Raw genomic sequence first — 144179 nt, 5'->3', positions numbered from 1 at the left:
TCTTTGCAAATTTATCACCCATTGATTGATTAATTGATTCCAAAAGTTTATCCAGAGCATCTTGTAAGTCCTTCGATGTCACTACATCAGGAGGATGTAATGCCTGCAATGATGATTGTTGCACCGGGGAAGTTCCAGCACTCCGAAGAGTTTTAGGGGGAGGTTTAGCCGCCATCTTTTACTTTCAATTGTGACGCACTTTCACTTAGAGTTTAAAAAGTCCATCAAGCTCGAGAGTAGAATAAAATAATCCTCTTCACCTTTTCCTCTTGTACCGCTCTGCCTGCTCTTTTTATTCCATAGTCCTTCCTTCAGGCAGGGGTGGTCGCAGACGCCTGGCTCTGCTCCATAAAGTCAGGAGCAGAGGCGCTGGCCAGCTGGGAGCGACCCAGGCTACGGGGGAGTTCGATCCTTCGGCCGCCCAAGCTGCAAGTTCAGGCGGCCCCGGAGAACTCGACCCCTACCTGGGGCCTCACCCCCTCCTCTTCTCCCGAGGAGGGGGCTTCAAATTCACCCGAACAGCTGATCGGCGCTGTTTCGGGCGAAAAAAACTCAGCTGAGCCGCGGGCAGCCCGGGAAGGCTGTCTCCGTCGCCGCGGAGCCACCGGAAGTCTAAAATGAAATATTATTGATTCCATGTGTAAGTATATTAAAACTGTAAAGCTACTGAAAATGTACACAGTGGACATGTTTTACTGTGTTCAGTGAATTATCCCCTAGTAAGTGGCCAGAGGTGCATCTTTAAATTTCTCTGTTTTGGCACTGCAGCATTTCAAGAACAAAAATTATGCACTATAGGCAACATTCTTCCAAGAAAAATATTTTGCTTTCACTCAGAGCTGAAGAAACTTCTTGGTTGAAATGTCTTCAAAGAAAAACAAGAAAGTCCAGTTATCTCTTGAAAAAGCACCTTTGGAACAACCATGATCTGGATGACTGAGAATGTATCTGATTGCAAGTAGATACTGTATTTATCTACTTGCAATATTGCATGCTTCTGAACTGCTGGGTGGGCAGGACCCAGGGAGTGTGTGAGGCGGGCAGGGGTGGGGGGCTCACCCTGTCTCACAGAGCCAGACTCAAATTGCTGAAGTGTAGACCATTTGTGGATGGCAGTTCCAGCATCAATAAGCCGTTCCACCATCACTTCCCCAGTGTATCATGTCAGACAGCATGAAAGAGCAGCCTGGGCTTACATGCATTGTGGCTTGGGGAAAATATAGGTTCATAGTTGCTTAATTTTAAGTAACATAATGACTTGGCCTGTTATCAGTCTACTCCTGCAGTGTCATCTTTGGTAGCTGAATACAGGAGAAGAAAAACTCATTTATGAACTTTGTTATAAAAAGATCATGAGAGCTGTTCTCCGACATAGTATACAGTGGTGGGATTCAGCCAGTTCTCACCACATCAGCAGAACCGTAGCTAATTTTTGTTGCCCAGGCCCAGAATGGACTTCCAGAAGCGGCATCCACAGGTTATGATTGTTTTGCATTCATATATTGTTTATTTATACATAATTCCTATAAACTGCTTTATTTTGGATAAAGGGGCATGATATGAGTAAATTTAATAATACATGTAGTAATAGAGGATCTTAGAAATCATAGCATTTGTAAGTGAGAGCCAGTTTAGTGTACTAGTTAAAGGCAAGAGGATATAAATTGAGAGACTGTGAGTTCTAGCCCCACCTAAGGCACAAAGCCAGGTGACTTTGGACCAGTCTGTCAGGTCCTCAAATCCTTACTCTTTACCTTGCATATATACTCTGCTTTTGGGGCCTACCATTCTGCTGGGGGGAGAGGGAACTTTGCAGTAACTTGGGATAACCTTCGCTTTCTACTCTCTCCTCCTGCCTCCATTCCTTTGAGAAAGGAATGTGTCTCCCTCATCAGGGAGACGGTTACAGAGAAATGAAACTGGAGAAGACCTTTAGGTGCACGCCAACTGTGCCATTTACCCGCTTTTCAGACCATCTGTGAATTGGCTGGATTTCAAATGGACATTATGACTTTGGTGGGAGGAGGAATATCGCTTACTTAACTATACCGTTTCAGTGGGCTTTTCCCCAGATTTCGCCTTGACTTCCCTACTGTCACTGATCCCTCATAAAAGTATCCTCTTGAGACAATGCCTGCTTCAAGAGTTCTGCTTTCTTGGGTGCTTAGCTGAAGTGGGTCAGCTTACACAATCACTCTCTCTCAGACCTAGGAAGAAGGCAATGGCAAGCCAGTTACAAAATCTTGCCAAGAAAACTGCAGAAGTAGCATTAGCATACCCAGTTTAATTTATTTGTTAAATAATTTACAATCGTAGACCTAAATAAAGAAGATGATATTAAAGTACAAAATATCCAAGATAACAATGGAATATAAGTGATGGGCTGTCTGTCAAAACAAAGCAAGATTATGGCATACATTTGAAAGGAGACCAGGAAGCCTGTAATTGGGGAGTTTGTCTGGCAAGAACAAAGAATGCTTATTCACAGGGAATATGCAGGTGTAAAACTTGTAACAATTCTGTGTGGTCAAAAAACTGGTAAAAGTAACAAAAGACTTAGGCATCTTGCAAACTCAGTTAGAAGCTAGGAACAGAGATGGCCTGGAGCAAATAGTATGTATATTAGATAACTCCTGAAGCATTCATTAGCCAAGGCTAAGGAATAGGGAATGCTAGAGACCAATAGAATAATTGTTAGATTATTATTGAAATGTTTATTAGATGATATTTCTCATATATTCCACCTTATCCCACCTTCTACTTCAGAGAAAATGTATAAAACTTTATTAATTCTGTGGTTCGAGGTTCCTTGGCATTTTGGCCAGGATCCCTTTTCTTGGAGTGCTTCAATAAAAGACAACAAAACCTGCACCTCGTGTCTGGTGTTCTTCATCGGCCTCAGCACCAGGCTGAGACCCGAATTGGGGACAACATAAGCATGCAGGTATTGTGTTCCAACCCAACTGTTTCTTTTCTTTTTTCTTTTTAAACAAATTTTCTTATTTAAAATATTTAAAAACTTTGGACATGGTGTTATCGGTCCAATATACCTTCTTGCCTAACATCATTTTTTATATGTTATATACATTTTATATGCATATAATTTATATGCAATTATACAATATTCAATCTTATCATCCACCGTTATTCTAATATTATTTAAGTTCAACATCTTGTATATCTCTATTAAGACCTACCTTTCTGTTCCCACCATAGGTAAAACTTATTCCAAATTTTATAATACTCTGACTGATCTTTATTTTTTATTTCCAAACTCAACTTGTCCATTTCTGCACATGCCTATATTTTGTTTATCACCTCACTTTTGTCAGGTATTTCACTATCTTTCCATTTCTGGGTGAATATCATTCTCGCTGCTGTGATGATATGTATTATTAAATATAACTCTTCTTTGCTATGTTTCTCTTTTGTTATGCCAAGCAGGAAAAATTCTGGCCTATATTCTACTCTCCATCCTAATATTTCTTCTAGCCATGTCTGTATCTTTTGCCAATACCTTTGCGTCTTATTACAGGTCCACCATACATGAAAATAGGTGCCTAATTCTTGAGAACATTTCCAGCAATTGGGGGATATTGTCTTTATACATTTTAGCTAGCTGTGTTGGAGGGAGATGCCAGCGGTAAAATATCTTATATAGATTTTCTTTGTAAGCTGTGGCCAGCGTTATCTTTTTATTTCTGTCCCAAAGTGTTTGCCATACATCAAGATCGATACCATGTCCCACATTCTTAGCCCATATCAACATCGTTTCTTTGACTTGTTCTTCAATCATTTTATACCCCAATAACAATTTATACAGTTTTCTTATTTGCTTCTCATCTGCCCCCAATAAGATTTTATCCAGTGCAGTTACTTGAATATTTATCCCCCACTCTTTCTTATCTTTCCCATATCGTGTTTGTATCTGTAAGTAAGCCCACCATTCCAATTTTATCCCTTGTTGCTCTAGTTCCTGTCTCGATTTCAGTTCTCCCACATCATTCATAATATCTTTATATGTAGTGTTATTCTCCAAATTGAACAGATTTGGGTAAACTATCGCCTCCAGTGTGGACAACCAGACTGGTACTTTAATATAATTTTGTTTTCTAATTTTATTCCAAATTTTGAGTAGTGCTTGTCTAATTCGATGGCTTTGAAAATGTTGATATAGCCTTTGTTTCTCATTCCATAGGAATGCGTGCCAGCCTAATTGCAAATCACGGCCTTCTAAAATTAATAGTCTTTTATTCCTTAAAATTATCCACTCTCTAATCCAGGTTAGTGCAGCTGCATAATAATATGTTTCCCAGTCTAGTAGTCCAAACCCCCCATTTTATTTAGCATCCTGCAAGAGTTTCATTTTAATCCTCAGTTTTTTTCCCTTGCCATATAAAATTTAGTGTCAGTTTGTTCAGGTTCCCGAAATTTTTTTGATCTAGTTGTATAGGAATATTTTGGAACAGGAATAGAATTTTAGGTAGTACATTCATTTTTATGACAGCAATTCTCCCTAACAATGAAAGGCTCAAGTTTCCCCATCTTTCCAGGTCTTCTTTTATTTGTTTCACTATTTTCAACCCAACTGTTTCTGATCTCCAATGTTATGGCAGAATTTGGCCATCTTAATAGATGGTTTAGTAGGAAGCACACCATTGCCTGATGGGACCAGTCCAAATAATTTGTTATTAGAGGAAAGAATAACACAAGAGTGTGAGAGAGGGCATTTCAAAGTACATGTGTGACCATCTCAATTTCAGAGTCTCAACTTAAGTATTCTCAATAGGGGATATTGAAATTCCTGGTCAAAACTTTTGAGAGGAAAGTATCTAAAAGTGGCACAAGTATATACTGTAGTAAGTAGTTCAGTATACATTTCTGAGAAACTTGCTTTGAGTTCCATACTCTTATCACAAATGCACTCCTCAACTAGGAACATGGACATGCTATGACAATTAAAGTACCAGCTCAAACAAATCTATGGAGACAAGTCTGTATTTTGACTTGCATTGGTGGGAGTGAAGGCAGTAATATCTGATCTGATCTACTTTGATTTGTCTCCTCAATATCTATTTACACTGAGCTTAGACAAAACCTGGACCATGGTCAAACTGAGAATTTCTGACCTTAATGTACAGAAGGATAGATTTAATGAATTTGTGTATCCACTTTTGCTATCTTCCAATACTATCGCCTAGAGCTGGGGTATTAGGTTATACTCATGGTTTGAATATAAATTTGAAAAGAAAGATCAAACATCAGAGTTACTCTGATTTCAACTAAAAGGCAAGTATGTGAGAATATGTACATAATTCTTGACACAGATCATAATCCAACGATTTATCTTTAGGAAAAAATAAGAACTTTATATGAGGTTTTGACTGCTAGAGGAATTGGAGACTTCTCATGTTAAAATTTTTGGTCATTACAAAAAGAACTATAAGTGAAGGTTTTTTTTTATTAAAAAGTTTTACAATACATTTTTTTCTTTAACCAACCAAAAAAAAAGAAGAAAAAAAACCCCCTCCCAACCCCCTCCCCCCCAACCTCTTCCCCCTCCCCAACCCTCCCCAACCCCTCCCTCCCTTTCCCCTCCCCCCCTCCCCGCTTCCCAGAGCAAAATACAGGGTATAAAAATACAAACAATCATAATCTAACTTACGCAAACAATCCTAAACTATTTAAACTACCGAACTTTAACTCATATAAGAAAACTCCAAACATATATATGTATATATCATATCAATAATTATACAAATACAAAATAATACTTTCCAATCTAATACCAAAACACAGGGTATAAAAATACAAACAATCATGATCTAACTTACGCAAACAATCCTAAACTATTCAAACTATCAAACTTTAACTCATATAGGTAAATTCCAAACATACATACATATATATATATCATATCAATGATTATTCAAATACAAAATAATACCTTCCAATCTGATATCCAATACAAACAATCTCAAATAAACCAATTTATATCAATTGTCTAAAACTATTCCTCATTCCAACTAAGCTTTAAATTCACATTATCCTAATGTGTTATACAACTTAAAATACCATAGATTACTTTCCAAACTTAAGAAATTTTTATATAATCACATCATTCTTATATTCTTATATTCTATTACCTATTCCAATATTACCCATACAAATATTACAAATTAACTTCAATCACAAAAAAACCAATTTATATCAATTTTATAAAACTATTCTTCTATCCAACTAAAAGCTTAAAATTTTTCATCCAAATAACAAATCATAACCTACAGAATATCAATAAACACTACTACAAATCTTCCCAATTAACTTTCCATAATCATCTTAGAACTAAAGCAACACGAAATATTACATAATTATTTTATAAGGGTAAAAAATATATCCCCAAATATTTAGTCCTTCTAGCAATTCCAATTCCCATAATCCTTATTACATTATTGTCTCTTACAGTTATGTGACTAAATCTTCAGGCTTGATTCATTCGTCCAGAAGTAACACGCCTCTTCCAATTTCTGGCCTTCTCCAGTGATAATGAAATTTGACCCACTTCTGTATCTTTCACATCTGCCTGCGTTAACCCTTCAGCAACATGCAGGTTCTCTCTGGAACGTTGAGACTCTCTCTCACCTTTTTTCTTTGTAGATTCCAAAGATGGTATGGGGACTGCTTTTAAAACATTACTGTAGAAATCACGTGCCTGAATCTCCGTGGTAAAACAGTACCTCGTACCTTCATAGGTCACCACCATCCCCACTGGTATTTGCCATCTAAACTTAATATCACGTCGTCTCAATTCTTGTGTCAAAAAAGCAAATTCCTTCCTTTTCCTTAAAATCTTTGCAGGGATCTCTTTTAAAATCAGAACTTTTTGCTCAGCAATTACAAAATCAATGTTGTAGGAGGCCTGGATAACTTCATTTCTAATCATTCTCTTTGTAAAATAAACCACCACATCTCTAGGTAGTTTCCTTTGTCTTGCGATCCACGAATTAACACGGAAGATTTTATCTATATCTTGCATTATTTCATCTGCTGGTCGCTTCAACACCCCTTCCAAAGCCTCAGAAACCATTTTCTCCAAATTTTCCTTAGGATTTTCTATTAGGCCTCTGATTCTTAAAGCAAACTCCATCTGAGAATATTGTGTCGAAATCAAATCATAATTCATTTTCTCTATTACATTTTCAGTTTCTGTCATTTTGGCTTCCAAACTAATATCATTTTGAGCAAGTTCTTCCACTCTGTCATCCAAAATCTCAATACTTTTAACCATGCCCTCTATTGCAGATGTGATGTCTGCTCTCATTTCTTTTAATTTCTCTGTAAACTTCTCCTCCAACTTTTTCTCCATTATCTCAACAAATTGCTGCATTTGCTTTTCCATAGTGTCTTGCAACAGATTCTGCAAATCTTTTGCTGTAAAAGCTGATACAGACTCAGATGCAGAGGACAATGAAGTTTTCACCGAAGACTGCTGCCTCAGGGCAGGAACTTTAGAAGATATAGCCGCCATTTTCACCCTCTATTGTTAACTACGCACTTTCACATGCAGATTCAGCAAAGTCCATTGAGTTAAAGATCAAAGCATCATCTTCACCAAAATCTCCTGCTTCGCTCTGCCTGCGTCCTCGTTCTCAAAAGCTCTTCCTTGCTAACAATTCTGTGTGGTCAAAAAACTGGTAAAAGTAACAAAAGACTTAGGCATCTTGCAAACTCAGTTAGAAGCTAGGAACAGAGATGGCCTGGAGCAAATAGTATGTATATTAGATAACTCCTGAAGCATTCATTAGCCAAGGCTAAGGAATAGGGAATGCTAGAGACCAATAGAATAATTGTTAGATTATTATTGAAATGTTTATTAGATGATATTTCTCATATATTCCACCTTATCCCACCTTCTACTTCAGAGAAAATGTATAAAACTTTATTAATTCTGTGGTTCGAGGTTCCTTGGCATTTTGGCCAGGATCCCTTTTCTTGGAGTGCTTCAATAAAAGACAACAAAACCTGCACCTCGTGTCTGGTGTTCTTCATCGGCCTCAGCACCAGGCTGAGACCCGAATTGGGGACAACATAAGCATGCAGGTATTGTGTTCCAACCCAACTGTTTCTTTTCTTTTTTCTTTTTAAACAAATTTTCTTATTTAAAATATTTAAAAACTTTGGACATGGTGTTATCGGTCCAATATACCTTCTTGCCTAACATCATTTTTTATATGTTATATACATTTTATATGCATATAATTTATATGCAATTATACAATATTCAATCTTATCATCCACCGTTATTCTAATATTATTTAAGTTCAACATCTTGTATATCTCTATTAAGACCTACCTTTCTGTTCCCACCATAGGTAAAACTTATTCCAAATTTTATAATACTCTGACTGATCTTTATTTTTTATTTCCAAACTCAACTTGTCCATTTCTGCACATGCCTATATTTTGTTTATCACCTCACTTTTGTCAGGTATTTCACTATCTTTCCATTTCTGGGTGAATATCATTCTCGCTGCTGTGATGATATGTATTATTAAATATAACTCTTCTTTGCTATGTTTCTCTTTTGTTATGCCAAGCAGGAAAAATTCTGGCCTATATTCTACTCTCCATCCTAATATTTCTTCTAGCCATGTCTGTATCTTTTGCCAATACCTTTGCGTCTTATTACAGGTCCACCATACATGAAAATAGGTGCCTAATTCTTGAGAACATTTCCAGCAATTGGGGGATATTGTCTTTATACATTTTAGCTAGCTGTGTTGGAGGGAGATGCCAGCGGTAAAATATCTTATATAGATTTTCTTTGTAAGCTGTGGCCAGCGTTATCTTTTTATTTCTGTCCCAAAGTGTTTGCCATACATCAAGATCGATACCATGTCCCACATTCTTAGCCCATATCAACATCGTTTCTTTGACTTGTTCTTCAATCATTTTATACCCCAATAACAATTTATACAGTTTTCTTATTTGCTTCTCATCTGCCCCCAATAAGATTTTATCCAGTGCAGTTACTTGAATATTTATCCCCCACTCTTTCTTATCTTTCCCATATCGTGTTTGTATCTGTAAGTAAGCCCACCATTCCAATTTTATCCCTTGTTGCTCTAGTTCCTGTCTCAATTTCAGTTCTCCCACATCATTCATAATATCTTTATATGTAGTGTTATTCTCCAAATTGAACAGATTTGGGTAAACTATCGCCTCCAGTGTGGACAACCAGACTGGTACTTTAATATAATTTTGTTTTCTAATTTTATTCCAAATTTTGAGTAGTGCTTGTCTAATTCGATGGCTTTGAAAATGTTGATATAGCCTTTGTTTCTCATTCCATAGGAATGCGTGCCAGCCTAATTGCAAATCACGGCCTTCTAAAATTAATAGTCTTTTATTCCTTAAAATTATCCACTCTCTAATCCAGGTTAGTGCAGCTGCATAATAATATGTTTCCCAGTCTAGTAGTCCAAACCCCCCATTTTATTTAGCATCCTGCAAGAGTTTCATTTTAATCCTCAGTTTTTTTCCCTTGCCATATAAAATTTAGTGTCAGTTTGTTCAGGTTCCCGAAATTTTTTTGATCTAGTTGTATAGGAATATTTTGGAACAGGAATAGAATTTTAGGTAGTACATTCATTTTTATGACAGCAATTCTCCCTAACAATGAAAGGCTCAAGTTTCCCCATCTTTCCAGGTCTTCTTTTATTTGTTTCACTATTTTCAACCCAACTGTTTCTGATCTCCAATGTTATGGCAGAATTTGGCCATCTTAATAGATGGTTTAGTAGGAAGCACACCATTGCCTGATGGGACCAGTCCAAATAATTTGTTATTAGAGGAAAGAATAACACAAGAGTGTGAGAGAGGGCATTTCAAAGTACATGTGTGACCATCTCAATTTCAGAGTCTCAACTTAAGTATTCTCAATAGGGGATATTGAAATTCCTGGTCAAAACTTTTGAGAGGAAAGTATCTAAAAGTGGCACAAGTATATACTGTAGTAAGTAGTTCAGTATACATTTCTGAGAAACTTGCTTTGAGTTCCATACTCTTATCACAAATGCACTCCTCAACTAGGAACATGGACATGCTATGACAATTAAAGTACCAGCTCAAACAAATCTATGGAGACAAGTCTGTATTTTGACTTGCATTGGTGGGAGTGAAGGCAGTAATATCTGATCTGATCTACTTTGATTTGTCTCCTCAATATCTATTTACACTGAGCTTAGACAAAACCTGGACCATGGTCAAACTGAGAATTTCTGACCTTAATGTACAGAAGGATAGATTTAATGAATTTGTGTATCCACTTTTGCTATCTTCCAATACTATCGCCTAGAGCTGGGGTATTAGGTTATACTCATGGTTTGAATATAAATTTGAAAAGAAAGATCAAACATCAGAGTTACTCTGATTTCAACTAAAAGGCAAGTATGTGAGAATATGTACATAATTCTTGACACAGATCATAATCCAACGATTTATCTTTAGGAAAAAATAAGAACTTTATATGAGGTTTTGACTGCTAGAGGAATTGGAGACTTCTCATGTTAAAATTTTTGGTCATTACAAAAAGAACTATAAGTGAAGGTTTTTTTTTATTAAAAAGTTTTACAATACATTTTTTTCTTTAACCAACCAAAAAAAAAGAAGAAAAAAAACCCCCTCCCAACCCCCTCCCCCCCAACCTCTTCCCCCTCCCCAACCCTCCCCAACCCCTCCCTCCCTTTCCCCTCCCCCCCTCCCCGCTTCCCAGAGCAAAATACAGGGTATAAAAATACAAACAATCATAATCTAACTTACGCAAACAATCCTAAACTATTTAAACTACCGAACTTTAACTCATATAAGAAAACTCCAAACATATATATGTATATATCATATCAATAATTATACAAATACAAAATAATACTTTCCAATCTAATACCAAAACACAGGGTATAAAAATACAAACAATCATGATCTAACTTACGCAAACAATCCTAAACTATTCAAACTATCAAACTTTAACTCATATAGGTAAATTCCAAACATACATACATATATATATATCATATCAATGATTATTCAAATACAAAATAATACCTTCCAATCTGATATCCAATACAAACAATCTCAAATAAACCAATTTATATCAATTGTCTAAAACTATTCCTCATTCCAACTAAGCTTTAAATTCACATTATCCTAATGTGTTATACAACTTAAAATACCATAGATTACTTTCCAAACTTAAGAAATTTTTATATAATCACATCATTCTTATATTCTTATATTCTATTACCTATTCCAATATTACCCATACAAATATTACAAATTAACTTCAATCACAAAAAAACCAATTTATATCAATTTTATAAAACTATTCTTCTATCCAACTAAAAGCTTAAAATTTTTCATCCAAATAACAAATCATAACCTACAGAATATCAATAAACACTACTACAAATCTTCCCAATTAACTTTCCATAATCATCTTAGAACTAAAGCAACACGAAATATTACATAATTATTTTATAAGGGTAAAAAATATATCCCCAAATATTTAGTCCTTCTAGCAATTCCAATTCCCATAATCCTTATTACATTATTGTCTCTTACAGTTATGTGACTAAATCTTCAGGCTTGATTCATTCGTCCAGAAGTAACACGCCTCTTCCAATTTCTGGCCTTCTCCAGTGATAATGAAATTTGACCCACTTCTGTATCTTTCACATCTGCCTGCGTTAACCCTTCAGCAACATGCAGGTTCTCTCTGGAACGTTGAGACTCTCTCTCACCTTTTTTCTTTGTAGATTCCAAAGATGGTATGGGGACTGCTTTTAAAACATTACTGTAGAAATCACGTGCCTGAATCTCCGTGGTAAAACAGTACCTCGTACCTTCATAGGTCACCACCATCCCCACTGGTATTTGCCATCTAAACTTAATATCACGTCGTCTCAATTCTTGTGTCAAAAAAGCAAATTCCTTCCTTTTCCTTAAAATCTTTGCAGGGATCTCTTTTAAAATCAGAACTTTTTGCTCAGCAATTACAAAATCAATGTTGTAGGAGGCCTGGATAACTTCATTTCTAATCATTCTCTTTGTAAAATAAACCACCACATCTCTAGGTAGTTTCCTTTGTCTTGCGATCCACGAATTAACACGGAAGATTTTATCTATATCTTGCATTATTTCATCTGCTGGTCGCTTCAACACCCCTTCCAAAGCCTCAGAAACCATTTTCTCCAAATTTTCCTTAGGATTTTCTATTAGGCCTCTGATTCTTAAAGCAAACTCCATCTGAGAATATTGTGTCGAAATCAAATCATAATTCATTTTCTCTATTACATTTTCAGTTTCTGTCATTTTGGCTTCCAAACTAATATCATTTTGAGCAAGTTCTTCCACTCTGTCATCCAAAATCTCAATACTTTTAACCATGCCCTCTATTGCAGATGTGATGTCTGCTCTCATTTCTTTTAATTTCTCTGTAAACTTCTCCTCCAACTTTTTCTCCATTATCTCAACAAATTGCTGCATTTGCTTTTCCATAGTGTCTTGCAACAGATTCTGCAAATCTTTTGCTGTAAAAGCTGATACAGACTCAGATGCAGAGGACAATGAAGTTTTCACCGAAGACTGCTGCCTCAGGGCAGGAACTTTAGAAGATATAGCCGCCATTTTCACCCTCTATTGTTAACTACGCACTTTCACATGCAGATTCAGCAAAGTCCATTGAGTTAAAGATCAAAGCATCATCTTCACCAAAATCTCCTGCTTCGCTCTGCCTGCGTCCTCGTTCTCAAAAGCTCTTCCTTGCTAACAATTCTGTGTGGTCAAAAAACTGGTAAAAGTAACAAAAGACTTAGGCATCTTGCAAACTCAGTTAGAAGCTAGGAACAGAGATGGCCTGGAGCAAATAGTATGTATATTAGATAACTCCTGAAGCATTCATTAGCCAAGGCTAAGGAATAGGGAATGCTAGAGACCAATAGAATAATTGTTAGATTATTATTGAAATGTTTATTAGATGATATTTCTCATATATTCCACCTTATCCCACCTTCTACTTCAGAGAAAATGTATAAAACTTTATTAATTCTGTGGTTCGAGGTTCCTTGGCATTTTGGCCAGGATCCCTTTTCTTGGAGTGCTTCAATAAAAGACAACAAAACCTGCACCTCGTGTCTGGTGTTCTTCATCGGCCTCAGCACCAGGCTGAGACCCGAATTGGGGACAACATAAGCATGCAGGTATTGTGTTCCAACCCAACTGTTTCTTTTCTTTTTTCTTTTTAAACAAATTTTCTTATTTAAAATATTTAAAAACTTTGGACATGGTGTTATCGGTCCAATATACCTTCTTGCCTAACATCATTTTTTATATGTTATATACATTTTATATGCATATAATTTATATGCAATTATACAATATTCAATCTTATCATCCACCGTTATTCTAATATTATTTAAGTTCAACATCTTGTATATCTCTATTAAGACCTACCTTTCTGTTCCCACCATAGGTAAAACTTATTCCAAATTTTATAATACTCTGACTGATCTTTATTTTTTATTTCCAAACTCAACTTGTCCATTTCTGCACATGCCTATATTTTGTTTATCACCTCACTTTTGTCAGGTATTTCACTATCTTTCCATTTCTGGGTGAATATCATTCTCGCTGCTGTGATGATATGTATTATTAAATATAACTCTTCTTTGCTATGTTTCTCTTTTGTTATGCCAAGCAGGAAAAATTCTGGCCTATATTCTACTCTCCATCCTAATATTTCTTCTAGCCATGTCTGTATCTTTTGCCAATACCTTTGCGTCTTATTACAGGTCCACCATACATGAAAATAGGTGCCTAATTCTTGAGAACATTTCCAGCAATTGGGGGATATTGTCTTTATACATTTTAGCTAGCTGTGTTGGAGGGAGATGCCAGCGGTAAAATATCTTATATAGATTTTCTTTGTAAGCTGTGGCCAGCGTTATCTTTTTATTTCTGTCCCAAAGTGTTTGCCATACATCAAGATCGATACCATGTCCCACATTCTTAGCCCATATCAACATCGTTTCTTTGACTTGTTCTTCAATCATTTTATACCCCAATAACAATTTATACAGTTTTCTTATTTGCTTCTCATCTGCCCCCAATAAGATTTTATCCAGTGCAGTTACTTGAATATTTATCCCCCACTCTTTCTTATCTTTCCCATATCGTGTTTGTATCTGTAAGTAAGCCCACCATTCCAATTTTATCCCTTGTTGCTCTAGTTCCTGTCTCAATTTCAGTTCTCCCACATCATTCATAATATCTTTATATGTAGTGTTATTCTCCAAATTGAACAGATTTGGGTAAACTATCGCCTCCAGTGTGGACAACCAGACTGGTACTTTAATATAATTTTGTTTTCTAATTTTATTCCAAATTTTGAGTAGTGCTTGTCTAATTCGATGGCTTTGAAAATGTTGATATAGCCTTTGTTTCTCATTCCATAGGAATGCGTGCCAGCCTAATTGCAAATCACGGCCTTCTAAAATTAATAGTCTTTTATTCCTTAAAATTATCCACTCTCTAATCCAGGTTAGTGCAGCTGCATAATAATATGTTTCCCAGTCTAGTAGTCCAAACCCCCCATTTTATTTAGCATCCTGCAAGAGTTTCATTTTAATCCTCAGTTTTTTTCCCTTGCCATATAAAATTTAGTGTCAGTTTGTTCAGGTTCCCGAAATTTTTTTGATCTAGTTGTATAGGAATATTTTGGAACAGGAATAGAATTTTAGGTAGTACATTCATTTTTATGACAGCAATTCTCCCTAACAATGAAAGGCTCAAGTTTCCCCATCTTTCCAGGTCTTCTTTTATTTGTTTCACTATTTTCAACCCAACTGTTTCTGATCTCCAATGTTATGGCAGAATTTGGCCATCTTAATAGATGGTTTAGTAGGAAGCACACCATTGCCTGATGGGACCAGTCCAAATAATTTGTTATTAGAGGAAAGAATAACACAAGAGTGTGAGAGAGGGCATTTCAAAGTACATGTGTGACCATCTCAATTTCAGAGTCTCAACTTAAGTATTCTCAATAGGGGATATTGAAATTCCTGGTCAAAACTTTTGAGAGGAAAGTATCTAAAAGTGGCACAAGTATATACTGTAGTAAGTAGTTCAGTATACATTTCTGAGAAACTTGCTTTGAGTTCCATACTCTTATCACAAATGCACTCCTCAACTAGGAACATGGACATGCTATGACAATTAAAGTACCAGCTCAAACAAATCTATGGAGACAAGTCTGTATTTTGACTTGCATTGGTGGGAGTGAAGGCAGTAATATCTGATCTGATCTACTTTGATTTGTCTCCTCAATATCTATTTACACTGAGCTTAGACAAAACCTGGACCATGGTCAAACTGAGAATTTCTGACCTTAATGTACAGAAGGATAGATTTAATGAATTTGTGTATCCACTTTTGCTATCTTCCAATACTATCGCCTAGAGCTGGGGTATTAGGTTATACTCATGGTTTGAATATAAATTTGAAAAGAAAGATCAAACATCAGAGTTACTCTGATTTCAACTAAAAGGCAAGTATGTGAGAATATGTACATAATTCTTGACACAGATCATAATCCAACGATTTATCTTTAGGAAAAAATAAGAACTTTATATGAGGTTTTGACTGCTAGAGGAATTGGAGACTTCTCATGTTAAAATTTTTGGTCATTACAAAAAGAACTATAAGTGAAGGTTTTTTTTTATTAAAAAGTTTTACAATACATTTTTTTCTTTAACCAACCAAAAAAAAAGAAGAAAAAAAACCCCCTCCCAACCCCCTCCCCCCCAACCTCTTCCCCCTCCCCAACCCTCCCCAACCCCTCCCTCCCTTTCCCCTCCCCCCCTCCCCGCTTCCCAGAGCAAAATACAGGGTATAAAAATACAAACAATCATAATCTAACTTACGCAAACAATCCTAAACTATTTAAACTACCGAACTTTAACTCATATAAGAAAACTCCAAACATATATATGTATATATCATATCAATAATTATACAAATACAAAATAATACTTTCCAATCTAATACCAAAACACAGGGTATAAAAATACAAACAATCATGATCTAACTTACGCAAACAATCCTAAACTATTCAAACTATCAAACTTTAACTCATATAGGTAAATTCCAAACATACATACATATATATATATCATATCAATGATTATTCAAATACAAAATAATACCTTCCAATCTGATATCCAATACAAACAATCTCAAATAAACCAATTTATATCAATTGTCTAAAACTATTCCTCATTCCAACTAAGCTTTAAATTCACATTATCCTAATGTGTTATACAACTTAAAATACCATAGATTACTTTCCAAACTTAAGAAATTTTTATATAATCACATCATTCTTATATTCTTATATTCTATTACCTATTCCAATATTACCCATACAAATATTACAAATTAACTTCAATCACAAAAAAACCAATTTATATCAATTTTATAAAACTATTCTTCTATCCAACTAAAAGCTTAAAATTTTTCATCCAAATAACAAATCATAACCTACAGAATATCAATAAACACTACTACAAATCTTCCCAATTAACTTTCCATAATCATCTTAGAACTAAAGCAACACGAAATATTACATAATTATTTTATAAGGGTAAAAAATATATCCCCAAATATTTAGTCCTTCTAGCAATTCCAATTCCCATAATCCTTATTACATTATTGTCTCTTACAGTTATGTGACTAAATCTTCAGGCTTGATTCATTCGTCCAGAAGTAACACGCCTCTTCCAATTTCTGGCCTTCTCCAGTGATAATGAAATTTGACCCACTTCTGTATCTTTCACATCTGCCTGCGTTAACCCTTCAGCAACATGCAGGTTCTCTCTGGAACGTTGAGACTCTCTCTCACCTTTTTTCTTTGTAGATTCCAAAGATGGTATGGGGACTGCTTTTAAAACATTACTGTAGAAATCACGTGCCTGAATCTCCGTGGTAAAACAGTACCTCGTACCTTCATAGGTCACCACCATCCCCACTGGTATTTGCCATCTAAACTTAATATCACGTCGTCTCAATTCTTGTGTCAAAAAAGCAAATTCCTTCCTTTTCCTTAAAATCTTTGCAGGGATCTCTTTTAAAATCAGAACTTTTTGCTCAGCAATTACAAAATCAATGTTGTAGGAGGCCTGGATAACTTCATTTCTAATCATTCTCTTTGTAAAATAAACCACCACATCTCTAGGTAGTTTCCTTTGTCTTGCGATCCACGAATTAACACGGAAGATTTTATCTATATCTTGCATTATTTCATCTGCTGGTCGCTTCAACACCCCTTCCAAAGCCTCAGAAACCATTTTCTCCAAATTTTCCTTAGGATTTTCTATTAGGCCTCTGATTCTTAAAGCAAACTCCATCTGAGAATATTGTGTCGAAATCAAATCATAATTCATTTTCTCTATTACATTTTCAGTTTCTGTCATTTTGGCTTCCAAACTAATATCATTTTGAGCAAGTTCTTCCACTCTGTCATCCAAAATCTCAATACTTTTAACCATGCCCTCTATTGCAGATGTGATGTCTGCTCTCATTTCTTTTAATTTCTCTGTAAACTTCTCCTCCAACTTTTTCTCCATTATCTCAACAAATTGCTGCATTTGCTTTTCCATAGTGTCTTGCAACAGATTCTGCAAATCTTTTGCTGTAAAAGCTGATACAGACTCAGATGCAGAGGACAATGAAGTTTTCACCGAAGACTGCTGCCTCAGGGCAGGAACTTTAGAAGATATAGCCGCCATTTTCACCCTCTATTGTTAACTACGCACTTTCACATGCAGATTCAGCAAAGTCCATTGAGTTAAAGATCAAAGCATCATCTTCACCAAAATCTCCTGCTTCGCTCTGCCTGCGTCCTCGTTCTCAAAAGCTCTTCCTTGCTAACAATTCTGTGTGGTCAAAAAACTGGTAAAAGTAACAAAAGACTTAGGCATCTTGCAAACTCAGTTAGAAGCTAGGAACAGAGATGGCCTGGAGCAAATAGTATGTATATTAGATAACTCCTGAAGCATTCATTAGCCAAGGCTAAGGAATAGGGAATGCTAGAGACCAATAGAATAATTGTTAGATTATTATTGAAATGTTTATTAGATGATATTTCTCATATATTCCACCTTATCCCACCTTCTACTTCAGAGAAAATGTATAAAACTTTATTAATTCTGTGGTTCGAGGTTCCTTGGCATTTTGGCCAGGATCCCTTTTCTTGGAGTGCTTCAATAAAAGACAACAAAACCTGCACCTCGTGTCTGGTGTTCTTCATCGGCCTCAGCACCAGGCTGAGACCCGAATTGGGGACAACATAAGCATGCAGGTATTGTGTTCCAACCCAACTGTTTCTTTTCTTTTTTCTTTTTAAACAAATTTTCTTATTTAAAATATTTAAAAACTTTGGACATGGTGTTATCGGTCCAATATACCTTCTTGCCTAACATCATTTTTTATATGTTATATACATTTTATATGCATATAATTTATATGCAATTATACAATATTCAATCTTATCATCCACCGTTATTCTAATATTATTTAAGTTCAACATCTTGTATATCTCTATTAAGACCTACCTTTCTGTTCCCACCATAGGTAAAACTTATTCCAAATTTTATAATACTCTGACTGATCTTTATTTTTTATTTCCAAACTCAACTTGTCCATTTCTGCACATGCCTATATTTTGTTTATCACCTCACTTTTGTCAGGTATTTCACTATCTTTCCATTTCTGGGTGAATATCATTCTCGCTGCTGTGATGATATGTATTATTAAATATAACTCTTCTTTGCTATGTTTCTCTTTTGTTATGCCAAGCAGGAAAAATTCTGGCCTATATTCTACTCTCCATCCTAATATTTCTTCTAGCCATGTCTGTATCTTTTGCCAATACCTTTGCGTCTTATTACAGGTCCACCATACATGAAAATAGGTGCCTAATTCTTGAGAACATTTCCAGCAATTGGGGGATATTGTCTTTATACATTTTAGCTAGCTGTGTTGGAGGGAGATGCCAGCGGTAAAATATCTTATATAGATTTTCTTTGTAAGCTGTGGCCAGCGTTATCTTTTTATTTCTGTCCCAAAGTGTTTGCCATACATCAAGATCGATACCATGTCCCACATTCTTAGCCCATATCAACATCGTTTCTTTGACTTGTTCTTCAATCATTTTATACCCCAATAACAATTTATACAGTTTTCTTATTTGCTTCTCATCTGCCCCCAATAAGATTTTATCCAGTGCAGTTACTTGAATATTTATCCCCCACTCTTTCTTATCTTTCCCATATCGTGTTTGTATCTGTAAGTAAGCCCACCATTCCAATTTTATCCCTTGTTGCTCTAGTTCCTGTCTCAATTTCAGTTCTCCCACATCATTCATAATATCTTTATATGTAGTGTTATTCTCCAAATTGAACAGATTTGGGTAAACTATCGCCTCCAGTGTGGACAACCAGACTGGTACTTTAATATAATTTTGTTTTCTAATTTTATTCCAAATTTTGAGTAGTGCTTGTCTAATTCGATGGCTTTGAAAATGTTGATATAGCCTTTGTTTCTCATTCCATAGGAATGCGTGCCAGCCTAATTGCAAATCACGGCCTTCTAAAATTAATAGTCTTTTATTCCTTAAAATTATCCACTCTCTAATCCAGGTTAGTGCAGCTGCATAATAATATGTTTCCCAGTCTAGTAGTCCAAACCCCCCATTTTATTTAGCATCCTGCAAGAGTTTCATTTTAATCCTCAGTTTTTTTCCCTTGCCATATAAAATTTAGTGTCAGTTTGTTCAGGTTCCCGAAATTTTTTTGATCTAGTTGTATAGGAATATTTTGGAACAGGAATAGAATTTTAGGTAGTACATTCATTTTTATGACAGCAATTCTCCCTAACAATGAAAGGCTCAAGTTTCCCCATCTTTCCAGGTCTTCTTTTATTTGTTTCACTATTTTCAACCCAACTGTTTCTGATCTCCAATGTTATGGCAGAATTTGGCCATCTTAATAGATGGTTTAGTAGGAAGCACACCATTGCCTGATGGGACCAGTCCAAATAATTTGTTATTAGAGGAAAGAATAACACAAGAGTGTGAGAGAGGGCATTTCAAAGTACATGTGTGACCATCTCAATTTCAGAGTCTCAACTTAAGTATTCTCAATAGGGGATATTGAAATTCCTGGTCAAAACTTTTGAGAGGAAAGTATCTAAAAGTGGCACAAGTATATACTGTAGTAAGTAGTTCAGTATACATTTCTGAGAAACTTGCTTTGAGTTCCATACTCTTATCACAAATGCACTCCTCAACTAGGAACATGGACATGCTATGACAATTAAAGTACCAGCTCAAACAAATCTATGGAGACAAGTCTGTATTTTGACTTGCATTGGTGGGAGTGAAGGCAGTAATATCTGATCTGATCTACTTTGATTTGTCTCCTCAATATCTATTTACACTGAGCTTAGACAAAACCTGGACCATGGTCAAACTGAGAATTTCTGACCTTAATGTACAGAAGGATAGATTTAATGAATTTGTGTATCCACTTTTGCTATCTTCCAATACTATCGCCTAGAGCTGGGGTATTAGGTTATACTCATGGTTTGAATATAAATTTGAAAAGAAAGATCAAACATCAGAGTTACTCTGATTTCAACTAAAAGGCAAGTATGTGAGAATATGTACATAATTCTTGACACAGATCATAATCCAACGATTTATCTTTAGGAAAAAATAAGAACTTTATATGAGGTTTTGACTGCTAGAGGAATTGGAGACTTCTCATGTTAAAATTTTTGGTCATTACAAAAAGAACTATAAGTGAAGGTTTTTTTTTATTAAAAAGTTTTACAATACATTTTTTTCTTTAACCAACCAAAAAAAAAGAAGAAAAAAAACCCCCTCCCAACCCCCTCCCCCCCAACCTCTTCCCCCTCCCCAACCCTCCCCAACCCCTCCCTCCCTTTCCCCTCCCCCCCTCCCCGCTTCCCAGAGCAAAATACAGGGTATAAAAATACAAACAATCATAATCTAACTTACGCAAACAATCCTAAACTATTTAAACTACCGAACTTTAACTCATATAAGAAAACTCCAAACATATATATGTATATATCATATCAATAATTATACAAATACAAAATAATACTTTCCAATCTAATACCAAAACACAGGGTATAAAAATACAAACAATCATGATCTAACTTACGCAAACAATCCTAAACTATTCAAACTATCAAACTTTAACTCATATAGGTAAATTCCAAACATACATACATATATATATATCATATCAATGATTATTCAAATACAAAATAATACCTTCCAATCTGATATCCAATACAAACAATCTCAAATAAACCAATTTATATCAATTGTCTAAAACTATTCCTCATTCCAACTAAGCTTTAAATTCACATTATCCTAATGTGTTATACAACTTAAAATACCATAGATTACTTTCCAAACTTAAGAAATTTTTATATAATCACATCATTCTTATATTCTTATATTCTATTACCTATTCCAATATTACCCATACAAATATTACAAATTAACTTCAATCACAAAAAAACCAATTTATATCAATTTTATAAAACTATTCTTCTATCCAACTAAAAGCTTAAAATTTTTCATCCAAATAACAAATCATAACCTACAGAATATCAATAAACACTACTACAAATCTTCCCAATTAACTTTCCATAATCATCTTAGAACTAAAGCAACACGAAATATTACATAATTATTTTATAAGGGTAAAAAATATATCCCCAAATATTTAGTCCTTCTAGCAATTCCAATTCCCATAATCCTTATTACATTATTGTCTCTTACAGTTATGTGACTAAATCTTCAGGCTTGATTCATTCGTCCAGAAGTAACACGCCTCTTCCAATTTCTGGCCTTCTCCAGTGATAATGAAATTTGACCCACTTCTGTATCTTTCACATCTGCCTGCGTTAACCCTTCAGCAACATGCAGGTTCTCTCTGGAACGTTGAGACTCTCTCTCACCTTTTTTCTTTGTAGATTCCAAAGATGGTATGGGGACTGCTTTTAAAACATTACTGTAGAAATCACGTGCCTGAATCTCCGTGGTAAAACAGTACCTCGTACCTTCATAGGTCACCACCATCCCCACTGGTATTTGCCATCTAAACTTAATATCACGTCGTCTCAATTCTTGTGTCAAAAAAGCAAATTCCTTCCTTTTCCTTAAAATCTTTGCAGGGATCTCTTTTAAAATCAGAACTTTTTGCTCAGCAATTACAAAATCAATGTTGTAGGAGGCCTGGATAACTTCATTTCTAATCATTCTCTTTGTAAAATAAACCACCACATCTCTAGGTAGTTTCCTTTGTCTTGCGATCCACGAATTAACACGGAAGATTTTATCTATATCTTGCATTATTTCATCTGCTGGTCGCTTCAACACCCCTTCCAAAGCCTCAGAAACCATTTTCTCCAAATTTTCCTTAGGATTTTCTATTAGGCCTCTGATTCTTAAAGCAAACTCCATCTGAGAATATTGTGTCGAAATCAAATCATAATTCATTTTCTCTATTACATTTTCAGTTTCTGTCATTTTGGCTTCCAAACTAATATCATTTTGAGCAAGTTCTTCCACTCTGTCATCCAAAATCTCAATACTTTTAACCATGCCCTCTATTGCAGATGTGATGTCTGCTCTCATTTCTTTTAATTTCTCTGTAAACTTCTCCTCCAACTTTTTCTCCATTATCTCAACAAATTGCTGCATTTGCTTTTCCATAGTGTCTTGCAACAGATTCTGCAAATCTTTTGCTGTAAAAGCTGATACAGACTCAGATGCAGAGGACAATGAAGTTTTCACCGAAGACTGCTGCCTCAGGGCAGGAACTTTAGAAGATATAGCCGCCATTTTCACCCTCTATTGTTAACTACGCACTTTCACATGCAGATTCAGCAAAGTCCATTGAGTTAAAGATCAAAGCATCATCTTCACCAAAATCTCCTGCTTCGCTCTGCCTGCGTCCTCGTTCTCAAAAGCTCTTCCTTGCTAGCAGGGATGGTTGCGAACGCCCTGTTCTGCTCCAAAAAACCCGGAGCAGAGGCGCCTCGCAGTCCAGAGCATGCCCAGGCTTCGGGGGGGCTCAATCCTTCCGCCGCCAAAAGTATAAGTTCTGGCAGCCCCGGAGAGCTCTACCCCTACCTGGACGCTCACCCCCTCCTCTTCTCCTGAGGTGGGGGCTTCCGAGCCGCCAAACAGCTGATCAGCGCTGTTTTCGGCGGCTCTACGGAGCTGCGAGGCTGACAGCCAAGAAATGGCTGCCTCCAGCGTCGCCTTGCCATCCGGAAGCCTATAAGTGAAGGTTTTCAGTCTTGGTTACTTACTTGTTCTTGTGGTATTCTTAAAGTTGTTAAAACTGCTTATTTTAACATGTAGATAAGGTTGAGGCTTGTCATTATGGGTCTTTACTCCATAACGTCCCACAAATGATACAACCTTTCTCTTGATGACCATTGGATATGAAGAGACAGTTGTCATGTACGTTTTGGAGAGTGGGGGCCTAATTAAGTGCCGCCATGTGTTTATTGGACCCGTATCCCTCGTGGCTGGTGTATGCGTCTCAAGAGGTTACCTCCCGTATAGACTACTGTAATGCTTTCTACATGGGGCTGCCCTTGAAGACCACCCGGAGGCTTCAACTGGTGCAGAGTGCAGCTGCATGAGTAGTGATGGGAGCACCCCAATACTCCCATATTACACCCCTCCTGCGTGAGCTGCATTGGCTACCGGTTGCCCTCCGAGTGAGATTTAAGGTCCTGGTTCTTACCTTTAAAGCCCTACATGGCTTAGGCCCAGGATACTTGCAGGACCATCTGCTGCCGGGAACGAATTCCCATCGCCCAGTACGCTCACACAGAGAGGGCCTCCTCAGGGTACCGTCGGCTAGACAATGTCGGCTTGCGACCCCCAAGGGAAGAGCCTTCTCTGTGGGAGTGCCAGCCCTGTGGAACCAGCTCCCCCCTGAGCTTCGGATGGCCCAAGATCTCCAGTCCTTTCGCCGCGGCCTCAAAACACTCCTTTTCCACCTGGCTGACCTAGACTGACAGGGATTTTAATTATATTTACAATTCTAACTTTACTCTTTAATTTATTTCAATTTATTTCAAATTTTATTTTTAACTTACTGTACAGAGACCTTTAAGTTTTGTTGTTGTTAGCCGCCCTGAGTCCCTCGGGAGATAGGGCGGGATATAAATCCCATAAATAAATAAATAAATAAATAAATAAATAAATAAATAAATAAATAAATAAATAAATAAAATTGATGAAAGATTAGTGAAACAGGTTTAGTAACTTGAACAGAAAGTTAATTTTCAGGAAGTACATGAGTTGGGCAGAAAACCATCTACATCTCATTTCATTGGGAGGGAAATCAAGAGGAGAGTTTTCCCATCTGTGAAATGGATAGAAAATAAGATGCTGAGATGATAAGATCAGGTATATTATGATACAAAGACGGGACACAGAGGAAATTTCTAGCTTTTTCTTTCCTGCCTTTTATGACTAGTAGGTTGTAATGCTGCTGGGTGACAGTGCATCTGAAGACACACACTTTCAAAAATAAGGAGGGCTCAGTGCTATTGTGTCATGAGGAATTGCTCTCACTTGGAGGCAGATAGATTCCAAAAAAATCTAAATTGGCATATATCTTTGTGTTTTGTAAACTTTACCTTATATATTTATGATTTTTAAACCAAATATCAGCAATTAAGTCCCATGGAAGTTGATCTTTTTTAAATGGTTTTTTATATGGTAAACTTATTTTGAGTGTTCCAACGTTCAGTAAATTCAAAATCAGTTATGTATTATGGAACAACATAATTTCACTACATGGAAGTTTAATTTGGCTGTCAAATTAATATCTGGAAGAGAATATTTTAAGTCTTCTATCTTAGATTATATTACAGTTACTTTTATTTGACATTTCCTGAATGAAATACATGTATATCACTAGAATCTATTTTCAGATAAAATGACTGCTTGTATTATAGGATATCCAAGTGGAACATAGAAGGCATCTGATTTTGTTCTTGTTTGTCCCTATTGCTTATCACTACAATCCCTTAGCATGTCTGCTCAGAATTCCTACCAAAAATCAATAAAATCTAGTCACAGAACATATGCACAACAATATTTTATCTACTTTAATTGAGATTACAAATCCATTCAACCACGATGGAAGGAAGAATTCTGAAATTTAACTCAGTTGGATTAAAATATATATGTGCCGTCTTTCAACTTGCTTTTATTTCTAGACTTTCAATTGTCCATAGTTTAGTCATGTTGTTGCTGTTAATTGTGAAGTCATGTCCAACCCATTGCGACCCCATGGACAATGTTCCTCCAGACCTTCCTATCCTCTATCATCTTCTGGAGTCCAGTTTAGTCATACTGAATTATAATAGAAAGTTCCTTTAATCCTCCTCCTCCTCTTCCTCCTCCTCCTCCTCCTCCTCCTCCTCCTCCTCCTCCTCCTGCTGTAGCACTGGTGATTCTATTTCATTAATGTGGGCAAGGAAGAGATATGATTGAAAAAGCAAAAGGCAGATGCATTAAAGAAGACAATGCATCATAAAATTTCTTACCCTCGGCTCCTCAATCTGCTAGCTTATTTCTAGAAAGTCATGCCAAGCCTCATCCGGTCTTGGCATTATTTTGTTGAATGTCAGGACAGTCTCTAATCAAAGAGACACAATTCCTGGTCTGATGACACATGAAAGAATCATCCTAGTTGTGTATTATGGAGTTTGCTTGATTTTTTTTTAGGACGGGAAAGAAAGCTTGTTTGGATAATTTGTTGGCCACCAGGTATTCCAGAAGAATGCTGCAGACCTGATGGCAGGAACTTCTCCCTTTCTTTAGAGGACTTTGCAGTTCTCAAGGCACGTATACCATTCTGGATAAACAGATGAAAGCAGGGGTTCTGCTGATGTACTGGCTGCGATGTTGAGGATGAAAATTCCTGGCAATGGTGGTTTCTAAACCGCTGTTTCAGACTAAAAGTCCTCACCCTCGCCGGGTAGACTTCAAGTTAAATCAATCTTTATTGCTGTCATTAACCATCACAAAGCAAATATAACAACTGTAACAACACATGACATTAACAATTGTCTGAGCTTTGTTCATGGTGCAACCAGCATTATAGAATAAATTGTAACTAGAATTAAAGCAAGTGCCTTTTCTCATTACAGTTTAGGAAGAATGTGGAAATTTATTTTACAGGGTCTTTTTATGCATTTTATAGATAATATCATCATTTTATTGTTATGAAACCTGGACTAAAAGAAGTAGGTGGTATATTGTCATTTTCAAAATAATATAAAATATGTTATAATAATTGCCTCTTTCATTGCTTCTGGAGAATCAACATAATAAATTACAACATCGTACTGTATCTCAAAGGTCAGAAAGTAAGATTCTTTTAAAGCTGCCATTTTATACATAAAGTATATTATTCTATTCTGTACATACTTTTACTAGCTAATAATTACCGGTTTTTATTCTGGAGCTTCTGAATATTTTTGGCTTAGAAGGAGAGTTATTACATTACATTTAATTAATGTTGCCATTGTGAGACCAATCATGACTGGTGTGAAAATGTTCACAGCTATTGGTACAGCTAATAGGAACTTGGTAGTAGCACTGTCCATGACTCCAGGCACAAAACAGAATACAATACTCTTGCACTGATACTTTTTTCTCTGCTGTTCTGCAGATTCAGAAAGTTACTTCATATTTAGGTACAAATAACAGCAGTAGTTGTTGTCTTCTAAAAAGAAGGTTGCTGGTTCCAAATTCAGCAAAGCCCTCTTTTAAATTACTATTTTTCTTCTCCTGAGCTTCTTACTGTTCCCTGTGTTGTTGTTTTTTTAATGCAGCCCTGGCAGAGCATCTTTCCATTGTTTTTGAAATCAATTCAGGTAAAATGGTTTCACCATCTATCAATAAGACTTAGGGAGTAGAGTAGAGATGAAACTTTTCTGCCTTAGGTGACTGGAAAAGTGATGATGTGGCATATTGCTGGACCTCTTAAAATAGTAAAAAATAGGAAACTTGGGGAAAGAAAAAATAAAAATGCAAATTCTGTCCATTTTCAATCAAACGTTTATTTACAAAGTATTCTAAACATAATAGTATTCATTGTAAAAGGCTGCCATAGAAGTTATTAGAGACTATGGTTAATACTGACTCAAGTGAAGGGGTGTTCCTTTGTCTGCAAAGTAGCCAATGAACTGATGAGATTAGTGTGCAACAAACTAAAGCATGCTTTCCAAAATGAACACACACCTTCAAGACATAACATAAAAAAGTGTACTTTGGAGGTTAAGTAGTGTCAGCCCTCCCATGTAAACTAGACTGGAAACACAATGATGACCTAATTCAATTTTATTGCAAGGCTACACTGACAGAATCTTGCAAGTCTGAATCTACAAACTTCCTGCCACCACTTTTAACTGTTTGATTTATTAGGGCAGGTATTTCCTAAGTTTCAGTCTTTGACTATTCTCCTTGGGAATAATAATAATAATAATAATAATAATAATAATAATAATAATAATAATAATAATAATAATAATAATAATAATAATAATAATAATAATAATAATAATGATGATGATGATGATGATGATGATGATGATGATGATGATGATATTGAAAGGAACCTTGGAGGTCATCTAGTCCAAACCCCTGTTCAGGCAGGAAACCCTATAGCATTTCAGACAAATGGCTGTCCAATCTCTTCTTAAAGACTTCCAGCATTGGAGCATTCACAGCTTCTGGAGGCAGGTTGTTCCACTGGTTAATTGTTCTAACTGTCAGGAAGTTTCTCCTTAGTTCTAGCTTGTATCTCTCCTTGGTTAGTTTCCATCCATTGCTTCTTGTCTTGCCTTCAGGTGCTTTGGAGAATAGCTTGACTCCCTCTTCTTTGTGGCAACCCCTGAGATATTGGAACACTGCTGTCATGTCACCCCTCATCCTTCTCTTCATTAAACTAGATATATTCAATTCCAGCAACCATTCCTTGTATTTTTTAGCCTCCAGTCCCCTAATCATCTTTGTTGCTCTTCTCTGAACTCTTTCTAGAATCCCAACATCTTTTTTACATCGTGGTGACCAAAACTGGATGCAGTATTCCAAGTGTGGCCTTACCAAAGCGTTGTAAAGTGGTATTAACACTTCACATGATCTTGATTCTATCCCTCTATTAATGCAGCCTAGCACTGTGTTGGCTTTTTTGGCAGCTGCAGCACACTGCTGGCTCATACTTAAGTGACTGTCTACTAGGACTCCAAGTTCCCTCTCACAATTACTACTATTGAGCAAGGTACCACTTATACTATACCTGTGCATTTGGTTTTTCTTGCGTAAATGTAGAACCTTACTTTTTCACCATTGAATTTTATTTTGTTAGATAGTGCCCAATGTTCAAGTTTGTCAATTGCAATTCAGCCTAGTTCATATCTATATTAATTCAATCCAAAGTGTTTCCATTCCATTTTTTAGCTGGAAAGTTTCCCAGAGTGACTTGCAGATCAGTAAAATTAGAAAATCCCTGTCCTCAGGCTTCAACTATACAGCCAAGATCCTTCTATATCTTAAGCCTATCTTCTGGAGCGTTGGCTTGGTATCTGCAAATCTGATGAGTTCCCCATCTATCCCCTCATCCAAATCATTGATGAAGATGTTGAAAAGCACTGGGCCCAGAACAGAGCCCAGGTTCCTTCTTCTCTTGTTGATTGTTTCCTGAGCAGCATCTATTTCCCACATCCCCCCAGGTCATCAACTCATTCCATAACAAGTAGAAAAATGTACCTGAGATCACTTTGGTGAGGAGTGCAGAATTAATAAAAGGCAATGTTGTGCATTCAATCATTCAGAAACAATTGATGGCCTATTCTGGGAAGAAGTAGTCAGGCAGTGTGGATATGCCTATGGAGTCCAGAGGCCTTTTACCTGACTCAGCAGATGATTACACTTTTCATAATCTTTCTGAGAATTTATGAAAACTAAAAAACTTAATTAGGTTAAAAGTTTTCATTAGATGATAAATAATATAGGTATAGCTAACTTGTCCAGCAGCTGCTCTTTATTTCTGACTTATTCTAAGAGGAAGAAAATATTTTTAGAATATGTTTCACACAGAAATTTATAATGGAATTGAATTTCATTAATTCACTGCATCACGTGACTTGTCGTGACATATCACAACTTTTTTTGCATTGCTGGAGCTGGAGTGGACGTGGCCTCTGTATGATGCAACCGGCCTGCAGGCCAGAAGTTTGACACCCCTGGTTTTGAAGATAATGAAAGCTGAACTACAATATTTAAATGAGTCAGTGTAGACAACTAGTTTACTTATCAAGGATCCATATGTCTCACTGAGGCATATCTTATCAGTACTTTCTTCCTATTCTGATGACAATGTTTATGATAACAATGGTTATCTATTTTTATTTACTTTGGGCAGTTTACAAGAAAAACATAAAAAGTGGTGTAAACGCATAAATGCATCAAAGTTAAAGGAGAATTAAAAATACAGTTAAAATTAAAATATTATAAATTTAAAAAGTCACAGGGAGCACTCTCACATCACCAGCCACCTCCAAGGTCATATATCATTCTTTGATCACCATGCTAATTGGCAGAGCCAGGTCTTAACATTTTTCTGAAGGTCAGAAGAGTGGGGAGTCACTTCACCTCTGCGAATAAGATGTTCCCAACAAGGGGGTCAGCAGCTGAGAAGACCCTCTTCCTACATCTCAGCAGTCAAACTTCTTTAACCTATCAGATCTGCAGCATGTCCTCGTTACCTTACTGGGTGGGTCAAGTTGATGTAATTGAGACAATATAGTTCCTCAGGTAACTTGGTTCCATACCTTGAAGGCTTTAAAGGTGATAAAGCATACCTTGAATTGGACCTGAAGCAAACTGGCATCCAATGCAGTTTGTGTGGCAGAGGTGTTACATGAGCAATCCAAAGGAACTGCTCATGCCATTGCATTCTGAATCAGCTACAGCTTCTGGATACTCTTCAAGGATAGCCCCATATAGAGTGCATTGCAGTAGTTGACAAGGAAGTTGACAATGTCTGAGTGTCTGAAAGAAGTGTTTCTTGATCTAGGAAAGTGCATAACTGGCACATGACATGAAGTTGAGCAAAGGTCCTCCTAGCCATGACTGCCACCTGCTCTTCTTGCAGGTCATGAGTCCAGGAGGACCCGCAGATTATGCACCTAGTCCATCTGGGGCAGTGCAACCTCATCCAGGACTAAACATAATAAGCTCCTGGATACAAAGGACCTCCTACGCATGGCCACTTCTTCTTACCAGAGTTTCCTGAGCCTGTTGTTCCCTCCCCAGGTCCCCATGGAGTTCATGCACCATGAAAAAGGTGCCAAAGACAGATATACAACCAGGTATTGTTAGATGTCTAGGGAGATTCTCAGGCATGGTTGTCCCAAAGGTGCTTTTTTCAGGAGGCAACTGGACTTTCTTGTGTTTCTTTTGAAAATGTTTCACTTCTCATCTAAGAAGCTTCTTCACTTCTTCTGAAGTTCTTCTCCTTGGGTTAAATAGGTAATGATAAAACAATAGAACTGGGGAAACTTTAGAATGCTTCAGGACATATCTGGTACAATCTGATTCTTCAATCTAGATTAAAGAAATAAAGCATATTATATTTAGGGCAGGCATGTCAAACTGCCGGCCCGCGGGCCAGATGCATCACGTCGAAACTGCGTCCACCCCATTGCCGGCAATGAGGAAGAAGTTTGACATGCCTGATTTAGGGGGATGATTCCCAGGTGCATCACTCTGTATTAAGACCCATGACAAACATGCTACAGAACATACTTACTATTGTAGTCTAATACCTTAACAAACATATCATGGAAATTTTCTAATTTATTAGCAGTCAATCTAAGTAGCCTCACAGCATGCTTCCTATAACCTTTTCTTACCATTGTCTTTTTCCCTCCTGGAAACATCAGCACATTTACTAAAAACATTAGACCTTTATTTTCTAAGAGGCATTTAGAAAACAAGAGGAGCCTGCCAGCTTTCTGTTTTTCATTAACAAAAAAACTTTTAAAAATTCAGGTGAGACAAAGAGCTTGACAAGAGTGAAATTTGCAGGCATACTGATAGGCATTATAGAGAGGTATAAGGCTGTAACCACAGCCAAATAAATTCTAATGAGCTTATTCAAAGCTATAGGCAAGGATTCTGGAGTATTCTGGCTTATCATTCATGTATATACTAATGCATCCATTCTGATCACTAATTGCTCCTACTTCTGAGAATGTCAAATGTGCCCTCCTTTATCAAAAGCTACCAAACTCCTTTTCACTAACATAAATGTCTGTTTCTCTACAGCAGCGAGTCATGGTTTGAAACCAGATGGAAGTGCAGTGGATCAGTACAGTGTCTACCGAGATTTCGTGTAAACCTCTCCTTATTACAACCACTCATCAATTTTTAAGTATGCCCCAAATATTTTATGAAGAAATATGGAAGATGATTATTCACGACTCAATTTTGAAGACCATATAGGAGCCGTGACCAGGGGGGCTTTTGCCCAGGTTCGCCTGGTGCGCCAGTTGCGACCCTATCTGGACCGAGATGCCCTACGCACAGTCACTCATGCGCTCGTGACCTCCCGTTTAGACTACTGCAACGTTCTCTACATGGGGCTGCCCTTGAGGACCACTCGGAGGCTTCAGCTGGTGCAGAATGCAGCCGCGCGAGCTGTGATGGGGGTCTCCCGATACTCCCATGTAACACCTCTACTCCGCAAGCTGCATTGGCTCCCGGTTGCCCTCCGGGTGAGATTCAAGGTGCTGGTGATGACCTATAAAGCCCTAAATGGCTTGGGTCCAGGATATCTGAGGGAACACCTGCTGCCAGCATCAAGCTCCCTTCGTCCAGTGCGCTCCCACAGGGAGGGTCTTCTCAGGGTGCCACCGGTAAGAGATTGCCGGCGGACGACACCCAGGGATAGGGCCTTCTCAGTGGGTGCGCCTGCCCTTTGGAACCAGCTGCCAGTGGAGCTTAGGACTGCCCCCGACCTCCGTTCATTCCGCCGGGACCTGAAGACCTGGCTCTTCGAACTCTCTGGCCCAGGCTGAAAATTTTAATTTTAGTTTTAATTTTAATTTTAACTGGGGTTTTACTTATGCAGGGACGAATATAATTTTTTTAAAATCTGTTTTTAACTTTTGTATTTTTGCTTTTAATCACCCTGTAAACCGCCCTGAGTCCTTCGGGAAAGGGCGGTATATAAATGTAATAAAATAAAATAAATAAAAATAAATTCCACCATTGGGAGGTCAGCCTCTAGTGTTAGTTGGTGTCATGGTCCAAAACTCAAACTGTGACTCTGAAGATGATACTCTAGCTCAGGGGTAGGCAACCTTGGCTCTTTTACGACGCGTGGACTTCAACTCCCAGAATTCCTGAGCCAGCATGGCTCAGTATGGAAACCTCTCCATTTCTCCTCAGCATGGCTGGCTCAGGAATTCTGGGAGTTGAAGTCCACGTGTCGTAAAAGAGACAAGGTTGCCTACCCTTGCTCTAGCTGAACTGTAGAATGTTGGCCTCAGGAGACACCAAGCCAGGAATTACCCAAGGCTGATAAAACACGGGGACCATAGAATAGCTGGAGCAGTCAGAATATGACATATGGCCTCCCAGCCCTAGGAGAGTAGTGCCGACAGCAGAGCAAAGGTGCTCAATAAGGCCCCTTGTCAAACAAGGAAGTAACTCTTAAGTAAAGAGAGATGGTTACAGCAGGATTTAAGAGGCAATCCTTATTCAGATTTCTCGACTGGAAACTGTCTGATTTCCTGCTCTGCTGCATTGCTCTTGCCCCTGTGGCAAAGGGTCTGCATTCATGATTCCTGAAACCTTGACCTTTGGACTGGCTGGCAAACGTGACTTGGCTCTCTGAACTGGATTTGACTTCTGTGTTTCCACTGAAAATGAAACTACCCAGGGAAGCTTTCTTTTCCCAGAAATTCTGTTTTAAATTACATTCCTTTTTAAAATCTGCCATTATCTACTGAGCCTTGAGTTAAATTGCTATTTGCACCTAGCAAGTGAATGTGTGAGAGTTTGAAATGTGAACTGGGACAATCAGGTACCCCGCTGGAAATCTGCATGAAATTCACATATATTATGGGTTGGTTTTTTTTGTTAAAAAAGGTATAAATCTTGCTTCTATTTTCATTGGGATGAGGAAACACGTCTTCTGAGGAACTGTTTATTTAAATGAAGTTTTTATTTTTAAAAACAATAATACTGAAATAAAAGGAGGGGTATGAGGACTCAATATATAAAGTCTTCCAATTCCTTGTAAAAATATAAGGAATATAAAATATAAAAATATAAAAGATTCTTTAATGTTTTAGTACCATTTTAATTGCTAAGAACTAAGTAGATTGTGTTCAAGAAGGATAAAAGCATATCATTTAATTAGAAGATAAAAAAGAAAATCCAGTTATTTACTATTATGTAAAAATGAGGAGCAAGTTAATTAGGAAAAGTGAATACTGAAGAGATAATAGAGGCTCATTTCCTGGTTTCCTTTTTGTACTTATATCGCCTACCATCTTTCTTGATTTATATAAGGAGCAAATTCTACGTGACGTGAATCCAAAAAGTGGAATTTGGCCATCATCAACTTTGGATATTTTGTATTAAAAATAAGATGAAGTACTATAAATCATTCAATTTAAGTGAAAGACATTTACTCTAGCTAACAATTTCACTTTGGACATAGAGATGAAATAAGGGAATACTGTGTGATTTCTCTATATCCTTTCTGTATTCTTTACAATAGAAAAATCAATAGCAAGGAGCCAGGCACAGGTATTAAACAGTCAACCACAGAATGGTTCAGCATGGAAAATAAAATATAAACTTAAATGGATAAGACTTAATAAGTTTGCATTTCCTATATGCTAAAAGAGCTCATTTCATATTTTATTATTTCTACTAAAGAATTATACACCCTTGAATTCAAATGGATGCTTATTATATTTGGAGCGATATTGTCAGGCTCAGAAGATCAAGACTACACATTAAATTGAAATTAAAGTGATTTATAGCTGATGTCTATGCACAGGAAACTAGTCAATTAATGGTTAGCACTATTTTGGCACTAGATAAGGTTAACAGAGTTCAAGAGGGGTTGGAATTAGTCTACTTTAATTTAATTTAATTTAATAACATTTATATACCGCCCTTCTCCCTGAGGACTCAGGGCGGTTCACAGGGCAGAATAAAATAGCAAATACAAACATTAAAAAAGATTAAACAATTGCCCTAGTTAAAAACAATATAAATACAACGCTAAAAACCCCCAGAAAAATTAAAAAGCGAAAGATAAAACAACCCCAACACACCCCCCTCAGGCTAGGCCGGCTTGTACAAACAAAAATGTCTTGAGATCGCGACGAAAGGAGCGAAGATCGGGCGCCATCCGGAGCTCTACCGGTAGCTGATTCCACAGCTCCGGAGCGCCCACAGAGAAGGATCTCCCCCTGGGGGCCACCAATCGACATTCTCTGATCGGTGGCACCCTGAGGAGGCCCTCTCTGTGGGAACGCACAGGGCGCAGGGAGCTTGATGCCGGCAGCAGATGTTCCCTGAGGTACTCCGGCCCCATGCCATGGAGTGCTTTGAATACCGTTACCAGTACCTTGAATCTCACCCGGAAGACAACTGGCAACCAATGCAGCTCACGGAGCAGAGGTGTAACGTGGGAGTATCGGGAGACTCCCAACACCACTCTCGCGGCTGCATTCTGTACCAGTTGGAGCTTCCGAGTGGTCCTCAAGGGCAGCCCCATGTAGAGAGCGTTGCAGTAGTCCAGACGAGAGGAGACGAGCGCATGAGTGACCGTGCATAGATCATCCCGGCTAAGATAGGGCCGCAACTGACGCACCAGGCGAACCTGTGCGAAGGCCCCCCTAGTCACGGCTCCTATATGATCTTCCAAGGCGAGCCGTGAATCTAGGAGGACCCCCAAGTTGCGAGCCCTATCTACGGGGGGTAATAATTCACCCCCCATAGCTAGAGGTGGAATGTCCGAATAAACCCGGGATGAAGATATGCAAAGCCACTCAGTCTTGTCGGGGTTGAGCTGGAGTCTGTTCCTCCCCATCCAGACCCGAACCGCCTCCAGGCAACGGGACATCACGTTGAGGGCATCACTGGGGTGGTTTGGGGTCGAAAAGAAAAGTTGGGTATCATCAGCGTACTGATGATACCCAACTCCAAAGCCACGAATGATCTCACCCAGCGGCTTCATGTAGATGTTGAACAGGAGAGGCGAGAGGACCGACCCCTGAGGAACTCCACAAATGAGAGACCTCGCGGTCGACCTCTGCCCCCCTGCCAACACCGACTGCGAACGTCCCAAGAGATAGGAGGAGAACCACTGTAAAACTGTGCCTCCCACTCCCAATCCCCTGAGACGCCGCAGCAAGATACCATGGTCGATGGTATCGAAAGCCGCCGAGAGGTCTAATAGGACTAGGACAGAGGAATGCCCCCTGTCCCGAGCCCTCCAGAGATCATTCACCAGCGCGACCAATGCCGTCTCCGTGCTGTGCCCGGGCCTGAAACCCGATTGGTACGGGTCTAGATAATCCGCTTCATCCAGGACCAGAGGGAGCTGATGCGCCACCACACTCTCAACAACCTTCGCAAGAAAGCGAAGGTTGGAGACAGGACGAAAGTTGTTCAATACAGCCGGGTCCAGAGCAGGCTTCTTGAGGAGAGGCCTCACCACCGCCTCCTTCAAGACGGTGGGGAAGATACCCTCACTCAAAGAAGCCGATATAACTGCCTGGAACCAGCTGCGTGTCCTCTCCCTGGCTGCATAAACCAGCCAGGAAGGGCACGGGTCCAGTAAACATGTGGTGGTGCTCAGCCTCCCCATGATCCTGTCCACTTCCTCCGGAGTCACAGAATCAAACTCCTCCCAGATGATATCGACAAGACCACCCGTGTCCTGATCGTCAGACTCTGCCCAGTCAGAGTCCAAACCGGTCCGAATCCGAGCGATTTTGTCCGACAGATGTTGGTTAAACTCCTCGGCACGTCCCTGCAAGGGATCCTCCCTCACCTCCTGATTTAGGAGGGAGCGAGTCACCCTAAACAGGGCAGCCGGGCGATTATCTGCGGACGCAATAAGGGTGGCGAAGTGGTTAGACCTCGCCTCCCTAATTGCAGCGAGATAAGACCTAATAAAGGCTCTTAGTCGCAATCGGTCGGGTTCGGATCGGCTGGACCTCCAACCGCTCTCTAGGCCCCGTCTCCGACGCTTCATCTCCCGGAGCTCCGCAGAAAACCATGGAGCCCGACGGGATCTGCACCGGGTCAGGGGCCGCAAGGGTACAACTCGGTCAAGGGCCTCAGTGGCCGTCCTTTCCCAGGCTTCCACTAAGGCCTCGGCCGAGCTGTGAGCGAGGGAGGCAGGTGGGGACCCCAGCGCCGCCTGGAACCTCTGGGGATCCATTAAGCGTCTGGGGCGGTACCATTTAAGTGGTTCCAAGCACCCACGGCGGGGGGTGGCAAAACGGAAGACCAGCCGCAGGAGATGATGATCGGTCCATGACAGGGGCATAATAATTGGAGAGCCCCCACCAAGATCATCTAACCACCGTCCAGACAAGAAAACAAGGTCAAGGGTGTGGCCTCCTTCATGAGTCGGTCCCGTAATTACTTGCGTCAGGTCCATGGCCGTCATGGAAGCCATGAACTCCCGAGCCAACTCAGATGATCCTCCCAGCGATGGTAGGTTGAAGTCCCCCAAAACTATAAGTTTCGGGAACTCAACCACCAGCCCAGAGAGGACATCAAGCAGCTCAGGCAGGGCTGCTGCCGCGTGACTAGGCGAAAGGTACACCAGCAGCAAGCCCAACTGCGCACCAGGGCCGCATCTCAAAAAGAGAGACTCACACCCGACTGTCTGGGGAACGGTGGCCTCCCGCGGACACAAGGTCTCCCTCACAACAACAGCCACTCCCCCACCCCTACCCTGAGCCCGAGGCCGGTGCAGCACCCGGAAACCTGGTGGGCAAAGATCAACCAGAGGAACACCGCCCTCTGGGCCCAACCAGGTCTCCGTGATGCAAGCCAGGTCAGCCTGCTCACCCTCGACCAAGTCTCGAACGAGAGGAGCCTTATTAACGACCGACCTGGCATTCAAATACACCAGCCGGAGCTCAGGAGGCTGCACATCCTCACTCCCGGGACCTCGGGGCGGAACCAGAGGGTCGGAGTGCCTCACCGCTTGTAAGCAGCGGAGAGGCCTTCCCTGAGACCGATACGGCCCTCTGTTCCTACACCTGCTGCCATTCCCTATCGTCGTGGGAATGGACAATCCCACGACTAGCCCTGGAGCCCCAGAAGCAGCCGACCCCCGCTCCTCCCCTCCGCGATCAGCCTCAGCACTAGCCTGAACAAAGGTAGTTGGACTGCCCCCCTCGTCCAAACAACCAAAAAAAGAACCCTCCCTCCTCCCTAACCCCCAAAAAAATTTTGACAAAAAACAAATCAAGGACCTCCTGTTAGGTTTACGTCGGAGGCCCATAACCGTGCCCGGCCATCTCTCAGGATCCCAATAGATGGGACCTTCCTCGAGATTATACTCGGCTGGAAAGGCGGGCCGCCTCCAGGAAGGGGGAGCACCCCTGAGGGCGAGCAAGTCCGTAGAGGAGTACCTAAAACAAGGCATAAAGCAGTCCAGATATAGGCAGTCCATAATCAGTTGATTTAAGGAGGAACCAAACAGAGAGCAAATAGATGTCCCGAGCCTCCACCCAGCCACTGCCACTCAGCTGGGTGTCACTTTGACAACCTAGTGACTCTAGGTTGATCCCTCTTTTGACTCCATCCCCAGGCTTTGCCACTCCTTCTCCTAGAGATATTTAACTCACCATTACATAATAACTCCTTCCCAAAGATATTAGGAAGGTGTTATCTGTGTGAATGTAATAGTGACACAATTAATGTCACAGTGCATTGATTCTGTGACAGCCCATGGGATCCCTGTGGGAAGCCGTCTTAGATAGAACCAGTTTGAGTGGAAACATTCTTGGAAGATAAATGTGGACATATGAAGGTGAAATGTATGGAAAGGACCAAGGAAAGGAGGAAGCTTGATAAAGAAAGATCCAATCTACAAGTAAGTTTTTGATGGTAATGAAATTTGAGAATTCTATCCATTTTTAAAAAAAAAAACAACCTGAGAAAAAGAAATTGTGATTGAAACAGGAGAGGCAACCATTAGATATTTTCTACTTTGAAACTATGCCCTTGCCATGTGATTTTCTTTCTTCACTTATAAAAACAAGTGCATTGGAAGATCAGTTTTGCTCTTCTTAATGGGTCTTCTGCAGTAAGAACCCCAACCTTTCCCATGAATCTGTGCTCCTTCACCATTGCTCCAGTGCCCACATAACTCCTTCTGGTCAAGCAAACCTCCTTTTGCTTGCAATTCTCTATGCCGTATTGTTTAGCCCATGGGTGTCCAACCTTTTGGCTTGGCTGGACTGCATTTAGTGAAGAGGAATAGCCCTGGGCCACATATAAAATCTATAATATAGTTAATGTACTGCATATAAACCTCATAATAATGTTACGAGATTATGATTTTTGTGGGGCTGCCTTATTAGCTTTCTAGGGCTGCATGTAGCTGATGGGCTGTGGATTGGACACATCTGGTTTAGCCTTTTCTGCAAGCATATGGTCAGGACTACAGGGAGAAGAAAGAGATGGAATGTTGTAGAAAGGCATCAACATAGAAGAAAAGAAAGAAAATGGCTGGATGCTCTCATCTGCGTTGTGCCAATTGCTTTGTGTTGAACAAATTAATTAACACTGGTGTGAAACAACAAGAAATAGATTTTACTGTCTTACTATTGTTACATTTTCCTTTCATAAACTACAGAATTCTGAATGTTTTCTGGCTGAAATCAGTAGAGTTGGGCGTGATTTCAATTTCATTTATTCCAATGGAAACACAGTAAAAGTCAATTTGTCAGAATCCAATCTTTTGTTTAAAAAACTTTTAAAATACTTAAGATGAACACAGAGTACAATTTCTTAAACACAATTTCTTTAAAATAGCCTTGTCCAGCCTGGTGCTTTTCAGATATGTTTGTTTATTTGTTTGTTTACCAGACTTATACTGAGCTACCATAATTCCAAGCCTAGAAATATTGGTGTTTCTAGAGAACATCAGACTGAGGAAAATGATTTTTAGAAAAATGTCATTTGACAGAATACAGCTGCTCAAGAACATACATTGTATGAAGATACAAACATGCTTGAACATATACGAGCATTTTAACAGAGTAATAGAGTTGGAAGGGACCTTGGAGGTTTTCTAGTCCAGCCCCCTGTTCAAGCAGGAAACACTATACCATTTCCCAACATCTCTTATTATTGCAGAAAAAAATGGCACTAGAGCAATTAATGACTCTAGTATTAATGACTCATGGAAACAAAATCTGTTAGGTTTATACTTTTTATCAAGCATAATATTCAGCCCTTCTGAGAGGTCTGGCATTTAGCTTCTGGTTTGAATGAATTACTAATGAGCACAAAAGAAAATGTTCTTGCATGTAGCAAGGCCTACTATATGTACCAAACAAATTTTGATTGATTACTTTAATATTCCTGGATTACAGTCATAGCCAAAGATGCACTGAAGCTTTGTTATAGAATGATACAGTAATGGATACAATTATAGTTGAGTGGCTCTTTATGGTTACATAGACTATCTTTGATGCATGTGATGCATCCTAACTTAATGGCTTAAAATGCAATGTGAAATTTGTCACTATGGTACACTGAGCAGAAGTGCCTCTCCTTCACATTTAAGTTTACAATTTTCAGAACCCCCAAAACTAACTACAGATAACATTAAATGTGAAAGGAATTTCTGGTTCTAAAGAACTGTTATATGCAGTGCTTTTTTGTAAAAGAAAAAGGTGCCGGAACTCACACATGTCACACAACCTGCCTTGCCTACCCTACAAGGTTCCATCCAAAAAAGGTGCTGGAACTCCGTTCTGAGCGTTCTATGACAAAAAAAGCCCTGGTTATATGGATAGATGCATATAAATGTATAGTTAGCATTCCATGAAGGTTATTTTTATTTCTGTGTGCTGTTCAAGATCTTTGTTGCTTCTCTGTTTATTTTATTTACACAAGCTCAGTTTAACAGGATCTTAGGCTCTCTGTGCAATAACGTCTGCTATATTGTTAGATCTGGCCTAAACATATCTTCTCCTTTATAACATTCAATGGGAGATTCTTTTAAGACAATGTCTCAGCAGCAGTATATGTTTAGTTTCTCCAACCATAACTGTTTTTGCCTGTGACTACAACAACAAAAGCAATAAAACAAATTTTTGCTATTTTTTCCTGTTTTTTTTTAAAAGAAATTATGTATTGCTTGTGAGATGCTTTGTCTCCAAAGCAGGAGGCCTGGTTTTTCTAGAGCTGTACCATAAAGTGGGTCTAAAATAGTTGGTCCTAGTATCAGTAGACTTAAGACATTGCCTTTGGGCTAAAAAGGAAAAAAAATAAAAGCATCAACAGACGTTAGATTTTGATACAGGAAATCTTGGCTCAAATTCTAACTTAGTAATGGAGTTCCTTAAGAGCTTGGAGACACAAACCATTTCTCATAATGAAGGAATAATTAAACAAAAATAATTGTAATACAATTGGCTAGCTACTGTGAGAACAGGGTCCTTGTACTGCTTACAATATGTTCTAATATGCAGTTTCTTTTCTATGAAACTGCAACAAATTTAAAAACCAACATACCCCAACATGCTATTCTAAAAAAATATTTTCTTTGCAGCATTCATAGCCCACCTTTGCTGGGAGTTCAAAACGCTTTATAGGGGGAATTTGTTGGAAATTTCTTGTAATATTATCCTCACAAAAACCCTGTGAATTGGGTTTGGCTGAGAGAATAATCAGCTCAGAATTATCATTGTGCTCTATGGCTGAATGGGAATGTGAAACCAGGTCTCCCCAGCCTATGTCCTGATTCTACTATATCAGTGATGGAACATGGACATCATCCCCAACCTATTGCTGGAGGTAATGAGAATCGTGCTCTAATGCATTTGGAAAGCACCAAATTGTGTAAAGCTCTTATCAACAATAACAAAAATAAACATCTTGGCGAAAGCACCAACAATAACAGATGGGAGAAGATTTCTTATTTCTTAATATTTTCAATGTGTTATGCATTATAGAGAATAGCAATTTCCTAACATATAGTGCAATGCAGGGCTTTTTTTGTCATAGAACGCTCAGAACTGAGTTCCGGCACCTTTTTTGGATGGAACCTTGTTGGGTAGGCAAGACGGGTTGTAGTACACGTGTGAGTTCCGGCACCTTTTTCTTTTACAAAAAAAGCACTGGTGCAATGTATCATACATAAAGTACAGGGAAGAAAGAAAAATATATGTATCATCGTCATTAACGCTCATCTTTCACTATTGTTACTGAACGTGGCAATTGATAGTGTTCTGTTAGTTCTGTTTGATGCTACATTTCCCTATGTGCAGTGGTGGGATTCAAATATGTGAACAATTGGTTTTCTGTGTAGATTCCGCTTCCAGAAGTCCATTCTGGACCTGGGCAACAAAAAATTAGCTACCTGTTCTGCAAAAGTGGTGAGAACTGGCTGAATCCCACCACTGCCTATGTGGGTAGAAAGCACAAATGAATAAATCTAGTATATATATTTCAATTAATCTAAAAGCAGCAGGGTGTCTAAGAAAATATTTGATGAAGAAAGTCCTGATAATCTGTTACTACAGGCTTGCTGTTAAAATATATCTGCTAGAAACTGGAAAAATAACTGCAAATAGGTTCCTACTTAGATGAGAAAGAAAAGCACGTACCGGTAGTAGCACCTTTAGCTGTGAATTATGCACTGTAATTCTATTGCGGAATAAAGAATCGCGTAAAGCAGGCCTGTAAAACTTTTTTTAGGGGAAAAAGTCACATTGATAAATTAAAAATAATTGTGGGTTGCAAAAAACAAAACAAAAAAGAAAACCTGGTGTACCAATCAACTGTTGGTGACTACTGGAGTAATGGCAACAAAGGAACATCAGTAAGGAATGAAAGTTTTGGAGGCAAGCAGAAGTGGTGAATCATTCCTACTGGCAGAGACATTTGGCGATGGTGAATTCATTGAGTTTTCAAAAAAAACACCTGCCAGTGGCCTCCATGTTGTGCAGCATTCTGTTGTAAAGAATGCTGACCAAAGTTGTTAAAGAAAGTGCAGGTCTTCTTTGAAGTCTACCACATTTTATAAGAGAATAGAGCCTCTCCCATCTTGAGTTGTGTTATTTGAAGCTTTTGTGAAGATCCTGTTGGAAAAGCAAGTTACAAATGGGAGGGAGGGAGGGAGGGAGGGAGGAAGCTCTCATTTTGCAAAAGCTTGCACAAGTTGATGCAAACTTGTAAATGATCATGAAGGTCTTGGAAAAATGATTCTACACAGGAAAACGCCAACATCTTTCTTTGGTGGCTTTCGGACCCCACCCAGCTCTGCTTCAGAAATCTTGCCTCAGTCTGCACTGGGATCAAGAAAGCTTTATTAGCCAGTGAGGCTTAGAATCACTTTTGAGTCACTCCTCAATCTCTCTTCAAGTCTTCAAGCAATCTCCTCCCTCTGAATAGCAATTCCCCCTTTTTGTGTCTCTGAGAAAGTAGGTTATCTCTTCTCCCAGCCTATGTTATCAGCTATATATACCTCTTCAAGCTCATGACAGGATATCAGACACCTTTTAGCTTCTACATGTTGTCACCACCACCTCTTTTAATCTTCTCCATTCCTTCTACTGGCTTTATTAATCTCTGTCTTGAAGATAGCAATATCTGGGTCAATTCAATTATCTAGACAGAAAATCAGCAACTTGGTGCTGTTTCCCTGACTGATGTTGAACTACAAAGATGTATGGGGGTGTGGTAAAATACTTGTGTGTAAGCCTTCTGTTAGTGCCTTTTATTTTTGTATAACCCAACTTGAGAACTGGTTAGTCGGTGATTCAGTGACTTCATGACCCCACAAGTAAACTTTGAGTTTTCCCACTGTCTGTTTCACAGTGTAAGCCTCTTTCTTTGTGGTGCTGTAGATTCTTTCTCTAGGAAAGAACTTTTCTGAAAGGTAAAAATTTAGATGTTACATATCTTCTTCAAACTCTTGCATAACACCAAATCCTCATTAGATGGAACAACATCAAAATAAATGGAAAATTGAAATATGACCTTCTTAACTTTTAACTCTTCAAAGACTTTTTCATATTTAAGAGTCTTGACAAACTTTATTGGGCTCATTTTCTTGTCCTCATCTTTTTCCTTAATCTTGTTGTGTGGGGTATAGATATCACCTTATTTGTGAAAGTATTTTTTTAAAAAATTTAATCAATATAGTTCTTTGCTTTACTTCTGAATAATTATACAGTTTTCTTTGCTATATTTCTATGATATACTTCCTAACTGAAGTGACAGCCTTTTCCTTCATCTTCTTTATATGTATTTGGTATACACACAAGATCTTTTAAGAATCACAGATGCAAATGGGTTTTAGTTACATTGGTGCACACAGGTTATATACACACACACACATGCACAATTTTAGTTCTAAAATTAATATTACCCTTGGTCTTCAAGATGAGGCAGAATACTAAAACAACATAATTTAAGATATTGCATTAAAAGTTCTTATACATTAAAATGCATAACTAACCTTATTCTTCATGGCTTTGATGCTAGCCTTAAGAATTTGATACAATTTTTGGTAAATTCAATAGGGAACACATTTTCAGTTGAAGTCATTAGTATTCAGTATAACACATGGTGCAAATTCTTTCTTTAGCCCATCCATCTGCAGGATGCAAAGGCTCTTTTTGATGTGTAGTATGGCTGTACTTCTTTTGAAAAGTAGGAATATCAAAAATGGGGCCAGTTTCTATGAGAATTTATGGGACATATATTCTCAAACGAACCCAGTTCGTTTTGTGAAGTACTGTTCAGCTACCATTCCACATTTTTGCATAACCCTCCTGGCCATGTTGGCATTCTGTTCTTCACCTTGGCAACAGTAGAGTCTCTTGGGGCAGATGGCCTGCTGTCAGGGGCTCACCATAGAAACAGCCTGCCAAGAGGGAATGCTAACAAAATTTCATCAGGTTCCTAATGATGGAAATTCCCAGATGAATGAAGAAAACAGACAGAGGGAAGTGAAATTATAGCCTAGCTGGAAGCAAATGCTGTTGCAAATCTCATGAGAAATAAGGTAGAACTAGAAGCAACAGGTCCTCTGTTTCTGAAGAAAGTATTGTTATAGACTCCCTGCTTCTCAGCCACGAGAAGTCCATTAGGCAAGGATGAGACTGATCATGGGATATATGGGTTGCCTGTCAATATTAGCTTCCATTAAAAATATAACAACAGTAATTATTAAAAATTAGTACTTTGCTTAAAAACACTCCTGAAGAAGCTTCCTGCATCAAATTCTAGTATTTCAGCCATCTTCCACCATTGCAAACTGGTTTGTCTGCACTCTTCCGAAAATTTGCTTTCCCCCCCCCTTCAGTTATTCCGATTATATGGAATTAAGTCTCATATACTGCTGTTAGGTTTATTTGTACATAAATTCCACAAATCTAGATATATTTCAGGCCAATGAGAAATTTCCAGATTAAGAATTTGTCCTACTATATCTATTCCAGAGTAAGGCTTTTCTCCCAAAAGATAGCCATATTAGGCTATTTCCCCATTGTTGAGTTAAAGAGCAACTATTTGTCCTTGTGTCAGCACAATACTGATTTGCTGTCATCATCACCAATTTCTATCCTGCCCCAGTTCTGTCTGCTGCAAGTCCCAACCAAGTTTATAGTTTATAGTTTATTATATTTGTATACCGCCCTTCTCCCAAAGGTCTCAGGGCGGTGAACAGGGCACATATAAAATACAAGGTACAAAAGTTAAAAAGAGAATTAAATACAAAGCCCGAGCTAAAACAATAAATAATAATGTAAAAAACCACAATAAAAACCCCAACACATCCCCCATCAGGCCAGGCCGGCTTGTTCAAATAAATAGGTCTTCAGATCGCGTCGGAAGGATATTGTCCTGATCTTATGTGACCATGTCAGCTATTGTGGGCAAAATGACTGAGTGGTTTTCTTTTCTTGCAGTGATCTCTGGTCATCCTATGACTAATATCAGAAACACCCACCAATTTGAAAATTGTAGGACAAATGAAGAGGGACTGATATTCCAGGACCCTCTCTTGGTTTTGCTAGGCTGATTCATCAGACTTTCCTCCTGCATTTCATTTCAGCATCTCACCAGTTCAAAATATTGTGAAATAAATATATGGGAAGAAATAGCACTAGAGAAAAGTGAGGCAGAAACTGCCATAATTGAACAAGTAGCAAGTGGGGTGGTTGAAACTGGCTGATTGCTGAGCAATCACTTCTCTTTCTTCACAAGGTATGGGCAGTGGGTGGGGAAGTGAAAAAAATGGTAAATAAGCAATAAATAAGCCCAGTTCCACATCTCCATTATTCTTAGGACAGCACAGTAAACAAACCCGGGACTACCACGTTTATAGGGAAAGATGCCACACATACCATTTCAGAATTATACTAATTCAAAACATCTTTCTTCTTCCCCACTTAGTAGATACATGTTTCTTTGTTGGAATCATAGAGGTGGAAGAGGCAATTTGGCCTATCAAGCAATGAAGAATTCAAATTAAAATATCTAAGACAGATGCCTCCATTTGCACACATCCAATGACCTTGAGCCTGCTCACTCACTGTGTAAGTAATTCCATTCTCAAATTGCTCTTAAGATTTTCTTTTCTAGCATTCAGTTGGAATGTGATTTCACATAACTTGAATCTATTATTCTGTATCCTGTACTCTTGAACAATAGAGAATTGGTCTTGATATTCCACATAACGTTCTTTCAGGAATATGAAGATATTTGTCTGTCTTTCTGTTTATCTATCTATCTATCATCTATCTATCTATCTATCTATCTATCTATCTATCTATCATCGCTTAGTCATCTTTGCTCATGGTTAAATGTAATAATTAGTTCCCATGATTTGGAAATTCTGTTGATGCAGCCTGAAATTACATTTCCCTTCTTTTCACATCACATTGGTGGCCCATATTCAGCTTGCAATTAACCTACTATTCCTAATACACTATTTTTGCAAATGCTATTACCAAGCGAGGCATTCTCCATACTATATGAGAGGGCGAGAGGAGAAACATTTGATAAAAATGTTGCATTTTCCTGTTTAATTGCATTCAGTTAGTTCCATCTATTTCTTCAGCCTCTCAAGATCATTGACTTTTATCTTCTAGATTATTATCTATCACATCCAGTTTATGTAACATTAGCAAATCTGACAAGCTTTGTTTCCACTTATATTTCCAAATCTTTAATGACATATGGAAGAGCAGAGGACCCAAGGCTAAAGTCTTTGATATTCCCCTTGATGCCTCTTTCCTATCCAATGAGCAAACTTTAATAAAGTTTTGCATATGATTGTGGAAAGGATGGGATACAAAGTGAAAGATCTTTCAATTCCAATTGAAGAAGAAATGGAAAACCACTCTACCAATCACCCTCAAAGATTATAGGCTCCTGCCTATAGGGAGGGTTACAGAATATGAAGGTGAGAAGACTTTGTGAGTTCAATTTGATGAAGAAATGGAAATGGAAGGTGGGACATAATGCTCTCTATTTTCCCACATCTGGAGAGAGGGGAATAATAAACAGTGAGGTGATATAAGGGATGAAGTTGGCAAGGTGGGAAGTAATGGATTCTCAAGCCAGACAGAACAGTTATGCAAACATGAAAAAGGTGAAGATATGACACTAATGATTCAGGCTAGGAAAAATCCACTGGTGGATTCTGGGAGTTGAAGTCCACAAGTCATAAAAGGGCCATGTTTGAAGACCCCCTGCATAAGAGCACGTGTGGCCACAATTGGTTTACCAAATGAAATTATGCAAAGTCTGTTCTTCTGAGATCACTTGTTACTCCAGGAAACTTGCAGACCAAGAACCTGATCAACCTGGATATTGCAACTCCTTCCTTCTGCCAGAATCAATTGGTTTGATTTAGTTTAATAAAAAGAAGGACTATAGTGACCCTATAAGAGTGTTCCAGTATCTCAGGGGCTGCCACAAAGAAGAAGAAGATGTGTGTGTGTGTCTGTGTGTGTGTGTGTGTGTGTGAATCTATTGTCCAGGGCACCTGAAGGCAGAAGAGGAAGCAATGGATGGAAGCTAATTAAGGAGAGAACCACCTTAGAAATAAGGACAAATTTATTGACAGTTAAAACAATCAATGGAACTGCTTCCTTTCAGAAGTTGTGGGTTCTCCAACACTGGAGGTTTTTAAGAAGAGATTGGACAGCCACTTGTCTGGAATGATATAGGATCTCCTGATTGAGCAGGGAGTTGGACTAGAAGACCTCTAAGGTCCCTTCCAACTCTGTTATTCTGGTTTCTAAATCTATAACCAGTCCATCTTGTTAAACCTAAGCCTGTCTCACCCTATTGAAACTCAGCCTCCGGCCACTGGGACAGCAGCACTTTGATCACAACTTTTTCCCTGGGGTGGAGATGATGCCCCCAGTAAGAAGGAAAGGGCCAAGTCCTGGAGCATCTTACCTCAGAGTAGAGGTTGTCAAGGCAAAGGGGCTATTATTGACATCTCAAGGCAAATCCACGATCACATAATGCTGTTGATGAGCACCTGACTACAGCCAAAGCAGGGTAATCCTGCTGTGAGTTCGGATTAAATCACCCTTCACTCTACAACGTCACAGTATTTCCCCTCTTACGGAGACCGTTCAAGGACAGCCTCAAGGCACGCGTAATCTGTTAAGTGTTTATGTTTTACGCTTTTACAGAGAATTCCAGCGAACGTAGTGACTTGAAACGGTGGCCGTAAAGTCAGGAGGGGGGATCGGCCTTATTTCCTGCCAAGTGGCGTTTTCTGCGGATTCAAGAAGGGCGGAGAGGTTGGCAAGCGAGCAGTTTGACAAAAGGCCCTCAACTTAACGAAGTCCCATCCGAGTCCATCGCTCGGCGCTCAGCCTGCATCTTCCTAGGGCTGCCCTTGCCAACGCTCGGCCACGGTCCGGCTCCCCACCGCTCAACTTTTCACCCAGGGTCCGAGCGGGGTGTGTGTGTGTGTGTGTGTGTGTGTGTGTGTGTGTGTGTGTGTGTGTGTGTACACGTGAGGGTGCGCGGATACACAAGCATTGGCCAACTTTGGGTTGGAAACCAGTTGTTGCTGAGCCGCCCGTCGCACCTGCTGGTGCCTCCCGCTCGAGCACGAGCCGTTGGAAGGGCATTTCTAACGCCAGGTGCTCGGCCGGTTCCAATGGCGGCGGCGGCGGCCAGAAGTTTTTTTTTTTCCCCTTCCCCTTCTTCTCCTCCTCAGCCGCGGACGGCCGCAGAGAAGGCAGCGGAGGCGCGGGACGGACGCGAAGGACGAAGCCCCGCCACTGCACCAACCTGCGGGCTGGTGGAATCCGTGGGATGGGAGGGGGGCGCGCGCCCCTCAGCTTCCCGTGGCCGCCGCTGCGTGCGTTCCTCCCTCCTCCCCCTCCTGGGCCCCTCCCTCCTTTCTTTCCTGCCCGCCCGCCCGAGAACGTGCGTGGCCGCTCTCAGCTTTCCCCTCAGCCGCTCGAGCTCCTGTCAGCAGCCAGTGCCGCAAAGAGCGGGTTGGGGCCGCTGCGTTGGCAGCGAGCTGCAGCTCGGCGGGGGCTCCTGCCCCCTGCTAGGGCTCCCTCCGCCTCGTCTTCCCCGCCGGGCGCTCGGGTGCGCCGTCTCCCTCCTGCCTGTCGGCCGTTTGCCTCCGTCGGGTGTCCACACACACCCTCTCCCCCCCCACACACACACGCTTCGTCGTCGGCGCTTTGTTCCTAAACCCAGCCCCGCGCTCGCCGGCTTCCTCGCCGCTCTCCGCCCGGTGTCTCCTTTGGGTCCGCCGTGGACTTTGCCTTGTCATGTCAAGATGGAAGGCGGGAGCGAGTGGCTCGCCTCCTCCACCCGCCCCGAGGGCTTCGAGCAGATGAAGCTGAAGAGCAGACCCCGGGAACCCTCGCCCAGCCTGACCCGCGTGGGCTCCAACTTCTACAGCGCCGTCAAGCAGCAGGACTACAGTGCCAGCGTCTGGCTGAGAAGGAAAGACAAACTCGAGCATGTAAGCCACTTGTTTTTTTGTTGCTCTTCTCCTCAGGCGCTTTGACCAGACTGCCGTTGCCTTTTGATCCTTCTTTCCATAAGCCCGCCAGGCAGGTGAATCGAGACCCATTTTACAGGTGCGGAAGCTGAGCTGGAGCGGAAACTTCTTGGACGACTTGCAGCATTTGGGGCTGAGTGAGAATTCTGCACCCGGGACGTGCTCGTGAAGTCACCAGGAGTCGAGCTCGACTCCGAAGGGAGACTAGCTTTACTTCGATATGGCACAAGACCAACGATATCAACCCTAACCTCTCAACATTTATTTTATTTTTATTTATTTTATTTTAATTCCATTTATATCCCGCCCTTCTCTGAAGACTCAGGTTGGCTTACAAGCTTAGCAGTAGCCTTCATTCTATGTATATGCCTGCTTATTAGGGCTTTCACACACACCCCAAGCAGCATTATTACAAAGTCAGCTTAATTGCCCCCAACAATCTGGGTCCTCATTTTACCTACCTCGGAAGGATGGAAGGCTGAGTCAACCTTGAGCCTGGTGGGATGCGAACCTGCAGGCAGCTGGTGTTACTTAAGGAGGCATTAGCCCACTGCTCCACCAACATAGGTTGATATTCCCTGAGAATATCAAGAGTGGAGTCAAGAAACATGGCATCTAGGGACAGCAGTTAAATGACAATCCCATGTATACTGATTTGGAAGCAGGTCCCACATGGATTTACTTCCAAATAAAAAATATATAGGATTGCATGGGGTGTAGTATAGTTTGCCCAGTATTTTGATGCCCGAATAGTTAGGTCATTGTTCAGTCCCCCAGAAGTGCAAATAGCTTTCTGTTTTCATATTATATGCTTCATCTCCTTTTTTAAAAACAAACAAACAAGCCGCTATCTGCTGCAAACCACTTTTCACATCCATGTCCCATGAAGGCATCTAATTGCTTAGAGGTTATGGAAACTGGAAGCTTGTAGAACACTTCTCCAGTTGAATGCATCCTGCAGTGTTATGATGATTTAGAATCTAGATGTAGCTGTTTTTGATTTGCGTCCTTTATTTTTTATTTAGAACTTGCTGTATTCTAAATATTTTTTTTCTAGATATATTTCTTACAAGACTATGTAAAGTTGTGCAAAGTAAATTTCATTGCACTTTCAATTCCTGCAGGAATAATGTTAAATAAGGAGTTTGGGGACCAGGAAACCATTGAAGCTATGGTTGGCTGCAATGCATATTTTAATGCTGGGTTTAAGGTACTTTGAAATATTTCTGTAGTTCAGAGGTTTTAGAGCAATGGACTGTCATGTTCTTGTGTAGTTTATGACATTAATGAGTTGTATGAATAATGAATGGAACAGCATATTTTGATTTTGATATTAGGTTAAGTATGTACTTGTAGAAAGAAAAGGAGTTTAATTCTAATGCGAAGTTTGTTGCATGCATGTTAGGAAGCAAGGAAACGGTTAAGTTTTACAATGCAGCAGGCTTGCTTAAGGGGATGCTGTACACTGCTCAAAATAAGGTGAAATAGAGAGTCCCTGTGTACCTTATATGCAATATATGAACAATAAAGTGCTGTTAACGCAAGCTAGTTCCTTGAAAGAAATCACTGTAGCAAAATATACTGACTTTTCTGTACAGCTACAGTACATGAACTAGTGCCAAGTGATGTAATCTAAAATACAGGCAAAGGTGCAGTAACTGGAATGGTGAAAGCCTTGCATTCCTACAATATTTTATACCGCTATTTATTTAAGAAAGGAATCTGAACAAAAATACGTATCAGTAAAATACAATAGGTATCCATGCCCAAATATGGATTGCATTTTAGTAATTTATATTACAGCAGAATGATCAACAGTGGGAAGTGAAACTCTTGAAATGTCCTCAGCAGCCTTTTAACAATTTGTATATATCTTGATTCAACAAGGGTTTTAGATAGCAGATTAAAGCAAAGTTACTGACTTTGCTTTAAGTTTGGACAGTACATCAATTACTTTTTGTTATGCATCAGTGTTTTAACTAAATGCAGCATATTTACTAACCCAAACAATAAAAAAGAACTAGGTAACTGTAATTGTGTTTGGTTTAAAACACATATATACTGTATGTCTTTAGCCTTGGCAAGATGATTATTTATTGAAAGAAATTGAATATGGCAGTGAATTAAGGTGAATAAATACACACAAACCGGGATATTCATGTGACTGGATTTTTTTTATTAAGAGTGTAATTCTGTCTGCATAATGGTCATGGCCATTTGAATTCAGTGATAACTCCATTTGTTTATTTGCGGAGCATATTCTATATATATGTATTTCTGAAATGGGAAAAAATGGGTAAGCATAAATCTAGAGGATTTAGATAGTCTCTCATAAAGAATGTACAAACCTTCCTGTAGGTTGTTTCACAACGTGCATATGTTTTGGCATTTATAACTGATGCTTTTGTAACTGACAATCTGCTTTCAGGCATAGGCAACTTGATATATTCCAAATATTTTGGGGTACAAATTCCACAAACTCTTGCCATTTGCCAGAGTGGCTTAAGAACTGAAATAAAGAGAAAAAAATTGGAGTGCATCTACTTCTGCTTTATAGCAACTTTTTATTTTATTTATATTTAAAACATTTTAAACATTCCAATGTTTAAACTTTTTAAAATAGTGTAAAATGTAAAAAAATAATCTGAACCAATACACACGCACAATGAATATGCAACCTAGTAATACATACATTGTAATATAATGCATTTTTTAGAAGTTCACATGAAATGTAGTAATTGATGGCAGTAGAAATGGTGGTTCAGCATGAAATCCCCTTCAAAGGTTTATTGTTGAGTTTAGATTGGGCAATCTGATTTGGAATTAAAGCCATCTCTGTATATGAGTTATCTGCCTTCCTTCTGCTGGATGAATACAAGAACCAAACCGAGCACACTTCATCAGATATTGTAATTAAACAGTGATAGTAGGAAAAACAATATTAGATTAATAGAATAGCATTGACAGAAGGGGCAACATTGTTTGTAACATCAGTGTTGATATGTATTCCTTGACTTACTTAGCGTTTCTTAAAAAAATATCCTTGGAACAAAATACACCCTATGTGATCATGTGGCTGAAATATTACAGTCTGATTTCCCTCCTTTTCCTGTGTGCTTAAAGGAGAGGAAAAATCCTGGAGAGGATTCTGGGCACATTATTTTTCAGCTTTAGCAACCGTCTGCAAGCCATGCACTTAGATAATGCTAGCCACGGAACATGCTGAATTTGAAGGACTTAATTTTTTTAAAAAACACAATAGCAATCATTTTAATATAACTGCATTTTGCATTGAGCATCAGTTTTCTCTTATGGATATTAACAAGCCAGAGACATGCACAGGATGGGAGTCATGCAGCATATAAATTTAATATATAAAATAAATAAATCTAATCGCTTCCTCAAAATGATGAAAGCAACATTATGCCATCTTGGTACATGTTCCATCCCTTTCATATGTGCATGTGACATCACAGTGTAGGTACAAAGAGTGTATCTTACATCATAATGGCACAATAATGCTTTCATCATTTGCTGTCCTGGTAATTGCCTCCATAAATATCTATGACTATAGAAATAAAGACAGCCTAAGCTTGTGCCATCATTCTATATGATTATTTTTTAATCATAATCATAATAGTAAAGTTGGAAGGGACCTTGGAGGTCATCTAGTCCAATCCCCTGCTCAGGCAGGAAACCCTATACCATTCTTAAAATGGAGAAGAAGCAAAAAAAATATCTATAATATAGTTTCTGTGCCATAAAACTAGCCTCCCCCTTTTTCCCAGTTCTTGGGTAATAGGAGTGTTTTCAAACTGGACAACATCCAGATGGTTTGGGAATTGAGGAGTCTTTGGTGCTTTCTTAGCTTGCTTGTTTTCTTGCAGATGTTTCATTACCGAAACTAGGTAACATCATCAATGCTAGTCTAGACTAGTTTGGGTAATGAAACGTCTGCAAGAAAACAAGCAAGCTGAGAGAGCACCAAGGATCCCTCATGTCAACTCTGAGCAACAAATATTCTCCTTTACTGATATGGAAATTTCCCAGAATTCCCCAGCTAACACAGGTATTGTTAGAAATTCTGGGTGTTGGAAATCCATAAATCTGGAAGTTGCCCAAGATGGAAAACCCTGAGTTTGGATAAGATGAAGCAGAAAATGAATGTAACAAATTCTAAGCTAACCTGTCTTTCTCCATGTTCCATCATTCTGGGACTTCTCAATTTTTTGTGCCCCTTTCCATGTCACTGTGATTAGGGTTGGTATTAATAATTAAAATATAATCAAAATATCAATTAAAACAGAGAGAAACCCTTAGGACTTTACAAATCAAATTTAAAGTCATATTTTAATGAGAAGTAAGAGCTTTTAACCCTGGATTTTCAGCCTGTACACAGAGCAGTGTTCTTGTAGATACAGAGTTATCATATTTTCAAGTTAAAACATGTTTTACTGGGTTTTTAGAAATTAGTTCTGGTATTAGTCATTTTTGAGACAAAAGAAAAGCAGTGGTAACTCTGAATCCAATATTTATTTTTTTAATGGATGGGGAAATCTTATTATGCTTTATTCATCCTTTCCTTGCGTACCGTTATTTTACTCCCCCAAATAAGAAAAAGAGTACTGTAAAAAGAGAAGATTCCTTTAATTGGGCTGCTGTGTGCAACAGATATAACATTGTCTCTTGCTTTAAATCAGGCCTCTTAGAATTTATCTATAGGTTTTTTTCCTAACCACGGCAAGAAGATGCCCCATAGTTTTATAGGCAATGTATTTAAGATTCTGCCTTCATCTAATCTCCAGCTCCTGGTGTACTCTTTTTTCCTCCCTTTTCCTCTGGATAAGTATCAAATCAGATGGTCAGAGCATTGTATAGCAGCCATATGCCATCAAGACATGATTATTTTGCCTTGTAAACATATACAATGTGTTTGACAACTACAAGAAGAAGAATAACATTTCGGCTTTGTATAAGACTTGGGGAACTGCTTTTCAGAGAAGCACAAGCTTGCTTACTCTGTAAGAAAAAAAAAAATCTCTCACATAAATTTCCCAAGAATTTATTGAAGCTCAAATTGTTAATTATGTTACTGGAGGCAGTAGAAGCAATGTAAAGTGGTGAGGATGCAATCTTTATACAGATAATTATGTAAATTAGAATAGCTTCTGATTGGATATAGCAAAATAATTAAATATAATCGATTGGATATAGGAGCAGCTTAAGTATCAGTGAGATCGGATATGGAGTGGATTCTATGAGGTAACAGAGTGGAATTACAAAAAGAATAGTGTACTGAAAGAATACAGAGGACATTCCATAAGTTGCTGTCTAATCAGTTTATGCTAAATTGGCCTTGGTTCCCAGAGCCTATGCTTGTCTTTTAATATTATCTCCTCATTTTATCAACATTCCTTGGCATAGCTGATCAGACAGAGTTGTTTCTCAAATCTCTAGGAAGTTAATTAAGGGAAGGGGATGTTTTGCTTTGTTTTATTTATCTAAATCAGTGCCATGTTTTCTTCTATGACTCCACAGGACTTACCAAGAAGATGTATTTTGCAACTCCCCATTCATTTTCCTGCAGCACCCTTGCATGTTAAAACTGTGAGAAATGCTGAGATATACTGTTTTATTCTATAGCACAGTGCTAGTTTTAGGATTTCATGGGTACAGAGTTGGAGTCCTGCAGTAGCTCTGAGGAGCAATTATTATGGTTCCCTGAGTTCATAGATATTTGCAAATTTATTTATATATCGCTTTAAACATTGATATACTTTATGCTTCAGTCTCTTGCAATTTCACATTTTAACTATCACAAAGAATACTTTTAAAGTAAATGAGCTGGAAAAAGTAGGTGAGAAATACTGTGTTATTCTTAGGTTATTGGGAAGATGTGGTGAGTTGATACCCTTTAGCTTAACCAGTATATACTGCTGAATATATATTGATCTTTCAATTTTGTAACAAGTACATACAAGTTTATGATATATTTGAAAACTATATGTCTATGTACACAAAGGTATTATGGAATTATTTGCAGTTATTGAATTCCTCTTCTGTCCTGATCAAATATTCAAGAAATACTTGAAGTTTAACCATTAGGAATTAGGCAATAATCTATGAAATAAAATTATATAACTTTTTCATAGTAATCTACAGTACTGATAATAACAATTATGAGATTAAAATATGCAATATTAATGGTCCAGGGACTACATCCCCTATTGCATGAACATACTACAGCTCATATAATGGGACTCTTCCCGTTCCTTATTTCTTTGCTTTCTAAATCTCATATGTGCTCTGTAAGGGCTTGGATGACTGCTGTTCTCAAATTATTCATCTGATTTTTATTTTATTTATCAAATTTTTAATTATGTTCAGTTGTGGTATACAACAAAGACAACCAACAGAGAGACACAGAGAGAAAATAAAATGAAACCATACTTCATTTAAATGACTCAAATGTGCAAAGTAATGCGTGAACATATGTATCTAAAGCTGAAAACTGCCTGTTTACTATTCGTTACAATCAAACTGCCAGATAAGCTTATGAATATTTTAATGGTTTTGAGGAAGAATTCAACAATGAAGAGACTCAGGAAGCAAAATGAGATAAAAGAAAAGGCAAAATGAGATAATATAGACCAAGATGGAGAACTTTGTTTTCTAATGACATGGGGAACATGAGAGTTTAATTTAGATCAAGTTGCATGGAATATGACAGATGTGAGGGATGAGTAGAAATTGTAAGGAATATTGGGGTTCTCTGGGTGAGGGGCTGAGTAATGGCAATGATAACAAAGTGGTGGGGAAGAGGAGAGAAACTATTTACCAGAGTTGGACTGACTTGAATCACTCAGTCACTCAGTCAGTCAGTAGTAAGTAAGTAAGAATTACTGTATGTGTGCATATCTGGATGCCTCTAGGATAATTGTCTCTGCCCATTTAATAAGCTTTTTCAGTTTGATCGTGAAAAAGGTTTCAAGAAATAATGAGCACAGAAACATACCAGAACGTCTAGTGCAACTACTTGCTCCCTCAAAAATATAGCCTCATTTCTGATTGCTTACAGCACTTAGTTGTTTTCTTAGCTGCAAATATAGTGAGTTTTATCTTTAGATAATTAGGACAAGCAGATTTTTTTCACCTGGAAAGAGCAATAATATGCTGCTTCATTTTTAAAGAGGTTTCAAGATGAGACAAGGGATTGGGTGTCCTAGATCTGATTCCAAATAATAGGGAAATGTGGTGGAAAAGACAAAAGCCTTGGAAACTTTGGAAGGACCTGCCATGTCATCTTGGGAAATAAGAAATTACAAAAAGAGAATTTTTAGCATAAATATATGTGCACATTGGATGCAGAAGAACCAATTTTAACAATGTTAAAGAAATACTAAGGATTCCATGGGCAGAAAGCTTCCAGAGCAAAGAAATGAAGGAGAGTTGGAAACTTGTAAAATATAAGCTACAGAGAGTACAGTCGCGTGCCATACCAATAAGAACAAAATAGGTGTTGCTTAGCAAACCCTTGTAGGTGACAGGACCTTTCAGCTAAACCAAAGAGCCTTCTCTGCCATTGCACCTGCCCTCTGGAACATCTTACCTCCTGAAGTGAGATCAGCACCAACCCTCTTGACCTTAAAGACCCAGCTCTACCAGTTGGCTTGGGGCACTAATGGAGGGGCTTCATGTTGGGGGTGGTTAATTGATTAACAACAGATCTCATCCTCTTCCCTTCCTCATCATATCCCCCCATCTTTTTAGCTAGGTTGATTTTATAGTATTGTATTTATATTATTATACAGTTTTATCTTTTAATATTACAAGCTGCCCAGAGTTACCGTGTGGCAAGATGAGTTACTAATAAATTTTGTAAATAAAATAAAGCTAACGTACATAGAAAAGGAAGGTTGAATTTATTTATCTTACTTGAGCAGCTCACAATCTAAACACAACATAACAAATAAATAGTTGGCATAGGAAACATTAAACAAGATGGTGAATCCGGCCAGCAACAAGAAAACATATATTACATACCAAGCAGGTGGCTGCAACCACACTTGCCCAGAGTAGTTTTTGAGGCCCTCTAGAATGTCACAAAGTCCCTCGTATTCCAGAGGGAAGTCTATTCCAGAGGGCAAGTGCTATGGCAGAAAAGGCATGGTTCTGGGGTGCTGATAGTTGGCACTGATTAAAAGAACCAGCAGCATGCTAAATCTGTCAGATTGAATTGGCTAGGCAGTCATCCAAAGAGATAGGAAGCCCCTCAAGTAACCAGGTCCTGTACATGTATGGCTGTATAGGTTAAAACAAGCACTGTGAATCACGCTTGGAAGCAAACTGACAATTAGGGTAGCTTTTGAAGTAAAGTAGTCACATAGGCACATCCAGGTGTGTCTTTCATTGCCCGTGTTGCTGCATTCTGGACCAGTTGAAGCTTCCAAGTGGTCTTTATGAGCAGTTCCATGTAGAGCATGTTGTAATAATCAAGACTAGGCCATGAGTGCCTGTCTGAAAGACCTTCCAATTTAGGAAAGGCTGTAACTGGTGAACCAGATGAAATTGTGCAAAGACTGACAGATTTTCCCCTATTCTTGAAGCTGGCAGTTAAAGATGGAGTGTTTCCAGATTTAGATGGTTCTAACTTCTATAGCAATGTGGTCTTTTTAGGATTCCTCCCCACCCTGATGTTGAGAATACTGTAATAGTAGATTCCATCACTGTACAGATGGGTAGATTTGATGACTTTAAGGGTATTTCCCACATATTCTGTGACATGGCTCAGCACAGATCTGTGTGCAACTCCTCAGGCTGTCTCCAAGTTGTAATTGTTAATAGGCAAGAAAAAAAAATTCTTTCCTTTATATGAATCTTTGCTGTTAAACGTAAATAAGTTGTCTCTGAAGAAGGAGTCTGTGAAAAACCAAACCAAAAACTCAGTGGTTTAAATGTGAATCATGCCTGCATAACTTGTGAGTTACCAGAGTGAGTATAATGAAGCAGTCATTTTCTGCATGCTAGATCAGACATGTCAAACTTGCGATATCATGTGATGTCATGCAACGTATCAGGATGGTTTTTCCATTGATGGCAATGGGGTGGGCGTGGCTTCCGGATGACGCATCTGGCCCGTGGGCCAGCAGTTTGACACCCCTGTGCTAGGTGGTGGTGCAGGATGCATATATTTCATAAAATGTCTTTCCATTTGTATTACTGGTATATGAAATAGATGTTCATAATGTTCATGTATACTAAGAAAAATATAAGAAATTTATAAACAAGTGATTTCTATCCTTCATCACAAGAACTATAAGCAATTTTAGTAACTTTTCACCTCCTTTTAATTTGCAACAAATGATTTCTTCATTCTATGTCCCAAGAGTATAAAGCATTGTCACTTAAGTCTTGATATCAGCAAAGGCCATTAAGGTTTGCCAGAAATAGCAAAGTTGATCAAATAAACCAAATTTGTATTCCTTCCTTTTACTTCTATCAGTCTTAATCTCTACTCCATTTAATTAATGTTGAATAATTTTTCATTTATTTTTTATTCCTTCTCACAGGATTCATCCAAGCTTTAGCAAACTTTCTGTAAATTCAGTACGAAAGAATTATCCACATCATTCTCTTGGTTTATTGTAATTCCCCTTTGTTTTTTCTTTTGTATGTCCAATGAAACCTTCATTCTTCTCCATGGTTGTGACTTTTCATAGAAGTCTCTCCAGTCTGCCATTTCTTCCTCCAAAAGCTGGTAGCTTATTATTCTGATGGATATAAGATCAGAATCCTTATCAAATTATTGACACAAAAATATTAAAGCATATAAAGAGTGCTTCTGCTTTTATTTCATTTTTATTCCACTTCAACAGACTCCTGTACGAAAAGTTATAATCAGGTAAAGCAGTATATGAAATGAGCAATAAATTTGTGTCATGTTGTCTTGCAAAGGCTATGCATCCATGCTTTATCATAATTTTGTAATTAGTATAGAGTACAGTTTGTTTACTTTCTGATTTACAGACAATAGTAGAGATTATTATAGTTGATCTAATAGTCCCATGATAATTAACAGCTGATACACAAATGCCATCTTAATACAGTCACAATTCTTTTATTATATCTTCAAATTGTACTTTGCAGTAAAGTTAAAAGAAAAGCATCACTTAATAAAGTAACAAGATCACTAGTGAAGGAAGAAAAGGTGCTCGCTGATTGCATTTTGTGTCATCTCAGTTTACCCAGTAGAAAATGAAGAATAACTATAAAAACAAACATTACAGCAACAACTTCACTCTTCTAAACGTTTTAGCATCAATCACAATATGGTCAACTGATTTCTTTAGTTAAATTTATGAAAAGCAATAGTCAGCACAAGATGACAACAACACTGCATGTTGGTATTTCCTTACCTGAAATATATTTTAGGCATGGTTTATTAAATGTGCTCTACCCAACCGGCTTCTTTTGTAACTCAGCCTAGAATTAGCAGTGAAAGACGCTATATAAATCTCTTCAAATAAATAAGCAGAAAGTGTTTGTATGACTTGTGTAAGTGAAACAATCTCTTTGCAAGGACAATACATGCTAAAGGAAAGAGCAGCGGAGTGGAAAATGAGACCCACTGCCTGGATTCATATATTCCAATCATCTATGATCTACCGTATATGCCGTAGTGGCTGGGCTTCCACAGTATTTCCAGCCAAAATCAAAGATTATTGATGTCTGAACTCAAAGCGTGGTATGTTAATGGCAGACGAAGACCAGGGAATTCAAACACATTGGATGATCTTGAGCAAGGGGCTGGACTAGAAGACCTCCAAGGTCCTTCCAGCTCCATTCCATTCCATTCCATTCTATTCTATTCTGTCTTGTACTAGAAATTAATGTTTACTTCCTTTTTTGCTACAAGGGAGAGAAAAATAGAACAAAAAGACAAATACAAGGAAATTGAAACCAAATATAAAACAAAAAGTATGAAAAAACAAGAAGCCCGTCTGAAAAGACTTTCTTTAACAAATTTAAATGAGAGACGTTCAGAGGGAGTAAATCCCCAAATAATAAACTTTTGATGAATTAATCTCACTGTAAGATAATAGAAAATGTATTTAAAATCAAAGCCATCAATTTATCATTATAGGATTTATAGCTCAAGAGTTTCAAGAGTTCTTACAAATTAACAGTATCTGTCTTAGTCATCTTTATCACCTTTGTGTAGAAATAAATGGTAAACTTAGATTCTTTTCAACAGAAAAAGTTATGTTGGACTTTTAAAAGCTGTTAAAGCATCAGGTCTAACATGAGAAGTCAAGATATTTAGACTGAAGATGCTGCCATTCTGCAAATATTCACCTTGGAGGAAAATTATCTTCTCTAACTTATCCCACATCAAATATGCAAGGAAGGACATTAAATTTTCCTCTGATTTTATCGTCACAACACATGTGAGGATAAAATTAGAGGAAAATATGCCACTCCTTGGAGGAAGGATAATATATAAATGCAGTAAAATAAATTAGTAAGAATGTAAACAGGAGTTGATTCTAAAGGTTTTTTGGGTTTGATATAAATGACAGAATAACAGAGTTGGAGGTCTTCTAGTCCAGGGCTTTTCAACCTTTTCACCCATTGTACCACTTTTAGGATATGGCAACATCCAAGTACCACCAGTCACCTAGCAAGGTGTCAAAAACTTCATGACCAAAAGAAAAAGGAAAAAAGTGATGAAGTATAGGTAGTCCTCAACTTACAACAGTTCGCATAGTGACTGTTCGAAGTTACAATGGCACTGAAAAAAGTGCCCCTCAAGCCACAGCTGAGCAAAACACCTGCCTGCCCACCCAGCAGCGCTCTACCTCCTGACTGAGTTTTTCATTGTTGTGAGCATTTCTGTTGAGGATTGGCAGCTGGGGTGGGGTGGGAGGTGTTTGGTTTTTATTTCCCCTGTCTGCTGGGTGGTCACTTCACATGACCCTGGGGTACTGTGAGCATCATAAATATGAATCAGTTGCCAAGCATCTGAATGTAAATCACAAGACCCTGGAGATGCTGCAACATTCCAGCTGATTGGCGCTTCTTCTGGACTCAGCAGAAGCACCAGGATCAGCACCGAGCTCCATCTGGAGCCTGGCGCTGATCCTGGCACTTCCACTGAGCCCTGACAACCCCAAAGAAGCACAGATCCTGGCGCTTCCACTGAGCCCTGACAGCCCTGCACCTCCAGCCATCTCTCGCTCAGGCTTGTGTGGTGCTGCCATTCCCCTCCCCCGCTACCACTTTTCTAGGATGGTCGTGTACCACCTGCCAGGTGCCAATGTACCACAGGTGGTACCCATACCACTGGTTGAAAAGCCCTGTTCTAGTCCAGTCCCCTGTTCAGGCAGAAAACCCTATATCATTTTAGACAAATGGTTGTCCAATCTCTTCTTAAAAACTTCCAGTGTTGGAGCACCCACAACTTCTGAAGACAAGTTGTTCCACTGAGTAATTGTTCTGTCAATAAATTTTTCCTTAGTTCTAGGATGGTTCTCTCCTTGATTAGTTTCCATCTTTTAGGCTGGAAACTAGAATTGGCAGAGTCATGTGGGATCTTCCCAAAGTCTAGGGCATTCTCTTTTGTTTCCACCCCATTGTATGGATCCTTGTCTCAAATGCAATGTAGTCTGTGGATCTTCTGCATTGCTTCTACTGCTGCAGGCTGGATCGCTGTACTGTGGGAAAGAGGAATGATGTGGAAGGGAACAAGCATCTCCAGACAGAATGAAAAGGAATGGATACATGCAGACAAGCACTATGCAGAAGTAAACAGGAGAAAAGGAGCTATTTCTATGGATTTCAGAGCACTAGACTATTTGGCAGCTTTCAGCAACATTGCAGGAAGACAGTAAAAGCAATGGGACTACTTTTGTAGGCATGGTTCCTTTGCTTCATGGTGGACCTCATGGAGCATCACCTGCATCTTTAATAAATCACTAGAGATGTGCTATGTTCCTTTTTGCTTCAAATGCCCCCTTGCAATTTACCTACTGAGTAAATAGATCAGAAGATGATGCAGTTAATATGGCTCTGCACTTCATCCTACAATATCTTGAATCTCCAAAGACCTATGCAAGGATCCTTTTTGTAGATTTCAGCTCGACATTCAATATTGTCATTTCAGATATTCTTCTCACTAAACTAAATCAGCTACTGGTGCTTGACTAACATCTGTAAGTGGATTATAAGCTTTCTAACAGACAGGAAGCAGCAAGTGAAGCTAGGCAAAATCACATCAGATATTGTACCTGTACAATTAGCACAGAACTCACCCAGGGCTGTGTGCTCTCTCCACTTCTCTCTCTATACCAATGACTGCATCTCAAACGATCGCTCTGTTGAAGTGCTGAAGTTTGCAGATGATACAACCGTGATTGGTCTCACTCGAGACAATGATGAATCTGCATACAGATGGGAGGTTGAACAACTAGCCTTGTGTTGCGGCTGGAACAATCTTGAACTGAACACACTCAAAACTGTAGAAATGACAGCTTTTAGGAGAACTCTACTATTCTACCACCTCTTACAATACTAAACAACACAGTATCAACAGTAGAGACCTTCAAGTTTCTAGGTTCTATAATATCTCAAGATTTAAAATGGACACCTAACATCAAAAGTGTCATCAAAAAAGCACAACAAAGAATGTTCTTCCTGTGCCAACTAAGAAAGCTCAGACTGCCCAAGGAGCTGCTGATACAGTTCTACAGAGCAATTATTGACTCTGTCTTTTGCACTGTTATAACTGTCTGGTTTGGCACTGCAACCAAAAACGAATAGCTAGAACTGCAGAAAAAACAATTGCTACCAGTCTGCCTTCCATTGAGGACCTGTATCCTGCACGAGCAAGAAAGAGGGTTGTGAAAATATCTACAGGCCCCTCACCTCCTGGACATAAATTATTTCAACTTCTTCCCTCAAGACGGTGCTATAGGGCATTGCACAGCAAAACAACTAGACACAAGCACAGTTTTTCCCCCCCAATGCCATCACTTTGCTTAACCACTAATTCCTACAACACTGTAAAACTACTTACGTAGTAAAGCTGTATTACTATTATTCTCCTCATCTTTACTATTAAGTAGCCTTATCTTCTTATGACTATAACTTCATTGCTTGTATCGTGTTTTTAGTATCCTAGTATGATTTATGTTGTTTGCTTAACTAGTATTCTATGACTATCACTAAGGGTTGCATCTTATGATTTATGATGAAGTGTTGTATTTTATGATTTTTGATGGATGTATTTTTATGTTGTTCATGGTCCTGATATATCACTATTACTTGTATGTACACTGAAAGTTTGTGCACCAGAGACAAATTCCTTGTGTGTCCATCTACACTTGGCCAATAAAGAATTCTAATATCTAATTCTAATTCTAATATCTAATATATGGATTCAGGCTGGTAAAGGAAATTGTGGTGCTATTGCTTAATAGAGAAATGTAGATTCAGCATATATGAGGTTCAATACCAAGAAGATCCAGGGAGGCAGAACACACAGAAACCAAATTAAGTGACAATCAAAATAGAAACAATTTCCCCAAAAACCTATTACCAAAGAAAGGATATCCTTTAAAATGCTCATTATTCTTTAAATCTCTGGGTATTTAAATGGATGCATTATGTGTATATAGAGATACTTCTAAAGTTGGCTAGAATTATACCCAGTATATCTGACACAAATCCTAGAGAAATCTATCTATATGTTTGCTAAGAATTGGCATAAATTTAATGGCACATAGTCATCAATTTGATGTAGTGAGGATGAACAAACTCAGCAAATGTTTTAGCTAACTTAATAAATCTTATTTGAAAAACAGATAAATTGAACCATGTTCAATATAACACTGAAAGTTTTTAAGAAGAGACTGGACAACCATTTGTCTGAAATGTTATAGGCTTTCCTGCCTGAGCAGGGGGTTCGACTAGAAGATCTCAAAGGTCCCTTCCAATTCTATTGTTATTATTATTGTTGTTATTGTTATTATTAAATTTTCCAGATCTAATTTGCCTTTATATCACTTTCAGAAAAACAGCTCTTTATGCTGGTAAATACATTTCACTGATAATTTCATTTCATTGTTAATGTCATTAAAATGTCATAGTACATATTTACTATACAATTCATTTTCTCTACTGCACTGGTTTAACTTCTTGGTGAAGCAGAAGGAGAAAGAAAGGATTGTCTTTAATATGCTAAAACCATAAACAAAAACATCTGCATGGTTGAGAGATTGCATAATTCCTTGATTTTCATTTATTTATGCATTCAGTTTCTGTAGCCACCTATCTCAAACTAGTGACCCGTGGCAGTGAACAATCATAAAACAACTAAAAATAGTTACAGTATAGTACAGAATTAAATACATATGACAGCCAAGAAACAAACATCATTATAGATGTCAATACAGCCAGGAAACTGGGCCCTTTACATCCTTGGCAGAAAGCCTTGTGAAAGGCCAATGGAGTTGAGGTCATGCTCAACTCTGAAAGAAGAATGTTCTAGAAAGCAGAGCTATGGCAGATAAGACTAGTCCTTGCTAGCAGACATTCCTTGTCTGACACAATCCATAGCATGCCCAGCCAGGCAGACCAAATTGATCAGTAGAAACCACTGGGAAAAGATTTTAATTGGAAATGAGCACCTCCTCCAGTACTACTTAAACTACAGGCAAAAATAAATAGCAGATCTACGGTTTTTTCCCCCCTTGGGTTGAATCAATTGTGTAAGCAAAGGGAAAAAAAACTTTGTGTTGCTTCATATGTTTATTTTATTTATTTATGTTTGTAAATATATATCTCACATTGCATACACACATAAATACCTGCATATACTATTAAGCTGATGGTTTTGCATATCAATTAGCTACATCATAAGCAGCCAATACCTTATATAGAAGTATCCAGCAATATTCTATAAATGGAAAAGTCATTCCTTCAGTATAACATGCTATTCCTGTAGCTTTCTGGCCTATATATACAGGTTAATTTTCACAACAGTATGTGTGAAGCAAGGAGATCAGAATGTGGTATATATTTTGAAACCATATTATACATGACTGAACTTTATATGTCAACATAGACCACACACATGTGTAAATGACAAATTTATCTGCTGCTTCCATCCCCTAATTCCAAATTAGACAGCAGCTCTGGGGAAGAATATTTTAATTGTACTGTTTTTCTGTAACAGATGGTGCTTCCCAAACAGCCAGTTATTCCTGCCATGAGGTATTTAAATACTCCACAGGAAATACTTTAGTTTCAGAGGAGGTAATTAATATATATCATCGATGCACACTTTAGACCTGGAAAAGTATGACGAATTGTGATGTTTGTTTTCCAAAACATTGAGAAAAATCACTTTAAAGATTTCCCAATGGAACATTAATTTGATGATATATAAAAGAGCAGGAAAAGCTTTAAAGCTTTTTGGATTAAAATTTGGTGGAATATGCAGAAGATTTTTAAGAAAAAGATAAGATTTTTACCACAATTTTTGTTGGGTATTATCGCTGATTGTACTGCTATAGAAACCAAATTGATGCTGAATTTAATAACAGCTGCAAGACTTTTGGTAGCGCAATACTGGAAGGAGGAGGACCTGCCTACTATTGAAGAATGGACTTTGAAAGTTTCGAACTTGGCAGAAATGGCTAAAATCTCGGCATATGTGAAAGATCACTCGCAACAGAGATATATAGTGGAATGGAAAAGATGGATTGATTTTATTCAGAACAAATATGGGACTACAAAGTATCATTTAGCATTTGAATAGTTATTAGTTATTGTAATTAGAGGCTATATTATTTTTCTTTTCTATGGTTAAGGAGAGTTAAAGTGCGATAGGGTTTAAAGAGTAATTAGAATATTTTAGAGTAAGATTGTATGATTTAATACCCTGTATTCGGCTCTGGGAAGTCGGGGGGGGGGGTTGGGGATGGGAGGGATGGGGAGAGGGGTGGGGTAGATGGGGTATATGTTTTAAAAATGTATTTTAAAACTTTTCAATACAAAAGAGCAGGAAAAGCTATCAGCAATAGAAGTGTAGTTGACTCTTAAGTATTCATGTCTTTTATAAAAGTCTGTTGTGAGTGGATGCAGAACTTAGTGATTTTCTGGATGTGTGTATCTGTATCTGTGTGTATGTGTGTGAAAGCCATCATAATTATTCTTCAGGATACTCCATGTGAGTTATCAGATTCAAATCAGCCAAAGTGGGTAGATCAGGGATCAGGAAACAAGCAATCAGAATTGTGTTTAAAGTTAGGTTACAAAAAAGAGTTGAGTCCAACTAAAGCAGGGGTGTCAAACTCAATTTCTTTGAGGGCCGCATCAGCATTGCGGTTGCCCTCAAGGGGCCAGGTGGGTATGGCCTGGGTGGGCGTGGCCTACTGGGTGGGCGTGGCTAGACTGTGTATGGCCTACTGGGTGGGCATGGCCAGCTCTACATTGTTCGCATCAAAGGTGCCTATTGGGGCCTGGGCAGGAGTGGGACAGATCTGAGGGTCTCTGGTAGAAGGAGGGTCTCTGGGCCAGGGCCAAGGCAGTGGGGGCCGTTCCCTCACTGTTTCCAGGATGGCTTTGTGGGCCACATGAAACCACTTCATGGGCCGGATCCGGCCCCCGTGCCTTGTGTTTGACATGTCTGAACTAAAGGAAGGCATCTAACCTAGGTTAATATAATCCCTATTTGCATTCCACATTGAATCACAATAAGATGACCATATTTTAACTTAGCCTTTTTTGTAACCTAGCCCATGTAATTAGTTGATTGTGATGAGTCATGTGAAGCCAGAAAAATAGATTTGTTGCACATTGAAATAACTCCAGCATCCTTATCAACTAAACTGAGGCCATGAATTAGTGTAATTGAAAAAGCATATCTCCTTTGTTATGTAGCTTCTTAGTTGAGCCAGGGTGTATTACACTCTTGCAGACTTTAGTCTATTAAAAGAAATGGATGAAATGTTCCTAAGGTTCTCTTGGAAATAACATTTGGATTATAACCTTTTAAAAAATATTTATGAGAGTATTATTTACCTGCATTTAAGTTAATCCATCCTCCCCAAAGAAAAGAGTAGAGAAAAATTATAAATTCAGACAGAAATTTTGTGTAAAACCATTTTCTTCACCTTGTCGTTAGAGTTTGCAGCTCACCACGCCTGCCTGCCTGCCTGCCTGCCTGCCTGCCTGCCTATCTATCTATCTATCTATCTATCTATCTATCTATCTATCTATCTATCTATCTATCTATCTATCTATCTATCTATCTGAAGAAGACACAATAGAGAATGGATAAGAGAGAATAACTGAAATGGAAAGGAAGGAATGAGAAAGAAAAGGAGAGAACAAAGCTGGGTGGATATGAGATAAGCAGAAGGTGTAACTGTAGGGAAGGAAAGTAGAAGATAAAAATCACTATATAAGCCGTTAAAAAGAAGTTAAATTCATCAGGCAGCAGTGCTAATCTTCAGACTAATCTTTGAAAGCATTTGTGCTTTTCAGGATTGATTCTAAAGCTTTTTACATTTTGTATTCTTTCTTTATAGCTTGTTCTGTTATTGGGAAATGCAAGATCAGAAATAAATCAGAAATTATTTGCAAAATAATTAATTTTCCAATCAGTAAATTAAGTATGTTTGTTTTAATTATATTTTTATTCTGTTAACTATTTTGATCCTCTTGTTAGAAAAGCTTTGTAGAATTAATGAAATAAATAGGGGAAAATTTATGATGAAGGAGGGAAGCAGAAATAACAATTCCAGATTTTACAAATCTTATCTCTTCTGGGGGAATATGCTCTAATAAGCTGCTCAAGTTCTTTTCCTAGTGGTTTGCATAAATTTAGCAGGTCTCTTGATCAAGCTTACATCAGTGCTTTTCAGAAGCTGTGTTGAAGTCATATGAATTCTCTTTCTTTCCCTAACTCTTCTTTTATGAATAATAACAGCATTTGTGGCATAGAACTCATTATATGTTTCTACATAATAATAATTCAACTATTCATTGACCATCAACCATTTTAGCTGTAAAAATATTAAAAAAAGTAATTTTTATACCTTTGATATCATTTCCCCCAATTGAACAATGAATGCTTGTATTATTAGAACAAATTTTCTCAAGATTATGTGTGCTCTTTCTTATTTATCTTTCAATTATCCACCTCCAATTATCTCTTACTTTATATTTAGTTTTGTTATTAATTCATGTTTTAGCTTCCAAAACTCATATTTTTATTTTATTTAAGACTTATGTTTTAGAACAGGCATGTCAAACTTGCAATGTCACGTGACATCGTGCGACGTATTGGGACTGTTTTGCCATTGCCGGCAATGGGGTGGACGTGGCTTCCATGTGACATGTCCGGCCCATGGGCCAGCAGTTTAACACCCCTGTTTTAGAATATTTTTAATATTTGATACTCTCCCCTTTCTCTTGAAATCACCTTGCTTAAGACTGCTTTCAGTAACATGCTTTTTATTAAAATTCTATTGACTAAGTTGTCTGCTTATCTTTAACTTTCTGTTGCATGAGCAAAAAGATTTGTGTGGATTTCATAATAGCAAGCGCACAATTTTACAATCTCCAGCTGTAAAAACTGAAATGGGAGTTGAAGCACATAGGTCTTTGCAGACCTGAGTTTTTTGTGGGCTTTTTTGAGTGAAAATATTACTGTGGGAGGTTCCAGCCAATTAACTAACTCAGTTTTCATCCGTTTCAGCTTCTGTGTTCTTAGATCTTTCTGATTAATTGCTCCAGGGTGTTCATCTAGTATGGTAATTTTATATTTTTGTGGTGACCAATTACATATAATTCAAGATTCACTAGTAAGCTATAATTATAGTCTTTCCAGAGTTGCATAAAGCAGCAAAGGACTTCATGCTGAGTGTTAAACGATGAGACTGCTCACATCTATCATCTGTGACTCCCTGACATCAGACATCCAATCAAGTCAGTGACACTTGTGAAATCAATGATCTGATGTACCTGACATTTCTGCTATTGTGAAATAGATGGTATATTAAAGAGGAAAAAGAATATAAATTTCCTGTAATGTATTGGGCCTTTTACTTGAACTGTTTTCACGTGTCTTTGAATGCTGCTTGAGATTGCTTAATTAGGGTGTCTGTGTAATGGTCGCTGGCTGCCCAGTCTCCAGGATGATCAATGGTTGGCTCTGGGGTGGGAATAGGTTCCTTTAAACCTATTGGCCTCCGCCTAGTGGCCAACTGTATAAGTAGCTGCGTAGAAGCCTGTTCTCAGTTCTGTTCCTGTTACTACCATAAAGCAATTTTCCTGTTTGAACCCTCTCGTCTCGCCTCCTGCTTCCCAAGAATCCACTACACAACATTTCCAATTGCCTCTTAATTGCTTCCTTTGACTGTTTTGTACATTCCCACAATACAATATCTTAAGCAGTGACTCTAATTGTAGTGTACAGCTTTTCCATATTTCACTCCTAGCCAGCCAGCAGAGATTTTTCTCATTGCTTCAGTAGCTACCATCCTGTTGTTGTGGGGAAAAGCAATGCACTGCAAGATGAAGGAAAACAAGGAGTGAATCTGATTGGAATGACTTAGATCCCCCTTTTAAGATTTATCTCATGCTGATAAAAGCAGCAAAATGTCAATGTTTCTGCTCTTACTGTGACCATAAGTACCTGGTGTACCTTTAACAGTGACTTTGCTCTTTCTGGAGGAGGATCTCCAGGATTGGTATGAGAAGTGTTCTAAATATTTGTCAGATAGAGTAACTCAGATTTGTTTCAAACTGATCTTTGAGCTTGAGGAAGAGCCTGCAGAGCCTGCAGAGATGATTGAGTTTTAGTGTGCTTATTTGGGATGATTTAATTCTTATGAACTGGACAGAGAACATTTAGCTTGGCTACCTGTGTATTGAACCTATCTAACTAGTTTCCTGGGAGGTAACAGGCTATTGGATCCTGGCAATGGTGAATTCATCCTCGACAGGAGTGATCCCACTGCTGCTTAAAGAGGCAGTGGTTTATCCCTTTTCAGGAAGCCGTTGCTGGATCCAGTCATTTTGAATAACTTGAATAACTGATCCCATCTCCAATCTTCTCTTTTTAGGGAATGTTGTTGAGAAAGAGGTCTTGTGGCAGCTTTAGAGAATTCAAAGATTATCTGGATCCTTTTCTGTTGGTTTTCAGAACTGGGCATGGGACTGAGACAGCATTGTTTGCCTGTATGGTTCACACCTGATTTGGGGGGGATATGGAGGGGTGCATCCATTCTGACTCTTCTTGATCAACAAGTTTCAATACCATCCATCACAGTGTCTTTCTAGACCAGATCCAGGATTTGGGATTGGGAGATACAGATTTGTGCTGTACTTTTCCTCAACACCAATTCCACTTGGTGGAAGTTTCAAACACCATACCAAAATCACTAGGAGTTGTTTCTCTTGATCAGAGCTTACTTGTCACAGGAAATAATAGAAGTAGCAATAATAATGAACAATGATCATAAGTGTCATGCTAAATGCACAAGCAATCGTCAAAGAAAAGTTCAAATAAGAAATATGGTGATAAATATCAGCTTCCTTAGTAGATTTGCACTTAGTAGATTTCTACAAAGGAATATTCTTAATTGCTAAGATTGTGCTAAGAGTATCCCAAAGGTACTTTTGCAAAAGGCAACTAGACTTTCTTATTTTTTCCCCTTGAAAACTGAAGAAGCTTCTTGAATGAGAAGTGAAATGTTTTCAAGGAAAAAAACAAAGTCCATTGGGACAACCATGAACTGGATAATTGAGAATCTCCATAGACATTGTGTTAAAAGTAATTATGGCATGCAATACATTAATTAATTCTAGAGATGAATAAATATTTAATATTTAATTTTTAGTACAAAATTAGTTCTTGAAAAGTTGATACTACCTTAAAAGTCTTTAAAGGAAGAAGGTGGAAAGACATGCTATATATAACTATAATAATTTTATTTATTAATAAACATGTATTCCCATATCCTTAAGGTTGATAATATACAGTAGGTGTTTATTTTGTTGAGAAATTCTCTGCTCTTCTCCCAATTTTATGAACATTTATTTAGTGGTTTGTGATTGCAGAGTTATACATAAAGTGGTCTAAATATTAACCTAATGATGAGCTCCATAGAATTTATTTATTTATTTACAATATTTCTATTCTGCCCTGATCTATGAAGATTTGAGACAGCTATAAAAATAATAAAAATAATAAAATCAACCAAGACTGAGCCCTCCTGATTTTACTTTTTCTTCAATTCAAACAGGGTAGGAGCTACATAGCTCTTCCAAAGAGTAGGAACTACCAACACGAAAAACTCTCATGTGCTTGTGCATTCATGTTAGCAAGATTCAGTGCTGAGAGAGCAGGATCTAATAGCCTCCTTTATACAGAACTTTTCTGTATCTATTTGAATCAATAACTTTGTCTTACTTCATTAACCCGTCTGTTGTACTTGGAATGAAGAATTCATAATCCCGCTTCTTGTTCATTGTATGGGTTTTTCTAGAACTTCAGTTATTTTACTTGCTCACTTCTCCATTGATTTTTTTTTTTTGCTTAACTGCAACTGCTGTTTGAAGACTCCAGGTTTTTATGCAGATTAAGAATGCTCTATTTCTATATGTGTACATACACATTCACATACACACACATTTTGTTTGTATATACAAATATAACAATAGTATTAATCTCTTTCCTAACTTGCATCTTAACCTGCTTCCTCTTGAGCAGGGGTGTCAAACTCAATTTCATTGAGGGCCGCATCAGCATTGCGGTTGTCCTCAGGGGGCCGGGTGGGCATGGCCTACTGGGTGGGCGTGGCTAAAGTGCGTATGGCCTACTGGGTGGGCATGGCCAGCTCTACATCGTTCGCATCAAGGGTGCCTATGGGGGCCTGGGCAGGAGTGGGACAGATCTGAGGGTCTCTGGCAGGAGGAGGGTCTCTGGGCCAGGGCCAAGGCAGTGGGGGCCGTTCCCTCACTGTTTCCAGGATGGCTTCGCGGGCCGCATGAAACCACTTTGTGGGCCGGATCCGGCCCCCGGGCCTTGTGTTTGACATGTCTGCTCTTGAGCATTATTTTTGACCTTTGGAAGTAAATCAATTAAGTTCTATATTTTACTGAAGGATAGAGATTGATATGAGTAACATTTGGATTCTATGTCTGAAAGATCAATGATAACTTATTACTTCTTCCCATTAATCCTTGGAAGAATGATGGCTGGAAACTGAAATATTCTTAGCACCCCACTTCAGTTTCCAAGTGATACAACAAAGTTATTTTTAAGATTTACAACACATCCAATAGTTTTCATCTAAAATCTAGGTGGTATAACAACTACTATTTATTATTGTAGTCTTCAACACTATTGAACATATTTCCATTGGAATGTAATAAATCAGGACACCTATTCATACTCCCAGAGGTGGGATAGCTAATATGATAGATTGAGCTTTACTATCACCCTTTGCCTTGTTAGGACAAAAAATACTACTTAAGTTGGTTTGAAAAGCATATTTGAAATTGGCAGGTCATTAGGTGCAAAAGCTTACAACCTGGTGTAAGAAATCTTTCAAGAGCTGGTGAAGAAATGGGAAATGTCAGATGGATATTTCTGTCCTTTCTGATGAAGTAGCTATTAACCTTGTGATTATACAATCTGTGATAAAGAAGTTCAAGCAATTCACTTTCCAAGATTCTCGTAGCCTAACCTTTTTTTTAACCTGGTATTAAACCCAATTAATACAATTCCATGAGAATCTTGCCTCCCTATTTGTGTGCTGGGGTTTAGGGGTTTGACACCTGGAGTTATATGAACAAATGATCATCAGAGCTGCCAAGAAGTATAGCTGTCCTGAGTCTAATATTTTAGCATCCAGTGTTATTAATGTCAGTCAGTTTTTAAATGCTTTGGGGCCCCAAGCCACCAGGTCTATGTGACTGGCTGGAAGAATCTCATCGCGATTTAGAATAAATTCATTTTCCCTCAGTCCCTTGAAAATTACAAATAGAAAAAATACAAATAGAAAATAACACTTTTCATATTCAATTAAAAAAGGTAAAGGTTCCCCCGCACGTGCGTGCTAGTCGTTTCTGACTCTAGGGGCCGGTGTTCATCTCCGTTTCAAAGCCGAAGAGCCAGCGCTTGTCCAAGGACGTCTCCGTGGTCATGTGGCCGGCATGACTAGACGCCAAGCTGATCGACAAGCTCAGCGTCCCAACCCACTGAGCCACCGCATCCCTTTCATATTCAATTAGAGATGGGTAAAATACTGACATGGCATCAAGGATCAAACCCTGAATTATTGCTAAAATTTGGGAACCTATTATTCCAAACTGACATGATGAATAGGTAAGTATTCTCTTTTACAGAAGAATTAAGCTAGCCCACTATTTTATTCTACAAAAATAAAGTGAATCCCACCTATTTTACATGATGGTTGTTATGGGAAAAATAGGAGGAGAAAGGCGTGTTAGATATGATTGCTGCCTTCAATTATTTCTAAAAATAATAAAGATGGGATATAATAAATAAATCCCATTTGCAAAATGAGACTTCATGAGAATAAAGAGTATCTTCCCAAGCCAAGATTGGCTGCCTGATTCCTGAAATTTCATGAAATAGACACTTTACTACTTATCAAGGATTGTTTTTCCTGGTGAACAATTCTGCTGAATTGCAGAACTGAAAAAGCAATGTAATTCTTTATATTCAGTGCACATGCTATGAAAAAAATGTTCAGGCATGACAGAATCATAATAATTTTAGTTTTAACATTGGTAGATGGCTATTGATATTGAGAAAATTTCCAAGAATATTTCATCCAATTAATCTCAAAATCATATTCACTTTCATCATTGTCTTTTCCAAAGGAAATGAGGTCTGTGTCTCCTTGTATGTGAAGATATATTTTCTATTGCCTTGACCCAAGAATTTATTTATTTAACTTACCGGCTGTCCAGCTCCAATTTTGAATTTGCTGCAAATGAATTAACTAATTCTCCAAGGAAAGAATAATGAAAGGAAAGAATAATGAATAATGTATGTTTGATTTAGAAACAATCTAAATACCTAAAGAGTCTATTCCCTTTTTTCTCAATTTTTTCGATGCATGTAGCTGCACTTTTTAAAAGAATGGCAGTCAAGAGCTGCAGTGTACAGATGGTGGATCAGGAATTTTAGTCCCTTTTTCTTTTATAAATACAGTGACCGTACATCTTTTATTATAAAGGACAACCCTTTATTTCAGAAAGCTGTCCTTTAGATTTAATTTAGCTATTTATTTTCTTGGTTTTGCCCTTGAATTTTCCATTATAAAGCAAAGTTGTAAAAATAAACATTTTTAAAAATTTCTTCCCCTTATGAACCTCTTTCAGGTTTGTCCCCTTTTTTCAGGTTTTTCCTTTATTTTTTTTTCCTAACAAAAAATGGTCACTCTATTTATACATGCAGTACATGCATACAGTACATAAGTATTTTCTAGATGTACTAAACTAATGTGAATACTAAAAGGCGATTTGTTAATTTGAATGGGCATGCATATAGCATCAACTAGCACTTCCTTAAAGAAATTACAGGGAAAAGATGTGTTTGAATTAGGAAGTGTAGATAGCTCCTTGGGCAGCTCTCCAAAGCACATTTTCTTTTTTGAATCCAGATCTCTGCACAGCTTAATGTTGTAAATGTATTGAATATCAGGGCTGTGCGACATTGTGGCTCTCTCTGGTGGTCAAAGAGAAAACTTTTTCAATACTTGCAAAAAGGAAAAATACTGATTAAGAAATATCGATAATGGTTCCTTCCCTCCCCCCCTTTTTCTGTCTTATAAAAAGAGGCAATAGCAAGTACTGAGATGAATTCTGAAGGAAGTGCAGCCTTGTTAATGATTTTCGTACCAGCTACTATATTATTTACATACAGGCAATAAACCCTATATTCCTCTAATAAGCCTTTTAATGATAAAACTTTTACATACTAATGTGTGATCTTTGGGGGAGATAAATATCAATCACCCCTTTGTCTTACTCTGGTCTTTCTGAAAGCCCTTAAGACAGACATGTCAAACACAAGGCCCGGGGGCCGGATCCGGCCCGCGAAGTGGTTTCATGTGGCCCGCGAAGCCATCCTGGAAACAGTGAGGGAACGGCCCCTGCTTCCTTGGCCCTGGCCCAGAGACCCTCCTCCTGCCAGAGACCCTCAGATCTGTCCCACTCCTGCCCAGGCCTCCATAGGCACCCTTGATGCCAACGATGTAGAGCTGGCCATGCCCACCCAGTAGGCCATACGCACTCTAGCCATGCCCACCCAGTAGGCCACGCCCACCCTGGCCATACCCACCCGGCCCCCTAAGGGCAACCGCAATGCTGATGCGGCCCTCAATGAAATTGAGTTTGACACCCCTGCCTTAAGAGCTGGCTATTTTCCTGGGTGTGAGAGTCAGGAAGTTAGATTGATCCCAATGTGTTGACTAGTTGGTTTCCTCAGTTGCCAGTTTCCGTTCATTTATTTTTGGCTTTTATGGTTTTCTCTTATTACTTTGAATTGATATTTTAAATTTTGTTAGTCATTCTGTAGTCAGTGTTGAACCACTTACCATCTACTATATTGTACTGCTAACTGTAACCTATAAAGGGGCAAAATGCTGCATTATAGGGCAAAACCTTGTCAATAAAGTTATCTCGGATGGGTTAATTTACAGAATACTGGGATGCATTACTCCTGAGGGAACGAAATTTGGAAAAGTGATGATTGCTTCAGTGCTGCTGGACTGCTGCTGTGGTCGATGTGATCCTCATTTTCAATGTTCTGTGACAGTTTCCCAACCACTTGCAGATTCCCTCACTCCCTTCCTCACTCAACAATCCAACTCAGCAGCCCACCTAGAAGGAACAACTTACCGGCCTGTTGGGAAGGGGAGGGGATGAAGAGAGAACTAAGAACTGCCACAAAGAAGAAGGAGTCATGCTAGTCTCCAAAGCGCCTGAAAGCAGGACAAGAAGCAACGGATGGAAACTAGTCAAGGAGAGAAGCAACCTAGAAGTAAGGAGAAACTTCCTGACAGTTAGAAGAATTAACCAGTGGAACAACCTGCCTCCAGAAGTGGTGAATGCTCCAACACTGGAAGTTTTTAAGAAGAGACTGGACAGCCATTTGCCTGAAATGGTATAGGGTTTCCTGCCTGAGCAGGGGGTTGGACTAGATGACCTCCAAGGTCCCTTCCAACTTATTATTATTATTATAACTAAGAGAACTAAGTTTTCTGTTTCTCTGTTAACATAAGAAAGGAAAGAGGAGAGAAGTAAGTAAGTAAGTAAGTTTTCCAATATTCCCTGTCAGCTTCCCTCAGTGGAGAAATTGGCAGAAATTTGGAAATTGCTCTTGTTCCCACTGCATTTTTGCCCACCCATGGTCATTCAGTTTCTCTGTTTAGGTATATCTCTGAAATCATAACCCAACAGGGTATAATTGTCTAGTTCTATTTATTCTCATGATTCACTACTCCTATCTCCATACTTACAATATTCAGGAATTGTCAACTTCATATTTATGCAAAATATTTTATAGTACAAAGCCCGTTCACCTTATCATATACTTTTTCTAAATCAACAAGTTTACAGTACACTTTATTTCTCACTTTTACACATTTTCAAATATCATTTGAAGGGCAAAAAATTGTACACCACTTAATCAGTGTAAAATTCCTGCTGAACTTTGTTCATTCTCATCTCTCATATCAGCCTACTGCTTATAATTTTCCTGTAATTTATGGGGAGATGAGAGGATGAGGGGAAGAAATGTTGTCTAGAGAACAATCAGAAAATTGAGGGGAAAAAACCACAGTTGGTTAATGGCCAGAGAAAGAAATTTAAGAGGGATCCACCCTAATTGATCAGACAGCAAGAGATTTGTATTTTCAAACATGCAAGATTCTGTTATTGTAGTCTTACAATAAAGTAGAATTAGCTCATTTGGTTGCGTTTCCTGTTATTGTTTGCCTCGGAAGGCAGACACTTTCCAAGCACACTTGACAATGTAATCTCCCTGTAGTGTTGTATTAACTCTTGTAACCTTTCTCTTCAATACAAAGGAAGAGTAATGGCATTTTCTTTTCAATCAGCAACAATAAATACAGCCTTCACATACGTTAAACAACTGCATGAGCACTCCAAAAGCAACCCACATCCATATTTTAATATTTTTCAAATTACAGCATCCACATCTGCAGTCTTAATCATTTTTCAACTGTCTCATCACACTTACAGCTTCCTTTTCATCTATTTCGTCTATTTATCTTGGATATAAACATTTCTAACATTCATTTCCCCTTCATGGATTACTGCCTTGTCGTGGCGAAGGGGCTTGCGTAATTCAATGAAGCTATGAGCTATGCCGTGCAGGGCCACCCAAGACGGACAGGTCATAGCAGAGAGTTCTGACAAAACGTGATCCACTGGAGAAGGAAATGGCAACCCACTCCAGTATCTTTGCCATGAAAACCCTATGGACAGTACCAAAAGGCAAAACGATATGACGCTGGAAGATGAGCCCCTCAGGTCGGAAGGCGTCCAATATGCTACTGGGGAAGAGCAGAGGGCTAGTACTAGTAGCGCCAGAAAGAATGAAGCGACTGGGCCAAAGCCGAAAGGACGCTCAGCTGTGGATATGTCTGGTGGTGAAAGGAAAGTCCGATGCTGTAAAGATTTTTTCTCCATAGGAACCTGGAATGTAAGATCCATGAATCAAGGCAAGCTGGACGTGGTCAAACAAGAGATGACAAGACTGAACATCGACATCTTAGGTATCAGCGAACTAAAATGGACAGGAATGGGTGAATTTAATTCAGATGACCATCAGGTATACTACTGCGGGCAAGAATCCCTCAGAAGAAATGGAGTAGCCTTCATAGTCAATAAAAGAGTAGGAAAAGCAATACTGGGATACAATCCTCAAAATGACAGAATGATCTCAGTTCGAATCCAAGGCAAACCATTCAATATCACAGTAGTCCAAGTCTATGCCCCAACCACCGGTGCTGAAGAGGATGAAATTGACCGGTTCTATGAAGCCCTACAGCACCTTATAGAACTAACACCCAAAAATGATGTCCTTATCATCATGGGGGATTGGAATGCTAAAGTAGGAAGCCAAAAGATAACCGGAATAACAGGCAAGTTTGGCCTTGGAGTACAAAATGAAGCAGGGCACAGGCTGATAGAATTTTGTCAAGAGAATACGATGGTCATAGCAAACACTCTTTTCCAACAACCCAAGAGACGGCTCTACACATGGACATCACCAGACGGTCAACACAGAAATCAGATTGACTATATGCTCTGCAGCCAAAGATGGAGAAGCTCTATACAGTCAGTAAAAACAAGACCAGGAGCTGACTGTGGCTCAGACCATGAGCTTCTTGTTGCAAAGTTTAGGCTTAAACTGAAGAAAGTAAGGAAAAGCACCAGGCCAGTCAGGTATGAATTAAATCATATCCCCGTTGAATATACAGTAGAGGTGACAAATAGATTTAAGGAATTAGATCTGATAGACAGGGTGCCTGAAGAACTATGGACAGAGGTTCGCAACATTGTACAAGAGGTAGCAACCAAAACCATCCCAAAAAAAAAGAAATGCAAGAAAGCAAAATGGCTGTCTGAGGAAGCTTTGCAAATAGCTGAGGAAAGGAGGGAAGCAAAAGGCAAGGGAGAAAAAGAAAGATACGCCCAATTGAATGCAGAATTCCAGAGAATAGCTAGAAGAGATAAGAATGCCTTCTTAAATGAACAGTGCAAAGAAATAGAAGAAAACAATAGAATAGGGAGGACCAGAGATCTTTTCAAGAAAATTGGAGAGATGAAGGGAACGTTCAATGCAAAAATGGGCATGATAAAGGACCAAAATGGCAGGGATCTAACAGAGGCAGAAGAGATTAAGAAGAGATGGCAAAATTACACAGAAGAACTATACAAGAATGAGCTTAATGTCCCTGATAATCACAATGAGGTGGTCACTGACCTCGAGCCAGACATCCTAGAATGTGAAGTGAAGTGGGCCTTAGAAAAGCTGAGCAACAACAAAGCTAGTGGAGGTGACAGTATTCCAGCTGAGCTATTCAAAATCTTAAAAGACGATGCAGTAAAAGTGCTACACTCAATTTGCCAGCAAATTTGGAAAACTCAACAGTGGCCACAGGATTGGAAAAGATCAGTTTACATTCCAATTCCAAAGAAAGGCAGTGCCAAAGAATGTTCAAACTATCGCACCATTGCACTCATTTCTCATGCTAGTAAAGTCATGCTTAAAATCCTACAAGCTAGACTTCAGCAGTATGTGGATCGAGAACTACCAGAAGTACAGGCAGGATTTCGAAGAGGCAGAGGAACTAGAGATCAAATTGCCAACATACGCTGGATCATGGAGAAAGCTAGGGAGTTCCAGAAAAACATCTACTTCTGCTTCATTGACTATGCTAAAGCCTTTGATTGTGTGGATCATAACAAACTGTGGCAAGTTCTTAAAGAGATGGGAGTACCAGACCATCTTATTTGTCTCTTGAGAAACCTATATGCGGGTCAAGAAGCAACAGTGAGAACTGGACACGGAACCACTGATTGGTTCCAAATTGGGAAAGGAGTCCGGCAAGGCTGTATACTGTCGCCTTGCCTATTTAACTTATATGCAGAGCACATCATGAGAAAGGCAGGGCTAGATGAATCAAAAGTTGGAATTAAGATTGCTGGAAGAAATATCAACAACCTAAGATATGCAGATGATACCACTCTAATGGCAGAAAGTGAAGAGGAACTGAAGAGTCTCTTGTTGCGAGTGAAGAAGGAGAGTGCAAAACTTGGGTTGAAACTAAACATTAAGAAAACCAAGATCATGGCATCCGGCCCTCTCAATTCCTGGCAAATAGATGGGGAAGAAATGGAGGTAGTGACAGATTTTATTTTCCTGGGCTCCAAGATCACTGCAGATGGGGACCGTAGTCAAGAAATTAAAAGACGCTTGCTCCTGGGGAGGAAAGCCATGGCAAATCTAGACAGCACACTAAAAAGCAGAGACATCACCCTGTCAACAAAAGTGCGTATAGTCAAGGCTATGGTCTTCCCAGTTGCAATGTATGGCAGTGAAAGTTGGACCATAAGAAAGGCTGAGCGCAAAAGAATTGAGGCCTTTGAACTCTGGTGCTGGAGAAGACTCCTGCGAGTCCCTTGGACTGCAAGGCGATCAAACCGGTCAGTCCTAGAGGAGATCAACCCTGACTGCTCTTTAGAAGGCCAGATCCTGAAGCTAAAACTCAAATACTTTGGCCACCTAATGAGGAGGAAGGACTCACTGGAGAAGAGCCTCATGCTGGGAAAGATTGAGGGCAATAGAAGAAGGGGACGACAGAGAATGAGGTGGCTGGATGGAGTGACTGAAGCAGTAGGCGTGAGCTTAAATGGACTCCAGAAGATGGTAGAGGACAGGAAAGCCTGGAGGAACATTGTCCATATGGTCGCGATGGGTCGGACACGACTTCGCAACTAACAACAACAAACATTCATTTCATTTCTACACTTTAATGTATCACTTAACTTACTCCATACAAATCTCTGAAATATTCCTTCCAATATTTCCTCACTTCAATTTCATTCCAAATCATGTCATCACTCTTATTTTTAATTCTGTTCACTCTGCCAATACTCCTTCTTTAGACCTTTTCATTTACTTCCAAATCATTTTTTTAAAATTTCCATCATAAGCACTCTACATTTTTTTGGCTTCTTTTAAGCTTGACTATTTTTTCTTCTTTTTGATGATTTCATATGCAACCTTTTCTGTCTACACATATGATATGCTTTCTCTTCTGTTCTGTTGCCTCCTGGTATGGCAGTGTCCACTATCCAGACTTTTTTTCCTTTGTTTTTCTTATAGAAATGGTTAAATATGGAGTAATATGTGGCAGTCCTCTACATCCCAGAGGACCTTAGCTTCTTCATTTTCTATTACTTTCTGTCTTGTGGTCCCACCAGTCTTTGCTTGTGAGCAAATGGTATTTCTTGCAAATCTTCCAATGCACCATTGTTGCTACTTTGTCTGACTGCTGTTGTTTGCAGTGAGTCTGTGCAATCTTGTTGCAGCAGCTAACTAGGTGATCCACTGGTGTAGGGTTCATCCTTAAGTTCCACCAATGGCTTCAAAAGAGCCTATCACATCATGTTGCTGTCACATCATTCCCAGCACATCAAACAGGCATTCTTAATTTGCCCTTCCGTTTCAAAGTAATAGCTTCATCTTCTCATCTTCTCTAATGCAAGCTTTACTGCAGAAATAATCTAGAATGCCTCTTTGTCAATTTAGCTTATCACATGGTAAAAACCTGGGATCTTTCTTGCTATGCTGATTTGCTCAGGTAACCCTGGATCATCTTCCCTTTTGAGCATTTCCTGATCATTTTATTTTGGCTCCTGAAGGGACTGGGGACCTGAATTCTTCAGAGGCAACTACCCTCACAATCCTTATTATAAGTGTGAGTGGGATATTATACAACATCTTTATAAGAACAGGCTGCCCTGCTTTAGAGACTATTGTGGAAACAAAAGTATGCCAGGTCTAAGTGAAGCAAATTCTTCAGAGATCTGTCACCATCGCTTGGTAAGGATGATTTTCTATTCTATTCTCCAAAGCACCAGAAGGCAAGACAAAGACCAGTGGATGGAAACTAATCATGGAGAGTACCAATCTAGAATTAAGGAGTAATTTTCTGACAAGGAGAACAATTAACTAGTGGAACTGCTTACCTCCAGAAGTTGGGGGTGCTCCATCACTGGAGAATTTTAAGAGATTGGACAGCCATTTGTCTGAAATGGTATGGGGTCTTCTGCTTGAACAGAGGGTTGGACTAGAAGACCTCCAAGGTCCCTTCCAATACTGTTATTCTATTTATGTATTAAAATGTCTCACCTGAGAGAATTAGACCTTTGTAATATCAAAATAAAAGGAAGCCTTACTATAATTTGTGCAACGGATTGTGTTAATTTATTCTTATCAGTGGCCACTAGAGGGTATATATAAAGAATAAACAAAACAAATTGTCTACTCTAGAGGAATAGAGAAAAGGAAGTTAATTCATTTATGCTGGTTGATTGATTGAATGCATATTGCTGAGTGGACCTAACAAAATCTCTTGGCAGGTTGCCATTCATTCATTTATTTATTTATTTTAAAAAGCTTATATGTTTTGTGTTATTTGCGTTCTCTCTTATGTACAGAAAGGAGATCCCCAGTCTTTAGCCTTTCTGCAATTCTGTTTTTGTTTGCTTGAGCAACTGCTAATCGTTCTGTTATCTGCCCAGTGATCACTACCTGTTATGTTTCAATGCCTTTCACTATTCAACACCATCCCATTTTGCTCCAATTAAATTTAGTCATTCTTTTGAGTTAAAAATATGCCTATTCGCTTAGGTAGGCTAAGGTAACTTTGGAAGTCATGGAAAAGCTAATATAGATCACAGCTTTTGCAATATCTTACTATCAGCAAAGCGTGTAAGTTTACATATCAAAATAAGTATATTAATTTAAATCCAGAGCTAAACAATTATCAGTGTGCATATTTAAGAATTTTGTATTACCTTCTTCCTGATACATGTGTGGGTTTGTGTGTGTGTTTGTATGTGTTTCTATCTGTGTGTATCAGATGAATAATTCTATACCAGAAACAGTTTCTGAATAGACTTTAAGTCTTCATGTAGAACAGAGAGCAATGTTCTAATTTAGAAGTCAGTAGAATCTGAATACTTATAATTAAATTTCTATCTTCAAGCAGTAGGTGCACTTGAAGAACCAAGCAACGTTAGAAAAAAGATATTTGAGGATATTACCATCCTCTGCCTATAAATCTTCCTCTTAAGGGTTACGTTATGTCACAATCAAGGCAAAATGTTTTCCCATTTAACAGAGATACCTTACCTCTGTCTTGTATGGACTGAAATAAAATGTATTTTCATCAGCTAATAATGAATTTCAGCATCAGTTCAGGGAATCTGTGTTTTTTTAAAATCAAGGTTTGATAAAAAGGAAGAACTGTCATCTTCCCTACTGATTACACCTAAGCCTGTTTGACTAGATGATTGGAGTGATTCCATACATGTTGACAGAACTGAATCCAGTTCAGTAGCATTGAGGGAAATTGCATTAGTACAAATTGTATAAGAAAAAATATTTTTTTCACCTTTGGAACTACTTCTGGAACTACTCTTCAGGAAAAGTGAAGCAATCACAACAATCTATTTTTAACTGTCTTAATTTCCATGTTTAATCATGCTGACATGGCCAAGACCAGCAAGTTAATCCTTCTTTTTTCAGTACTACAGATAATGTTGTATATGTCCTGGAATAAGACGGAAAATCAGTCTGAATTTGGTGGCACCACCAAAATGCTGTTGCTTTGTCACTATCTGCAAGAGCAGCACTTTGGCCCTTTGAACAAAGTCATATATTAAACTTTTCTCTTATTCCTGTATTATAGCTTCAGGTAATGTTTTTCTAGAGCCACTGGAGGAAATTCATCAGAGAGCATTCTTTGTTTACTGGAGTCACTGAAGCATCCAAATGCAATTTTCAGCACATATCATGTGTTTCCTCAAAGATGCTTCTTTTAGCATAGAAAGTAAGGGGGGAAAATTTTAAAACAGTTAAATCTTTTTTAAGAAAAATAGTTCCTTAAAGATTTTTTTTCCTTCTTCTGCTACCTCTAGGAAGAATTGTAAACATTTGCAGAGTGTGCCTACTTTTGTGTTGAATGATAAGGACAAAAAATTAAGAGGCTTTCTAATCCAATGCATAAGCAACCAATTTTGTGACAACCCTTCTAGAATCATTGGGCATGCACATTTGTCTGACCACACTGTTTGTTTTTGGATTTGAACAAATTTAACACCCTGTGCTTAACAAATATTTGGTTGTTATTAGTAAAATAACAAAAACGTGTAGTTCTACTCTATTGTTTAAAGAATTACCTCTCTTCATGGTTTTGCTTTTAAGGAGTTCTTTGCTGGAGACCTCAGAGAAGGTGAGTGCTACTTCTTCAGAATTCTAGAGGCTATCAAAGGAGTTCATATGTAAAAACAACAATCAGTTCTGGAACCATGTGTCAATGCTGCTAACATCGGGTGTTATTGCTTTGACAACAGATGGAAATGCATTCATTTTTCTCTTTCGCTTTTAGAGCTGATTGATGGTGGGAGGGGAGATGTGGATGAGAGTCCAGTTAGTCATAGCAACAATTTCAAGTCGTGGGAATTCAAGGTTACTGAGCTCAGAGCTGATAACGATTTGGCGGGCTGAAAAGCTGTGGAGAGAGCCCGCGTTTCAAGCTAATTGGGGAATGTGATTTATGACTGTTAGTTGGAGGAGGGAATTGTGCTTTTCTACTTTGTGCCAAGGGGAGGGGAATTCAGTTTTTGGCTTTAATTATGTAGTGCCAATATTATGCCCTTCTCAAATAAAAGATTCTTCAAGGGAAACAATGCCTCAAAGTTCTTTTGAAGAGTTTCATCTGTCGAAAACAAGACATTATGCTTGTATGTTGATCTAGCAGCTGAATTGGGGGAGGCAGAGAGTAACCTCTAAATGTAGAAAGAAACAAACTTCAGAAACATGCTACCAGACCTGTAGAAGGATAATAGCTGTTTGGAGCCTGGGAGATGATTAAAAAAAATGGAATGTGAACTTAATTTTGTTAGAGGCAGCATGCTAACTACAGAAAGAGCAGAAAAGAAATGATATATCATCGTTGCAGGTATTTCCTATTATGAAATGGCAGAACACAATGACAAGCCATCGTGACTGTTTTCATTGTCTTTTGAATTTATGTTGGGATACTGAGGGCAAGCAGAACAATTTTGGTAGACACATTGCTATAAAGGCTTTCTTGGATAGAATTTTAGAATGATGAATATGAGGCTAGTTGTTCCTTATCTAGGATTAAGTAGAAAATAACAGCATTGGAAGAGAAGAATTCTAGAGAATAAGAGAAGAAAGTGACCAATTTTGAGACTGAATTAATAGTTCAGAGCCTCTCCTAGATGTTCTAAAACCTTAGTTTTAGGGAAATGTGTTTTTTTGAGGGGAGGTTTGTTGTTTCTGAGATGTTTTGTGCAAAAAGTGTATGAGTATGTCTTTTACATAGACTCCTTTTCTTAGATCTCTCTCTCTCTCTCTCTCTTCAGAGAAAGACTCCAATAAGGTATTGTTTTGGATTCTATCTTTTATATTTGAGCAGGCCATTTTAATATGATTTAATGTCACAAAACCTTTTGGAATTTAGCAAGTTAAGTTTATATTTCAAAGAGAAAGAAAGGAATTATACTGACTCATGAGTATTCTAATCATTTATTATTTTCTTAAGTATATGAGTCACCTAATTGCTATTTGTCCTCATTTTTAAATGTAATCTTAAAAAGAAGCATAGGGTAAAAATATCTCCCATTATTATATAATTGCATATTTTGCCAATGGCAAAACTATTCGATTTTCTGGCTTAGTTAGAGGAATTGTGGACTTGGGAGAAGCCCATGTATGAAATCATAGGTAATTTACAAGTCAGGATTTGGATAGGTTGCAAACATTTGTGTAATCACATGCATAGTCAGTCTTTAGATAAAGCTTCAACACTGTACTTTTATACAGGAAGGAGATACACAGGCATCTTTTAAAAACAACCATCCCTAAATATGCTGTGTAAACAAAGATTTCTGTTGCAAGCTCTACTTTTTATATCCTGATTGGCTGATGATTTTTTAAAGCAATATGGTTAGCAATTGAATGACTGAAATGTAAGCTGTATGGATACATTTTCCACACATCTCTGTGCTTCTTATATCTCTGGCTCCTGTGACTAGAACTGCGGCCACAGCTCATTTGATACTGCTGCAACTTACAGAATCAGAATGGTAAGATGCTTTTAATATTTTTCCCCCATAAATTGTTGGTATTTTAAATGCAAAATGCTGTGCAGTAGAATCTGCTAGTGAGAACAACAGAGAGTAAATAATTAAAGCATGATGCAACTGACAATCAGTAACACTATCAATGTTTTGTTGTCAAGGCAGAGCAAGTTGGTAACAAATATCTCTGGTCCTGATCATATACATTTTTAACGGAAGCCTTGAGGGGACTGTTTGTTTGAGAAAATATCTGGTCTTTTTGGTGAATATAGTCTTATGCTATCAGTTGTAAATAAAAGAAGTGTTCAAAGATAATGATGATTTAGATTTACTTCTAAAGGTTTGATTGCATATGCTGATTGCTGCTTTTGGATCACTTTGAATGAGTTTGTTATATTTGCCTGCCATTTATAACATCTTTAATAATTGAAGTAAAGCAAAGTATACAAAATCAATAAATAGACAGTTTTACTTCAATACATTTAGAAATCAGCATGAGTGTCTCATTAGGGAGGTAATGCTTGTCCATCATTTGTATCTTTAGATTAGAGACTGGTGAGCAGGTTGCACTGCTTTTCCAAACTGGAAAAGTATTGGTCATATTTTTTAAATTATGCAAACAGCCTCTTGTCTGAAAACCTTATAACCATTACAATAGTTTATCAGAATCATGAGACTATTAAGGCAAAAAATACATGCTACAGTGAACAGTATGTATTTGATTGTTTCACATTTGAAAAGGATATTTTACTCTTCATAATTGAAATGAAAAATCATGCAAGGCATCTTCTTTTAGCTGAACAGATAGATATATTGTGCAACTTACCAGATTTTTTTCAAAATGTAACACTTAATTTAAGCATATACTTATATATCTTAGACTGTTTCGCTTCAGATGTGTTTTTGATAATTCTGGAATTAAGATGCCCAAATAAATCAGCTGATATACAGCATTGATTTGGTTTAAAAGTCAAGTCTGTAACATCCTGCTTGTAGCTTCTGATATGAATAGGAAAACAGCTTGTTTGTACTCCATCCTGTTATTCAGGTAGAAACTAAGATCTTCAGATTGTTTATTCCAAATCAACATGACTTACACTGCATCCTCATAACAGTTGGAACAATTTCATTTTTCCTATTTGCACTGTCCATTTTATACAAGTGATTCTGTGTCTATTATATTTTGTGGCTATATTCTGTCATGTCTGGTAATATATTCAGTACATATTCATTAAAATTACTGAATATTAGGGATAGGTGAATTACAATTCTTAGTTGTATTAATTGATGGGATATGTAGACATGGGCAGCATTTGAAATAACCACTTTCATTGGATAGGATGTGGCAGAATATAAGCAATACATATAATGGAATACCATACTATTAAGTCAAGTATACCCTAGTATTGTTCTCATCCAAATACAAGACAAGTTAATGTGACCATGTCCTAATTAGAAACAATCTGAGTTCAGCTTGCATGTTTTGTTGTTACATTTTTTATTTACCGGTAATAAAAAATCCCAAATTCAAACTTTCATGTGTTATTCATACATTCAATTTATTTTATACAATGTTTTGAAATATTAAAGCTTGTTACAAAGAAGTGGTCAAGAATGGTCCAATCTCAATGCACAACTGTAGAGAGCAGTTTGTTTGGAAATGATTTGTACTACCGAGTAACAAAAATATAGGTAGCATTTATAAAACAGGGTACTATTATTCAAGACAATGGAGTTTCATATCTATCTGTCTATATCTATATCTATAAATATATAGATATAGATACAGATATATATGTATAGATATAGGTATATAGAGATCGAGATAGATAGATAGATATAGATATTTATGATAGATATATATGATAGATATAGATTATAGATAGATTATAACATTCATCTTTGTAGATAATGTAAATGGGCATTACTATTTCTTCAACATGACATCCAGTAAGAAGTAGTTTTGTAATAAACAGCTGGTGTATATAATTTTGTCTATTGCTCTCTGAAAAACTGAATAAATTACCTTTGTATTGTATTTATTGTATTTTATTTATCAAATTTCTACACCATCTACCTCAACTACTATGTTTCCCTGAAAATAAGACCTGGTCTTAATTTTTTTTGCCTCCAAAAGAGGCACCAGGTCTTATTTTTGGGGGGTGTCTTTTCCACTGTCTGACATTGAGGTGGCAGCACCAACAGGCCTGCCCAACCGGCCCATTTCTTCTGTGGCTGAAAGAAATGCCTCTGCAGCTGAGAATGGAGCTCCACATTGACATGCACGGTGGCCCCCGGCCTATGTTTCACCATCAAAGGCCTTCCGGAAAGGCCTCTGCATCTGAAAACCGAGCTATGGATTGCATCTGAGTTACAGATTGAATCTGTAGCTTAGTTCTTGGCTGCAGAGGCCTTTCCGGAAGGCCTTTGATGGTGAAATGCCGGCTGGGGGGCACTGCAGAAGAAGTGGGCCAGCAATGTGAGCAGGTGTCAATTCACAGGAGGCCTGGCTGTAACAGTAAGCAGGTGCAAGGCGCGTGGGGCAGCTCTAACCCCACATCCCCACCCTAGCTTGATTTTTAGGCATGCACCTCACCCCAAAACTAGGGTTTATTTTTGGGGTAGGGCTTATATTAGGCCCACCCCCAAAAATCAAGCTAGGGCTTATTTTTGGGGTAGGTTTTTCAGGGAAACAAAGTATGTGGCTTACAAACAATCATCATAAAAGAGTATAAAACTGTGATTAAAAACTGTGATTAGAACAGAGTTAAAAAAATAAGGTTAAAATGTACAATTTAAAAGTTAAAAAAAGTTTGAAAGTTAACAAGGTTTAAAGATTAAAAATTTAGCAGGGCAGAGGGAGTGCTCTCAAACCATTTGTCATCTCCAGAGTTGCATAATATTCTTAGACCACATCTTCTGACTGGCCGAGCCATAAGGTCAGTAGGGGGCTTGCTTCACCTTTGGGGATAAGATGTACTATTCCACTCACGTAGTTGCAATATTCAGAAATAGCACCATATGTAAGGAATTTGCACCATTTTATACTATTCTCTTGTGTAAGTATTATGTGTGATGTACTTACAAGATTCAATACAATTTCTTTTGCATATAAAAACAGGCATATCCTCCAAATGTCACTCTTCTTTAATGTTGTTGTTTTACTCTTCTTACAATTTCAGATTTGTTACTTAGTGTTTTCCTAGTACTCTTGCAGGAATAAAACTTGTACTGTAGTAGTCTGAATTCTGTAAAGAAAAAAAAAGGAGTTACTATGGTAACCAATTCAAAGCCTGACAGGGAATACTTTTAATTTCATTCTTGGGGGAAAAGAACAGAAACAATATTGGTGACTAGAGCCAAAAAGAACATAATCTAAAGCAGAGAAAGGTTTTAATGTTAAATTATATGGAATAACCTATAACCTATGTTAAATTATAGGCAATATTATAGACAGTATAGTTTTATATTAAAAATATAGCTGAAAGAACATTGAGAAAGGCAAATTGAAACTTGTATGTGATATTTAATATTTCAGTTAAATACCTATTTATCTTTGCTTTGTTTTTATTGAACATGAATACACCAAACAAAAAGGCTAATCAATTATATTGTGTTTTGGAAATATACAAAAGAAACATAATTCACATAGTGTTAATTTATTTTCTTACATTTATGCACGTAATATTCTTTTAACACATTTATTACTAGCTGTAGTACAGTGGTTTGGTGGCCCAGCCGGGGGGGGGGGTAATTAGGGGAACCGGGCTGCACAAGTGGTGGGGCGGTGTGGATGCAAGTTGAGCTGTGCAGGTGTGTCTGCCAGCCCACTGCTAATGGAAGTTGAATTGCACACACGCATTCACTGGCCTATAATAAGAGGTAAATGTGGCTGTTTAAACTCTCATATGATTTTGTTTATTCAGTCATTCAGTTGATTTTCTGCGTTTGCAACCTGATGGATATTATTTCACAAGGATTGTCTGCCAATAATTGTTTCTTTGTTGTAATTCATGTTTGTGTCATCAGTGATTGTATCTAGCAACCTTGTCTTCCATGAATTTTTTTTTATATTTCCCCCCAAGTATTGGGCTTTTTTCTTGAGTCTTTTGCCTTTGCATTATGGTTCTAAAATATTTAAACATCACTATCCTTATTAGTGCTTCTTGCAAGCAATCCAGTGTTATGTTGTTTAGTATTGTAATATTTTGCTTCCCAGGGTCCAAAGTATTCTCAACCATTTTTCTCTAGCACCATAATTCAAAGGCATTAATTTATCTTCTCTTGGCCTTTCTGATGGTACAGTTTTCACAGCCATATGTTCCAATTGGGGAAAATATAGTCTTTACAATTCACGCTGTTATTGTCAGTGTGATGTCTCTGCACTTGAATATTTTGTCTAGATCTGTCATCTTTCTCACAAGTAGCAGATGTCTTTTTATTTCATGGCTACACCATCACCATCCCTGTGAATTTTGAGCCTAGGAAGATAAGCATCAACTTCTTCTCTGCTTATATCCATTGTTGGCATAAATTTATTTTTTAGTATTTTTTTTAAAAAAACATTGAGCAGCAGACCAGCTTTTGCATTGTTCTTTTCATCTTCAAGAAGAAATTCCTTAAGTCTTCCTCACTTCCAACCATCATAGTTGCCCTGTACACCGCCCTGAGTCCTTCGGGAGAAGGGCGGTATAAAAATTTAATAAATATAAATATAATTTAATAAATATAGTTGTATAAATAGCTTTTTAAGGTTGTTGATATTTCTTCCAGAAATTTTAATTACAATTTTTATTTTTTTCTAATCAGCATTTTTCATTACATATTCTACATGTAAGTTAAATAAGTAAGGTCATCATGTACAACTTTAGTACTTTTCTGATTCTGATTTAATTGCTCCCTTAATTGCTGTAAGAAGTTTCCTAGTTATCATATTAATTGTTCAATTGGTCCAGTATACCTATGTTTTTAAGAGCGGTTCATAATTTGTTATAGTATGCTGTCATTTTTTTATGTTTGTTAATGTTATAAATTTCAGCCCAGAGATTTTTAAGCATTCAATTTATCGAATCGAATCCATTTAATTTATTCTTTATTTTCACTGCATAATCAAAGGAAACATTGCTGGTGTTGTTTCTTGTGAATTTGGTGACCTTATTTGTTTTCTTTAGTTCGAGTTTTGGTTTTGCAAGAAATTAAAGGTCTGATTCACAGACAACGCCTGATTTGGCTTTTGATGACTGAACAGAACTTCTCTATCTTTGCATATACTGTAGAGTATATTTGATTCCACTTTGTCTAGTGATACTCATATGAAGAAGTTGTTAGAAGGTAGTTATTTAGCTTGTTCAAAGAAGGAATCTGTTACAAATATTGGATTTAATTGGCAGAACCATTTGTTTGTTGTCTGTTTTATTTCAGATGATATTTTTCTTTCAGGTTAAGCATGTTATCTTTTTTCTTGCTGGTGTGGTACTGACATGGTGTTGCAAATTACACAGAATTGTTCATCTTCTGTTTACTTCATATCTGTTGTTGGAACACGTCTAGCAACACCAAGCTGCCTTGGACTTGAATTGACATCATTCTGTCATTTTGGAGGCTAATATTTGAATATTAATTTTGACATCCTTTTGTTAACAATGATAACTACTCTATTCTTCTGTGTTTCACAGTAGAAGATCTACTGCTCTTCTGATGTAAAGCAACACATTCCAGTTTATTTCAATTCACTGACTGATTCTCAAAAGCAGTGTTCAGTCTTTCAATTTCTGCTTTGAATAAGAGCTGGATAGCTTTAGAGAATTGAGGTTGAAAGAAAGAAATTATTTCAGTACACAGATGGCAGTTTTCTCTACAGATAACATTTAGCTATAGAGGGGGAGATGTGTGGTGTGCATTTGAAAAACAATCCAAGTTCCGTTTGCAATATAATTTATTATGTCTTCTGTCTTGCTATCAAAATAAATACATCAGGCCAACCTCCTCGAAGCTAGATCTTTTCTGATGTACTGTATTAGGATGGTAATTTCTGTTTCCAGCTAGCAGTCCTAATACGCAAGAACATGGCAGATGGGGGAAGGCTATATTAGTATGGTACTGTATATATCTGCATAAATATGGCTAAGGGTTCTAATCATTTCAAATAAATATATATCTTAAAGATACTGACTAGAATTGGTGAATTCTGTGGGATGAAGTATTTATATTTGAAATAGAAATTATCATTAAGAGCTGGAAGAACAAGTAATTGATTCATGGTTGAACAAAAGGAAGGAAACCATCTAAGCTGATTTTTAAATTTTAAATGTAAGTTTAAAAGAACAGATTTCAGCTTGGGGATCTATACTTTTTAATTTTGTCTCCAGAGTTATTTTCACTAATATGAAGCCACTGGGATAGTTGTCCAGAGATTCTTCAATGTACTTAAGTATGCATCTCCAAGTCAATGTTGACTCCTGGTAACTGCCTGGACTAGGTAATATTTTTGGGGGAAATGATTTGTCATTTCCTAGGGCTCAGAGAGAATAACTGGCTTAAGGTCACCCAGCTGGCTTTATTGCAAAGGTGGGACTAGAACCTATGATCTTCAAACTGGCTCTCTTATTTGTATATTAATTAATTCTTTTCTTTTATCAGATTTCAGGAAAAGTACATAAGATTACTTCAATTATGTCTATTACTGTATTTAATTTTTAAGATGGCATCATGGAGGTCTCCTGGTTTCAGTGAAAGGGAGAGGTTTTTTTAGTTTATATTAAATTATGGAGGATTTTTTTATTATTTTGGCTGGTTTGTTTTGGAAGTTATGTTTTGTTATCTGATATTAAATTTTGTCAAGTGGCAGCCCTTATTTTCTTACCAAACTTCTAATGAGTGGTTGGAGTTCTCAATAATGATAAGCTGTAAGGCAATAATAGTCCATCCATCCAAGACAGATGTGCTTTGAATTTTAGTATGAAATGGGAGTCATTCTTTATGCACACTATGGCTATTTTTATTAGCATTATTTATTATGTTTATTTCAAAATAACCTGAAAGTGAGGGGTTTTGTGTTTTTGTCAGTTCTTCAGTAGTCTATTTTTCTCTAAAGTTACGATAAGATCAAAGCATTTTGTCCATATCATGGCACAGATGATGTATGGTAAAAAAAGTGTTAACATGGTTGTGAGAAAATAGTCAAAAACAAACAATGCTTTACCTTTTTTTGATGCATCTTTTTTGATATAAAATTTGAGAAATTTTTAGATCAAAACAAAAATATTTTTAGACTAAACTATATAGTGTTTGCAATATCTGGAAAGATTCTTGGCTATTTTGACCTCAATTTCTTCTTTTAATGTCTTTCAGTCCCAGCAAAAATGCATCGTGATTTTTGCATTGGTTTGCTGCTTTGCAATTCTGGCTGCACTGATATTTTCAGCAGTGGATATTGTTGGAGAAGATGAATATGGACTTACAGAAAAAAACTGTCAAAATAACTGTCGGTAAGAGGTAACAAACAAAGTTTCTTTTTTGGGGATAAATGGCTGCTGTAATGCAAAAAATACATAGAAAAAAAGTTTAAAACTTTCTTTAGAGGTTTAAAAACAAGGTGATTTGCAATTCATTTGTAAGAGCAATGTGAATGTCAAAATTTTGAAATCTCTAATTTGACAATATCATCCATTTGAACACAACGCTCAATAGAGAACATTTTTAATTGTGGGTTTAAATTGATCGGATTTCATGGCCATATTACAATTTTTTTCTCATATTAACATAAACATCCAAATGAATAACAGAAATAAAGGTGAATATAATGTATGTCTCATATTTAAAATGTGGTTTACCTGCAGGCATGATTCTTTAGTTAACTATGTTTTCAAATGTATTTTTCTGAACATAGTTCAGAATGTTTCTAGCAAAGCTGATAGAGGAAAATGGAATTCTATCATCTCATTTTGCATGCTGCTGTTGATAGCTCTATTGTTCTCCTTATTTTCTTGAACCCATGCAAGTCAAGTCTGTCTTGGAATGAGAAAGGTGCCAAAGTAAGTTTGGAATTAGAATGTGAATATACAGTTGACCACTTGAAAACAATAAAAGACCTTTTCTTCTTGATCCTAATGCTTTACACAAATGGAACATGCTGTTCATTAAAATGGAATACAGGAGGACACTGTATCTTGCCTCCTCCAAAAACATGTATCTAGCTTAATCCTTCTTTGATACAGTACGAGGTTGTTGTTTTTTATTCTAGACTTCTGGACTGGGTCTCTGGAATTAGCAGCTGAATGTAACTTAATTATAAACTTTTGACCTTGGCCCTATGATTATTCTCTCTGTCTTGTTTATCTGTTTATTTATTAATTAATCAATTTTATATAGCCACCCTTCTCATGAGAAGTGACAGTGGGCAACAGAATAGTCAATACAAACAATCCTTATATAAAAACAGGTGTTTTAATGCTTGCTTTCAGTATCCATCCAGTATCCAGCAGCTTAATGTAATCAGAAGCTTGCAATGTTATCCTATCTTGCAATTCTTTTAAAAAGTCAGAGTACATAAGATGAATTTTAGAAGTAATGTATCTATTTAATGTATCCATTTAAACACAGAGCCTTTGACTGTTCAAATTATTTATAAACTTTGTAAATAAGGGCCAGCAGGTGTTTGTGTTATGTCAAAGTTTGCATCCTTACTTTTGTCATTTTTATTACATCATTTTTTGAGATATTTTGCTTATTTTATGCTTCTTACCTTATAATATTTTATAAGATAACCTTTATAAGATAACTAACTTGGATATTATTTTGTTATAGTATTATGTACTCTGTTCTGGTTTTCATATTGAATGACAGGTAGTTTACCATTTTATAGAAAAAGTAATTTATACATAAATAAGATGTACATTATCATGCACAACAACCCTAAAAAGCAATGCACACATATTCATATGAGCTGAAATTAGACTTCATGTCTTTAAATTAATAGATACTAAAGTAGCATAAAATCTAGTGCCTACATTTTGAAATGTGGACAAGAATACTTTTTAGTTTTTTAAAAATTTTCTTCCTATCTTTTTCTTTTTAAATTATAAATTTATGTGTATCTTTTATTTGTGAATTCAAATTATCTTCTTGCACTACGTATAAATTTGATATTTGTATTTTTTCCCTTCCTTTTTTAAGACAAAGGGCAGTTTTAATGAAATGCTGACCTTCTGTTTAAAACAATAAACAGTGCAATAAAAGAGAATATCAATAGATCAAAGTTGTACTGTGGAATCTTTGGTGCCCTCTGAGTTGGGTTGTTTGCTTGGAGATGTTTCATTATCTACCTAGGTAACCTTATCATTGCTAAAGTTACCTAATGATGCTATGTTACTGCTAACCTAATGAAACATCTGCAAGCAAACAACCAAACTCAGAGAGCACCAAGAGCTTCACAAAACAACATGCATTTTGTGCTAGTATTGTGCAAGTGAGGATTATATTGAGAGATGTTGAGACTCTAGAAAGGGTACAGAGAAGAGCAATAAAGATGATTGGGGGACTGGAGGCTAAAACATATAGGGAACAGTTGCTGGAATTGGGTATGTGTAGTTGAACGAAGAGAAGAGTGAGGGGTGACATGATAGCAGTGTTCCAATATCTCAGGGGCTGCCACAAAGAAGAGGGAGTCAAGCTATTCTCCAAAGTGCCTGAAGGCAGGACAAGAAGCAACGGATGGAAACTAGTCAAGGAGAGAAGCAACCTAGAACTAAGGAGAAACTTCCTGACAGTTAGAAGAATTAACCAGTGGAACAACCTGCCTCCAGAAGTGGTGAATGCTCCAACACTGGAGGTTTTTAAGAGGAGACTGGCCAGCCATTTGCCTGAAATGGTATAGGGTTTTCTGCCTGACCAGGGGGTTGGACTAGATAACCTCCAAGTTCCCTTCCAACTTCTTCTTCTTCTTCTTCTTCTTCTTCTTCTTCTTCTTCTTCTTCTTCTTCTTCTTCTTCTTCTTCTTCTTCTTCTTATTATTATTATTATTATTATTATTATTATTATTATTATTATTATTATTATTATTATTATTATTATTATTAACATATTTTTTCATATCGAAAGTGTTATGTTATGTTACGCTATGCTATGCTATGTTATATTCAAATAATTCTTGAAAATAACTGATTCCATGTTTCCAGAAGGGAGAAAGCCTTCATAAAAGTAATATGAAATTTGGCATTTGTGTTACAAAAATACCCACTGTAATACAATACAGTATATGTATTCCCAAGCACATTTTATAAATTGCAGTTTTCCCCTTTTATCTTCGCTTATTCTACTTTGTAGTCCTCTGTCTTGCTGTATGTTTGGAATTTTAACTGTCTTTGGGCTGTTTATTTTATGGTTTGTTGGACTGATGCACCTTCACATGTTAGGTAACAAAGGAGGTGAGTAACCATAGATACCCATGACATTTTTGGCATTAGGAAACAATAAACAGGTTAACCACATGGCTTATACAGATTTGTTTTCTTTAAATGGTATTCATCAACAGTCTCCATGGCTCATTACCTTTCTATTATTCAAAGAGAAATACGTTTTTGTGTATATTGACAATAGACTTTTCTTTTCATTCACATTTGCATTTTTGTATTTCAGTAATACGTGATAAAATGTGTTAGCGTTCCTTGTCTTGTTCTTATATTTGGTAAGAATTCAGAATGTTTAAAATCTTTTCTCAATTAGTGTATATTCTCAGTGCTCTCAAGTAACTTCTGAATACCTACACAGATATCCATCCATTCATCCACCTATATTTCTACCTTCTCACTCACTTATTTGAAGGTGAATGAACGTTTATTGTCAAAGTACAACCATGTATACATTGAGATTGGCTGAGATCTCACACTCAGCAATTCACTGATAACAAATGAACTACCCCACTGCAAAGACTCTTCTCAGTGCAACCCTCCCCTCCCCTGTCTTAGAAGCAACAGCAATAAACTCCACCTCATTTTCCCAAGCCAGGAGATACAGTAAGCTGTGCAAAATTCTGCCATTATCAACTGGATGAGTAGCTAATGACCAGCATTTTGAACAATGGTTGGTTTTTTTTTTATAAATTTCAGCAATGGGCTTCAGGACCATAAAGGCTTCTGAAAATTTTCCTCCTTGAGTTGCCATTTGCACAGGTCCTAATATCACTTAATTTTATCATGGGTATCAAGTGCAGCCATAGTTATATGTTCAACTCCTCCCCTCAGGACGCCGCTGTAGGGCATTGCATGCCAAAGCAACTAGACACAGGGGCAGTTTTTTCCCTTGTGCCATCAATAGGGGATCAGCCTATTTTCCAAAACACCTGAAGGCCAGACAAGGAATACCAGATGAAAACTGATCAAGGAGAGATTCAGCCTAGAAATAACAAGTTTTCTAACAGTGAGAACAATCAACCAATGGAACAGATTGCCTTCAGAAGTTGTGGGAGCTTCATCACTGGAAGCTTTCAAGAAAAGACTGGACTGCCATCTGGACTGCTTGGGCATGGGGATTGGACTGGATGACCTACAAGGTCCCTTCCAATTTTGCTATTCTATTCTATTCTATTCTATTCTATTCTATTCTATTCTATTCTATTCTATTCTATTCTATTCTATTCTATTCTATTCTATTCTATTCTATTCTATTCTATTCTATTCTATTCTATTCTATTCTATTCTATTCTATTCTATTCTACTCTGCTGAACACTAGTCCTCACAGTATTGTCTTACTGTCATCCAAAAGATTCATTCAGTTGAAACTCACTTAAAATGCATAGTATTTTAGGCTGTCTGAGGAAGCTTTGCAAATAGCTGAGGAAAGGAGGGAAGCGAAAGGCAAGGGAGAAAAAGAAAGATACACCCAATTGAATGCAGAATTCCAGAGAATAGCTAGAAGAGATAAGAATGCCTTCTTAAATGAACAATGCAAAGAAATAGAAGAAAACAATAGAATAGGGAGGACCAGAGATCTTTTCAAGAAAATTGGAGAGATGAAGGGAACGTTTAATGCAAAAATGGGCATGATAAAGGACCAAAATGGCAGGGACCTAACAGAGGCAGAAGAGATTAAGAAGAGGTGGCAAAATTACACAGAAGAACTATACAAGAATGAGCTTAACGTCCCAGATAATCACAATGAGGTGGTCACTGACCTTGAGCCAGACATCCTAGAATGTGAAGTGAAGTGGGCCTTAGAAAAGCTGAGCAACAACAAAGCTAGTGGAGGTGACAGTATTCCAGCTGAGCTATTCAAAATCTTAAAAGACAATGCAGTAAAAGTGCTACACTCAATTTGCCAGCAAATTTGGAAAACTCAACAGTGGCCACAGGATTGGAAAAGATCAGTTTACATTCCAATTCCAAAGAAAGGCAATGCCAAAGAATGTTCAAACTATCGCACCATTGCACTCATTTCTCATGCTAGCAAAGTCATGCTTAAAATCCTACAAGCTAGACTTCAGCAGTATGTGGATCGAGAACTACCAGAAGTACAGGCAGGATTTCGAAGAGGCAGAGGAACTAGAGATCAAATTGCCAACATACGCTGGATCATGGAGAAAGCTAGAGAGTTCCAGAAAAACATCTACTTCTGCTTCATTGACTATGCTAAAGCCTTTGATTGTGTGGATCATAACAAACTGTGGCAAGTTCTTAAAGAGATGGGAGTACCAGACCATCTTATTTGTCTCTTGAGAAACCTATATGCGGGTCAAGAAGCAACAGTGAGAACTGGACATGGAACCACTGATTGGTTCAAAATTGGGAAAGGAGTCCGGCAAGGCTGTATACTGTCGCCCTGCCTATTTAACTTATATGCAGAGCACATCATGAGAAAGGCAGGGCTAGATGAATCAAAAGTTGGAATTAAGATTGCCGGAAGAAATATCAACAACCTAAGATACGCAGATGATACCACTCTAATGGCAGAAAGTGAAGAAGAACTAAAGAGCCTCTTGTTGCAGGTGAAGAAGGAGAGTGCAAAACTTGGGTTGAAACTTAACATTAAGAAAACCAAGATCATGGCATCTGGCCCTCTCAATTCCTGGCAAATAGATGGGGAAGAAATGGAGGTAGTGACAGATTTTATTTTCCTGGGCTCCAAGATCACTGCAGATGGGGACTGTAGCCAAGAAATTAAAAGACGCTTGCTCCTGGGGAGGAAAGCCATGGCAAATCTAGACAGCACACTAAAAAGCAGAGACATCACCCTGTCAACAAAAGTGCGTATAGTCAAGGCTATGGTCTTCCCAGTTGCAATGTATGGCAGTGAAAGCTGGACCATAAGAAAGGCTGAGCGCCAAAGAATTGAGGCCTTTGAACTATGGTGCTGGAGAAGACTCCTGCGAGTCCCTTGGACCGCAAGGCGATCAAACCGGTCAGTCCTAGAGGAGATCAATCCTGACTGCTCTTTAGAAGGCCAGATCCTGAAGCTAAAACTCAAATACTTTGGCCACCTAATGAGAAGGAAGGACTCACTGGAGAAAAGCCTAATGCTGGGAAAGATCGAGGGCAATAGAAGAAGGGGACGACAGAGAATGAGGTGGCTGGATGGAGTCACTGAAGCAGTAGGCGTGAGCTTAAATGGACTCCAGAAGATGGTAGAGGACAGAAAGGCCTGGAGGAATGTTGTCCATAGGGTCGCGATGGGTCGGACACGACTTCGCAGCTAACAACAACAACAAATAGGTTTGTTCCTCATTCAACACAGGTTTCTAGATCAAGGTGATACTGGCTACAAAACCTATCATGTATTCCATTTTGGGATAAACAATGTGCATAAAAGGGTAAAAAAATACTAAGCTAAAGAAATTAAAGATCTGAGATAAGAAAAAGAAACAGAATAATCTATTTTGCACCAACACATTCGCTATATATCTCATTATACTTCCCTGTCCTTTCAAACTGTCATTGCTTGCAGCATATCTATACCGCAACCACTTCATACATCTTATTTTCTTCATTAACGTCTCACAATTTTCAGTTTTCCCCTTCCCCTCAACCTATTTTGGAGCAGGATTCTCATTCATTCTCTCAATATGACCCAACCACCTCAACGTATTTCTTTTGTATTTCTTAGCTCATATCCATATGCATTTAGTTACTATTCATAGTTTATTCTTTCTCTCGCCCACTGTCCCTCACTTGCTCCTCTTTGTTAATACTTTTTAAGTACATTGAAATTCATTTACATGCTTAGAATACATTTACAGCGAATACAGTACATTTCTTGTTCTACAGTCAGTTTATTTTTATGTTTTTCCTGATATATCCAGCTCTTATTTCTATATAATGTACTGGAAGAAGCATATTGTCATACAGGGCCATTTTTTCTCTTTTTGATAAACAATCATTCATCATAACAGACCACATATTACCTACCACCCCTTTACCAATGTTTGTACTTCTTAAATTTCTCAATAATAATATCTTTAATAATCATTTCACCAAGGTATAAACATTCATCTACTTGCTATAGTTTTCACCATTTATTTATAACTGGTGCTCACTCTGTATTTTCTCTGTCAAGGACCAAGACGTACCTTGATGATATTTTGTCAGTTTCACTATGTTATATATCATTTTAGTGTTTTTGGCAGTAAAGATGCCCTTCACCTGATTGACTTTTTTCTTGCTCATATTTATCTTCCTTGCAATGTGTAGTATATTAAAATCATTAGTCACACTTCTCCTGAGAAGCAATTTGCATTCTTAATCTATTGCCACTTAACCAGACAAAAATTTATTACAACAAAATTTCTTCTGATAGAAAAATATTTTTTGTCTCATAGTGAAAATATAATGCAAAATGTGACTCTGTGTTTTTTGTTTCTATTATTATCTCACTGCTTTTAAAATCTTATTCTGGGAGATGGTCCACCTTGGAAGATAGAGATCAAACAATTGGCCTATCTAACTCAATGCTATGTGCACTGAGTAGCAGAATCTCTAGAAATTATACTTCAATACATTTTAGATTTTATTTTCAACCAGATACTATAATAAAACTTTAACATTTTTTTAAAGTCATTTAAATTTAAAAAATAAAATCAATTTTAAAATGTTTTAATATTAATATACTGTTAACTGGGACTTCATGTCACATTCTTATGTTTAATACCAACACATGTAAATTATTGATGATCTATCAGATGAAAAGTTATATATTAATAAAAAGCAGCAACTTTACAGCTGGATGCCTAGTGGATTCCACAACCAAAGGATAAGAATGATTCAGTTCAAAGAATTATTAAGCTATGAATAAATCCATGGCCAAGAATCTTTACTTCTACGGAAGCACTGAATTTAGTTTTCTTGAGGTTTTGGACAATGATTTAATGAAAGATCACACAAAATGTGTGTTTACATTCCACATAATCACTGATTTTACCAGTAGAATGTGTAGCAAGATTTGTAAAGGTTGGTATCTTGAGATGTTAGAGATCTACACTACCATTTTAAGTTAGGCAGCACTATACTAATTGAAAGACAAATATAGATACTAATATAACTAGCTTACTGTTCTCTATAATCGTAAACATATTTAAAACTGAAAGCAGATAGCATTTGTAATCATGAATGCTAATTTGGGAACAAAATATGGCATAACAAGAAGGAAGGCTAGGATTTTTCAGAGATACAAGTATGTGTGGAGTAATGTACCACAAGTCCCCCTTCCCCAGTATCCAAACTCCAAATCTTCAGTCAAGGCAGTGTAGGAGAAGACCAGGCTGAGACCAAGGGAGGGGTCAAACATGTCATAAGTCATGAATCTCTGCCAGCCCCCAAGAGATCTCTCTCCAGCCTACCTTGAATGCCTTTCTTGTCTCCCGCTCATTTCCCTTGACCACCAGTTGGTCAACATCTATATGAAGCCGTTGGGCGAGATCATTCGTGGTTTTGGGGTGGGGTATCATCAGTACGCTGATGATACCCAACTTTTTCTCTCCACCCCGAACCAACCCAGTGATGCCCTCACCATGATGTCCCATTGCCTGGAGGCGGTCCAGGTCTGGATGGGGAGAAACAGGCTTCGTCTCAATCCTGCCAAGACTGAGTGGCTATGCATACCGGCATCTCGGACTAACCAGTCTATTCCACCTTTAATGATGGGGGGTGAGGTGTTACCCCCCGTTGATAGGGCTCGCAACTTGGATGTCCTCCTGGATTCACGGCTCAGTTTTGATGACCATATAGGAGCCGTGACCGGGGGGGCCTTTGCCCAGGTTTGCCTGGTGCACCAGTTGCGGCCCTACCTGGACGGAGATGCCCTGCGCACAGTCCCTCATGCACTCATGACCTCCTGATTGGACTACTGCAACGCTCTCTACATGGGGCTGCCCTTGGGGACCACCCGGAGGCTTCAGCTGGTGCAGAATGCAGCCGCGCAGGTTGTGATGGGGGTTTCCTGATACTCCCATGTAACACCTCTGCTCTGCGAGCTGCATTGGCTTCCACTTGCCCTCCGGGTGAGATTCAAGGTGCTGGTGATGACCTATAAAGCCCTAAATGGCTTGGGTCCGGGATATCTGAGGGAACACCTGCTGCCAGCATCAAGCTCCCTTCGTCCTGTGCGCTCCCACAGGGAGGATCTTCTCAGGGTACCGCCGGTAAAAGATTGCCAGTGGACAATACCCAGGGGGAGGGCCTTCTCTGTGGGTGCGCCTGCCCTTTGGAATCAGCTGCCTGTAGAGCTTAGGACTGCCCCTGACCTTCGCTCATTCCGCCGGGACCTGAAGACCTGGCTCTTTGAGCTCTCTGGCCTGGTCTGAGAATATTAATTGGGATTTTAATTGTATTTTAACTGGGGTTTTATTTCAAGGTCAATATAATCTTTTTAATTGATTTTAAGTTTTGTAATTTGTTGTATTGTTTTAAAAAAACACCTTGTGAACCGCCCTGAGTCCTATGGGAGAAGGGCGGTATATAAATTGAATGAATAAATAAATAAATAAATAAAAAATCTTTATACTGATTTGAACTGCCTGAATCTGCTGAGTTCCCCAGCGCTTGACAGGAAGAGATAGAAGATTCCACCCTCCCACCTATCATAAAGAAGCCCCCAGGGAACTGATGCATTTCTGAAATGGGAACATTTGAAAACCTGTTTTGTTTTCTTTGTGTCTTCTCAGAGTTGCTCTTGTGGAAAATATTCCTGAAGGCATAAACTATTCAGACAGTGCACCATCCCATTTGTCTCTTTTCCAGGGATGGATGAATTTACTTAATATGGCTAAAGCATCTGTTGACATAGTGTCTTCCCAATGGAACCTCAGTCACAGTCATCCAACTCCATGGCAGGTACATTTTTAAAATTTTTCAAGTCTTATTGTCTGCTTGGTGTACATTTTACAATTCATTCTTGCCTGGGTCTGAATCCTTCAGGTTTTATTTAAATAATTTCTGGTTATTCTCATTGTGAGATTGAAGCAATTGCCTATAGAATAGTCTTTCAGAGTAACTAATAATATTTCATATCATATAAGTTTAATACTGAAAACAGTGATATCAGATTATAAAGAGTTTCCTAACTTGATCGTGGGCTTTTTCATGTTTTATTATAATGATTTTTTCATATGCATTTAGACCCAAAATAAAGTTCTTTTTAAAGGCATCTCTTTCAAAATTACTAAATTAGTTTACATACTCTATCCTGACACTTTCCTGATTCTTGGATTGTAATGATGCCAGTTGGGATTCTGGGAATTGTTATTTAATGAGGATGAGAAGGTTGCAATAAAGGATAAATAATACCCATTTTCTCAGTAAAATTCCTTTCTGTTTGTTCTTTAGTAATATGTTAGTTTATCACAGCAATTTTAAACTGTCTTATTTTTTCCCTATAGTTAAAACAAAAAAATATTTCTAACATAGGGAAAATGCAAATTTTGTGCTGTTTGTGAAGTCTCATAGTAATGAGAAGGAAATTTTATTGTCTACATTATTTATGTTTATAAAAACATCAATACCATTTATGAAAAATTATATTTTGATGAATTAGTCTCAAGTTAAGGCTATAAGCAATGTAATTAATATTCTTTAAATATAAGACCATAAATTGGGATGTCCCTGCTCCATAATTCAAAATTCCTGTAAATTACAAATGTCTATTTAAAATTGTTCAGGTGTCTATCAGATATTCAGTATGATTGTTTGTTTTAAAATACTGTATTTACAGCCTACCAAATGGACTGAGGAATTTGGAAGGTTCAAATTTTAGACTTTCAAAACACTTTCCAATATAATAAGTGATTTAGAGAGGAGTTGCTAATAATTCTGATTTGAACTGTGAATTGAAAGATGTTTTAATTGAATGTTTGTTTATTCCACACTCTGGCATTTAGCATATTAATATATTTATAAGGAATTAAGATGATCCCAAACATTAATACTACTTTTTGCTCTAATATTCTTTAGAAGGATTTACCTGCAATTTTTAAATGAATATAGTTCCAGTTTGTCAGTTTGTGATATAAACTATCACAAAATCGGCCAAACAGACCTTGAAAAAAAATCAGTTTTTGCAAACTTTTGCTGTTGCAAAAACTGATTTTTTGGTAAAAGAACAACCAAGCCCCTGCTGAAATATTGGCAAGATCAAGTGATAACATTATAGCTATGCATATAATGGTTTTTAAGAAAGATCATTTAGATTCCATTTAAATAGTTATCAATTCATACCCCAGGGTGAAAGGTGGACATCTAGAAAGCTAAGTCTTCTTTGTACAGAAATTGCAATTTAAATAGAAAAGAAATCTCAGTATCTATCCATCCCAGACTAAGGGATCTCTCTTTGTATCTGTGTATAAATCTAGAATTATATTCATTTAATAGCAATTACCGGTATTCTTCCCCATAAGTGTATGGGAATTTCAGTCGTCTATTTATATCAGCAACTCAGTTAACAACTGTCTTCCTTAGCAATGGAAATTTGGGGCTATTGTGGTCATAAGACAAGGACCACAAGCTTGTTCCACTTGTGTGTGTTGCATTGTATATTATGGCTGTGTCTAGAATTACAGACAGTGTTTCTCTAGAGTCAGATGGCTTCCAAACACAATGTCACTATGTTTTGTTGGGAAAAAGCCTCTTCACCAAGGCCTTAAGAACTTATAGGCATGCTCAAAAAAATGTAATTGTATCATATCAAAGCTTTTTCTGGATTCATTTGAGGGATCACTACCAAATTCAAGTTTCTGTCAATGCATTTTCTAAAATGCTGATTAGCAGATTAATGTAATCAGAAGCTTGCAATGTTATCCTACTTTGAATTTTTTTTTAAAAGTCAGAGTACATAAGATGAATTTTAGAAGTAATGTAGTTTGCGATCTCCATGCCAAAGATACTGTCAAAATTTAGCATGTAATTGCTTTTCAAAATTGCTCACTGATTTTTCTGATAGTGTAAAGGCTTCCAATCATTTTAACTTTTTGGCTTCAAATTAGACAAAATTAGACAGAGTTCTTATTGAAGGGGAATGTAAGATATCATTCTGCTTGTTGTTATCTTCCTGACTTTGTAAGCTTCAAATCCTTTTTCCAGACAATAGTTTTAAAGTCTTATAGAAGCACTACCACATAACAGTATATTTTACACACATAGATACAATGACATTGATGTTTCTTTTAAAAAAATGTTTATTAAGAATTATTTCATAGATTAAACATGAAATAGTATAAAGATTAAAGAACACAAAAAATGAGGTGAAGTGAAAAAGTAAGAAAAGTGTGAAAGGAAATATAGACAGAAGAAAAAAAGAAAAGGAAATATGTATGAACTTTCTTAAAGCGGTTGTAACAAATTTATCCTTTTTTCCTTCCTGATTAAAATTACATCATCATTCTTTTCTTCCCATAATCAACCTTTTTAATAAGCAAATCCATAAACAATCAATTCATTTTTCTCATTTTCAGCAAAAATCCATAAAAGGTTTCCAGTGTTTAATAAAGATATAATTATCATATCCCTAATTCAGTCAATTTTGCCATTTACACATGTTCCATCATCATTACAATCCATTCTTCCATTGTGGAGATTTCAGTACTTTTCCAGTGTTCTGCATACAGTAGTTTTATTGTAATTACCATATACTAAACCAGTCTTCCATAAGTCTTTTCTAATTGGTTATCCATAAATCCCAGTATAAATTATTCTGATTTCATTTGAATGTGAGTCTTTAGAATTCATTGCATCATTATATTTATTTGTATCCAAAAAAATTTGTTTTTCACAAATCTACCATGCATGTTAAAATGATCCTTCATATTTTCCACATTTCCAATGGTGATTAAAAGTATCTTTATACATCTTAACTTATTTCTCTGGTGTCATACACCTACAGTACATCATTTAGTAAAAATTCCCTCTTAAATTGTAACACAATATGACTTACAGTCCTTTTAACTATTTTTTCTCCCAGTTGATCCATCTCTATATATTATAACCAAAATTCTTAGCTCATTTTACCATGCACTGGGGAGCATAGTGGCTCACATGGTTAGGATGATGATCTGACAACTGTCAGGCTTGTGTTTGAGACCCGGTTGCTGTCATGTGGCGGGGTGAGTTCCTATCACTCCCTCCAGCTCCTGCTGACTCAACAGTTTGAAAGTGGACTGTAGTAGATAGATGGGTAATACTTCAGAGAGCAACCTAATAGGAATATGAATGGACCCCATTTGGGCATCCCCTGGGGAATGGTGATGTCACTGGTTGATCCTTTCACCATAGAAGCCCTTTGATGCTTCTGATACAGAAATATAGCATCATGCTCTGTTTAACTTTCTCTTCTTCCATTTCAAATCTCGGCAAAAGTTTATACATTCCATTTCATTTGTACACAATTCAGTTTCAGAGTCCATTTTATCTTTTTTCAATTCCCAATTACCTTTTTATCTATCTTAAATCTCTTTTTAAATGTGCATATCAAAACCATTCAAAAATAAATTCCTCTGTAGTCCACTGTTCTTCTGACTTCATTTTAAGCTTTCCAGGTTCCACAAACCCACTGATTTTATATATAATGTAATCTCTGCTGATCACACTGGTCCCTTCCTTTCAATGCTGCCATCTCGAGGGACTTAGGAAGTGTGCCTTTTGTATGGCAACCTCTGTCCTATAGAGACTCTTCCCCCTGAGGTCTAGAAGGTCCCCACCTCCTTAATCTTCTGAAAAGCACTTAAGACCTAGGTTTACCACCAACTGCTGAGGTTGGCATGGAATGAACTTCTTGTGGGATACATGGGAAGGTTTAATTGTAGCATCTAGCCTTTTCTGTTTTAATTCCATTTTTATACATTGTTTTATTTTGGGGTTGTAAACTGTCCAAATTTTGGTTTAAAATGGGTGACCATTTACATAAGTAAATAAATGAATCTTTTCCTTATAGGGGCAACAAATTTTTGAAAAATTGGAAGAATTATTGTCCCAAAATATTGAAATAAAATTAGTGAGTGATATTCTTCACAAGAAGTCCAAATTATTAATTGACTTGGAAAAAAAGGGTAAGGGCATGAACTTTATTTTGTCTTATTATAGAGATAAAGCTATATTGTTTACATCACACATATGGGTTGTGATATGGTATGCAAAACCATTGCTGGGTTATATCTTATAAAGTCAAGCATTTTTAATTTTCATTGAGTTTTATGAGAAATGATTGAACACGATTAAATATTTTGTATTGCATAAATAGTTTCGGTTGATCAAATTATGCCAATTCATATTAAAAACAGAAAGCACCGTTGCTGAATATATAAATATTCAAAATAATGCGGATAGTAAACAAAGAACAAACCTATAAATGCACCCAATTTTTCCCCACAATACAAGTTCCTTCATTGGGCATCAGGTATATGATAGTTATGTACTTTTATGGTGACAGAGTGAAATGTGTCTCTTCCTGCTACTTATTTTTGAATCGTGATGATTTTAAAACAGAGCACAATCAAGTCAGAATGGACATATACTTTATAAACCTTATACTTTAATATGGTACACTGTGAGAGGAGACATTCATAATATAATTTTGTATTAATAAGTTTTAAATAAATAATTGAAATTAAGTTCTCTGCATATTGGAAAATAAAAATCTGTTAGTATGATAAGAGAACCTGAACATTTTTCTGTCCCTGAGATACAGCAAATAATAATATATTAGTCATACAAAATGTATAAATGTAACTGTTCATTACAGAATCCAAATATAGATTTTAATTCATTATATGGATTTCAGATTCGTTTGCCAATTTGATACATATGATGATGTCCGTTCAGCTTTATTGAAATATTTGTTCTATGGACTGCTGTGTTTATCTGTCAGATAATAAAATTTCATGTTGTAATTGACGGACAATGAAGTAAAATTGGATAATCACCATTTACAATACAATTTATTAATTATTTTATTGGTAAAGTATACATTACTGAACACCTAGAATTTTGTAGTGTTTAACAAACCAGTTTTTTCTGAAATAAAAACATTTTGAGCCAAACAAATCAAGGCTATACATTTATTTTGTTTAAAGAAAAAGTATTTCATTTGTCTGCATTATTATTAAATTTAGAAATTCCACAAAAATCTTGATAGGTAAAATTGTTCCTGGCACTATAAGCATTTATATTTAAGAGCATTTGCAGGATTGTAGCATATGACAAAGTATTAAGAAGTTAGCCAAATGTTGTGTTTTTTAAATTACATGCAAATCTAGTGCTTCTTACATTCTCAGCGTGCAGACTGTCTGCTTGTAGTGGCAATTAATTAAAAATAAATGGTCTTGTATTGCTGGTATGATTTCATATACTACAACTAAATTATATAATTATATAACTAAATAAATAGTTTAAAAAATCAAAAATCAAACCCCTAATTTTTCCTTTGTCCCAAGTATTCCCCCCCCCAATATTTTACAAGTTATTTTACAATTGCTATTTTAACAAATATAATTACTTAAAAATGCAAGGCTAGCAAGGAGGACATTGTTGGAATTTGCCTAAATTGTAATCTGTTTTATGGAGAAGCTAAGAATGTTAATGTTTATTAATGTGAAAAATAATGTGTAAGCAGTTTAAACGTTCCATAATATTCAATCAGGTGTAGATTTCTCCTTCTAATAAGCTATCTCAGTTCTTCATACTACATTTATAGAAACGCAGAAATACCGCAGTTATCTCTCTATATCTTTGTTACTATTTTAATAGGGTTTTATGCTTTTATGTAACTCATAATTTACTCTCATCATTTACTGTGTCCATGTCAGGCACTAAAAGGGTCTACTGTGTTACCTAGTGAAGATACACATTCATCAACATTCAACTCACCAATACTTTAAACCATTATCGTGTCAACATTCAATTATTCAAGATGCTCTATGGGAATGTAAGCTAATTTTTGTACAAAGTTTCATTAACCAAATATTACAGGGAGAGAAACAAGTTCAGGGCTTTTATTATTAGCAAATATTCTGAAACCTAAGGTTAGATGCACTGCATCTATTTGGGAGGGGGAAGTAAACATTTTTTTTAAAAAAAAAGAAAGAAGAAAAGAAAAAACTCCCATTCTAGAACTTCTTTGTAATTCACATCAAAATCAGGCTCATTTTCTCATTCACTTTGCAGGGAGGTGTGAAACCAGATGCTGTGATGAGATGGCCAACAGAATGGTGGTAAGTTATCGTAGAATGAGAAAATAATGTGAAAATTTAGTCATGCATAAATAAAAGAAAAAGAAATTTGGAAAAGAAAAATGGGAAAAAATCTCCCTTAAATTCCCATGGAGCTTCTATATTTGAATGTTGACGCTTGTGGGTTCAGTGTGATCCAGTGAATTCTACTTATAGTTGGATGTAAACTTTAATTTTACTCCCAGGTCTTTCATAGACTTGTTAGCTGACCTGGAACCGTTAAGTCCTATTCAAATGAACAAGCAGCATGAAACCTACCTGAAACTACATTATAGTAAGTGGGCTTTTCATGCATACAGTCATTTTATTACATGCTGCTACTGTACAAAAGTTTTCTCTACCGTTTTACCAAGTGCCAGTAAGAGTATTTCAAATATGCAGACCCACGTTATGAGTTTTTGAGCACAAATGTAAGGCATATAGAAGGTAGGCCCTCCAGATTTTATTTCAAGCTATCTTTATCTTGCTGTTCAGTTATATCTGAAATGGGGAGAAAGAGAAATTCCAAATTATTTAGCAAGCCTATTCAAATATATCATGCAGCACCATACACCTAGAACATTTATAGGATACTCTGTTAAATGTGTCATAAAATTGGGAAGCTGTGCTATCTATTGGGCAAGAGGTTTGCAGACCAGACTTCCACTTTTTAGGAAGTAATTCAGAAACACATTTAATGTGAGAAGGAACACTGTTAAAGAAAACGAATGATAAAAGCGAATAAAAGCAGTAAATGATGGAAGTAAACTTCCTCTCGATTAAATGGAATGCTTCAGCATAGAACAAGAAGTAATGTGTGGGATAATACCTATGTGTGATTTAGGCATTTATGGACAAATACATAATGGAATAATTGTGGTGACATTACAGGCATGTTAGTTGGGAATGTGAATGTCTGTGTAGAATGCTTTTGTATGCAAAGGATGCCCAAACAAATTGCAGCAGATTTAAGATAGATTATATGAGACCATGAAGAGTATGGCCCAGAGATTAATGCTTCAGATAATCAATTGTATTTGACAGGAAAATGGAGTCACTCACTGTATATGTTATGTATAAATGTGAAGAGTTAAAGCAAGTAGATGAATTTCTGTTCTTTAGGACAGTGTTTATTCAAGACTAGAAGATGAATACACAAGGTTTTAAGACATAGTAGCGAATATCTGTAGTTTGGTTGTAGGATGAGGGTGAAGGTTGGTTCTCTGAGCTTGTGGGTTGGTTTCCAAATGTTTTGTTACCAGGCTAGGTAACATCTTCAGCGGTATTTAGTGGTTGTCTGTGTCAGTGTTCTATCTTCAGCGGTATTTAGTGGTTGTCTGTGTCAGTGTTCTATATTTTAAGAAATGCAGATGCTGGTAGAAAACAGGGCATAAGCTGCCTGTCGTAAGGTATCTGTATCAAGATGTAGTGAATTATGATGTAAACTAGATTTTTAATACTTCTTGTACATTTAATGTGTCATGCCTTAATTCTTGTGGCTTCCTAATTCTTGCTCCATTTCTGCACTGTGAAAATTCTGCTTATTGTTAAGTGGCACAGAATGATGTATGTATGTTAATCAGAGGTAAGTGATCACCATAAAGGATGAAGGGAAAACAAAAAAATAAAAATCTACCATGCAAATTTTAGGTCTAAACTGGGAAGTATATTATATATGTGAGAGATAAAGATATATTATGCAGCTTTATTTCTCAGTAGGATGTGCCATATTTATCTTTGAGCATAAGGTAAAGGTAAAGTTTACCCCGCACATGCGTGCTAGTCGTTTCCGACTCTAGGGGCTGGTGCTCATCTCCATTTCAAAGCCGAAGAGCCAGCACTTGTCCGAGGACGTCTACGTGGTCATGTGGCCAGCATGACTAGACGCCAAAGGCGCACGGAACGCTGTTACCTTCCCACCGTAGTGGTCCCTATTTTTCTACTTGCATTTTTACGTGCTTTCGAACTGCTAGGTTGGCAGAAGCTGGGATGAGTAACAGGCGCTCACTCTGTTACGCGGCACTCAGTATTCGACCCGCCAAACTGCCGACCTTCTGATCGACAAGCTCAGCGTCCTAACCCACTGAGCCACCGTCTTTGCATAAACACTTGCAAAATGCTTATTGCCTATGTGATGATAATATAAAGCACAAACTATACTTAGAATAATGAGGCAGATAAAGGAAACTTGGTACACAAGAAAGAATATAGAAAACATTAATTTTCCTATGATTGGAGAGATATACTGTACTATGATGCTGGAAAGTAGGTTAATATTAGAAAATGTAACTTGCAAATACTCAAATATATGAACAATGTAAATTAATCTATGCGAATAGTTGAGGAGAAATACAGAATCTATTTAAAAAAAATGTATTTCACTATGCAGCAATTAAATAAATCCAAACCATTGGAATATTTTCTTCAACCATGGAACCTAATAATTTATGTGCTTACTGTATACCCATCCCTAATAGCAATTATTATGAAGAGATAACCAATTAAGGCAGGAAATAGTAATTCCTCTTCAAAACTAAGCAGTCCCAGAAAGTGAAGACTATTGTGAAATGACAACAAACCCACCATCTTGTTACACCATGTGAGCTAATTGCACAAAGCGCCAGCCCCGCAAGTCTATCATTTGTTGTTGTTGTTAGCTGCGAAGTCGTGTCCGACCCATCGCGACCCTATGGACAACATTCCTCCAGGCCTTCCTGTCCTCTACCATCTTCTGGAGTCCATTTAAGCTCACGCCTACTGCTTCAGTGACTCCATCCAGCCACCTCATTCTCTGTCGTCCCCTTCTTCTATTGCCCTCGATCTTTCCCAGCATTAGGCTCTTCTCCAGTGAGTCCTTCCTTCTCATTAGGTGGCCAAAGTACTTGAGTTTTAGCTTCAGGATCTGGCCTTCTAAAGAGCAGTCAGGATTGATCTCCTCTAGGACTGACCGGTTTGATCGCCTTGCGGTCCAAGGGACTCGCAGGAGTCTTCTCCAGCACCACAGTTCAAAGGCCTCAATTCTTTGGCGCTCAGCCTTTCTTATGGTCCAACTTTCACTGCCATACGTTGCAACTGGGAAGACCATAGCCTTGACTATACGCACTTTTGTTGACAGGGTGATGTCTCTGCTTTTTAGTGTGCTGTCTAGATTTGCCATGGCTTTCCTCCCCAGGAGCAAGCGTCTTTTAATTTCTTGGCTACAGTCCCCATCTGCAGTGATCTTGGAGCCCAGGAAAATAAAATCTGTCACTACCTCCATTTCTTCCCCATCTATTTGCCAGGAATTGAGAGGGCCAGATGCCATGATCTTGGTTTTCTTAATGTTAAGTTTCAACCCAAGTTTTGCACTCTCCTTCTTCACCTGCAACAAGAGGCTCTTTAGTTCTTCTTCACTTTCTGCCATTAGAGTGGTATCATCTGCGTATCTTAGGTTGTTGATATTTCTTCCGGCAATCTTAATTCCAACTTTTGATTCATCTAGCCCTGCCTTTCTCATGATGTGCTCTGCATATAAGTTAAATAGGCAGGGCGACAGTATACAGCCTTGCCGGACTCCTTTCCCAATTTTGAACCAATCAGTGGTTCCGTGTCCAGTTCTCACTGTTGCTTCTTGACCCGCATATAGGTTTCTCAAGAGACAAATAAGATGGTCTGGTACTCCCATCTCTTTAAGAACTTGCCACAGTTTGTTATGATCCACACAATCAAAGGCTTTAGCATAGTCAATGAAGCAGAAGTAGATGTTTTTCTGGAACTCCCTAGCTTTCTCCATGATCCAGCGTATGTTGGCAATTTGATCTCTAGTTCCTCTGCCTCTTCGAAATCCTGCCTGCACTTCTGGTAGTTCTCGATCCACATACTGCTGAAGTCTAGCTTGTAGGATTTTAAGCATGACTTTACTAGCATGAGAAATGAGTGCAATGGTGCGATAGTTTGAACATTCTTTGGCACTGCCTTTCTTTGGAATTGGAATGTAAACTGATCTTTTCCAATCCTGTGGCCATTGTTGAGTTTTCCAAATTTGCTGGCAAATTGAGTGTAGCACTTTTACTGCATTGTCTTTTAAGATTTTGAATAGCTCAGCTGGAATACTGTCACTTCCACTAGCTTTGTTGTTGCTCAGCTTTTCTAAGGCCCACTTCACTTCACATTCTAGGATGTCTGGCTCGAGGTCAGTGATCACCTCATTGTGATTATCAGGGACGTTAAGCTCATTCTTGTATAGTTCTTCTGTGTAATTTTGCCACCTCTTCTTAATCTCTTCTGCCTCTGTTAGGTCCCTGCCATTTTGGTCCTTTATCATGCCCATTTTTGCATTAAACGTTCCCTTCATTTCTCCAATTTTCTTGAAAAGATCTCTGGTCCTCCCTATTCTATTATTTTCTTCTATTTCTTTGCACTGTTCATTTAAGAAGGCATTCTTATCTCTTCTAGCTATTCTCTGGAATTCTGCATTCAATTGGGTGTATCTTTCTTTTTCTCCCTTGCCTTTCGCTTCCCTCCTTTCCTCAGCTATTTGCAAAGCTTCCTCAGACAGCCATTTTGCTTTCTTGCATTTCTTTTTCTTTGGGATGGTTTTGGTTGCTACCTGTTGTACAATGTCGCGAACCTCTGTCCATAGTTCTTCAGGCACTCTGTCTATCAGATCTAATTCCTTAAATCTATTTGTCACCTCTACTGTATATTCAACAGGGATATGATTTAATTCATACCTGACTGGCCTAGTGCTTTTCCCTACTTTCTTCAGTTTAAGCCTAAACTTTGCAAGGAGAAGCTCATGGTCTGAGCCACAGTCAGCTCCTGGTCTTGTTTTTACTGACTGTATAGAGCTTCTCCATCTTTGGCTGCAGAGCATATAGTCAATCTGATTTCTGTGTTGACCATCTGGTGATGTCCATGTGTAGAGCCGTCTCTTGGGTTGTTGGAAAAGAGTGTTTGCTATGACCATTGTATTCTCTTGACAGAATTCTATCAGCCTGTGCCCTGCTTCATTTTGCACTCCAAGGCCAAACTTGCCTGTTATTCCAGTTATCTTTTGGCTTCCTACTTTAGCATTCCAATCCCCCATGATGATAAGAACATCATTTTTTGGTGTTAGTTCTATAAGGTGCTGTAGTGCTTCATAGAACTGGTCAATTTCATCCTCTTCAGCACTGGTGGTTGGGGCATAGACCTGGACTACTGTGATATTGAATGGTTTGCCTTGGATTCGAACTGAGATCATTCTGTCATTTTGAGGATTGTATCCCAGTATTGCTTTTCCTACTCTTTTATTGACTATGAAGGCTACTCCATTTCTTCTGAAGGATTCTTGCCCACAGTAGTATACCTGATGGTCATCTGAATTAAATTCACCCATTCCTGTCCATTTTAGTTCGCTGATACCTAAGATGTCAATGTTCAGTCTTGTCATCTCTTGTTTGACCACGTCCAGTTTTCCTTGATTCATGGATCTTACATTCCAGGTTCCTATGGAGAAAAAATCTTTACAGCATCGGACTTTCCTTTCACCACCAGACATATCCACAGCTGAGCGTCCTTTCGGCTTTGGCCCAGTCGCTTCATTCTTTCTGGCGCTACTAGTACTAGCCCTCTGCTCTTCCCCAGTAGCATATTGGACACCTTCCGACCTGAGGGGCTCATCTTCCAGCGTCATATCGTTTTGCCTTTTGGTACTGTCCATGGGGTTTTCATGGCAAAGATACTGGAGTGGGTTGCCATTTCCTTCTCCAGTGGATCACGTTTTGTCAGAACTCTCTGCTATGACCTGTCCGTCTTGGGTGGCCCTGCACGGCATAGCTCATAGCTTCATTGAATTACGCAAGCCCCTTCGCCACGACAAGGCAGTAATCCATGAAGGGGAAGTCTATCATACATAGAGTTATTTCCCATTCAGGAGCCTGACAGCCCATGGATAGAAACTGTAATTCAGCCTGTTGGTGCGGCTGGCTATACTTCTATATCTCCTAGCCAATGGTAGGAGAGTAAAGAGGTACCAACCAGGGTGTGAGTCGTTCCTGAGAATTTTCCTCACTCTTCCAAGGCAACGGGCCCTGGCGATGTCGTCCAGTGGTATCAGGGGACAGCCCATGATGTTTTGTGCTGTGCTCATCACCCTCTGTAGTATCTTTCTATCCATGGCTGTCAAGCCAGCATACCAAACCACAATACAGTGTGAGAGGATGCTTTCTATAGTAGACCGGTAAAAGAAGGTCATCAGTCATTGTTCTACCCTGTTCTTCCTGTTCAGTTCATCAGGTGAAGGCCTCTTTCCTATAAGTATTAACACTACTACATACTGACATTTGGGAAGAGGAAAAATGGCATGAATGCACCTTCCATATTGACTTTATAGAATTATAATGTCTTAAGAAGGCTTATTTCTCAGTTTAATGTTAAATTGGATGAGGACTAGTTAAGGTGAGTGGATTGCAAAACAAGCGGACTTTGCAACTAAGTGATGTAAATGCTGAGAAAAACAGCAACAACCATATGTTTATACACACACACAAATGGCCTTTACATATAAGAATATATGAAATAGTACAAAAGAGAAAACTCTGGAGTTGTATTTGTGTGTTGGGTTAAATAATTACACCTATTTGACTTGGCCATTGGACTACAAACAGAATCAATGAAAAACAGAAAAAATACTGAATATGTACTTTATAATAATGTATATGTTATTATAAAAAGTGATCTCCTGAAACATGCATTATATTTCAAAAAGAAAAGAACAGTGATTGTGTTAAATAATAAAGATACTGAAGGTAAATCTGAAATGGTATAGGGTTTCCTGCCTGAGTAAGGGGTTGGACTAGAAGACCTTTAGGATTCTGTTCAGTTCTGAAAATGTGGCATTTTGTGTTTGCATGTGTGCAAAAAAGAAAAAAAAGTTAGAGGGAGAAAGAATTATTCATGGTTATTATTAAATGAGAAAGCAGTGACGAGAGACAGACAAGGAAGGAAATACTCTGATTTTCTTTAAATAGAATGTAACTCTTACTAGAAATTAAACTATTTTAAATATCATAGCCTTGGATAAAATAAAAATAATTTTCAGTTTAAAAATTGGATGAGCAATAAAGTAGCTTTATGTTGTTAATATGAGCATTCTTCTATATTTATACTTAACCTATTTGAGTGCAAAGATTTTGCATTAATGGAATCTCTGGACCATCTCCAGGCCTTTGACAAAAATGCTAAAAGGGTAGCTTAAAATCTCTGGAGATATGATCTTTTGCCTCTGAGCCAGTGGAGCATATCCAGTATAAAGAAGCTCTTCTGAATGCAGTTAATCTCTTTTTAAAATAATTTGTCTCCTAAAGACAGTTAAAAAAGAATGAATTCTTTTTCTCTGAGAAATGTCATTTATAGTTAAGACATCTCAGTGTCTTTTTTAGAAAGTTTCTTTGAAATTAATGATACACAACTACCAATTAAATATAATTTGGGATCAAATTATACAAAGTATACAAACTTAACTGCATTAAATTATTTGTCTCTATTGATTTTTTCTTCCTTCTAAAATAATACAAAAGAAAGTAATACTTCTACATCTCACAAAGTTTTCATTCTGATTTAATTTTTAAATGTTCTTTTTATTACAACTAAGGCCAGGTATGAGCTGTCTATGATCTCCAGCCCTATTTTATTTCAGCCCCCAGTGGAAGCAAAATAAATAATCCACTAAACCTTCATAAACCTTAATCCTCTTTAATATTTCAAAATGAACACCAGAAGATCTATCGGCATATCAAAAGGTACAATTATTAATTAGTTGCACACACAAAACAGTTTCACCATCATACTTTATCAGTTTTCTGGAAACCACATTTACAGCATACCTCAGCAGCATCAACCTATATCCTTAATCTCTAGAATTAAAACAATCCCAAGTATGTGTTAGTACATTGCATGTACCTTGTAGTGGGCAGGAAACAGGCAATTATTTTTTGGCTTGCTTGTTGATGTTCTTTAGAGATCCTAGCTAGCACAGATTGGTACTGTATATGCAACAGGAAATGATGCAGGTGGCATGGATAGTAACCAGTCTAGGAATTCTTTATCTTACTAAGAAAGGTTATTATTGGCTGGGAAGAGAGAGTCAATATTTGTGGGTCTATTTGGGGACAATCCTGGCACAGAAGATTCCAACATGGAATGTAGAGTCATGATCAACAAAGAAATGAAAAAAGAAAGATACTTTGGATGTCTGAAGGGTAAATAATTGTCTGGCTCTTTTGTGAGTACTTTTTGGATGATGCAAATCTGAAGGAACATACTGAATTATTTCTGCTTGCATGTGCTTTTATTGAAGTCACTGCTGTGAGAAGAGGTGCTGTATAAATCATAAATAATACATACATACATACATACATACATACATGGATGCATACATACATACATACATAAATGTATTTCAGTACAGTGTTGAAGCTCTGATACCCCCTCTCCCAAGTTGAATCTTTCTAGCCTGTACTTCTGGCTGTTTTGCTAAAATAGTATCTTGTTATCTTCTCAGCCAGTTGCTTTACTTTTGAATGCTTTCACAAACAGCTGTTCCTTAGCAGAGAAAGGTGACAGGATGTGATTTTCTGATATTTTTTCCCCTTTTTCTTGTCACCATTTAAGCTTTTTCTGTCCCAAGTTTTGAGATAAATTATATAGGAGTGCTTGCCACGGCAGTGCAATAACTAGTGTTTTTCTCTAGTTTTTCCAAGCCTCCCAAGTCCCATCCTTCATAGATAGCCTCTGTTTCTCCTGATTAAATTGGAGAAGAGGACAGGACTATGTGGGAAGTTAGGTTCCTCCTCCACCTGCACACAAACTTTTTCAGATTAATGTCACCATTGGGTCAAGAGTATCTTCTGTCCTTGCAATCACACGGCATTACCACTAATCGTCAGATAACTGGGCTAATTTGGCTGGACTGCAGCAGCTTCTTTATAGCTGAGCTTCTTAGCATTTTCTTTTTTGGAAGCTACGTATCTGCAAGCCAAAATAGCACAGTTACAATTCTTCTGTCAATTCCACTCGCTGCTGGCCAAAATAACCAGTCAATTTCCTTTAGCATCTTATAGCTGCTCTGCTGGCTTTCTTTCATCTGGAAGATCTGTCTGAATCAACTAAAGCCTTGGTGCTCAGCCCCAGTTCATCTCCCTAGAACTTTTAGTTCTTTCTCTCCCTGGGACTGGGTTACCCTAAATGAGGCTCTCAGACAGCAGTCCATGGATGCAACAAGAACGGGAAAGTAACTGCATTTTGCTGCTCTAATTCTAATACTGTCGTTGATAATAAAGGCAGTGTTTAATCAGATTCACTCTTCATCATCTTCTAGTAGCACTCTAAGTGTGTCAGCCTAGAGCAGGCATGTCAAATTGCCAGCCCGCAGGCCAGATGCGTCACACCAAAACCGCACCCACCCCATTGCCGGCAATGGGGAAAAAGTCCCGATATGTTGCATAACATCACGTGATGTCGCGAGTTTGGCATGCCTGGCCTAGAGGAAGCAGTTGGATAAGGCAAAAAAGAGGTGACACCCTGAGCATTTGTTATGGGTGCATCATGACAGAAATGGGAGTGACATAAATGCTGCACTTGACTTCTGCTTGATTGCTCATGGCCATCAACCTGCAATTACTCCATCTTGACCTGGTAGACATGCCTCTCTCCTTTAGAGGGATTCCAGGAACAATTATATTTCCTGGCAGGTAACATCGCATCATTCCATAATTTAAATAATGCTTTCTTCTATTAGTAAATATATTAAAAGTTCCAATATAGTTGGCACTGACAGTGTTTTGTGCAGTTGCTTATTTTTATGTGCCTTGTGGCATTTTAAAAATATTTGCATATTAGGAATACTTATTTTTGAGTTAAAATTCTCATTGAAAAGCTAGAGGTGTTTTCCTTTTAATGTATAAACAAAAACAAAAACACTATGGGTTTTCATTCATTTCATTCAATTTGGAGAGAACGTAAATCATTTGCACTATATCAGGCTTCAAAAAATATAATCTATCTTGTGCTACATTCTAAAACCTTTGCTATAGCTATTTTTTTCATTCTTTCTTGGTTTGGAATGTAATAACTTTTTTCCATTTAGCCATTTTTTGTCAGTGTCTTCCAAGACTTTACTTAGTGTGCAAGTAGTACAGTGTAGTATAGCAATGATATGATATACTATTCTTTTGGATCAGTGGGGCCCTAGCTTTGCAAAACAAGATATTGGGCAGTTATTCCATCTTTTTCTTCATGGGCAGGTTTTTTTGTGGTAAGACAAAACAGAGGATAAAATGGTTAGAAGTTGAAGGATGCTAGTTTTTGTAAATTCAAAAAAATGTGACAAGACTATTGTGTGAGAAAAGCTTCATTTACAAGAATTCAAAGTGCTCTGTTTGTCCTAGCATAATTTTCTTCCATGTGTCAGTCAATACTTAATTACTAACTCAAAGCCATCTTCATAATCAAAATGAATACAATGAATTGAGAAACATTTTCTAGACACATTTTAATCTGTGAATGTCTGCAAATGGGTAATTATAATTCTATAACTTCTATCAGTCTATTTTTAAAACATCTCTAGGACTACAACTTCAGCCTCAGAAATTTAGAACTATATCTTACTGGCTCTGTGACTTTCAGATGATGATGATGATGATGATGATGATGATGATTATCTTTAAGAGAGGATGATTTAAATATATGTTCTAATTGTATTTTTATTTTGTTTAGGTGCAGAAGTGATATATGTAAATTTAACTGCTTATAATGATGGTCATTTGCAGTCATCATTCTGGATTGTGGATAAGCAACATGTGTACATTGGAAGTGCCAGTTTAGATTGGAGTTCATTGGGGCAGGTATTAGTTCTTTAAACTGTAAAATAAATTCTTAAAAAGTCATAATTAACTTTGTTATGGAACAAAGTGGCAACAATCCACCATCTTATTACACCATGTGAGCTAATTGCACACAAAACACCGGCCTTGCAAGTCAATCATATATAAAGTTATTTCCCACACTTTGTTGAGTCTATTACTTTTGATTTTGTTGCTGGCTTCTACTCTTTAGCAAGGCTGTAAAAAAATTCTTTTTTTGCATTGATTGCTACTCACTTGTTTTTGTAGCCCTGTTACCAAAAAGAAACAAGGGGCAATTCTCATTGTTTCCTATAGGTCAGACCTGGGCATTTCATGGTCCGCAAGCCACAGCTGGCCTGCAGGCCATCCAGTCTAGCTTGCAGTGTCAGGTATCTGTGGTGTTGGGGTCTGGGACATCATCAGCAGTGGGGAGGGTGGGGCATTGGCAGCATTGGCATGGTCTTGGTAGCAGGGGTGGGGTGACTATACCAGCAGTCCTCCACAACAGTTCTAGTTTTTCATGCGGCCCCTTGGAAAAATTAATTGCCCACCCCTGCTATAAAACTATAGTTTTGATTCTAAAAGAACTGATTACTGCTGTTGTTTCATAAGAGGGATAAACTCATGTTTCTAAAGAGCCTGCATAAGATAATGACAAGTGCTTCCATATGTTATGAAATTTAGCTACATTTTCCATAGTTCTAAAAAATAATAGTTATCAGAAACAATTCAATATTTGAATTAAAATTAGCCTAGTTAATATATTCAGCTTCTGAAGGCATAAGATTGTCACAGCAAAAGAGTAGTCATTTTTGCATATTTATTTAATATTGAAAGCAGTAGTGCATAATTTCAAACTTCAAAGCACCCTTGAGATGATGCGTTGTAATCATATTTTGCTCAGCTTTTTCCCAATCATCTTGTCCCACCTGGAGGGATCAGAATCTAAACTTTTGCACTGTCATGCATTGCTTTCCCTCTGGCACTAACAGCAGCCTTCCTTGTAGGTTTGACATGCTAGCTGAGATTTAAAGGAGTTAATGGAACATATGTGCAGTATGTGCAGGGCATCATGTTTGATACAGAATGAATGAAGTTGATGCTCGAAACATAGTATCCTATGTTGACTTGCAGATGTCAGAACCAAGGAAAATTTTGTAAATGAATAATTTTCAAGGAATTGTAATGGAAAAGTGTTTTGCAAGCATTTAATATTTATATTGTGTATTCACTATATCAGTGTTTATTATGCAACAATTTAAATTACAAGATAGAATAGGCATGTGCTGAATCTCTCAGGGCAGAATTTAATATCTGCTTACAAGCTATTTGTTACAATATGAAAACCTGTCCTATTCTTTTTGCTATTTATTACTGATTATTTCCAGCACCAACAAATAGGTGCAAAGGAAGACAAAACCTGTCACTTGGAGCTCTTATAATAGACAATGTGCCTAGTAATACATACTTTGATTTCACAGATGAAGGAGCTTGGTACCATCTTATACAACTGCAGTTGCCTGGTTTTAGATTTACAAAGGATATTTGCCTTGTACATCTCCTTGAAATCCAGGAGCAAAGTTCCACCCACTTGGTCTAAAAGACTGTATGCCGTGTATGGCACTAAAAATAAACTGCCTCTTAAGTTGAATGAAACCAAGTCAGAAGTCTTTGTCTCAGTGAGTATATTTGTTCTTGTTTTTAGATAAGTTTAAGCTGCTACTTGAGTTGCTTCCCCATAAAATCATATCCCTAACATACTCAATATCTGCAAAGCCAATACTGCAATAAATTTTATTTATGTATCAAACTTCTTAACCACACATCTCCCTCTTAGATGACATTCAGATAAAAACATGGTTAGCAGCAAACAACATATTCCTGTAGTTAAGACTTGTGTCTTTATGTGTGAGAAGGTGGTTTGTTGATACATGACGTGGGATGTCCTCAGAATCTACTCTTCAGTCATTTCCTTTTGCTCAGAAAAAGATCTGGCAGCAATAAGGAATAAAAATGAATTTAATGAAGAAGATGTGTCTAAGATATGTCTTATTAGTAAAGCAATGTTAGGAACAGCAGCCCTCCCATCACATCTTTTGGGCCTATGACAAGAGGAAGAAAATTGTGATCTTTGTTCTAGCAGAAAAGATATTAACCAAATCAAACACAGCTGTTACTAATAATTGTATTTGTAATGATAATTGAATACTAACTTTTTCTTCTGCTCCTTCCTCTTTCCTTGCCTTTAAAATATTTCTTTCCTTACAGCAATAGATAGTTAAATTAGAAGATTTAGAAGCCAAAGTACTGTTACATTGATTAGGCTATTCAAGTCACTAATCAATCCTATTTTAGTAAAAATAAAAACAACGGCTAAATCCTTTTTTGCAAAACAATCTTTCTTGGCTGCAGCCTAACAGTATAATTTTCTCAATAGTATTTTATCTTATAATCCTAATATTGGCCATGCAGAAGAAGGAGAAGATGCTGAATATTATTGTGTGATACTGTTAGCTCAGTAACAAAGGGAATAAATAGAAAATTCCCATAAATTTGTTGAAGATAGCCTGCAGTTGAAAGGAAAGATTCTATTTCAGCTTAGCCGAGGCACAGGTGAATCCCTCCAAATTTATAACTCAGGTCTGACACATCAAGGAATGTACTGAGATTTTGAAAGCTGCCCTGATGAACATCGATACATAATGTTTCTACTCCACTGATAACACTTGTTCAGTTACAGACATTGCTCAAGGACAAAAGCCATAGAAGTATTTGACACCTAAGTTCATTGTTGATTTGAAATTTCTTCCCTTCTTTAAAAGGGGAAGGTGGATTTAAAGTATTTCTCTCTATGCAAACTCATGTGTATAATTATGGTGCTCCATAATGCCTTATCCCAGTGATGGTGAACCTATGGCACGCATGCCAGAGGCGGCACTCAGAGCGCTCTCTGTGGGCACACCTGCCGCCGCCAGCAGCTTGCACAGGTTCATTAGGCCACCGCCAGCGCCCGGAGTGTCAGCCCTGCCCAGCACAAAGGAGGTGAAGCAGCTGGCTAGCAATCTCGAGTAGAGGTGGTAGAGCACGCCCCCATGCACTCGCTGGCCTCTGTGCGCGGGGGCTGATAGTGTCAGGCAGCAGCCGCCCCTGCCTCTCTTTGCCTTGCCCCGCAGCAATGGCACCCCACCCTACCCCCTGCCTCACCCTGCAGGATGAGCCTCCTGCTCACCGTCCCACCCACCAGAGACTCCCTGGATCTCCCCCAATCCTGCCCAGCCCCCATAGGCATCCTCCCACAAGCAACATCAAAGTGGACACACCCACCCTGGGCACACCCACCCGGTTTGCTGTACTACCACAGACAGACCCACCCAGTGGTCCACACACACCCCACCCCCCCTGAGGGCACCACAATGCTGATGCGGCCCTGGCACTTTGCGATAAATAAGTGGGTTTTGGATTGTGGTTTGGGCACTCGGTCTCTAAAAGGTTCACCATCACTGCCTTATACCAAGGCCTGGAAGAACAACTTTTTTTTTTGTAATTTCCTAAATGTCATACAGGTTGGAGCTAGGTGAATCTCTGGAGAGAATGTTCCAGAGGGCAGGAGCTGCAACATAATAAATCTTGCACCATATATAAAGCATAATTAATCTTTTTTGCCTTATACCATACCATTAAACATATATTTTTAATTATATTCAAGACTCCATTAGAGCTAATGATGGATTTTGCAATTACAGGATTTAAATAACTTCTGCATTATTTTTTTAACACAGAATAGCTATGAATTCAAATAATACCTTTATTAGAGAATCAGAGGTAACTATTTTATTCTGCTTTTCAGAACAGAAATACTGTCACAGTAGCATATACTGTAACACAAAATGTATTGATAAGACATCATAATAAACACTATCAAAATATTGAAAGTTATATAAGCCATCTTGTTACGGGTATAATGGATTTATAATTCTGCACAAAAAACTGAAATATCCACTATATTTTTTAATATGTTTTTAAACGTCTCTCCACAGAATTCTCCAAAGCTCCTATGCCCTAAAGACAGGACTCTGGATACTGATGCAATCTATAGTGTGGTAGATAATGCTGAACAGTTTATATACATAGCTGTTATGGACTATCTGCCTATTGTTAATATAATAAATGAGACAAGGTGAGTAGACACCAGAAATATTCTTTTATGTATTGTTATATAAATATATTTTCTGAGAACAGCATTTGGTAAGAACTCTCTTTTCCAGTTTAGCACATTCGGAAGCTTATGTTGTAGAGCAGTTAAAATGTTAGGATAAGATAGAGGAGAACCAATTTCAAACCTTCCCTCAAGCATTCAAATTCACTGGATAAATTTAGGCCAGCTACCTACTTCACAGATTTTGCAAGAATAGAATGAAAGAACATCTCCTTATGTATTCCCTGGAATTCCTAGGGGAAATACAAGATGTAAATCTAACAAATAAATAATATATTCAAATAGTTCTTGGCAGGGCTTTTTTTCTCATAGAACGCTCAGAACGGAGTTCCGGCACCTTTTTTGGATGGAACCTTATAGGGTAGGCAAGGCGGGTTGTATGACATGTGTGAGTTCCGGCACCTTTTTCTTTTACAAAAAAGCACTGGTTCTTGGACTTCTGTTTTCAGAATTCCTATGATACTTGTTGGCTGGAAACTGTAGAAGGCGTTAAGTCCCACCAAAACTGAAAGGGAGCAAGCCTGCAAAGATAGATTTTGTAGATTTTGTTGGGCACGTCTGAGATTCAGTCACTAATCCTGCAAATATATTTTCTTTCTTTGCAGTTCTATAGCTAGAATAATTCATTATTTTATTAAGCAATAAGTTGTGTACTATCAAAAATGTTTATTTCCTAATTTTCCAGCTGAATGTTTATTTTTAATACATCCTTTATTCAGATTAGTTATCACACATTATGTTTTCCATGGGAAAATATATAACTTGATTTCCTAATATAACCTGTCAATTAGCAGTGACTTCTACCAGGATCATTTTTTTTATTATGTACACATAAAGTCCTAAGGAAAAAGCAATCTAACCTGCCCCCTTATCCCCAAGTCAGTATAACCACGAGAAATTCTATTTTTTCTATGCAAGAAAAAGGAAAGAATATACCATATCATATTACCAATTTGATCACAGAAATTTCTCCTACAACACTTCTATTTTAACTAACACGGTACTTGCAGACCTGGATCATTATCACCCTCTTAACTCAACTTGTCTCCATTCTTTGACTTCCACTTCATTGTCTAGCCCAGGGGTCTTCAAACTTAGCCCTTTTATGACTTGTGGACTTCAACTCCCAGAATTCCTCAGCCAGGCATAAGTCATAAAAGGGCCAAGTTTGAAGACCCCCGGTCTAGCCATACAGTTTGACCTTGATGAAGGTCCTGCATAAGATTAAGAGCTACCTGTTTCTTGGCTTTCAGGAATTTTAATGTGAGAGATTGTATGAGAGTCATGGTACTTCAGAATTCCTTGGTTAGGGTTTTTACATCACAAATCCTGGCTTTTCATTTTTTAAAAAATGAATAATATAGGTTGCTTTTTTTATAGGTACTGGCCTTTTTTGGATGGAAAGATCAGAGAAGCACTGATTCTACGTAATATTAAAGTGCGACTCCTTATAAGTTTCTCCAAAGAAACAAATCCCCTCACTTTTAACTTTATTTCATCTCTTAAAGCAATTTGCACTGACGTTTCTGACTGTAGTTTAAAAGTTGTAAGTATTCCTTCGTGTTGTTTGTTTACCTAGCTAAAACAATATTCTAGTACATTTCAGCAATCATGTTGAATCTCAGTCATATGAATTCCATTGTAAATCCACAGCAAAATAAAACATGGTCTTCTTTCCTCTTAATAATGGAAAGCTAGGGTCATTATTTCAAGTTTCCTTATCATTCTCACTGCCCATTCTCTGCTCAAATTATGTTTGGTTCTCCTGTTGCCAATTAAGCATGGTTATGGTTTTGGTATATGTTGATTCTCTGATTCTATGAATCTTTCATAATTTTCTTCATAATATGAGTGGAGAAGCCTTCTCGGGAATATTCTTTCTCTTCTCCTAAACCACAGGTCTGCAACCCACGGCTCCGGAGCCGCATGCGGCTCCCAGTCCTCTGCCATGTGCAGTCCGAAAAAAAAGTGGGACTAAAAAATTTCAACCAATCAATTCAAATAGAGCCTTGGTGGAGCAGTGGGCTAATGCCTCCTTAAGTAACACCAGCTGCCTGCAATTATTGCAGGTTCGCATCCCACCAGGCTTAAGGTTGACTCAGCCTTCCATCCTTCCGAGTTAGGTAAAATGAGGACCCAGATTGTTGGGGGCAATAAGCTGACTTTGTAATAATGCCGCTTGGGGGGGGCAAAAGCCCTAATAAGCAGGCATATACATAGAATGAAGGCTATTGCTAAGCACATTTGATTTGTGCTTAGATTGTAAGCCGCCCTGAGTCTTCGGGGAAGGGCGGGATATAAATGGGATAAAAAAATATGCAGGGTAGGTGCATATTTCGCCTTGGCTCCACTCTTCAGTCAAACCCTGTTCTGCGCATGTGTGCATGTACGCGCATGTGCACACATTTTTTTGCGGCTCCCAGTTTTTCCTTTTGTGAGGGAACTGGTTCCGAGTGGCTCTTTCAATTTTTCAGGTTGCTGACCCCTGTCCTAAACAAATGTATTGTTCAATAATACGATTCCTCTTCTCCGATAGCAAAGTCCTAAAAAGAACCATTGTAACTTTGTTCCCCTTGAGTACAGTACAGCTTTCTCTTTTATTTTAAAGAGGAAGGCTTTGATTCTTTTAAAACTAATTTAAACTATAAACTATAGTTATGTCCAGTCTCAGACAAACTGGTTTAGGTTTTCAATGTAATTTAGGAAAACTATTAGTGGTTTAGGAAATTGCTTACTTCCCTAATCCAGAAAAAATAAATAAAACTAATAATAACAATAAACTGTAAGTAAGTGAAAATCTTCCAGTGTTTTATTTTAGGCTGTATCAAAGTAATAGTGGGGAATTAGGGTGTCAGTTTGAGGACATGCTAGTTACTGTTTTTATGAATTACTTACCGTTTACATAATCACAATTAGCAATAAAGTATCAAGCTTTTGAAAATCAACTTTCCTATTAATGTGGAAGTTTTGCAAAATACAATCAAAACCTCTGTAAATGTAGGTTATTTCATAATATTTTTATAGATTCTATTTTCCCTTTTCCAAATTTGATAGATTGCCATTTTTAAATTTAAAGTTCCTTCAGCAATGTTGGGACTAGCTATCTCTAAGTGAGTTTTTCTCATTTAATACAGAAATTCTTTGATCTTGAATCAGAAGGTGCATGCTTTATTAAGGAGCCAAAAAACTCTTCTCTTCTCAAGCTAAATCGCAATAAATATGTGGTGACTGATAGAGCTGCTTATATTGGTAAGTAGAGAATTGAATGAGCCAGTTCCAGTCTGATTATTTATATACTGTTTGTTGCTTTGAAACTAGAATAACTGATTAAGTATAAAGCATATACATACTGTATATATATATGTATATGTATATGTATGTATACAATCTTGTTTTATTAGTAAGCGTTAGATTTGAAAAAATTAGCATGTGACATAACCTATTTACGTATGAAGCTGAGATTGTCATGGAGAAAGTAAATTCAATCTGCCTCTATATTAAATAGAAACTATCAGCCTGAAGTTTAATTAAGAAAAAAAAATGTTTTCCAATTGTTACATAATTTTGATTGTCCTTTCATTTACCTTATAGGTAATTTTGACTGGGTTGGGACCTATTTTAATCAGAATGCTGGAGCTGGTCTTGTCATCAACCATGCAGACATAGGGAACAAAACCAGCATAATTAAACAACTTAAAGCTGTATTTGAAAGGGACTGGTATTCACATTATGCTAAAAGTTCAACAGCAAAGATCTCAAACTGCCTAATCTACAAACACAGCAAAGCTGCAGCCAATAAGTCTGCCATAAGCAATATGAACTGACACCTCTTTTACTGTTCAGCATCACAGCCAAGGGAGAAATAGAGCAGGACTGATGCTGACTGCCACTTTCTTATTTATGGACAATAGACTTTTTTAAAAATAAAAAAAAATTTATAGTAAAAAAGCACACTTACATAAAATGTTCTTTAAACTATATTCTGTATACTGTATTATTTACAAATGTTAGATTTGTTACTGCTGACAATGAATGTCTCTTCGGCTTTGCTATTGATTTGGACATATTCATATTTAAAAGCATGCTTGATTCCTTAGTTTAAAGGTTATTTCTACCTCTCTCCTCTATATAGTAAAATGTATATACAGTACAAAGCAAGTTTGATTATGGAAAAAAAAATCTTAAAAGAGTTGATAGTAAATGCAGATTTCCCTCAATCCCACAATTTAAGTACACATAAACCCTTTATTTTATAAATAGTATATTCCCAGTTTAAGATACTGGTTGTCTACCTGAATTCATAATACTGTGTCCAACCATATATATTTAAATGATCTATTATTACTTGAACCTCTAAAACAAAATTGTAAAACAAAATTGTATCGTTCTAATCAACCATAACCATTACCTTCTGCCAGTCATGCACTAATCTACTTCGATTTTCTGGGGCGGGGGGAATGAAATCATGCCTTAATCCCTACAAAATACATTGTAATTTTTTAAAAACAATATGAGACAATAATAGGTTGCGTGTAACTTTGTTACCTGCCATATTGAAGTAAAATGTTTGTCTCTGCGTAAAATCGTTTCTGCAGGTCTAAAGCTCACATTTATTATGTGAAGAAATGGGGCAAAATCCACTAGGGCAATGTTTCTCAACCTCGGCAACTTTAAGAATTCTCCAGCCACTGCACTAGGGGTTTAGAGGCAATTCACTCCTTTTTTCCCTTCACCAGGCAGCCCACAGTGGAGGATGAGCATTCATGCACGTGTCCCTCCTCATCTCCAATATAACCCAGTAAGCAACCTCTGATCTCTTGCAGAAGGACAGGATCATTCATGGCAACCCTTGTGATGCAAATGAACGGTGCTATGAGGTTTACTCAACCTTCTGATAAGATACTGAGAGATCTTAAAATGAAGTTAAAAGTTAACAATGATTTTGGTGGTAGTTGATGGTTGAATACCATGTTAGCAGAAAAGGGCTTTATTTTAAAAAATATGGTGAGTTCTTCTATTATTTAAGATGTCTATCCTTACTGTTCATGCAGAAATAATTGTTCCCAGTTTAACATTTTTCAGATTAATATTCTTAGACTCTTTTCTAAAATCAAAATGACTTTGTGTACTGTTCGCTTGTTTTTTTTAAAAAAAAAGCCAACTATAACAATAATGTCAGTTGAGTACTTATTAAATAAACATAAATCCTTATAGATTTCTAAAGCTTACAAGATAGTTTGCAGAATTTCTGATTATAAAGTGGAATTAATTTTAAATTCTTAGATTTTGAGAAAGAGAAGCAGACTGATTAAACTAACAAAAGTATTTCTTGTAGGCAAATGTAATATTTCACATTCAAACCACTTACTCTGTATCAGCAAGCCTATCGTTAGTATTTAAAATATTTTTAAAATAAATTCCTACTAAACTAAAATTAATCCATGAGTATCCCTTGCGAAGTGAAAATCCAGGAAAAATACGGCAGCCTTATACCGTAGTTCTAGAGCAATGTTTATATGTATACAATTAAGTTGTTTTTAAGTTATAACAGCCAGGCTGTTGTGATAGGTTGGAAAAGTTGCTCAGAAGCTGTATTTTCATGTCAAGTTCTGGGCAATTGCCTAAAAATTGTTAAAGTAGCCATTTGTCAAAAACCCCTCAGTTCCATTTTCAGAAGTCACATTCATATTCTTTTGCTATAGATATAAGCTTCCAAATTTCAGCTTGCTCAATATTGAAGGCAAAGTATTCACCATCGATAAATTACTTTCTTCTGGCTGAGCAGGAAAGTTTGATTTGTTTGAAGTGAAAAGTGAAAGCACCAATTTTCAGAGCTAGTTGATATGATACATGGTAAGGATTGCAATGACGCTGGAAGTAGATGAACAGAACCCCAAAAACTTCAAGACTATCCATACAAGTCTCTTCATATCAGTCAGAAGTAAACTGACTTCAGCAGGATAGAATTGCACTGTAAAGCTCTCTTTTAAACTGATTTCCTAAGTTTACTTACTGCAGATATAATCTCCTCCTTTTGTCTATCACATCCATTATTTTAGTGTTCTAATGATGCTGAACTCCTAGCAATCTGTAATTTCTGATAGAGGACAATATTTGTAGCTCAGGGTTGAAATCATCGGCCCTTGGCGCTCTCTGAGGTTGGCTGTTTTCTTGCAGACATTTCATTACACAAACTAGGTAACATCATCAGTGCACTGATGATGTTACCTAGTTTGGGTAATGAATCATCTGCAAGAAAACAACCAAGCTCAGAGAGCACCAAGGGCCCCTCAGTCTGTGATTTACCTATAGAAAAACCCATAACAATATATAATTCCACCATAGTTTTTAAAGTTTATGGAAACAAGACAGGTGTTCATGTAGAAAATGTGCTTTGTTTCCTGCACAGAACATCATGATTTACAAGAACATTGTGATTTGCAAGTTTTGTCATGGCTGCCTTATTTATTGATTTTTTTATTTATTTTTTTATTTTAATCCCATTTATATCCCGCCCTTCTCCGAAGACTCAGGGCGGCTTACAATTTAAGCACAAACCAATGTGCTTAGCAATAGCCTTCATTCTATGTATATGCCTGCTTATTAGGGCTTTTGGGCCCCCCCAAGCGGCATTATTACAAAGTCAGCTTATTGCCCCCAACAATCTGGGTCCTCATTTTACCTACCTCGGAAGGATGGAAGGCTGAGTCAACCTTGAGCCTGGTGGGATGCGAACCTGCACTAATTGCAGGCAGCTGGTGTTACTTAAGGAGTCATTAGCCCACTGCGCCACCAAGGCTCCTTATTTATTTACATATCTGGTATAACAATGTTTTTCATCAATCTGGAATCCAAAGCACCTTTGGATTATTTGGACATAGCATGTGAGATTTTCAGGCTTCAAAAGTCAGGGAGGACAGCTAGATTGAGAAAAACTCTTTTAACTTTTTCTTGCCATTAACTGATCACTGGAGGGAAGAGTCAGGTTCTTTAAATGTTTACCCAGTGGTGGGATTCAAATATGTGAACAACTGGTTCTCTGTGTGGATGCCGCTTTCGGAAGTCCATTCTGGGCCTGGGCAACAAAAAATTAGCTATAAGTTCTTCCGAACTGTTGCGAACTGGCTGAATCCCAACACTGTGTTTACCCCAAAAAGGAAAATGCATCTTGTGGGTTGGTGGCATCCCCTTCCTATTCCTGCAAAAAAAAAGGTGATCTCTGTACGAAAGAAAGATAGACATAACACTTGTGAGAAACAGTGTCTCCTTGCTGGCTGCCATTCATGCTAAATTCAAATTGCTCGGCACATAATTCTTTGAAGTGCTACAGAAAATCTGCCACAACCATCAAACCAACTTCAAAAGCTTTGCGGCAGAATGCACCACTAACTGCATCACAGAAATATATGGTTGGAAGGCAGTTTGGAAGTCATCTAGTCTAGCACCTTCCAGAAGCCCCAGATTCCCATCAGATGGCTCTGTTTAAACACTTCTGTGCAGTCAGCAGTGCACAAGAGGATAAATGCATACTTATGTATGAGAGAATTCATAACGCAGAGGGTACATGGATGGATATACAGTGACACAACCCCTCCCCAGCCAAACACTCCAAAAACTAGCCAACCACATTGAATCTCTGATTTTTGAATTCATGCAAAATTCTTTTTTAAAAAAAAATCCAAAGACAGAGTCAAACCAAAGTAAACTGTTTGTCTAAAACTTCAGGAAAAAAAACAATGACTAAACTACATTGATGATAATTTTCTGTGTTTAGCTGTTATGGAGCTATTAGAGTGCCTTGCGAATCACAATTACAGACTGATTTCATACAGAAAGACTTCCTGAATTTCCATCAAGAAAACAAACTAAGGGTCCTGGTGTTGGGACAGATGGAGCTCAACATGGCTTTGGTAAAGCATCTGCTTCCTCTTCACATTCCTTCATCTTCAGTCCCTAATAGAGGGGAATGTGCTGGCTGTTTCAAATGTCAACACCATCCTATCTGTTGCTATTGTGGGGAAAGAGTTCCTCTTCTAGCAACTCTCCCCTGATCTTGCCCATCATAGTACCAAGTGGAAGGTACCACTGCTGGTTTGGTAGGCAAAGTACCCAAACCCAGTTTCCTCACTGGCTTTTGACACCCCCTCCCACTCTTTTGACAGTAAATCTTGACTTGGCTCACCTTTTGACCGGCCTTGCTTTCTCATCCATGGTTTATTCAGTGGGTTTTTAACAGGGGGATGTTTCTTCTCTTCCTGGACTTATTATTCTAGACTAAGTTGGCTCATTCATTTTGTATAAAATTATCATGATGAGCATTTTTTTTCTGTTCTGGCCTTTAGAAAAGCCAGAAGCCTGGCTATAAAGTAATAATCTCACCAAAAATTGTCTTACAATGAACTTCACATTCTCTTTTTATGATTAACCAAGAAAAATATTAAGAGCCTTCAGGTCAATATATAGTAAGCATATTTGCTGCTGCATACCAAGTCGTCGATTTAGGCATAAATTGTTTGGTTTTTGCTTTGACTTTTTAGTTAAGTCCAAATGTACTCAGACAGATTGAATAACTCCTTGAAAGATTATACAATTAATTGCGCTGATTTCTCCATCTCAAATTTACATGTATGAGACAATAATTCCTCACTTTAATTTGACAGAATCCTTGATCTAAACTTCATAAAATAATGTTCTATTTCATCCCTTTTTATCCTTTTTAATAATTTTTCTTTAGCCATTGTCATGAAAATATCTTTGTGAAGGCTACTTTTCAGAATATTTAATATACAGCTTTTAACTTATTCAAAACCTAATCTTACTTAATTCTTGTGTATTATTTATATTGGACTTACTTTGAACTTTCAACATTTTACTTTATTTATTTATTTGTTTGTTTGTTTGTTTGTTTGTTTATATCTTGCCTTTATTATTTTTATTAATAACTCAAGGTGGTGAACACACACCTACCCTTTCATAACTTCAAAGTTCATTATCGTTATAATTCAAGAAAATATGTTTTAACTAATATGAGCTCCCCCAAAGTGGCCCATGTCATAAGTTTACTACAGTGTGATTCTGTTTCTTTTCTTTTTTTAACATCTCCATTTCTCTGGCCATAAAAGATACATCTGTGCTAATATGAAAGGAAGCAGATTATTGTTTGTGAGGTTTCAGATATGATCTGGATCATTTTTGCTTATTCATTTACTGGTATAATTTTTTAATATCAACCCTACCTCAGCAAGAGATACCTTTCATAGATGAATAATTACCACATTAACATGGGATTTAAAGAACAGGTTGATATGGATGTTGCATTTTATTATCCAATAAATAATGGATTCTACTATCAAGATGCTTTCAATAGGGTGCTAAACTAGAAAATAACACCTGGGGACCCCTTGCTTGGGGCCTTGACCTTTATAACCCAGGAGACTTAGGAAATCCTCATGCCAACTTTTTAGAGGCAAATAAATCCACTTTTTGCAGTGGTCAGAATCACTATTTGAAAACAATAGAAACAATTTAGAAGTGGGAGGAATAGAACCATACGTTTGTGTGATACCTTCTTTTGTGAAAGAGTAGAGAAGTCTAATTTTTTTAAAAAATCACACGGCTATTTGTAACCAAGGCTGAAGGATCATGAGCCATCTGCTGACTAGAAACATTTTGGAGCAACCCTGGGTTCTTTCAATTGAAACTGGTAACTATAATAAAAGTAAAAGGGTCTAGAACAGGAGTGTCAAACTGCCAGCCCACGGGCCGGATGCATCACGGCAAAACTGCGCCCACCTCTTTGCCGGCAATGGAAAAAAAGTTGTGATACTTTGTGACATGTCATGTGACATTGCGAGTTTGACATCCCTGGTCTAAAGTGTTACAGGAATTCTCACATAGAGGGGAAAATATGGAAAATAAACAATTTACCCATATACTTTATCCCTAGATTCACATTCCTTTTATGTGAACTGTTTATCAGAGGAAAAGGACAGTTCTGCTTCAATACTTTAGTTACTTGAGATAAGCCTTACCAATTTCCCAAACAAGAGTTCCTTGCATTGCTTAGACCTGCTATGGTCTTGTGTTTTCTAGTGCACCTGTGGGAAATGTAATTTGCAAAAAGAAGTTGCTACAAACTATATCTGCCTTATATTTGAGCAACGCGCTTTAATTTCCAAAGGCTGAACACAAGGCAGTTGCTGCATGCTTATATAATTCAGTTTTATGATATGACTTTGATGAATGCCTATGCATTGTAACTGCTTTATTACAACAATATTCAATGTTTTATACTCATTTTTAAAAATAATATATACTGCATGATTCCATAATTGTTCTGTTGTCTGCATAAAATACAAACAACTAAGCAATATGTGATGTTAAGAATATAATTACAGTAGTTAACTTCAATCCATTACAACATCTCGATGTCACAAGACATTAGAGGCAGATGGGAAACAATATAATAGGAAGCCCATTTCAGCAGATAGTGGGTTTGCCTATACATGAGTCAGTAATCAGTATGTGTTTGTTACTCCGTGTACATATGGAGTTAGAGGCCTTAGCAAATCCTGGACAACACTTGCATAATTCAATAGGGCTTTGAATAAATTAGTGCTGGCAGAATCATAAGGGTAATTATAAAAATATGAGATTTGTAAAATAACCGCAAATATAGTGCAATTCTTCTTCTTTTTTACATATGCTGGTGGAAGTCCATTTTGTGTTTTTTTTAAAGAAATGTATAAAGCCAGCATTCCCCAAGTTACTGCCCTGCAGATATATTAGGATTCAGATTCTGCAAGGCTGGTCTTGTTAGGACCCTGAATTGTAGTCTAAATCTATCCTGGGAACTATATATTTGAGGACATCTAGTTTAAGCAATATTCTTCAGTGTTGTCCTACATGCAGGGCATGATGGCTATTTTACTTGGCATTATAAACAGTATGTATTAATATGATAAACATGAAACAGAAATACATACTAGGAACATTTGCTAAAATTATTTTTATTTCATTGTGTTGCAAAAATGTAATCCCAAACCAAGGTAGGCTTTCTATGGTGAGGAACTCTTGAAAATATTAAGCATTTAAAGACATTCTGTAGGATCCAAACTATTGTTTAGGTTGACCATTAATTTGGCTTTTCTGTCACTGAACAGCAGCCTTAGGAGCAATGCCTGGCTGTGAAGTGGCCCATTGTTTAGAGCAGCATTCCCTATTTTGGAGCTCTCCAAGTGTCTTCGAGAACTCCTACCATCGGGGTTTTTATATTTTTTCAGGGATTTAATTTAATCTTTTTAATCGTTTTTTAATTTTTGTATCGATGTTTTAAGTACCCTGTAAACCGCCCTGAGTCCTTCGAGAAAGGGCGGTATATAAATTCAATAAAATTCAAATTCAAAATCTCATTTAATATTGTAAGCCGCCTAGAGATAACTTGTGGTAAGATGGGCAGCCAATAAATTGGACAAATAAATAAATAAATCTCCAGCCCAATCTGAGTAGGTTAGAACTGAAGAGAGGGATAATTCAACTTGTCTGGGGCAAATCACATGTGGAAAACTGATTTACAGTGTTACTAAATGTAACCAAAGATAAAATACTTGATCATTTGTTTGAACCTAAATGGGAATACCAAAGGGATGGATTGATATAGAAATCTCTTTTTATCATATTTCATATTTATAAATCATTAATTTAATCCACCAGAAAATTAGAATTCATGTTTGAAAGAAACTTCATGTTATATTTATAATGCTAATTATAAGTTATACTTATAGTGTATATCAAATTGTCAATTACATAACACTAATGAAATTATTGTACAATGCATTAATTTAAAGCTGTGTAAATATTACTTTTTAATGTAATTGGTATTAGTTTTTCTCATAATTTGTTATATAAAAATTCCTGATATTGCACAAAATGTATTTCACATAGCATGTTTGATCCGTTGTTTTATTTTTAGGTGCAAATTTTCAGGCTAAGCCGACTAACTTTTTATTTCACAGAAATAAAAGCAACATGTTTCACTATATTTCAATGCCTTTTGTGTCATTGCCAACGTCTTGCAGTGTTACAACTGAATATAATCAGAAACTGTGTAGAGCTACTGTTAAAAGGCATCATGTTTTGCATATAAAATAAAGAAGCAAGGATGAGAACACTGGGGTGGAAAAGTAAAATTGAGTTGTTTTTGTTACTGATTTATATATCTTTTTTTGTCAGAAGTACAAAGTGACTTACATGAGAAATTTTATTGTTGCTGCCTGTTCATTGCACTTCTGAGGCTTCTTCACAGTGTGAATTTGATTATATTTTTAAATGACTTGTAGCTGTTCTATGCATCTTCCTAATATTGGTATCATGCATTAATTTTATTTTCTGTAAATGAAGTGCTCATGAAAAAAAAAATCCAGTGAATGAAAAGAATGGTTCCCATCTTGCATGACCTACAAGTTGGATGACATGCCTTCCTATGGTATGGGAAGAATAAAATACATAGATACTTTCAAAACCACTATATAAGAAACACACTTCTTCTAGAATGGGAAAAGGTAAATGTGAAAATTTACATGAAAATACCTGGATGGCTTTCAACAATGGAAGTGTTTGTTCACCCAAACCTAATTAATTTTGAGAAAATTGTGACTTATAAAGACATTCTGAATATTGAAGGGAAACTAAAATCTAGACAAGAACTGGAAGAACAAGGCACTGATCTATCTTGGTGGCCACACCTGCAAATTCAAACAAAATATGAAAAACATGCTAAAACCTCTGGATTTTATAAAGAACAGACAGAATGTGACCAGATACTATTGACATCAGATGAAAAATTGATTAAGAAACTGTATAAGTATATGTTAAGTTTAAAGATGGAAAAGAAAGAAGTTGAATAAACAATGCTAATATAGGCAAAAAACTTTGGTCATAACAGAGTTAGAAAACTGGCAAAGCCTTTGGGAAAGAAACTCTAAAATAACAAAGGTGGTGGTTTACAAAGAAAACCTATAGAAAATGTTTTACAGATGGCACTTAACACCTATGAGGTTAGCAAAAACGTTCAAAAATATGTCTAGCAATTGTTGGAAATGTAGACAAAAAACAGGCACATACTATCATCTTTGGTGGACATGCCCTAAAGCCAAAGGATATTGGTCAAGAATACATATACATGTATTCATAAGCCCCAAGACAATTGATGCAAAATCATGAAGGAAATAAGGGACTGTCTTTGTCATCATACTGTATAGTGCTATCTTATTGCACAAGTTTGCAGAAAAGTCAGCCCAGCTCAGTGAAATCTATTTTGAAGTAAGTGTGTATAGAACAGAAGCTTTAATCTTTTCAAGATCAAATGCAGTAGCATTAGATAGATGTGTCACTTTCTTCTTTTCTGCTCACTTGTTTGAACTTCCAGTGACAGGCTGACTCACAGACAATAAGCAAGGCATTCTTTCCTGAGCCAATGGAACAATTACAGAACATTGTTTTCAGCGTGCTTGGGACTCCCTGTTAAGTGCTATATCTATGGCACACAACTAGCACTTTTTGCTATTTCAGCAGTTCTTGATAGAAGAATGTAGAAGAAAAGGGAAAAAAGGCCATTCTGTGTTGCGATGAGCGACCGGTCAGGGTTCTGGCCTCAACTCTTAGAGCCCCGTGACAGGGGTGAGAATTTGGAGAGACCCTCGCAAGGGTGGACACCTTGAATAAGGAAGGATCTTGCCCTTTACCACCGACCCAGTATGCCGGACTTTCAACGGTCACACTTGGGAACTGCGATAGTTCAGAAGCAAAGTCCTAGGACAGACTGAGACACCAACACAAGTTTGCTCAAGGTGAGAGCACAGAGTGCTCGGGGAAGATGTTATGCCCCAGAACAGTTCTGGCAACCCTCTTTTATTAGGCTGTTTCATTTGGGAGGGGGGAAAAATACTCATGGAAGGTCAAAGGGGAACATAGCTCATGGTATACAATTGCTAATGAAGAAAGCAAAGGTCATTACAGGAAACAATAATGCATAGCTATCTTATACAAATGTTGACAGGGATTATTGCAGGAAGACATAACTTGAGGCAGAGATATACAAATGCTAACAGGGAAGACAAAAGGTTATCACAGGAAGACATGACTTGAAAGACATAATCTTGAAACAGAGACAATTTCAGGAGACAGAAAACTATATATCTTGAGGCATGGGCAATTTAAATGAAACAAGTCTTTGTTGTATACACATGTGAATCAGAGACAGGAATGTGGTTGTAAATAAGAAAAGAGTTTTATCACCAGAGGCAGAAATGGAATGTAGGACTGTGACCTTACAATTGCAGATTAGGTAGAACTGAATGCAGGAATGTGACTTAATCGATTACTAATTGGGGAAAAGTTTGAAGTGTTGAACTTTTTCAAAGAAGGTCTTTTGCAGGCAGAGGAAAGCAGATTTTACACTGGCAGAAATATAATCACTAGAGACAGGAAGGGAGAATTCTGTGATTTTTTAATATAGGAATAAAAAAGGTCTTTTGTAGGTCTGGGTTCTCTACAACTCCTCTTTTTCTGTTTTTTAAAGCCAATTACTGAGAAGGCCCCTCAAAATCCAAAACTTTCTCTTCTAGGATACTTACACTGGAAAAAGAGAAATCCTCCGACAACTCCTGTGCCTGCGCCAGTATTCCTTTCAAAGAGTGCTGGTGTGAGGGTGCATCAGTCTCTGGGTCAGAAGTGAATTCTAAAAGAGGGTGTTTGTATTCACTGTCAACAGTGTGTTTCATCAACAGAATGTCATCGCTAATGCTGCTCAGCCTTCGTTGTAGAAAATTTAAAAGTTTACCCATAACACATGGGCCAATTGCACATGCAAGTAATAATAAAATTAAAGGACCAGCTATAGCTGAGAAAAGGGTGGTCAGCCAGGGAGAGAAGTTAAACATTCCTTGATACCAAGTATAATGCTGGGAGCGTTCCCTTTCTCTGTCTTTCAATCGTTTGTCTAATTCTGCCATGGAGTCAAGCACAATCAAAGAAATACTGTTAGTAATACTTCTGATAAAAATAGGCAAGACACAAGGTAAAATAATACATCCTAATACAATCATACTAATAAAAGCTACAATAGCTTGTAAACCAGGTACTTTGGGAAACCAGGAGCTAAGTAATTTCTGAAAGTTGAAACCATTTCAAGTTTGGACAGGAGCATGAGCTACAGAGTTCACATAGATGATGATAGTAGACTCGTTGTTAACAACAGGTTGTTCCTTCTGGGTCCATGCGATGGGCAAAAACAGTGTGAAAAGAGTCATTTTTGACTGGAAGCAATGTCAAAGGTGTGAGAGGCGGCAAGACTTTGACGTCTGGGGTTAGCTTTCAGATGGAATTGTGTTTTAGTGGCATCAGTCAGTGGTGTAAGAACAAAGCTGAAAAAAGTCACAAACCATGCTGTCATCTTTAATGGGTTCTGCAGTTGTGTTTGTGGAGGCATGATACGAATGAACGTAGCGACCTGGGATCCACAGCACTTTGTCTGGCAGTTGAGCAACTGCGTAGCCTCTTCCCCAAGTGAGAAGGTCTGCAGGGCCTTTCCAAGTTAGGTCTGGAAGTTGGCGATACCAAACTTGTGGTTTAGGGAGATCTGAAGAAGAAGAAGAAGAAAAATGCTGCTCTGCAGCTGTGGTTAAGAGATAGCCAGTCAAGTTAGAAAAGTTTAGAGTGTAGAGGCAAAGATTAAGACTTTCATGCATTGCTGGGAGGTTGGGGTTTCGTTTTCCCCTGTTCTGATTTTTATAATGATCTAAAGCATGTTTCAAGGTTTGGTTAGGCAGGGCCATAATCTGTTTTGAGTTCTTTTGGACATCCCAGCACTGCAAAGGTCCGAATACAATAATTAATGACATGATTAGTGGCTTCACCCCTTAGGGGGGTGGCCATGATGAATCCTGAAAAGGTATCAATTGAAACATGAAAATAAACTGCTTCTGCAAAGCTTTGGAATTTTGATGAAAATATGAATGACTTTCCCAGGGGGTGAGGGGTTGCAAAGAACAGGCCGAAGGTCCGGAGGCAGCCTGATCTGCAAAATTGTTTCCCTCTTGCAAAAAACCTGGAAAAGGCTCATGACTATGAATATGAGCAACAAAAATAGGATGTTGGCGTCCAAAAAGCAAATTTTGCAAGGTTAAAAAAAGTTGTAACAAATCTGGTTGAATGAAGGGAGATAAATAAGATCCATAAATCACTTGAATTGTGTGATAAACATAGGTTGAAAGGAAAAAATTTGACAAGCAAAAATTGAAGCAGCCAGTTCAGCTTTTTGAGCTGACCGCTGGGCTGTTGTTTGCTTGGTTAGTGCGAACAATTTGCATTGCAAACGATAATCGGGTGGTGGGTGGCAAGAAACCTTGCCATGCCAATCAGCTAAGGAAAATTGCAATTCACTTGAGGTTTGAAAAAATGATTCCCAAATTTGCAAAGACATAGGCACAAAAAAAAATGTCTATCTCCAGGATTTTAAAAATCAATTGAGCTAATTGTGCTTCTCTGGTTAAAATAGAAACTTTGGGCGTGTGGGATAAATGAATCCACTCCAAAATTTTCAATTGGTTAAACAATAGCAACATTCGACTCCCATCATGCAACATCTACCTCTCACTTTCTGCTACTTCCCATGTTTCTCCCTATCTATAGTACATTCTTGTTCCTTCAGCATTCTAAGGCTTGTGTTCACAAATCCGTGCAAACCAACTTAAAAACCACTTTTCTGTTTCTCCCTTCTATATCTAGTCATTCACTGCCCTTCTGCCATTCTGGCCTAACTTCTGTCTTTTTTGCTTCCAGCTTCTATCAACTTTTGCATGAGCCAACTGTTTCTCTTAGCTATTAATCAATCCTTTACATTAATCATATTTGGAGTCAGTGTATCTTTATTAACAATCTCAGAGCCTGTTGTAAGGTATAGAATCCACAGGCTAGTGCTGATTAAGGGAGGGAAATTCTCCCAGATATCACCTTCTATCAATGTGTCCTGCACACAGACACAAAAACATCAAAAACAAAACAAAAAAACAACAAAAAAAAACAAAAAACAACTCCACAAAAAGATCAGAGTAATTTCTTTTGGGTGATGTTTAACTAAAACTCAAAGAATTCCAAAAACTTCTTTTGGGTGATGTTTAACTAAAACTCAAAGAATTCAAAAAACTTGTCCAACAAAGAATCTCTCCTCTTTCGAGTAAAAAAAAATTGCAAGCTGAAACTGCAAGAGTGGGCATCAAGCTTCACATCCACCCCCCCTTTTTCAGACTGGAATTCTAAGCAGAGAAAAAAAAAATGGTTAAAAGAACCAGCCACCCCCCCTCCTTCTGGCTGTCTCTCCCTTTCTCACTCTTAAAGTAACACAGCAGGGTTGGGGTGGGGGTAAAAGAAACTTTACAAAAATCTCACCACCAAAAAAAAAAATAAATAAAAATAGTTTGCTCTCCTTTACATGCATTTACTCTCACACATCATCCATGGCTTTTACAACAATAAAATCTGCAGTTTACTGTTCCTTTCACACACTCACATTTACAGATCAGCAAATTAACTCATTCACTTCTATTCTGACTGCTTGCATAAACAATTTCACATACAAAAATTTCATTTCATACTTTCTCCAGACAAACCATACATTATTAAATAAGGCCTTTTTGTTTGGTGTTATCAGAGAGGATTTTGACCCTCTTCCAAGTCTTGGAAATAACACAGAACAACACAGACAGACATATATACACAGATACTATTAAAACAACATTTATTTAGACATATGGCTTGTCCTACGAGAGGTGAGAAAAATCATGAGTTGATTCCAACCGAACATGGTTTCTATAGGGCCCTTTAACCATCTCCTATTTTTCTCACCATTCCAAGTCCAAGCTTAATGTTCCAAATGTCCATATATATACATATATATATATACATACACATAAAACAAAACAAAACACACATATCAATTTGGGGTTTTAGGCCAAAACAATAATCCAAAGAGCTAGATTAAAAGAAAAAGATAGAAAAAAAAACTTGATTTTATTTCTTTGATTTTTCTTTTTACAACAACAACTACTTCCTATTCTTTGATTTGATAGACCAGAATGGTCAATTTAGTTTGGCTGGGAGCCTGCAATGGGAAGCTAGATCCCAGAAAACTCCAGGCAGTTGAAATCAACAGGCATGCCCCTGGATTGTACTGAGAACAGCTCGCCCCAAGAGGCTCTTTCAAGCCCCACATAAGCCAATTTTAACAGGAGTTCATTTCGGGCATATTCATTGTCTATTTGCCTTGTTATTTCTTCCTGCAGTCTATCCACAAAGTCTGAAGAAGCCTGATTGGGACCTTGATAAACCTTTGCAAAACCTTCCTGTATCAAATTAAAAGCCTCCCTTGGGCTTTGAGCCTGTTGGTCATTAGTAATGAATTGTCCCGTGCCAAATAATTGATCCCTATTTACTCCTTGAGGTAATACAGCAAGAATTTTTTCTCTATTTCTTTTTTATTTATATTCAGATTCCCAAACAAGATATTGTGATAGAGTCAAAATCATGTTAGCTTACCTATACTTATTAAAAATCCTTACACATAGTTGATGAAGTCATGATGCAAGGGTGGATTGGTTAACCTCTGGCTGCTGGTGGCGGCAAAAAATTAACAGGATAACAAGATGACAAATCTTCCTCATAAGGAGGGGGAGGTGGAGAAACAGAAAAGGCTTAATGAAAAAGAGAATCATTAAGAGGAAAAAAAATGTCCAAGGCATGAGCTGTAAGCATAAAGGAACAAAAGGTGCCTCTTGAGTGAGGAGAGAGATTTGGAGAAGGAGGAGGAGGGAAGGGGGGAGGGGGGGGTTTAGAAATGGCAAGAAGCTCAGAGGCTTTTTCCTCTTTGCCAAAGGGAGAGACAGGCACAGCAGGGCAAAAATAA

General features: G+C 37.6%; 1 protein-coding gene across 1 annotated transcript; it reads left to right on the top strand.

Annotated features, from left to right (window-relative positions):
* Positions 1-49256: 49256 nt before the first annotated feature.
* Positions 49257-129045, top strand: PLD5 (phospholipase D family member 5; the record flags this gene model as incomplete). Its single annotated transcript, XM_081316115.1, has 10 exons — positions 49257-49445; positions 93816-93952; positions 103613-103781; positions 107869-107983; positions 120878-121005; positions 122487-122684; positions 125043-125182; positions 126602-126767; positions 128356-128470; positions 128813-129045. 10 exons carry the CDS (start codon positions 49257-49259, stop codon positions 129043-129045), a joined length of 1590 nt encoding a protein of 529 aa, XP_081172241.1.
* Between the last annotated feature and the right edge of the window lie 15134 nt (positions 129046-144179).

Source organism: Vipera berus, assembly GCF_964194415.1.
Source record: "Vipera berus genome assembly, chromosome: 1".
NCBI classification, from domain to species: Eukaryota; Metazoa; Chordata; class Lepidosauria; order Squamata; family Viperidae; genus Vipera; species Vipera berus.
The sequence above is the reverse complement of the archived record's forward strand: the minus strand, read 5'-3'. Positions and strand labels throughout refer to the sequence as shown.